The 144,179-nt window shown below is 35.2% G+C and overlaps 1 pseudogene; it reads right to left on the bottom strand.

The window, feature by feature from the left end:
- Positions 1-52,317: 52,317 nt before the first annotated feature.
- On the bottom strand, positions 52,318-131,506 carry LOC149580552 (UDP-glycosyltransferase 85A1-like; annotated as a pseudogene).
- Positions 131,507-144,179: the final 12,673 nt, after the last annotated feature.

The following is a 144,179-nucleotide window of genomic DNA, read 5'->3' as shown; positions in this document are numbered from 1 at the left end:
TAGATTCCTCAGCTCTTTTTGGAAGTTGCTCTTTCATTTGGTAGGAACTAAACTCACTCCCAGTGCTAGCTATCACCCTCAAACAGATGGACAAATAGAGATAGTTAATAAATGGATAGAGGGATCAAATCAACAACATGCTTGGGTGAAATAGTTGCACCTAGGGGAGTATTATTACAATACATCTTATCACATGTCTATTGGTATGCCTCCTTTTCATGCTCTTTATGGTTATGATGCCCTTTCCTTTGTCGATCTAGTACTTTAAGATAGCAGAGTACCTGCAACAAGTGATTTCATCAAGCAAAGCCAAGACATAATAAGGTCCCTCAAGGATAATCTACAACATGCACAGAACCAACAGAAGTTGTATGCTGATAGGAAAAGGACCAAAAGATCTTTTGAGGTGGGAGATTTGGTATTTTTTAGGTTGCAACTATATAAGCAAAGCACCTTGAAGAGGAGTGGGGAAGAGAAACTCAAGCCAAGGTTCTATGGGCCTTATAAGATCACCAAGAAGGTAGGAGAGGTAGCTTATGAATTGGAGCTCCCACCAAACAGCAAAATACATAACGTTTTCCATGTATCTTGCCTGAAGAAGGTTCTAGGCCAGCAAACCATAGTATCTATAGAATTACCACCTCTTGATGATTAAGGGAAATTAGTTTTGATACCAAAAGAGATTTTGGATACAAGAGAGAAAAGATTGAGAAATAGGAGCATCATAGAGCATTTGGTCAAATGGAAAGGATTACCACTAGAGGATGCAACTTGGGAAGGAGCACATATTCTTGAGCATTCCAACCTTCATTTCTTGAGGATAAGAAATATTTGGGAGGGGAGGACTTGTCATGTCCCCTTTTCAAATAATTAAAAAATAATAATCTTTGCTAAGGCAAGCAGACCCAAAAAGGTGAAGTTTTAGCAAAAGGGGCTAATCTTAGGAAACCAATGGACTAATAAATGAAAATTATTATTAAAATATGTTTTATTAACCCCTCTTGGATGTGAGTTAGGGTTATGCCCTCTTTTAAGGGATTTGGAGGCATTTTGGGCTCATTCCATAACTTGATTTTTGCTCATTGCTTTGTTGTTCTTCAGAGGCTGCCAAACCTATGGAGAAGGAGACCCAAGGATGGGATTTTTCAAGTTTTTAGGAAGGCTAAGGATGGGATTTTGAAGCCTTTCCATGTGTAAGCTCATGAAAAGTTTACCCTTGTGCTGAACAGTGCAAATTTGTGGGTTTTCGGGTGTGTTTTTTGTAAGAGTTTGGTGTTTCCAATTGAGTATTTCATATCAGTTTGGGTTACTGCTGTATTTCAAACATTAAGATGTTAAAATAGAGCTTAATAAAGTTATTTTTTTGTGGTTATACTTCTGTGATATATTATTAGTGTTTTTGTGGTGTTCTTGGGCTATTTTGTGTTATTTTTAGGAGCCCGATGAGCATTGTTTTTGTACTCCGTTTGGGAGCTGTTGTGTAAATGCTATATAGATATATAAATTTCATTTTGTATGCTATTATTCTGATGAAATTTTTTTAAAAACACCCACTTTTAGATTTATTAATAATATATGAAGCTGTGAAGTTTTTGGCACTATTTCGGGCATACCCGATTTGGGTTTTATTGAGAAATTGGTGGATCTTTGAAATATTGGTTGTTTGATTTTAAAAACCTAATTAGAGGCTTTAAATATCATATAAAATTATAAAGGGGACATTTCATAAGGGATCATACTTTGGCTCAAAAGCATTTATAAAGTCCAAGACTTTACTATAAACTATCCATCTTTCCTTTCTAATCTCTTGTTCTTGTAATGAGAACTTATTTTTGATTATGTCGTTAGGAAAGTATATAGTTTTCATCTAAACCTTAGCCTTACTCCTTTCTCTGAGGAGGTCATAAAATCCCTTTGAGTCTACAAAATGGGCATGGAATTGAGCCATCTAATATTTATCTAAGATTTTCCCCATGTTTCTCCATCCCTCTTTAACAAAAACAAAACTATGAGCAATAGTAATCTATGGAAAGAATGTACCTTTAGATTTACCTAGTAAATCTCTCTCTCTTCAACTGATCTAATTCACCACAATAACTTAGCAATCCCTACTTTCAAAGGTACTTGGTTTGGTAACACATGTGGTTTTCCCAAAAAGCCATTAACTCTAAAAATAATGGACACAACATATAGAATAATATCTCTCCAATTATGGCTTACCAAAAACTCTTTAGCATGGTCTTTAGGTCTTATCAACTCTAATAGGGACTATGGTATCCTAGGGTTGTCCCCTACTAATAACATTGAGCCTAGACGAAAAATATATGTCAAACCTGACAAAGCTAGCATCAGTTACCTCCCATGTCATGTCTACACTCCATAATTGAATAAGGAGTTTCTCTCCATCTCTTTCCAATTCCAATTTCATCTATTTAGAGAAAAATGTAACTCATTTTTATAAACATATATACATCAACATGGAGTACTAGCATAAGGGCTTATATCAACATTAGCCTTTGCAACCATTGTTAAACCATTATGAATCTCCTTTGCTAGGTAAGTAGAAAAATCAAGAATTGAACTCATTCCATATTGAATAGTCTGAGAAATAATCAAGATAATGGAGCCTGGAATATGATCTTGTTCATCAACACCAAAGATTTTACAAAGAGAAAAACATAAGGCATGTGCCCTAGGGTTAAAATATTTTTTCAATAAGGGATCAGGGGCATTTTGTGTAACCAAGGGTGATGATTCAATTTTTACAAAATGTTCCTACAATGGTCCTCCCCTTAGAATATCTTTTTTCCATCATACCCACTTGGAATTCTTCCATATCTATTTTTTCATGAACCACATGTTTAGGGTTTAACTTAAAAACCTCTTTGACTAATTCTAGTAAAACCCTAAATAGATTATCACCCACATGGTTCTTCATGGTCCTAGTAATTGGATCATACTTTTTTGCTATTTCTGGAAATAGATCATCATCAAAAAATAGTCTTGGAACAACCAATTTTCTTATATCAAATTCCCACACATTATTTATTAGAGTATCTAAGTTTCTTTCTACAAACCATTTTCAAAAAAGACCTTTAGAATCCTCCAACAAACACTTCTTCATCCCCTAACTAGTTTACTTTATCATAGAAATCTTCACTAACTAGTAACCTAGAACTCTTTGGAATTAGCTCTCTTCCCCTAGCTAATTCATTCATTAATTGTGGCATTTGTTCTAGGAAATCATCATGAACCACCCTCTTTAGATAATCAGCTTTTCCCAAAAAATCCTTTTGTGGAGGCATTTTTACAATTTACCCTTATGCAATTACAATTTCTCAATTTTCCAGAAGTTCAGACGAATTAAGAAATTATTGAGCAATTGAATAATCACTTTCTCTGTCATGCTATGAAGTTTAAAATTCCACCGTTGCTCATCAAGAATCAAATGACTCTGTTTGAAATCAAAATGGCTGCACTAACCCTTTTTGAAAATTTCTATGCATCAATAGGGTGCATTCCCACATTTCATAATGTTCTAGCACTTTCACAAAGTGGTAAAGCGTGTATCATCAATCTTCCAAAGATCAACAATCCTGAAAGTCCTTTTAACTTTATAACTCCAGCTTCAAAGTTACGGGCCCATTGGTACAATCACTTTCCACCTCATATAACACATAAAATCTTCTACTAATTATCATGTACCATGTCAACATATGCTCCAACTTGGTGTGACTAAGTGACCCTTTGAGTGACTGCCCCTCTTGTCCATGCAGCAAGCAGTCGCTTCCCTGCATTAGTTAAAGTTTAGTAATTTTCATATTTCTGTGAATAGCCTTCTATTGATCTTTCAAAGATTGATGGTATAAAAAACCTTACCTTTTTTACAACCCAATTAGCAAGGTCAACCAATATAATGATGTATTTTCTCTAGCGTGTTTGACACTTTCCAACTGTACAAATCATACTACAACCCTTTTCAAACTAGGGGCACATGACATCATTGAGTACACATGTCGTTAGGGATCTTTACTACATTATTTAAAGGTCACACATTTACATGAAGTGATTATACACCTACTGCAAATCTTCCAAAGATCAATGATGCAATATTATAATACCAAAAGGTGACCCCGCTGGTTAGCTTGACCAATGAAATTGCTTGAAATTCCAACATGCTCTGACAACCCTTGACAACTCTAAGAACATTTTGACACCTCCAATTTTTTATGGTGCATTAAAGAGCTTAGCATCAAGAACTTCCACATGAAAAATAGATGCTTGCCTAAATTTTCTAAAGGTCAAGAAAATTCTCAATGCAGGCATGTGTTGATCGTTGATCTTCCAAAGATCAGTGATTGGCAGAAGTAAACCATAGTGGTTAAAATACTTTGTAAAGTATTGAGGAAATAAAAAAAGTAAAACCATAGTTAGGAAAAGGTTTACAACAAAGTATTTTTAAATTTTAGAAGAGTAACTTAAAAATAAATATGGGAAAATGTATGAATAAACCTTAGGATAAAAGCTTCCAATTGAAATTTTTATAAAATAATACTTTCCATGGTTTTGAAAACTAGGGCACAATAATAAAGGCTTTATGAAATTTTAATAATTTCTCCTAGGTTTTTAACACATCTCACATCTTTAACATCAGATTAATGGGTTTTTTAGTATAGAGTGTATTAAAATTATATAGGGTGAAAAACTAGGCCAACAATGTAAGCTGAGTGAAACAGTGTGTTGGTGTTTTTTTAACTATTGAATAATAAAATTTCAATACCAAGATAATAATACTCACAAATATAAGGACTAGCTACTTCCCATTAACAATTCTGTATGCATATTATTTGGGTCCAACTTCAACAAAACTAGGAATGGTTTTCTACTCTTTAGGGTCTGTAGAACTAGGTTGGGTATACCTAGGGGATGATTCGAATGAATGATTTTGTATGAGAATCCTATTAGTTTCATTTTTATTCTCATCTCTTATCTCTAACATATACATAGTTTATCCATTCCTTGACATTTTCAGATGATAGACATCCCTTATAGGAAGATTTGGTCACAATTCTTCTCAGATTTGCAAAAAAATTCAGCAATAGTAGCTAACTAAGGCTAAGAGATTACATGCAAAAAAGTGTTGAGCATCTTTGAAACTCTTCAAATAGTAAAATAAAACTGATTTTGATTTTAAGCTTGGTGCATATTCATAATCTATCTATTTACAGATTGGATTAACTATATTAGTACCTCTTCCATTGGGATTCAAAGTCTACATCAATTTATAGATCTAACAAATTTCATTAAAACCAATACTATCAGTAATTCTTACTAAATTCATTCTTACAAACATCCTTTCTATTACCATAGCAACCCTATCAGATTCACTAAAGAATTTACTTAATTCATTGAATCAATAGCAATAATGAATTGACATACAATCTAAGTGAATTGTATTCAACTAGACAAGATTTGCTCACACAATATCAAAATAACTAGGTAATAACAATGGAGACAAAATTCATCAAGAATAGATATGAGGACAATTCAATTTTTTATTAATCTCCTGTGAAGATTTATATACAATTGTAATAAAACTTAGAATGACACTAGAAAAGACATTAGACCCCTATAACATCAATATATTCCCAAGTATTTGCAGAGAGAATACATCATAAGTTTTGCACCAACAAACTAGACTAAACCATACTCAATATAAACTAAAATTTTATTAGAAATTGGGTCATTCTCTAGCCTTGGAATCTCACTTATATAATGTGAGATGCAACAAGCTTCAGGCATAGAGAACTGATAGCTATCCTTTTACAAAAGATATTTACATTTTGTAAATAGTCACAAAATGACAAAAAATTGTGTAGCGGAATTTTTTTTACATCAAAATATTCTTTATAGGCAGACTACTTTTCTACTACACATGAAAATTTGTGAAATCAATGATTTTTTCCCATGTTATTCTGATTCTTTGGAGTACATGGCTATTAGGCTTGATAGTGATGTGTCTTGTTCTATTACCTGCAAGCTTACCTTGACTCAGGGGTTCTCATTGTCTTCATCATGGATTGTTAAAGTAACAGTTACCTCTACATCTTCTTCTACCCCATCATTTTTTGCCATCTATTTTGTAGACATAAATTGTTCTTTCCACTCACTGAAAGTAGTGTCATTAGGCCAATAAAAGTTTAGAATTTCCCTTTGCAATTTTATTACAAAATTTCCAACTACTTCTATTTCAACAAGGTCCTTTCTTATAGCATTGTAAAATAATTTCATTTTGACCAGCTCTTCATTGGTCATTGCCCATATTATATGTCCCTTTTCATTTACAACATTGTTCATTTTTTGGCACAATATCTCATCTAATTCCTTTTTACATTCTTCCTTTTCTTTTATTCTATCAACCTTTTTGAGAGCACTAGGAAAAAGATCAAACTTCTTAGTTATATATTTGGAGAGGCAAATTTTTATTCTCTGTTGAATAGAAACCCATTTATTATCAAAATCCTCCAGCCTATTCAACAAATCAAAAATATTTTCTATATGGTGACATGGCAACTGGATGATAGATATGCACATAATGCTAATGTCACTATTTCTTTCACTCCACTTCTATACAATGGCTATCAATTTATCTTCATCTCCTTTTATTTCATCCCAAAGAGCTACAATTCTTGCTAACTAATCATAAAATGTTGGTCATTCAATTCTATTTATCAAGTACATAACAGGTTGCCTTAGTTTTTCTTCATATTGATTATTTAGTTCTACATGCATTTCCTGCAATTTGTCCATTTCTTCTTCATATTCCTCTATAGTATAGAACTCAAGCCTCTGTGGGGTTTTTGGTATTTCAACAATAAGGGTTGACTTAAATGGTTCAATTGGTGATTAGGGATATATAATTCTTGGCCTGCTGGATTCTCCCATCTTTCTCTTCCCAAGTTACTTATCCATTTGAGATATCTAATTTTCTAGTAATTGTATCTATTTGCCCCTTTCCTCATATGCCTTCAATACTTCTTCAAATTTGGCATTCAATTCTAAGAACCTATCTTGTTCTTTTCCAGACACTGTAACCCCAAACTTTAGTATTTCTTTAGCCATGTTAGTGATTTGTTGACTACTCACTTCATTAGCCCTATCTATTGTGAGAGTACCAGTACGTTCTGCACTAGAAATTTCTTGTATTCTAGTCTTATCTCTTTTTTCAATTGACCAAATTACCAAGGCTTAATAATAATTACTAAATTTGACTTCCCCTATGTGCTTGTAATATTTCTTCCTCGGTCTTATACTGCACATTTTTCTCCTTTCTAATTGAATAAAAAATCATAGCATTAGTTATGTCCCACTCATGCAAAATTAGAATGCTTGACTCCCTAACTAATTTACTCCTGGCCTCAGGTGTTAACTGGGCCAAATCACTCAAAAATTTAGACATTACCTCTTCCTCAATATCAGAGTCTAGTTTACCTTTATTTTCTTACATACCTTTTCAAAATTGCTTATATTTTTTCTCCATAAAAAATGCGCAAAAACCCTAGATTTAACAAAATTATCATCATCAATGAATTTCTATGAATCTTGAGCAATAATTGGGTCTATTTCCTTACCTTGGTAATCAACAATTGTGAGGTCCAAGGAGGGCATAGGAGGCTCTTGAGGCACTCCTCTTTCCATGTCTATAGAAGTAACAATTACATCTATTTCCCCACCCATCTATCTTAACTATTCTCTCAAAGATGCCTCATCTTCTATTCAAATTAGGTATTGAGTTCATCAATATTGTTCCACTTGAGAAGAGGACCCTTGTTCCAAATTCTATCTTTTTGGTGCACTAGTTGTAGGTGGGCTTTTTGGCCTTGGCCTTCTATGAGGGGGAACCTATTGTATGTTCTGAACCACAATGTACCCTACCCTCTTCTGCAATTTGTACTTCCCTAGAGCAACAATCATCCTGTTATTAATTCTTCTCTCCACCTTTTTTGCTTTATGAGGATAGGCTTTGACATATGTAGCCTTCTTCTCATTCATGGTTTGCATTATTTTAGCAAAATTATTCATTAATACATGCATTTTGTCCCCCTGATATTTTTTTATCTTTTAAAGGATTATAATCAGGGTCAAAAGCATTAATGAATTCCAAAACTTTATTGAACACTATCAACTTTTCTTTTCTAACCTCCTACTCTTGTAATGAGAAGATATTCGTAATAATATCCTCAAGGAAATATAGTTGCTATGTAATATTTTTGGCTTTTTTCCTCTCTCTCAAAAGATCATAAAATCTCTCTAGATCAATATACCTTACATGAGATTCTATCATATTGTATCTATCCAAAAACAAATTAAGGTTCCTCCATCACTTCTTTACAAAAAAAAATCATGTGCCAGAGTGACAATGAGGAAGAAAGTACCTTTACCTTTTCCAATCATGTCTCTTTCTTCAATAGTTTTGATGTGCCACAAAAATTCTGCTATTCTTATCTTGAAAGTCACATGAAAATGTAGGACATGATATTTTCCCAAGAAACCATACACTCTAATCATTGTAGAAACATTAAATGGGATTATATCCCCCCAATTGTGACTAACCAAGAGTCCTTTTGCATGATCTTTAGGTCTGATCAACTCCAAAAGAGATTGTGGGATTCTAGGGCTATGACCTCTCCGAAGCAATCTAAGCCTAGATACAAAATATCTGTCAAATCTCACATAATTGGCATTCCTGGCTTCCCAAGTCATGTCAACACTACATAACTAGATTGGTAACTTTTCACCATCTTTTGTTAACTCTAGTTCCATCCCTTTAGAGAAAATGGTAACTCCTTTATAAAGACATATGTGCATAAGCAAGGAGTACCAACAAAAGGGTATGTTTACATTTCCTTGTGATTTCCCCACCAAACCATTATGAATTTCTTGTTCAAGGAAAGTGAAAAAATCAAGAATACTGCTCATTCCAAACTACAATATTTGAGCCATAATAAGAACAATAGAGCCCTGTATGTATTCCTCCTCATCCATCCCAATTTTTTTGTAAATGGTTAAGTACAAATCTTAAGCCCTAGGATTGAAGTATTTCCTCATCAATGGCTCTAGAGTAGTGGACGTGACCAAGGGTAATGTACTAATTATGGAAAAATGTTGTTGTAGATGTCTTGCTTTTAAATACATTCTTTGTGCATCATACCTTGCTTGGAGGTCATCCATATCAATAAGCTTGTGCACAACATGGTTAGGTTTGAGTTTGAAAACCTCACTGATCAATTCAGGAGAAACCCTAAAGAGATTTTCTCCTACAAAATTCTTCACAACCCTAGTAATATGATCATACTTTTTAGCCAAGTCAGCCAGTAGATCACTATCAAAGAAAACCCCAGGGACTACTAATTTTCCAATATCAAATTCCCAAACATTTCTCATAGGGGTGTCTAGGTTTCTCTCAACAAACCATTTTTTGAATAATTCTAATCCTCCCATAGAAACTTGGGTGTCTCTTACCCAATTAGCCCTGTCATAGAAACCCTTAGCTATAATCAACCTAGGTTTCTTTTGGATAAGCTCTCTCCCCTTGGTTATTTCATTTAAATACAATGGAAGTTCATCAAGAAAATCATCATGCACGGACCTCTTAAGATAATTAGCATGACTGGAGAATTCCTTTTGTGGAGGTATCTTTTGAAAATTTTAACTTCACACAATGCTAATTTCTTTATTTTTAATGGTTATAGATCACTTACCTGCTGAATATTTTGTAGAATTTGTGCCCTAGCTCTAAAAAGCCCTTGCACTTATATAGCCCATCATGATTATGTGATTCAATAATTGTGAACTCACGAATTATACTAGGGCAATAAATCACATGAAGGAGTTCTGAAGCACATTAATTCCGTTTAGCCATTAATTTTGTGTCTTGCTTCAAATTTGAATTTCATTTGTCGATCTCACAAGATCAGATGACTTTGTTTTAAAAGGAAAATAACTATAAAGCCCTTTTATAAAAAAAAATCTAGGCCATGTGTCAAACAAGTGCTTCCCCACTTTGGTTAAAATCTTTGCATTTTCATGAAGTGGTGAAGCACTTGTCATTGATCTTCCTTAGATTGATGCCATAAAGATATGACATTAAGAAAGAGCCTACTATCTTCTCCCAACCAATGATATCTCCAAAAAATCAAACATGTTTTGGCAAGTTTGACTATGGTACAAACTACAATATTAACTCTTAGAATTTCCACGCCTATGACATCATCATTTTTGACTTGGCATATACATGTCATGTTCCACCAATGAATGCACTACAATTCATCAAAGCTTTACAATTTGGTATGACTCAACAGCCTTCTCAAAGCTTGGTCCCACTATGCCACACGATGTATTGACACTTGCCTACATTACTTAAAGTTTAGTCATTTTCTTAATATGGGTAAGTGCTTTCTGTCGATCTCACTAAGATCAATGGTGAATCAAAATCTTTTCTTTTTAGGACCTAATCATCCACATTGACCAGTGAAATACATCCCTTATGCTCTAGCTCATCTAATAATTTCTATAAAAGAAATGTCATTACTATCTTCTAAAAAGGTGAGTTCATGACATCATTATATTCCATCTGGCACATTGGTGCTTCCCCACATTATGTAACTATCATGCATTTTCTTATATCAAGGAAGCGCTCTCCATTGATCTTACCAAGATCGACGATGCATCACAATTGAACGCAAAGTAATAACTTCTTTAAATGAGCCAACCAATAACATTGCAAGAAATTTTAACATGCATTGACTGGCACTGACAACTCTGCAAAAAGGGTCTGATAAATTTTGACAAGCTATAGACTTTGCAGTGCATTAAAGTTCCATCATTAGCAAGGGCTACATGGCGCAAAGGTGCTTGTCCACTTTGGTTAAAGACCTTGCATTATCTTATAGCATGGATGCACCTTCCGTTGATTTTATTGAGATTGACATTTAATCAAAAAGGTTGCTACACTTAAGAATTTTAAATAAAACATTCAAAATAATAATTATGATTAAAAGCAAGGTTGGAAAAGGTTTATCATGTAAAGTTATAAAGTAATCCTTGCAACATGAAACTTTAGGGTAACTTTTTCCCGCCTAAATTCTTTTTGAAATATTATTTTTAGAAAATTTCAAGGGCTGGGGAAAAATAGAATAAAGGCTTTAGGATTTTTCATGAATCTTACCCAATGTCTTGACCTAATTTTGAGATTTTAAAGCACACACTTACGGTATTTCACTACTGAATGCAACAAAACAAGAATGGTGAAAAACCAAAGCCATGCAAAATTCATATGAGGGCTCAGAATCCTTGGGGCAAGCAGGCCACAAGCTTAACCTTTTTACTTCTAACAACTTTGAGAGAGAAAAAAAACATAACAAAAAATACACAAGAGCTAGAAGACACAAAGATTTTACAAAATATACAAGGAACTTAGACTACTATTCATGGAAAAAAAAAATATTTTTTAGGAAAAATACCTCTTCAAGAACCATCCATGAATTGGCAGTTCAAGAATGTTGTTTGATAAATCCTTGAGAATATAAGAGTTTTTTCCCCACGTATTTTCAATTAGATAGGGACCTAACCATATAGGATCAAACTTACCATGTTTTCTTTTATCCACAATCTTGGCATTCCACATGAGGACTAAATCTCCATCTTCAAATTTCTTGCTCACTTTTCTTCTATCATTTAATGTCTTCACCTATAGTTATAACTTTTGGTTCCTGAGAGATGCTTCTCTCCTAGTTTCTACTAGTCCTACAAGCTCATCCAATCTTTCTTGCATATCATCTGTAACATCTTCATCATAGAACTAGATGCAATTATAAAGTCCCACCAGGTTATTTTGAGGCATCCTTGCCTAAATTCCATACACAATATCAAAGGGTGCTACACCAATGGCTTTCTTCATAGTCACCTTGTCAGCCTATATTACTAGTTGCAGTGTAGAATCCCAAACCTTTTTATTATCATCTAATGTCCTTTTTATTACCTTCAATAAGCTCTTGTTTATGGATTCAGCCAGTCCATTTCCTTGTGGATGGTAAGGAGAAGATGTTCATCTTATTATCCCATATTTATCACAAAATTTTATGATCTCCTCAAACCTAAAGCACATTGCATTATCTGTTATAATCTTCTAAGGATAACCAAATTTGGAAATAATGTTGTTTAGCAAGAAATTTTTAACAACTATACTAGTTGCATTTTTGGTAGGGATTATCTCCACCCATTTTGTAATGTAATCAGTAGCAACTAGTATCCAAGAATAACGAATACTAGAATTGGGAGAAATATCACCTATAAAATCCATTCCCAATTGTTGGAATGGTGCTTGAACTTCCATTGGTTTTAATGGGGTGTTTCCTAAAAAAATTAGCTTGCCTACAAATCTCTGGCAAGAATCACATCTTCTAATCATTACTTGACCATTCTTAAAAAGAGAGGGCCACCAAAATCCATCCCTCATCAGTTTGTTAGCAGTGGTCTTGGCCATATCATGTCCTCCATAAACTCCAGTATGTATCTCATGCAATATGTCTGTCAATTTCTTCTGATCAACACACTTTAGCAATACTCCTTCAAAATTTCTCCACCATAGGCTATCCTAAACATTAATATATCTGATAGCTTGTAACTTAGTACTTCTTTTCTCATTTTTAGTCAAATTAGAGGAGCTTCCATATTTGTAGGTAATTAATGACATTGGTGTACCATTCACAATGATCCATATCACATAAATTTGATTTCAAGTCATCTGTCATTGCATTAATCTGATTAGCATCTAAGTTAGTTTGAGCCATAAGCTTTGCTAATCCTTGACCTCTTCCCAATTTTGTAATTTGAATTTCAATGTTGAATTCTTGGATCCTGTTGATCCACCTGCATCTCCTACTTGAGACCTCTTGTTGAGAAAATATGTCTTTGATAGTTGCACTAGGTACAAATGCAATCACAGTGGCTCCTACCAAATAACACCTAAAATATTTAACAACCCTAACCAAAGCATAATCTTGCTTCTCATTTTTCTCATACTTTTGTTTAGCAAGCTATAGTGACTTACTAAAGAAAGCAATTGGTTGTTCATACCCTTCCTCATTCCTCTGTAAAAAAGACTATAGCTACAATGTGGAAAGATGCAAAAGAAAATATGTGCATAGGTTTTGTGTAGTCAGGGGTCCTAAAGAATGGAGCACTTTTTATAGCATTCTTAATGTCCTAAAATGGTTGTGAAGGTTCACCATCCCAGTTAATAGTAGCTCCTTTCTCAAGCATTTTTGAAATAGGCCTACTACTCTCAACAAAATTTGTAACAAATCTTTTTAGGAAGTTTAATTTCCCAAAGAAAGATTGCATCCCTTTTAGATTTTTTGGTCTAAGTACCTTATCAATAGCTGCCACTCTTTTAGGATCTATTTTCACTCCATCATTTGATACTATATGTCCCAATAGTTTACCTTCTATTACCCCAAATGTATACTTCTTAGGGTTTAATGAAACTCCATATTCTAAGGCTTTGATGAAAATCTTCTCCAAATGTCTATAATGGTCTTTATCCATTTTGGAATAAGTTGTAATGTCATCTTGGTATACAACCATGAACTTATTAATATACTCATGGAAAGCTACATCCATAGCTCTTTGAAAAGTAACACCAACATTAATCAATCCAAAAGGAATTCTCACATACAAATAAGTTCTCCATGGAGTTGTAAATGTAGTCTTAAACTACTCTTCTTCTTTCACCAAGACCTGGTTATACCCTGAGATCCCATCCATCATGGACATCAACTCAAAACCAATCACTTGTTGTAACATAGCCTCCGTGTTTGGCAACCTATAATTATATTTTAGAGAAGCAATGCTTAGGTTTCTAAAATATGCACACAGTCTAATGTCCCCATTCTTTTTCTTGATAGGTACTAGATTTGAGACCCAAGTGGAATGCCTTATAGGCTTAATTATCCCTCCATCTTTTAGTTTCATCAGTTCTTCTTGCATTTTGGGTGCTAAGGTAGGATTTAATGGTCTCTACTTCTGCCTAAAAGGTTTTACATTATTTTTTAATGGTATAACATGTTGAAACAGATCTTCTCTATAAGTCTTTAATTCATCATATGACCATGCAAATACATGTTGATATTTTCTCAATAGGTCAATCAAAGGCTTTCTGATTTTAGCTAACAAATTTTGACCAATATAAACTTTCTTAGGGGCTTCATTAGTACCTAGATTTATCTCTTCTAGCTCTTGAAATTTTCAATCTTTAGCCCTAGGTCTTACCCTATCTTTTTTTTCAAACATGTTCTCTAAAATAATTAGACCCTTAGGTACTTTATTAGTCTTTAATTATATGACCTCTTGACCAAAGATTGTTTCCTTCCCATCTATGGTTTCAACCAAATCATTATAGTCCAACTCTTGACCATGGTATTCATCTTTATTCAACAAGGAATCCACAATGTCATTGTCATCTTCAAATACTTGCCAATGTTCAATATTATCAGGACCTCAATCTGTGAAATTCCTACAAAAGATACATCTTGTGGTTTAATTGCTACATTTTCTAATAGGTCAGTCATCTTATTCTGAGCTCTGTCTCTCCATGAAATGCCAAATGCATCAAATAATTCTATCTAATCCTAGACAACATTTCTATACTATTTCAATCTTTTATTTTTAGAGGCATATGTTCCCCTTATCTGTGAGGTAATCAATTCAGAATCACCTATGACATGTAACTTTTTAATTCCATGGTGGGTAGCAAATTTTAGTCCCAATAAAAGAGCCTCATATTCCATTATATTATTGGTGCATGAGAATTTCAAAGTGAAGGAATACCTAAAAGTGTTCTTTTCCAGACAGACAAATACTACTCCTACCCCTACACCTTATTTAGAGATAGCCGCATCAAAGTACATGGTCCATAAAAATGATGAATCCATACAACATTTAATTTCATGTTCAATCACAGTAGGTAATTTGTCAACTTCTTGAATAATTAACTTTGCCCTAAAAGAATTCACACTAGTGTCCAAGAAACAAGTAGAATCTCTGTCAATTTATTCTCCCAAAATATGACTTATCCTTGGTTCTCTATCCACTTTAACAACATTATCTCCTATGTGAAAAGTTTCATAGGTTAGGTCACATTTTAGGCTATCTCCAATAGTAGCACTCTATTTTCTAGAGAGAAACATTTCATAATGTGGAGCAATATCAACTACAAGGATTGACATGGTCAACTCTACCTAAGGGTATGCAACTAGCTTAAATGGTAAAGCATTAATTGTACCTATAACTGGAACTTCTCTAGCATTCATACCTCTACATCTGCCTTGCTTAGTATTTACCTTCAATCTTAGGGCTTCCATTACTTTGAAAGGCATGATGGTGTTGGAGGCTCTAAATCTATCATGCAATCTTTTAGAGTTTTTTCTTTTATAATCAAGCTGAGAAAGAATGGGTTAATATCTTCTATATATGCTATTGATGAATCATCAAAAAACATTTGGGGAATTTGAGATATAATACCACTATCTTCTACTACCAATGGGGTTTTCTAGATGACATTTTGTTTTACAACATTGTTATGAGTTCCTATCTCACCCAACCATGACAAGGCCTTTCTTTTATGCTCTTCAATTCTAAATAGTTTAGATAAAGGTACTTTTACCATTATTTGGGATAACATAGATATCACATCAATAGTTTCAGATATAGTGGGTTTAACAAGAATACCTCGAGTTGAAATCTTTTGAACAAAAAGCACTATTATTTTCTTGACAGTATCAGATCCTGATTTCTTTTCTTGCACAATTGTTTTTTTTGTCTCATTTGTTTGGAATTGAACCTTCTTCTTGGGTTCCCACTTCTTTTTTTTGATGTCTTTAACTTTAACCATCTCTATATTAGCCCTTTTGTCTTCATCTTTCATCTTTTGTGTAATATCCTTTATGAATATACTAGAAGGCTTGTTAACATCATTATTAACTATTCGGTTTCTCAAATTGTAATTGTTATGCACTGGGGAGATAATCTCTACAGTGATTCTATCAATCTCCTCTTTAGAGGGCATTCTCAAATTTACATGGCCAACCTCAAAAGATGTAACACATACATGATCTTCATCAAAACCTTTGTCATCTAAGAATACTTTTTGATGATGAAACTGATAGGAAAATCTCTTATTTGTAAGATCACTTTCAGTTTCTTCCAGATCAAAATCTATACAATCATCACACATGTTAACCATATTACAACTTACATCATCATGGCTTTTTTCTTCTTCCTCCTCTTCATTTTGTGCATTTTGATCTGAAGTAAATGATTGAGAAACTACACAATAATCTAAAGAGTGAGGTGATTGACATATGATGCACCATGGCACATCATCATTCATATTAATAGAGCTTCTTTGAAAAGGATCTAGTAAACCCTTATCTTTTAGATTTTGGGCCTAGTTAGGAATTGGTTTACCATCCTTCCATTGAGTGGTATAACGATAATTCTACATTATGAGTTGTCTATTGAAATTGTTGTTGTTCACTAGGGCTTTCTCACCAACATTAGGCTTATGTGTATTGAAATTAGTTGGGTTCATATTTTTCAACAAGTCCAATACTTGACCAATTGTGGGTTCTTCAGGTTTCTTACCTGCAAGAGTTTTATCAATTTCCTTCTTATTATTACTCTTGGGGTTGAAAAACTTTGGGTCATCTCTACTACCAAACTTTCTAGATGCTTTCCTATTATTTTCAATATTTATTGCAATCTTATAAGCATATCTCAAAGTTTTAGGATCTTTATCCCAGAATTGGTAAGCCATCTTGCTATCAAAAGCATTAAAATAGGTTCTAAGACAAACATCCTCATTCAACCTCATTACCTAGAACAACTTGTACATTCACTTTTGGAATCTCACATTGAAATCAAATGTAGACTAATTATGTTCTTCTTGATGTTATTGAAATCATTCAACATAAAACCAACATTAGTATTATCTCCATATTGTTCTTTAAACAATTTTCCCAAATCAGTCCATGAACTAATGTTGTTATCAAGTAATCTTCTGAACCAATCCCTTGCATCTTCAGTTAGTGAATGAACAAATAACTTCATCATCACATCCTCATGTTCAACTTCAAAGTCATTTACCATATCTATGAAAATTCTCAAGTGCTCTACACTAGTAACAACATTATCTCCAGAAAACTCGACAACTTTATCTCTTAAATCAAAAGATATAGGGTGTGGAGAACTAGGAATACCTACTCATTCCAAAATATAATGTTTGAGCCATAATAAGAACAATAGAGCCCTAGATGTATTCCTCCTCATCCATCCCAAAAATTTTGCAGATGGTGAAGTACAAAGCTTGAGCCCTAGGATTGAAGTATTTCCTCATCAATGGCTCTGGAGTAGTGGATGTGGCCAAGGGTAATGTACCAATAATGGTAGAATGTTCTTGCAAAGGCCCTACTCTTAGATACATTCTCTATGTGTCAGACCTTACTTGGAGGTCACCCATATCAATAAGCTCATGCACATCATGGTTAGGGTTGAGGTTGAAAACCTCACTAATCAATTAAAGGGAAACCCTAAAGAGATTTTCTCCAACATAATTCTTCACAACTCTAGTAATATGATCATACTTTTTAGCCAAGTCAGCCAATAGATCACTGTCAAAGAAAACCCCAGGGACTACTAATTTCCCAATGTCAAATTCTCAAACATTGCTCATAGGGGTGATTATGTTTCTCTCAAAAAACCATTTTTTGAATAATTCTAATCCTCCCATAGAAACCTGGGCATCTCTTACCAAATTAGCCCTATCATAGAAACCCTCAACTATAATCAACCTAGGGTTCTTTGGGATAAGCTCTCTCCCCTTGGTTATTTCATTTATAGACAGTGGAAATTGTTCAAGAAAATCATCATGCACAGACCTCTTAAGATAATCAGTATGACTAGAGAATTCCTTTCATGGAGGCATATTTTGAAAATTTTAACTTCACACAATGGTCATTTCTTGATTTTTAATGGTTACAAATCACTTACCCGCTAAAAACTTTGTAGAATTTGTGCCCTAGCTCTAAAAACCCCTTATGCCCTAATAGCCCATAATGATTATGTGATTCAATAATGATGAACTCATGAATTATACCAGGGCATTAAAATCACATGAAGGAGTTCTGAGGCACATTAATTCCCTTTAGCCATTAATTTTGTGTCATGCTTCAAATTTTAATTTCATGCATTGATCTCACAACATCAAATGACTTTGTTTTAAAAGGCAAACAAATTTAAAGCCCCTTTTAAAATAAAAAAATCTCTGCCACATGTCAAATAGGTGCTTCCTTGCTTTGGTTAAAATCTTCACATTTTCATGAAGCAGCAAAGTGCTTACCATTGATCTTCCTTAGATCAACAACATAAAGATACAACATTAAGAAAGAGCCTACTATCTTCTCCCAACCAATGATATCACCATAAAATCAAATGTGTTCTAGCAAGTCTAACAATGGCACAAACTACAATATTAACTCTTAGAATTTATGTGCCCATGACATCATCATTTCTAACTTGGCATATACATGTCATGCTCCACCAATGACTACACTCCAATTCATCAAAGCTCTACAATCTGGCGTGACTCAGTAGCCTTCTCAAAGCTTGGTCCCACTATGCCACATGGTGTATTGGCACTTGCTCACATTACTTAAAGTTCAATCATTTTCTTAATGCAAGTAAGTGCTTTCCATCAATCTCTCTAAGATCAATGGTGAATCAAAATCTTTTCTTTTCAAGACCTAGTCAGCTAAACTAACCAATGAAATACTTCCCTTATGCTCCAGCTCATTTGACAACTACTATGGAAGAAATGTCATTACTATCTTCTAAAAAGGTGGGTCCATGACATCATTATGTGCCACACGGTACATTGGCACTTCCCTACATTATGTAAGTGTCGTGCATTTTCTTATAGTAGGAAAGCACTCTCTATCAATCTTACCAAGATTGACGCTGCATCACAATTGAACACAAAGTAATAACTTCATTAAATGAGCCAACCAATAACATCGCAAGAAATTTGAATGTGTGTTGACTGGCATTGACAACTCTACAAAAAGGGTCTGATAAATTCTAACAAGCTACAACTTTGCAGCACACTGAAGTTCCATTGTCAATAAGGGCTATGTCACGCAAAGGCACTTGCCTGCTTTGGTTAAAGACCTTGCATTTTCTTATAGTGGGGATGCACCTTCCATTGATTTTATTGAGATTGAGAGTTAATCAAAAAGGTTTTTGTAGTTAAGACTTTTAAATAAAACATTCAAAATAATAATTGCAATTAAAAGCAAGGTCAGCAAAGGTTTATCATGTAAATTTATAAGGTAATCCTTGCAACATGAAACATTAGGATAAGTTTGTCTCACTTAAATTCTTTTTGAAATATTATTTTTAGAAAATTTCAAGGGCTAGGGAAAAATAGAATAAAGGCTTTAGGATTTTTCATGAATCTTACCCGGCGTCTTGGCCTAATTTCAAGATTTTAAAACACACACTTAGGGTTTTTCACTATTGAATGCAACAAAATAAGAATGGTGAAAAACAAGGCCAACATAGTGTAAGGAGTAAAGTATAGTTGATGTTGAGCACTAGTAAACTTTAGCTCATGCTAAGTGTTTTGACAATGGATGTGTCAAGTATCAAAAGCTAGTTAATGCTGAGTGTTAGCATTATGAGAAAGATCGAGAATTCAATGAATTTGAGGCAACAAGTTTGATTTCTTAGATTATGTAAAACATGTGGAAGATAAGGTTGATGGGATAGTGGCACAGAATTCATGGTGAACCATTTTAAGTGTGAATTCAAAGAGAATTAAAGGAGAAGTTTCAAGAAGGGAATGAAATTAAATGAGGGGTAGATTCATTTAATCTTATCTAATTTGACCTAACCCTAAAACGGATGATGGAGGATGAATGACAAAATATCTTAATTCTCTATTTATAGAGATTGTTGGTCAGAAGCAAGGTTTATCATGTGTGAGAACCTAAGGAAGACAAGGAGTCTAGGGCATTGCTTCATTTAATGACCTAAGAGAAGAGTCTGCATTGGCAAACAAAGAAAGAAGGCTTAAGGGTATGAATACTTAAGGGTGAAAAAGCTATTAGAGTTGAAGTGTATGAAAGCCAAGTAGAATGGAGGACTGAAATAGAGATCTATAATCAACAAGTATGTTGTAAGTTGAGCTATCAGATCAAGCCTTATTGTTACTCTCTAATCATTGTATCAGTCTAGGGTAAATCCTTTACATTAAGATTGACCTAATAGTCATTTGTAAATCTTTTAACCAGGTGACATTCCAAGTGAATGATCTAAACTCCTTTAACAAGGCTCACTCCTAACAAGGTGATTGAAATCCTTTAACTAGGTCACATTTAAGAGTGTGCATTGTAACCTTTAATAGGATTAGCCTTTCACACTACATCACTTCAAAAGAGTGAGAATGGGTAGCATGTTACTGGTGGTTTTTTCCAAATTGGGTTTCCATGTTAAATTATTGTGTCAAATGTGTTATTGAATCTGTTATGTTTCATGTTTACATTTCTGCAAATTGATTTGAGAGTAACCTACAAGTTTAAGTAATTGCATAATCTAATGGATGCATGCATGATGAAAATATTTTATGGATATGGGCTCACTAAGTTATGAAAAGTTTTAATTGTACATCTGGACCTTGGATAACTGATTCACCCTCCCTCTCAGTTATTCTAAAGAATTCCAACACTTATCAATCATTTTTTTATGTTTTTTCATATAAGCATATAATGTAAACTAGATAATTTTTTAATCGATAAAAAATAAGTATGTGTGTCATAAAATACTAACTAATAACATGGTATATTAAAATGTGATATAATGTGAAGTAATTTTTATTAAAAAATGTGCATAGTTATATGGAAACAAGAAGAAGTTATTTCATCAATAAAAAAGTGCATTTAGTAAAATACTAAACAATAATATAATTTAGCGTTAATCAAATTTTAATTTAAAAATAGAAAATTAGAGATCTTCAGTTAGCTAAGATCAAGGAATATTTAAACACTATTAATTATTAATTATGTATATCATTAATATATGTACAATGACTAATATTAAACAAATTCATCACATAACAAATGTTTGATATTAAACAAATGAATCACTCATAATAATGATGACAATGACATTTTCTATTGTATATTTAAAATAAATATTTGATAAAAATCTAATAATAAAATTCAATCAAACTTTACATCTACTAATTTATTTAATTAAATATCTTAAAATATCATAACATTATTGACTTTCCACCAAATACTAAGTAATAATATAGTATATTAAAATGTGATATGATGTGAATTAATTTTATAAAAGCACACAATTATATAAGAATAACAACTTCATTAGTAAAAAGAAAAGTTGCATAAAATACTAAACAATAATATCATTCTTGTTGAACATTAAAGAATTAGAAATGTCAAACTAGATCGGGTCAAAATCAATTTAGAAACTACTAAATTTTTATTTATTTAAGAGAATTAATGATAAACAAACGAATCATAAACTAGATGATTAATATTAAACAAATGTATCATTCATGATAATGATAACCATATTTACCATTTCATTTAAAAAAATAAAATGTTTTTACTTAGAATTTTAAAAATCAAGGTGTTTATCAACCTAATTTATATAATTAAATTATCTTAAAATAAGATAACATTATTAACTTTTGGACATTGTCACTTGAACTGTTCTTTATATTTATCAATCAATAATTGATACCCATCATATCAATCAATAACATAAATTATTCAAGGACTTCACATGTTTCAATAAAATAGTAAATATGGTTTATTTAAAAGTTGATATAATGTATAGTAATTCATATAAAATGGATGCAATTAGATACAAATAATCTTGTAATGGAAGAGCTTGGCCCCATCTTGGAACATCATTTGCTCTACAACTTAATAGAAGGAACGCCTCCCATTACATGCATTATAACAGTAAATTTCATGTCTTGCACTCACCACATTGCCAACAAGCAAATTAATGATATTATTATAAAATTTAATGAGCATGGAGGTATCATCACTACTATAGAAGATTCATAGTTATGATATTATTATTTAGTGACAACAATACATCCAAATAAATATATTTACTATGAAGAAATGATAATATATAGGTTTTTGAAATTAAAAGTGACCAAAACAAGGGGTTCAACCCTACAAAAAAAGCTGGTAACTAGTACACTACCAGAAAACACTTGCATAATTAACAAGGTGCCACCCATATACATAGACAATTACAACCCAAAAGCACTAGTAAAAGGAAGCAAAAACTAACAGAAGTCTACCATTAACTAACCAAGTGAAGTTCAAGATCATATAACCAAACACAGTAGCCTATAACTACAGAGCTTAAACACACAATAAAGTTTTGAATAAAAACGATTGGCTTAAATAGGCCAACCCAAGTCTTAGTAATATTAGTAAACTAAAAACTATGTTGTAGTAGAAAAGAAACAAAAACTAGGAACCTTAAGTCCCTCAAAAACATTCAAATTTTTTCTTTTTCTTTTTCTTTTCCTTTCTCGGTCAGAAGGACTCGAGTCTAATCATCAATAAGGAACTTGTAGAGATCTTCCTTGTCCATCCCTAGATCATCCTTCTCCTATGCCAAAAATTATAGGGTGGTAGTTACTGCATGTTTGACCTCTAGTGCAAATTTAGAGAAAGAATGAAATCCCTTCTGCAAGGTTCTGACTCTTTTTTCCAGTGGTGCAGTTGTTTCATTATGTTCCTCCTCTTTTATGTTCCCTTCCTTATTAGCCTTACCAAGTCCCTCTTTAGTCTTTGTCGAATGAAATCCATCCTGAAAAACTTGAGGGTTAATAAAAACATTACATTTATCTTTCACCAGGGAGGAAAAAGTGATGGGGGAAGTGTCCACTTTGTTACTATCCTCACAAAAAGTTATGTGCTGAAGGGTGAAACTAGCTGAAACATGAGTCTAAGTGGTAATTTCATTACCACCCAATGCTAGGGTATTACCAAAAGATGCCTAGTAATTATCCACCGAGTTCTCACTTTTCTCTTTTTCCCTTTCCTCATTATCTCTTAGAGTCAGAGAGATTTTCCTCCTCCAGCTCCCTTTCCTTGCTCTTAGAGCTCTCCTCATCGATCTCTTCCACCCTATATCTTTTGGATTTCTAATTGTACCTAGCTTGGGATTTAGCCATCCTTCCCGACCTTCTCCTACCCTTTCCACCTCCCTCCTCTTTTGACTCCTTAATTTCCATGGCAATAGGTTTTTCAACCTTGATTTTTTTACACCCCTTTTTTCTATAGTTGACTTTGGTTTTTTCTTTTTCTTACCATCTCCTCTAGGGGAGGGTCATGGGGAGTGGATTTTGGTTCTTGTTTTGGTACTCGTGGGGGAATTTTAATTTTGATGCTAGTTATCAACCACTATAAGGGGGACAAAGGGTGAGGTGGAACTGATAAAGCCTAAAGATTAGACCTTGGTGTATAATGATAAAATTTAGACCCTTACCCCTTTTTTCCCTAACATCATTTACCATATCCTCTATTGAATGTAAGAGAAAAAATGAAATAAAAATGAAATAACTTTTCCTAAAATGATTGAGCAGTGGAAAGTGATAGTATTAGTAAACTCCAAACATGCCTTCAAGCATAAGATACTTCATAACCACCACAGAGATGTCATCCCATGGAGCCAAAATATTGTCCCTTTTGAATCCTCCCCTATACCTTACTGATTCTTCATTCTCCTCAAAAAATTTACTCATACCCCCTCATGGACAACCCATTCGCCATTGTAATCACTTCCTCATTAACTTGGAAGGTAATGCCATTTATTGTGACCTTGCATTCATTCCAATTGTTCACAAATCAGAGTGCATAATTTTTGTCATATCCAACCATCGCCTGCATATAGGAAATAAATCCCCCTCCCTTCAACAAAAACTAGGTTGCTATTCTGTCTTTAAAATTTTCAATCTTCGGTGGTTCCAATCTATTCAAATCTCCACCCATCTCCTCCTTACTAGTTTTTGACTCTCCTTCCTCAGAAATTTGCATTTGAATTTCCTTATTGTTAGGATTCTTGAAAAAGTTGATCACAAAAAAAACAACAATTCTATGATTAACTCAAATAAGGGTTTAAATCATCTCCCAAACCAGTTTTCAGGGTGTTTCAAAATCCCAATCAAAATTATGGTGGGATTCACACGTACTTAACATTATTATTCTCACATCCCTGAATGCACTAATAGCCTTGGTACTAAGAACTTTCATACTTTCAAAGAGAAAGTAATTCAAAATTTTCCTTGTATTACCATTATGGTGAAGTAACTACCACCTCAAATCACCCCTATTTATTATCCAATCAATACGGTACCATCTTATCAACTTCCCCTTAAAATTTTCATCAAATTTAGCACATTTTATCTTCTTAGGTATAATGTTGCCAAAATTGGCACTAACCATTATTTACCAAATCATGCTTAATTTTTGTTCCCCTTCTTTTCCTTATTGATCAAGGCCTTCATTTCCTCCTTCAAATTTTCTAAGTTTCTCCAACATGTAAAATTTATTAATTCAAAACCCATGGTAGTAGCAACATCCACCACCCTATTTCCTTCTCTATAAATATGCTATGATTGTACTTTCTCCATCCCATCTACAATATGTCTTATATCCATAATAACATTTAGGATGTTCCAACCAGGTTTAGCAACTCCCTTCACCAAATCAATGATTAATTTGGAATTCTCTTCTATGGTCATTTCCTTTATCTGCATTTCCCTTACCAATTGCAAGCCCTAAAGAAAAGCCATTGCTTTAGCCAAGTTATTACTTCCTCCTCCCACATTCCCAAAATAAACTAGTAGCACATCTTCATTTCTATCTCTCAGCACTCCACCCACCACTCCTATACCCCCTTTTGCAACACTATCAAAATTTAGCTTGAGCTTAGTAAAGGTTAGTGGTTCCCATTTTGTTTTTTGTCTATTTAAGACTTTAGAGTTCTCAAAATAATTGTAGCCCTCCTAGATACCCCATCTCTCATCTATTTGTCTTTCTTTTGCACTTCGTTCTTCCTTTGGTAGCTTGCATTTAGTAGTCATTATATTGTCCTTTAACAATTTCTTCATGATACCCATGACAACTTCCTCTAGTTTTTCCTCCTCTCGAAAGATTTTGTTGTTTCTTTCTTTCCAAATGTGCTAGCAAATATAAGGAGGAATAATTTTCCATAGAAGTATTAGTTTAGGGTAATAGAAGGGAAAATCCCAATTTTTCACAAATTGAGTTAAGCTATCCTTCAACACCCAACTTAATCCTAGTTTCCCCCAAACAAACTCCCATATATTTAAAGTATATGGAAATTTAAGAAATAGATGGGGGATACTCTCTTCTTCTCTTTTGCAAAGATAACATCTGTTTGGTACCAAAAAAACCCCTTTTTTTAGATTGTCCAGTGTTAAAATTTTGCCATGCTGAATAGTCCACCAAAAAAAAAAAATTTGGGGAGGAGATTGCTTATCCAAACTTTACTCCATATTAGGGGGTGCAAATATTTACTCCATAGATGTTTGTAAGATGATTTGACTATAAAGTTGCCACTAGGCATTAATTCTAATACCACTTTATCCTCTTGAATTAGAATTGGGGCTCTTTGTGCTTCCATCAATTCTTCTAGTTCTTTAAGGAGATGAATATCGTCCTCTGAATACATATTATTTTGCAATTTCTTCCACCTTCTTCCTTGGTCAATATAATCCACCACACGCTATCCTATTACCTCCTTCAGCTTGTCCATTAGTCTTCTAAATTTGTTGTAAACCAACAATTTTCCTCCCATCTAGCTATCTTCCTAGAACCTTATTTTGTGCCCATTACTCAAGATCCATCTTACCCCATCCCTTAGCAACCCTCTATTTATAATAATATTCATCGATATTTTGGAACCTCCTACGAGGTCATTATTAACTAGATTGTGTGAGAATAGGGAGTTTGAGAGATATTTAGCTTTCATGATACTACACCAATCAAAATTACCTTCTCCTAATCTCCATCCAACTTTTGCAAGGAGAGCCTTATTCAAGTCTCAAAGTCTTCTAGCCCCCAATCCCCCTGTTTCCTTCTATTTATAGACTTCCTCCCAACTAACCAAGTTTAATTTGTTCTTATTTTCCATTCCTAACCATAGAAAGTTCCTCTATATCTTTTCTATTTCGTCAGCCATATTATTATTAATCTTAAAAAGGGATAGAAAATAAATTGCAATACCTTGGAGGGCCATAGAGAGTAACTATAATTTACCTACATTACTTAGAATCTTCCCCTTCCATTCTACCAGCAATAGTATTCCAAAATTCATTAGTCACCTCCCTAGTGGTTAGCGGTAGTCTAAGATATATATCTAGGAGGTTGGCTGACTGACAACCTCCTTTGCATATTAGCCTTAGTATTGAAGAAGTAAATCTTACTCTTTGAGTAGTTTATTTGCTGCCCCAAGCTTTCTTCATAGTTCTTAAGTATACTTTTCCAAGCCTCAACTTCCATAATAAGGATTCTCCAAATAGAAATGTGTCATCAACAAATTGTTGTAATAGCTTAGTATCAGTGGTAGTTGCAGGTTTTAATACTTACACACATCCTGTGTTAACCAATTTAGAAAATGATATCCCCAACACCTCTACCACCATGATAAAAAGATAAGGAGATAGCAGATCACCTTTTCTAAGTCCTCTTTTTGCAAAAAAATTACCCAAAGGTGATCCATTTAGAAGGAAAACATACTGAATTGTCCCTACCATCATCTTAATTAGGTTTATAACTCTATCATTAAACCCCACTCTTCCAAGCACATTATAAAGGAAATCACACTTTACCTTATCATATGCCTTAGATATATCTAGCTTAAAAGCCATATTAGGTCTTTTATTTTTTTCCATGGAATTTATAATTTCATGTGTAGTAATTGTTGTAATAAGGATTTGTCTACCCAACACAAACCCTTTTTGTGGTGTACATATAATACCTTCTAGGAAAGGCTTAATTCTATTGACTAGCACTTTTGTAAATATCTTATGCACTGTGTTATAGAGGCTTATCGGTCTAAAATCTAGAAGACTTACTGGTGTCAGGATCTGGGGAACCAAGGCAATAAAGGTTTTATTTATCCTTTTTAAAAGCTTCCCTATTTTGAAGAAATCTCTAGTAGCCCATATTAATTCACCCTTGATGACTTCCCAAAAATGCTATAAAAATGTAGGGGGAAGCCATCTGGACCCGGGGCCTTAAAGGCTTTCATTGAGAATGCAACTCTTTTCACTTCCTCTTTTGTGATGTTACCTAAAAAGCAATTATTTTCCACTTCTCTGAGCACTTGTGGGATTGTATTTATCAAACTTCTTCTGATAACCTAATTTCCTATATTGTTATCCTTCTTATAGGCCTTGCAAAAATATTCTACCACATGTTTCCCCATCTCCTCTTGCTCTTTATATTCTCCTCCCCCTTCTCCTTCCAACCTATTTATCATGTTTCTTCTTTTATGATTGTGTAGGTGTTTGAAAACATTGGAGGGTTTTCAATTACCCCAATGAGAATATGACACATCTAGGGGAAGCTAACTCCTATCTTCAACACATCATTTCAGACATTGGGCCAACTATAAGGCATGACACTTCTTCACTTTAGGCTCTACAAGACCTAGGCAGGCTAACCTTAAGATTTTGATGTATGGTACCAGCGCAAAACATATACTTGAATCTATTTACTGCAAATGCAAACCCCTTCTATCTCCTGATAATTCATGAAATGACACAGATCTACAGTAGCTAAATGCAAATCTATGAATCTCATAAGCTGAGTGAGGGTTAAACTATTCTAGCTCGTCAACATAAGATTGTAAAGATTATTTGAATTTGATTTGATTTTATGTGGGTGGGGAAAGTGGGTGAAAACTAGGTATGAACAACAAACTTATAATCCTATAATAGATTAGTACCTCATCCATTGGGCAATTCATGGATCTCCCTCATGCACTTTGGATATCTAGAACACAATTCTCATGCCAAGACTCTAGATCTATCCATTTACCTTGTAAATTGGATATCAATGTTCAATTTAAATCTCATTCTAACCTGATATCCTCCTCAATAAACCTATAACCCTGTTGAATCTCTAAAGCATTTACATAATTCATTAAATTACAAGCAACAATAAAGCAACATATAGCCTTAAGGGACTGCAACTATGATCTAGGATTTCTGTCAAAGACCATAAAAAATCACAGCTCAACCGAGAAAGGAGACAAGATTTAAATTGAAACTAAACACTTGTTGTTCCTTGTATTGATTTCATTGAAGTAATACATAAAAATGCATGACATTAACTCACAAAGAACCTAATAAACTAGACTATTCAATGAACAAATGTTGTCATACAAGAGAGAAGATGGCGGGAATGAGAAGCTAATTGGATGGGAAGGGGGTATCACAGCCAAAGCAAAGCTTCATGGTCTAGAACCAGCACATCCTAGGTCTTCCATTCAAAATTCATCAATTTCAGGGCCGGTTCTATTAACTATCTTCATACCAGAGAAACTTTCCAATATTTCAAATCTTGCAAAAGAGAAGAAGAAAGCATAAATAGAAAGGAAACAAATCTCAGATTGAATCTACAATCGATATGTGTACCCTTAGAATTCCTTCCCAAGAAGATGAAAAAGCCTCTCTCTACCTTCTCTCTATAACTTCTTATCAAATTCCATCACTTGGCCTCAGAGGTATAAAATATCTCAAAATGTAATGACAAAAGGATGTAACTGATTTTGATGTAAAAAATGAACTCAGTGTAAAAAGTGAAAAATTAGTTAACTAGCTTCTAGAAAACAACAAAACCTTTTAGAGTCAATTTACTTAACCATCAAAGCTCCAACAAACTCTTATATCTACCTCCTAGCCACTTCTGATTATCAATGATGAGTTCTACCTATTTTGCTACCAATGCCCTAGATTTTACAAACTAGCTTATAGACTAAACTGGTTAGCACCTGTGCTAAAATTGACCTCAAAAATGGAAAATTCAGCTCATTCTGATTCTAGTGGTATATTAGAGCACCCATTTTTGATAAAAAATGCTCTAGTTATGGCCCTCTGAAGTTTAGGTCTCTATCTCATGGTTTTGCATACATTTTGCAAAAATTAAAATTTTTTACAAAGTTCAAACTATATAAAAGTTTCAAACTTTATTTAAAACCTAACTGTACATGATTCAGGGAAGATATTCAAAAATATCATTTAAACAAAACATTTAATTTTTATCGTTATCTTCCATTTTAGGTCAACTCTATTTGACCGAGTTGCCACGTGTCATTACATGATTGGCTCATTACTGCTTCATCATCAGACCCTGTCACCACATGCTCCACCTGCACATGCCATAGCCTTTCAAAAGGTGTCTTTCTTTTAGACACATATAATGTGAATCCAAAAATATTTAAAAACTAAAAGGGCTCTCCCATGATGAATGCGGGGTAAATACTTCCATTGTGATGTCACCCCTATCTTCACCAAGTAATCATAAATGTACACATCTAGCATTTTGTTCACTTCCCAGTTGTTGTTCTGTGACATAGAGATGGAAATGGTGATAAATGGTAGAACAGAAATGTCCTAGTTCTCCCTCGCCGCTCACCTCATTCCTCGCATAACATCTGATGAATCAATTGTTGAGTAGACATGCCAAACCAATTCAGACCTACATGGATGCAAAGCAACTCAAGGCATGGACAAAAACCTTCCTCTATCTCATTAGATAGCAGCTTCTCTAATTTGTATCCAACGACTTCCTTTATTCTTCCAAACTATACATCTTCATGGTCAATTTTATAGTGTGGTTGACCATGTATTACTATGGCTTTAAGCTTCTTTGCTCTGCCCCTACTACTCACATGGCCTAGGTCCTCTTTGTACCTCACCTGTAGATTCTTTATGCTTTTAGCAGCTTGCCTTTTAAAATCCCCTGCTGTGTGCTTTTTCACTTATGCGTGGGAAATATTTTTATTGCTATGGCTTGTGTTATTAGCTGATGGTGGGCCTCTTTTTAAATGTGGAGTACTTTGACACCATGCGTGAGTTACTTTTTTGAGCTTGGCGTCTTCTTCTGCTGCATGCGTGGGTATGTTTGAAACTTGCAAATCTTCCTTAATCAATCTGTACTCCAAAACGTGGGGCCCTATTCTTCTAACCATGGCACCAACTTCTTTCTCTTTAATTGCCTATGTGAAATCTTTTATTTGGCTCCCCTACTGTGAATTCCTTCATATGTCTACATTAAAAATTGAAAACCATAGAAAGTGTGGCATTTTTTTTGAGATTGGCAAGCATAACATGTTGACACACACATATTTTTATATGTTGTTAAGCATGCTTTGGGTGCCATCTCCCCTTTTATACGCATATTCTACTTAACACCAGTTGTCTCCCCTACGAGTTGGAGAAAGAGGAGGTTTTCATCTTTTGTTTGATGTTTTGATCAAGTGAGTTTTGCACTTATTTTCTTCCTTATTTACTCACCTGCGAGATGCATACGAGTTCCTCACTTTTTGTGAACTATCTATGAGAAAAGTAACCACAATAGAAGGGGCAAATCCTAGCACAAGTCAATGATCTAAGAGAGATGGTGTGATATAAGCCCACTTTGAGAAAAAATGATATTCAGTGTTCTTTGGTCAAGACAAATAAAACACTATATGGAGCATTCCCTTGCAACAAAGGAGGAGCAAATAACATTTGGAGAAGAGTGATAATGCATAATCCAATGAATAAGATATACAAAGATTCCATTCCCCTCTTTACACAAATCCATAGATGGACTAGCAAGAAAATACATCATCAAATGTCATTGATTGTACCAAGCTTGCAAACATAAGAACTGGTATAAACACAATAAACACAATCTTATCAATCTGACGGGACTAGTTGGGCCCCAAAGTGGGTCCGGCTAAAAAAAAAATTATTTCTGAACAACTGACATGGAAAATTGATCCCTCGACCTTCTCAAACTGACTAGAATGCAATTCTATCATTGAACCATCAATTAAAACTCCTTTTATCACTTATCTGCAATCTATCAAATTGGTGCCAGAAGGTCTTTTAACTGGCCTTAAAAACTTACTAGAACACTTGATCTAACTCTGAAAACTAGCACATTGACTCTTTGTTCTATATTCTTGCACCCTGTCGAATCTTGTCTCATGAAGAATTCAAGGTCATAAGATATTGACCATCAAAGTGACCCTTTTGGAACTGCTTGCAAATAAAACACGTTAGAAAGTAGTAAATTTAGCTTTGAAAACTGGGCGAATGAGCACTTGGGGAAATGAAACTTGGGGCATTGGTTTATTTTCATGAGGAAATTATAAATCTGTGATTTGGGCTCATGAAAAATAATGAGATGCGAATGGCAAGCAGTCAAAGTAGGCTACTTGGATTTTGCAAACTGGAAACACTAACAGAAAACATTTTTTGCAAATGGAAATGACCTGGGAAAGCATGCAAATGGATTTGTCAAAGCTCAAAAATTGGCACACTTAAAGAATATTGAGAGGACAACATAGTGGTACAATCCATTTGATCTCACCTATCATAGATTAGGAGTTATGACATCACGAATAGGGGTTTCGACAAATCTGCAAATACTGACACTAGTAAAAAGATAGAAATTGTGTTTGGGATCGCGCTTGAAAATTGATCAAATGGATTTGTCATAAGCTGAAAATTAAAACATAACAAATTTCTGACCTCTATAAAGAACCACAAAAGGAATTTTCACATTTTGGTCAACTGGGTCAAAATTATAACACATCAAACAGGGCTTCCCAGAATTATGTACAATGTGCATCAACATGACATTCATAACTGACCAAATTTGAGGGATTTAGAACCTAGTCAAATGGATTCAAAACAACTCAAAATTTGAAATATAAACTCTCTATTATGGACACTAAAAACTCCCAAAGTGGCATGTCATGAAGCATTTCTGGGTGTGCAATATTAACTTGCAAAAATGGCCTCCTGTTGCTATCTAACACTTAGGTGAAAATGCAGATTTGGAATTTGCTCAAAACGGAACTTCATAAACAAGCTCGGAATGGAAATTTAACTTCATGAAACATGTAAACACACTGAATGGAAGGTTCTAGAAGCATTAAAAACCTCTTGGGGGTTAAAGGTATAGTCGGGTACATAGGCATCAAAAGGCATTTATAGGGCTTAATTTTCTCAAAATTTTCAAAATCAGGGCTGCAATTTTGAGCACCAATAGTGGCTCTATCTGGGGATGCATGTCCCTTGCAGGCATGGAAAGGATTCAAATCTCTTGGAGAATCAGACCACACACCTGATAGTAAAAATTCCCTCGAACAACTTTATTGAAAACAAAAACAACTACCACTACTATGTACACATGATGACCCCCGACCACCAAACTTTAGCCAAATTTGTTTACCCCTATTGTATACCTAATTTTCTTTTCTTTTCTCATTAGGTAAACTAAAATTACTTCTCCTATCAGTTTCACCAATCATATTATCATCATGAATCAACTCACTCAGCAAAACTAAATCTAAACCTTGACTTTCACAATGCATATAAAAATTAGGTTCATCTTCAACCATTTGCTCATTATGAAAGTTCTGATTAGCATGCTTAAAAATATCAAATTGAAACTGAAAATTCTCTTCATTTAACGAATCATGCATGCTATCAATCTCGAATATGAACGCAACATATTCCACTTGGGGAGAGAGATCACACATACCTTCAAACTATATATCCTTGTGCATAACCACATAGTACTCAGAGGAGCAATCAGATTTATCTCACACATAGCATTAATGTCATAGTATTAAATTAATTGATAATCTTCAAATGGTTCTTCACAATTAGCAAACAAATTATTCATCGCATTAGAGTGTCCATCATAAAATTCATTACAAGGTGCAAGCAAATTTTCAATAACCATCTTATCAAACACCTTGTCCTCACAATCACAATTCAAATTCTGATTAGTATATTCACTATCATATCTAGAAGAAGAATAAACTAATTTCTCACAGCAATATGAAAATTCATCATCATTTATACCCAGCTAAACTAAATCTGAAAACTCAAAGTTCTCTTCAAACACTGGGTCAATAACTCCATGTAGTGATCCTTGTTGAACATCTTGACAAAACATAAGCTAATTATCATCAGTATCTTCATCATACAAAGTGATAGTCTACACTTTAAAACCACTTCTTACACCACTGTCAAGAGCACTTTCATCATGTAAAGAAGAAGAATTAGAATCATCATTCGAAGACACATCATTCACTCCATCAATGAAGCATGCAAAATATTAATCAAAGTTTCTTTTATTGTCTCCATCAAGATAATTCAAATGTCTCGCAAACCTACCATTATTTATCTTACCAATAGGTGTTGATGCATTGATCTTAGATTCACTCATGTACTATTGATTATTATTGAGTGTACCCTTATGACATTTATCCACACAACTAGTCAATCCATCCTTATAGACAATCCTTTTATCTTCATATTGTGTAGACAAATTTTATTCACAAGCTTCAACCTCAACCTGACTTACATAAATTTGAACTGGAAATTCACTTTCAGATTTAAGAGAAGAACTCATACCTTTACTCTCGTAAGAGTACTCAATTATGTCATTTCTTTCTACTTCCCAAATTGCATTTGATTCACATGAAGATGAACATACACTATGACTATCCTCTCCTTGACTCGAGTAACAACTCTCATCATCAGCTTCATATGAAGCTTCTTCACAATATGTTAGATCAACAACTTCATTGTTATCACTTGGAAGATGACCTTTAGCTTCTTCATACCCATATTGAGATGCATATAGATTTTTGATTCAACCTTTAATACATTATCAACATAATGCAATCTCTCAATAAGAGAATTCATTTCTTGCGTATTCGACTGATCAAGAAAATTCATCTTACCCTCTACTGCTGAAACATTAGAAACATGTGCAATCTATTCTTTTGATTGTGACTGAAATAAATGTGACTCACATTCTTCATCTCATGTTATCTCTTCATGGCATGTCAAGTCAGCAACATAAAGTTCATGATTAGAGGGATAACTTTCAGCCTCCTCACTTGCACAAGATTGAGATATAGGTATAGCAACTTAAAAATTTGAAACATTAGTTACATCATCATACATATAATTATCATGAGAAGAACTTACTGCTATAACTAAACTTTGATTCATAAAATCATCATAATGCTGAAACCTATCAGAGTCTGAAATACTAATTATTATTGTAGCATCAAAAACATGTGTGTTTCTATTTGCAACCAGACTAACCTTCCTTATACAGACATTCTGATTTAAATTCTCAATCTGATTAAAACCTATAGCAGGGGTGTTGACATTATGATTTGAAACTGAAATATCAACACTATGTTCAACTCTTCTTTCATGACCATTATACCGACAATCATTCAAGGCAAAATGACCTATAATCAATCCATACTTTAGATTATTTTTAATATCCCTAGCAGTCATAAAAGCCTGATATATTATCTGTGGTTCTTTATCCCTTAGTAGAAAATTCATTTTCTTTTTGAATGCATCAAAGTAAACAGCTAAACACATTTAATCATCAAGTCTGTAACTCTCAGGGATATCATTTAAAGCTCTCACAAATCTGATGTTAAAATAAGGAACCAAGTTGCTCCAAATTCTCCAAATTGCTCCATGAATGCGGTATGCAACTCACCCCAAGATGAAATGAAAGACGTTGGTAGAAAATAAAACTACTCTCTAGCATCACCTTCTAATGTCTAAAAAAATAGCTTCATGTGAACATCCTCATGAGAAATCTCATAGTCACCCATCAAATCAGTGAACAACTCAACATGATGACTAGTTGAAACAATATGGTTCCCATTAAACTTAGGCAAACTTTTTCTAACGTCATTAGGAATGACATTTAGGAAACCATGAATACCATTGAAATTTAATGGCATATACCACTTGGTAGAAATGGATCTAGGAATTTCACTAACCGACTGCATATTAGGTGAAATCAATCTTGACATCCTTTAAAAAATTTGAACCTCATTCACCCATAATTCTGATTTGTAATTTGTAGCAAATCTACACAACTTTCTACCAAATGAACACTTCAAATACAACTCACAAACTTAAATATAACTGGCTGAAACTCGATCTAATGAAGTGTATAAAACCTTAAAACTATTCTCCACTTCTTAGTGCTAAAACTTCACTTGACAGAGAACACACAAGTATAACTTACTTTCATGGAATAGGAATCACGTGAAAATATAAAACACCTTTCATGTTGCTTCATGAAAACATTGATCTGCTGATTGGCTTGGTGCTGATCTCAATTCCTTACACCACTGATCATATACTTATAGAGCCGCCGTCTCCTTGAGGAGAACTAAATAAACTCACTGTTATGATTCATTCTCATCATTCAAAACTCTTATAACAACAAATCAAACAACACTTTGAAACTTATTGGTTAGAATCTTATATAGATCTCTCTTCTTGTTTAAAAATTGACACAACTTTCAAATTTGCCTAGTTCAACTGAAAACTTTTGAAAAAAATTATAGGTAACCAATCTACACTAGTACAGAGATCATTTAGAGAGTCTCCACTAACAATTGCGAGATAGATTTAAATATGATTTACAACATAACATATCTGAACTGCATCTTTCAACTTATGAGAGTTGAAAATCATCCAACACTTTGAAGAGAGACAAACTTTTGATCACTTTTGACTCTAAAATTGCAACAGTACTTTGAAAACAACAACTAGTTGAATTGACTAGAAATAAAACTTAATAACAACAAAATCTAGATTCACCCTTGAAGTTACTATTGCAAATGGATAAAAACTTACTGGGGTGCATGCATATTTAGCAGAGAGATGAAAAACACTACACCTTACTACTATAGAAAATTCATTTTGCAAAGATTCTTGTCCTTTTCATATATCCCTAGAAAAGTTGCCATTTTGTTGGTGTTTGAAAATGTCAGAGGGTTTTCAATTACCCCGATGAGAATATGATGCATCTAGGGGCAGCTAACTCCCATCTTCAACACATCATTTTAGACACCGGGCCAACCATAAGGCATGACCCTTCTTCACTTCAGGCTCTGCAAGACCTAGGCAGGTTAGCCTTAAGATTCTGATGTATGGTACCGCTACAAAACATATACCTGAATCTATTTACTACAAATGCAAACCCCTTATATCTCCTAATAACTCATGAAATGACATAGATCTACAGTACCTAAATGTAAATCTATGAATCTCATAAGCTGAGTGAGGGTTAAACTATTCTAGCTCTTCAACATAAAATTGTAAAGATTATTTGAATTTGATTTGATTTTATGTGGGTGGGGAAAGTGGGTGAAAACTAGGTATGAACAACAAACTTATGATCCTATAACAGATCAGTGCCTCATCCATTGGGCAATTCATGAATCTCCCTCATGCTCTTTGGATATCTAGAACATAATTCTCATGCCAAGAATCTAGATCTATTCATTTACCTTGTAAATTGGATATCAATGTTCAATTTAAATCTCATTCTTACCTGATATCCTCCTCAATAAACTTACAACCCTGTTGAATCTCTGAAGCATTTACATAATTCATTAAATTACAACCAACAATGAAGCAACATACAACCTTAGGGGACTGCAACTATGATCTAGGCTCTCTTTCAAAGACCATAAAACATCACAGCTCAACCAAGAAAGGAGACAAGATTTAAACTGAAGCTAAGCACTTGTTGTTCCTTTTATTGATTTCCTTGAAGTAATACATAAAAATTCATGACATTAACTCACAACGAACCTAATAAACTACACTATTCAAAGAACAAATGTTGTCATACAAGAGAGAAAATGGCGAGAATGAGAAGTTGATGGGATGGGAAGGGGGTATCATAGCCAAAGCAAAGCTTCATGGTCTAGAAACAACACATCCTAGGTCTTCCATTCAGAATTCATCAATTCCAGGGCAAGTTCTACAAACTATCTTCATACCAGAGAAACTTTCCAATAGTCCAAACCTTGCAAAAGAGAAGAAGAAAGCATAAATAGAAAGGAAACAAATCTTGGATTGAATCTGCAATTGACATGTGTACCCTTAGAATTCCTTCCCAAGAAGATGAAAAAGCCTCTCTCTACCTTCTCTCTATAACTGCTTATCAAATCCCATAACTTGGCCTCAGAGGTATAAAATATCTCAAAATGTAATAATGAAAGGATGTAACTGATTTTGATGTAAAAAATGAACTCAATGTAAAAAGTGAAAAATTAGTTAATTGGCTTCCAAAAAACAAGAAAACCTTTTAGAAATGATTTTCTTCACCATCAAGGTTCCAAAAAACTCTTATATCTACCTCCTAGCCACTTCTGATTATCAATTATGAGTTCTACCTGTTCTATTGCCAATGCCTCAAATTTTACAAACTTGCTTATAGACTGAACCGGTGAGCACCTGTGCTAAAAATGACATCAAAAAAAGAAAATTCAGCTCGTTCTACTTTTGGTGGTATATTGGAGTGCCCATTTTCGATAAAAAATGCTCCAGTTATGGCACTCTAAAGTTCAAGTCTCTATCTCATGGTTTTGCATACATTTTCCAAAAATTTAACCTTTTTACAAAGTTTAAACTATATCAAAGTTTCAAAGTTTATTTAAAACCTAACTTCACATGATTGAGGGAAGATATTTTAAAATATCATTGAAACAAAACATTTAATTTTTTACCCTTATCTTCCATTTCAAGTCAACTTTGTTTGACCGAGTTGCCACATGTTATTACATGATTGGCTCATTCCTGATTCGTCATCAGACCCTGTCACCTGGGCACCACATCATCACCACCTCATCACCAACTGGTCCTGCCACCTAGGCACTTGCTATGTTGCTATACTAACTACCCTACATCTTTTCTTTAGCGACATAGCGAGAACCACACGATCTGCCATGTGTTACGATCTTGTTCACTTGATTCCATGTCAGCATCTTATCCATAGTCTAATTACCAAATGTCCTCCTTTGATTTGTTCTCAACCTGCCACTTGTCATTTAGTAACTTGCTAGTGCTGCCACATCATCTCCACACAGGATCCATCACTATCCTTCTAGATTCTAGGTTTTCTAGCGATTCGCTATGTTGCTAATTGGAAAACGTTGGATTATTCAGCTAGCAAGGTAGTGACTCACCGGATTTCTAACTTTTTTGGTCACCTGGTTGAACTTCCGCTGATGTCACAATTTTGTATTGCATTTTCATTTAAAATATTACCTTTTTCTAGCTAACCACGAGCCACACCTGCACATGCCACAGTCTTTCAAAAGGCATCTTTCTTTTAGACACATCTAATGTGAGTCCAAAACTATTTAAAAACTAAAAGGGTTCTCGCACGATGAATGTGGGGTAAATACTTCCATTTTGATGTCACCCTTGTCTTCACTAGGTAATCATAAATGTACACATCCACCTTTTTTTCCACTTCCCAGTTGTTGTTCTGTGTCATAGAGGTGGAAATGGTGATCCACGGTAGAATAGTAACGTCCTGGTTCTCCCTGTCCCCTCACCTTATTTCTCGCATAGCATCTAATGAATCAATCATTGAGCAGACATGCCAAACCAATTGAGACCTATGTGGATGCAGAGCAGCTCAAGGCATGGACAAAAAGCTTCCTCCATCTCATTGGATAGTGGTTTCTCTAATCTGTATCCAGTGGCTTCCTTTATTCTTTCAAATTCTACATCTTCATTGTCAATTTTATAGCATGGTTGACCATGTATTACTGTGGCTTTAAACTTCTTTGCTTTGCCCTTGCTACTCACATGGCCTGGGTCATCTTTGTAACTAGCCCGCAGCTTCTTTATGCTTTCAACAACTTTCCTTTTAAAATCCCCTATTGTGTGCTTTTTCACTTATGCGTGGGTAGTCTCTTTATTGCTATGGCTTGTGTTATTAGATGTAAGCGGGCTTCTTTTTAAATGTGGAGTACTTTGACACCACACGTGAGCTCCTTTTTTGAGCTTGGCATCTTCTTCTGCTACATGTGTGGGTATGTTTGAAACTTGTAAATCTTCCTTAATCAATCCTTGCTCCAAAATGTGGGGCCCTATTCTTCTAACCATGGTGTTGGCTTCTTTCTGTTTAATTGCCTGCGTGAACTCTTTTATTTAGCTCCCCTGTTGCGGATTCCTTCATATGTCTGCATTAAAAATTGAAAACCATAGAAAGTGTGACATTTGTTTTTAGATTGGCACATATGTTTATATGTTGTTAAGCATGCTTTGAGTGCTATCTCCCCTTTTATATGCATATGCCACTTAACACCAGTTGTCTCCCCTATGAATTGGAGAAAGAGGGTATTTTCCATCTTTTTCTCTATGTTTTTATCAAGTGAGTCTTGCACTTATTTTCTTCCTTATTTACTCACTTGCAAGATGCATATGGGTTCCTCACTTTTTGTGAACGGTGTATGAGAAAAGTAACCAAAATAGAACAGGAAAATCCCAGCACAAGTCAGTCAACTAAGAGAGACGGCGTGATATAAGCCCACTTTCAGAGAAAATGATATTCAACTTTCTTTGGTCAAGACAAATAAAACACTATATGGAGCATTCCCTTGCAAGAAAGGCGGAGTGAATAACATTTGGAGAAGAGTGATAATGCATAATCCAATGAATAAGATATACAAAGATTTCATTCCCCCTCTTTACACAAGTTCATACATGCACTAGCAAGAAAATACATCATCAAATGTCATTGATTGTACCAAGCTTGCGAACATAAGAACTGGTATAAACATAATAGACACAATCGTATCAATCTGATGAGACTAGTCGAGCCCCAAATTAGGTCTGGCTAAAAAAAATTTTGTTTCCAAACAACTGACATGGAAAATTGATCCCTTGACCTTCACAGAATAACTAGAATGAAATTCAATCACTAAAACATCAATTAAAACTCCTTTTATCACTTATCTACAATCTATCAAATTGGTGCTAGAAGGTCTTTTAACTAGCCTTAAAAATTGACTAGAACACCTGATCTGGCTCTTAAAACTGGCACATTGACTCTTTCTTCTATATTATTGCACTCTATCAAATCTCATCTCATGATGAATTTGAGGTCAAAAGATATTGACCATCAAAGTGACCCTTTCAAAACTACCTGCAAATAAAACACGTTAGAAAGCAGTAAATTGGGTCTGGATTTAGCTTTGAAAACTGGGGAAATAAAACTTGGGGCATTGGTTCTCTATCATGAGGACATTATAAATTTGTGATTTGGCCTCATGTTGAATAACGAGATGCAAATGTTGAGCAGTCAAAGTAGGCTACTTGGATTTTGCAAATTGGAAACACTGACATAAAACTTTTTTGAAAATGGAAATAACCTGGGAAAGTATGCAAATGGATTTGTCAAAGCTCAAAAACTGGCACACTTAAAGAATTTTTAGAGAGCAACATAGTATTACAATCTATTTGATCTCACCTATCACAGATTAGGAATTATGCCATCATAAACAGGGGTTCCAACAAATCTTCAAATGGTGACACTAGTAAAAAGATAGAAATTGCATTTGGAATCGCACTAAAAAATGGATCAAATGGATTCGTCACAAGCTGAAAATTTAAACATAACAATTCTCTGACCTCTACGATGCAATGTAAAAGGAATTTTTATATTTTGGTCAACTGGGTCAAAATTATAACATGTCAAATAGGGCTTCCTAGAATTATGTACAATGCGCATCAGCATGACATCGATAATTGACCAACTTTGAGGGATTGAAAAACTAGTCAAAATGACTCAAAATTTGAAACATAAGCTCTCTAGTATGGATGATAAAACCTCCCAAAGTGGCATGTCATGAAGCATTTTTGGGTTTGATATACTAACTTGCAAACATGGCCTCATGTCACTATCTGACACTTACGTGAAAATGCAGATTTGGAATTTGCTCAAAACGAGACTTCACAAACAAGCTCGAAATGGCAATTTAACTTCATGAAACATGTAAAACCACTGAATGGAAGGTTCTAGAAGCATTAAAAACCTCTTGGGGCTTAAAGGTATAGCCAGGTACATAGGCATCAAAAGGCATTTATAGGGCTTAATTTTCTCAAAAATTTCAAAATCAGGGCTGCAATTTTGAGCATCAACAATGGCTCTATCTAGGGATGCATGTCCCTTGTAGGCATGGCAAGGATTCATATCTCTAGGAGAAGAAAACCACACACCTGATAGAAAAACTTCCCTTCAACAACTTTATTGAAAACAAAAACAACTACCACTCCTATGTACACATGATGACCCCGGGCCACCAAACTTTAGCCAAATTTGTTTACCTCTATCGTATTCCTGATTTTCATTCCTTTCCTCATGAGGTAAACTGAAATTACTTCTCGTATCTGTTTCAACAATCATATTATCATCATGAATCAACTCACTCAACAAAATTGAATCTAAACCTTGACTTTCACAATGCATATAAAATCTAGGTTCATCTTCAACCATTTGCTCATTATGAAAGTTCTGATCAGCATGCTTAAAAATATTAGACTAAAATTGAAAATTCTCTTCATTTAATGAATCATGCATGCTATCAATCTCGAATATGAACACATCATATTCCACTTGGGGAGAGAGATTACACATACCTTCAAACTATATATCCTTGTGCATAACCGAATAGTACTTGGATGAGCAATCGGATTTATACTCACACATAGCATTAATGTGATTGTCTAAAACTAATCCATAATCTTCAAATGGTTCTTCACAATCAGCAAAAAAATTAGTCTTCTCATTAGAGTGTCCATCATAAAATTTATTACAAGGTTCAAGCAAATTTTCAATAACCAGCTCATCAAACACCTTGTCCTTATAATCACAATTCAAATGCTAATTAGTATATTCACTATCATATCCAGGAGAAGAATAAACTGATTTCTCATAGTAGTATGATAATTCATCATCATTTATACCTAGTTCAATTAAATCTGAAAACTCGAAGTTCTCTTCAAGCACTGGGTTAATAACTCCATGTAGTGATCCTTGTTGAACATCTTGACAAAACATAAGCTAGTCATCATGAGGATCTTCATCATACAAAGCGTTAGTGTACACTTTAAAACCACTTCTTACACCACTATCAAGAACACTTTGATCATGTAAAGAAGAAGAATCAGAATCATCATTCACTCCATCAATGAAGCATGGAGAATATGAATCAAACTTTCTTTTATCATCTCCATCAAGATGATTCAAATCTCTTGTAAACGTACCATTATTTATCTTACCAATAGGTGTTGATGCATTGATCTTAGATTCACTCATGTACTATTGATTGTTACTAAATATACCCTTATGACATTTATGCACACAACTAGTCAATATCTCCTTATAGATGATCCTTTTATCTTCATATTGTGTAGACAAATTTTATTAACAAGCTTCAACCTCAACTTGACTTACATAATTCTGAACTAGAAATTCACTTTCAGATTTAAGAGAAGAACTCATACCTTAACTCGCATAAGAGTACTCACTTATTTCATTACTTTCTTCTTCCCAACTTGCATCTGATTCACATGAAGATGAACATACACTATGACTGTCCTCTCCTTGACTCAAGTAATAACTCTCATCATCAACTTCATATGAGGCTTCTTCACAATATGTTAGATTAACAACTTCATTATTATCACTTGGAAGATGACCTTCAACTTCTTCATACCCATATTGAGATGCATATCTTTCTGACTCAACCTTTAATACATTCTCAACATTATGCAATCTCTCAATAAGAGAATTTATTTCTTGCATATCTGACTGATCAAGAAAATCCATCTTACCCTCTACTGCTAAAAATTTAGAAACATGTGCACTTTGTTCTTCTGACTGTGACTGAAACAAATGTGACTCACATTCTTCATCTCATGTTATCTCTTCATGGCATGTCGAGTCACCAACATCAAGTTCATGATCAAAGAGATATCTTTTAGCCTCCTCACTTGCACAAGACTGAGATATAGGTACAACAGCTTCAAAATTTGAAACATTAGTTACATCATCATACATATAGTTATCATGAGAAGAACTTACTACTATAACTAAACTTTGATTCATAAAATCATCATAATGCTGAAACCTATTAGAGTCCGAAATGCTACTTACTTCTGTAGCATCAAAAACATATGTGTTTCTATTTGCAACTAGACTAACCTTCCTTATATACACATTCTGTTTTAAATTCTCAATTTGATTAAAACCTATAGCAAGCGTGTTGACATTATGATTTTAAACTGAAATATCAACACTATGTTCAAGTCTTCTTTTATGACCATTATACCAACATTCATTCAAGGAAAAATGACCTCTAATCAATCCATACTTCAAATTATTTTCAATATCCATAGCAGTCATAAAAGTCTGATATAATGTCTGTGGTTCTTTATCCCTTAGTAGAAAATTCATTTTCTTTTCAAATGCATCAAAGTAAATAGCTAAACACATTTGATCATTGGGTCTGTAACTCTCAAGGATATCATTTAAAGCTCTCACAAATATGATGTTAAATTGAGGAATCAATTCATCACTCTCAATGTGAATCCTCAAGAACTTATCATAAGAATTAGATATGCTTAACTATTCTCCAAATTGCTCCATGTATGTAGAATGCAACTCACCCCAAGATGAAATGAAAGATGCTGGTAGAAAATAAAACCAATCTCTAGCATCACCTTCTAAGGTCTGAACAAATAGCTTCATGAGAAGTCTCATAGTCACCCATCAAATCAGTGAACAACTCAACATGATGACTAGCTGAAACAATATGGTTCCCATTAAACTTAGAAAAAAAAATTCTAACATCATTACGAATGACATTCGGGAAACCATGAATACCATTGAAACTTAATGGAATATACCGCTTGGTAGAAATGGATCTAGGAATTTCACTAACCGACTGCATATTAGGTGAAATGAATCTTGACATCCTTTAAAAAATTTGAACCTCATTCACCCATAATTCTAATTTGTAATTTGCAGCAGATCTACAAAAATTTCTACCAAATGAACACTTCAAATACAACTCACAAACTTAAATATAACCCGCTGAAACTTGATCTAATGAAGTGTATAAAACCTTAAAACTATTCTCCTCTTCTTAGTCTTGAAACTGCACTTGATGGAGAACACACACGTATAACTTACTTTCATGGAATAGGAATCACATGAAAATATAAAATACCTTTAGTGTTGCTACATGAAAATGTTGATCTTCTGATTGGCTTGGTGCTCATCTCAATTCCTTACACCATTGATCATATCCTTATAGAGCCACCATGTCCTTGAGGAGAACTAAATGAAATCACTATTATGATTCATTCTTATCATTCAAAAATATTATAAAAGTAAATCAAACAACACGTCTAAAGTTATTAGTCAAAAACTTATATAGATCTCTCTTCTTGTTTAAAAATTGACACAACTTTTAGATCTGCCTAGTTCAACTAAGACAATTCTTGCGAGATTCTCTAGATGAGAATTACTCAGTCTGTCCCAATTCCCTAACACCATTAATCTATCCAATATTACTTGTATTATCTCTCTTCATTTTCTATTTTTAGTCCACGTGAATGGGTTCACTCTCAAATCAACATCAATAAAATCCATTCTACACATGAAATCATGAAGATCTTGCAAACTTTTAGGGTTATCTCTGTTTCCCCCTAATTTTTCTAAGTGATAGAGAGGGGTATTAAAATCTCCCATACACATTAACTATTCATCCTTCATGGTATTTATAATCCTTTCTAATCTTCCATAGGTTTCCTTCCTCTCCATTTTGTTGTTAGAAGCATAAATGTTAATAAGACGCCATTTTTGGTTACTAGTTTGGAACTTCATAATTATAAAAATTTTGTCCTTCCATATTTCAATACCATTCATAGAACATGGGTTCCACATGGTAGCAATACCTCTTGAGGCTCCCTTAGCAACCATATGTACAAAGGTAGCTCCTGGCCAGACATGACTGACTAGTCTGATAAAATTAGCACTAGACATTTTCGTTTCCTGAATTAACATACATTCCACTTTTTCCTAAAATATATATTGGTTTAGAGCATATTGATTCCAGAGGCTATTTAACCCCCTTAGATTCCAAGAGAGGAATTTCATTTCTTAGCTCTTGTCATAGTCTCTAGTGTAAGCTTCTTACCACTAGCCACATCCCTTGTTGCTTGTTTTGTCTTGGTTGCTCTACTAGATAGTCTTCCCACTATTCCACACATTCCTACATCTAGTTTCCTTCCCCACCTTTTCTTTCTTTTTTGCACTTCCCAATCCCCATTCTCACTCTCTTTTAGTGAGATGGGGCTTAGTTCATTTTTATCTCTCTCTAAACTTGCCATAACCTTGGCAGCAATCTCCATAGGGGAGGCCTTTATCACTCGTAGAGGAGTGCACACCTGTTCCTAGGTACCACTGTCTATCTTAATATGTTCCTGTGAGCACATATCCCCCAGACCTGCTGGAAAAGTAGGAAGGGAGTGGTGTGTCACTATTTCACCCTCTTCCAAAGTTTCTCCTTCATTAAGCCCCCCTAGTGATGAACTAATTAATTCCTCTATCTCACGTCTGAATGGGCATACTTCCATCTCTCTATTTTCTTCTAAAACTTCCCTTACTTCTGGTACACTATGCCCCTCAACTCTCTTAACCAAGGTATCCTGAATAATGTTATCCTCTATATTTTGGAAATCAGCTCCCTCCTCCTCCCATCTTGAGGCATTCAAAGGTTCCCCCACAATCTCTTCAACTATACTAGGGGATCCAACCTTTTGTTTTTGTTTCTGCGATTGGACTTTATAGTCAACTATAAGATGTCCAAATTTCCCACACTTCTGATAGAAAGGCCTAGCATTCTCATACTTTATGGGTTTTTACTTCTCTTCCCACTTATTTTTAAGGGTAACTACAGTCAAGAGAGCTTGATTCAATGCCACATTCATGCAGAATCTAGCATACACCACCCTGGCTTTCCGCATTGTCACCTTGTCTACAACCACAAAGTGGCCAAAGGAATTTCCTATCCACCTTAGTATGTTTTCATCCAAAAATTCAAGTTGTAAACCAGGTAGCCTAACCTAGACAGGAGCTAGCTTATTGAGTTCCACACTAGCAGCAAAGCTCGGGTACCACTTTGTTAATGCAAGACAATGTTTCCTATAATACCAAGTACCTGAAAGTATAAATTTCAAATCCTCCTTAGTAGAGAATTTAAAATAGAAGAGGCCACTTGTGCACCATCTCAATCGTGGGTCTGGAGGCCACAAATCTCCCAACCATGCAAAATTTTAAACAAGAGGCAACATAGTCCACCCACTCATCCAGGAGGGAGATCATCAATCCATTGGCATTGTGGGAAATCTTAGGTTCCTCCTTGGAAACATTAACCACCTGGGATCCCACAAGAGCATTCCTCAAGCCTCCCAGGGTTCCATTTGTAATCTTCTGACCAATTACCACCAGGCGGCCCGCCGAAACCCCATTCTCCAGAAGTTTTGGGTAAAAAAGATTCCTTCCAACCTCCTCCATGGACCCACACCCATCAGTTTCCCTCCAAATTTCTATGCAAGGTCAAAAAAATTTTGCAGATTTGGGCAGGGTGGAAGGTCTAGAGGCAAAATTCAAACTTTAAAAGAACAGCAACTTGTAGAGCTTGCTAATTAGCTTATTAAATTATTCTAGTTATAGTAGATGTATGGGTATAAAAAATTAGTTAAATCTTTTTATAGAGTTAAATTCTAGCATATTTAGGTTATCTTTTATTTATGTTCTTCTTGCAAAATTTAACTATGAAAGGTTAATGCATTAAAAGTAATAAAAAATATTGATCACTTTAAATTTAATTTATTGTAGATGTATGATTTTCATAATTCATAATGTTTGAATAATTTTTTTTGCATTTGCCTATGTCAAGTCTTTCTTCTATTAATTTTATATCAAACTTTATGATCAATTATCATAAAGTAAAGGCTAACTAAAAAAAATTCAAGGAATGACTATTAAAAGACAAAGGATAATATTAATTTTACATTGTGCAAATGTCTCTAACATAGTAAAGAAAAAAGAAAATGATTAAGAAGAGCGTACTTCAAGAAAGCAAGTCAACACTAGAGGATTACAAGATATCAAATATGGTAGATGTGCTAATAAATTTTTAAAAGACAATTTTGATTTTCAAGTTGTAACATACTTAGGCATTCATCTATTTATCTCCTCTTTGCTATTCTCCTTGGATAAAAATGCACAATATAATTGAAACAAGAATAACTATTCTTCATCTGAATAATCTATTTTTCATATTTCGTTGTTCAATCTATATTCTTTATGCATGAGATAACACATTATTTTACGTTAATCTAAGAGGTTTCTTATAGTGGCATCAACTTTGCTTCTAAAAAATAGCTTTTTTGTAAAAAATCGAGAGTCATTAGCATATCCAATGAAATAAAATTAACATCTAATTAAAACTTATAATTTGATAACCTTTCATACGAAACATTTCCACTTCATTGATTTTATAAGCAATTAATGTAATACCATGCATTAAAATTTCCACTTTCACTCCCACTAGCATACAAATTGAATAATTGCATAGGTGTTAACAAAAAGTTTCTAGTTACAAATGAGTATACACATGAAAATGGAGAAAATTTAAAGAGATGGGTAGGTGAAGTGTCATCTTCATGTTTACAAAACAAAGAAATTCCACCATAATTTTAAGAGAAATACTTCTCAAGAAATTCACCCAATTCATGAATTTTACTATTTCAAGTGTGGTACTTATAAGGAAACTTTACCATTTTCATCGTGCATGTAAATTTTTAATGAAGAGACTTAGTGAAGAAAAGATAAAAACAATAGCTTGTGATCATATGAATATGGAAAGACAGTTTGTGTGACACCCTTTCTTATGATTTGGTTGATGCACTCTTTTAAAAAAATCTAGCTTATGTACATGTTTTTATAAAAAAAGATCTCTTGCTTAAATTTAAAAGATGATTTTTTTTGTCCTTCTTTCTATTATTTTCCAAGGTTTTGTGTTGAGAGGTTGTTCTTGGTTACTAGGTCACAAGGTGTATAATGTAGAAAAACCTTTAGATTTCCTTTTCAAATGAGGACAACGAGATTTGGTTAGTGCAAGAATTGCATCATCAGTAAAAAGTTTGTGTTTTACATAAGTTAACTTTTGTTATATATTAAAAAAAAAACTTTTCCAAAGGAGACTTGGTAAATAATTTAAAAAAATCAATTATACAAGCATAGGTAGCAAAGAAGGCAATCATATATTCAAAATAGATAAATATTTTTTTAATTATATTATTAATTTTTTCAGTTACTGTCTTTGGTTGAATCCTAAGGATATCAATCCATTTTGGTAGCTTTTGTTGGGTTGAAGTTCAACAAACACCTCTTTGTTTCCTCCAACTAATTACTCTTCATCTTTCTATGTTATGGGTTGTCTTTATAATGTTGTTCTTCTACCATTATAGAGTCACTTTTGATTAAAAAATATAAATGTACAACCACATTTGTGGTAAACCATGCTAAATACAAGTATCATATTCTCTAAGGATTTTAATCTTTTTTTTCTATTTTTTTGTTCTTCTATATCAATAGTACGTTGGATTGAGGAGGAATTAAATTCATAAACTAAGACTTGAAAATCTTCATGTTGCACATATATTTTTTCAATCAAAGATATGATCTAGCGAGTGGCAATTGATCTCTTCCTATAAAAGTAATTTTTATAATTTATTGAGCTTTGTTCCTTTTTGGTACCTTGTATATTTCTTTGGTGCATTTTTTTAAGGGTTGTGCAATATTTAAATCCATATAAAGACATATATTTTATGACTATTTGTGTCTAACACATGGGAAATGATATGGGAATGTTCTATATTGAGAACTATAGCATATGGACCAGGTTTCAAGTGTTTTTACAAATTGAATTAAAGGTGCCTCTCCATACATTGAAAGAATTTACTTATAGTTTGAAATTTTTATAAATTCCATGGTCTAGGATTTCAACATGATTGGTTATTTTAATGTTAAATATAAGAACTAATTGTTATATATGTAACGATGCATAATTATATATAAATCTCCTTAATATTGATAAATAAAACATCATAGATAATTATTTTGCAATATACTATCAACTATGGCTTTCTATCTTATATTACTTCTTGCAAAGGAGAAGAGACATATATTTACACTCATTTATTGTGAAATCATTCTTTTTGATGAATTTAAGTTATAAGAAAATCATTCTCTTTGTTATATTTTGAATTAATTGAGAAATTAACTTCTTCTGAGCAGAAACACAACCAACATGGGGTTTGATTATAAGATTTATTTTAGTTTTTTATTAATTTAGTCTCTTGTTAATGACAACTCTACATTTATATTTTAAGGATGTCTCCATTGAATCTAACACCCATTTGAAGTTGTTGGGACCTTCCACAAGAGTATAAAGAAAATATATGGATATTACCACTCTAGAAAATGTTGTTAGAAAGGTTAATGATAACAATGTTGAAGTCATTACGAAAAATTAAAAAATTAGTTTAGGTTTTGTATTCTAGTTAGAGGTGTTTGTATCCGAATTTTTATCCATTTTTGACATCTCATTCTTCTCTTGTCATGTTTTGGTTTAATCTTTCGGTAGAGTGAGTATTCATGATGTTTAAACTTTGGGTTTCTAGTCCCTATAATACACATTTTACTCTAATTAAACATATTGAAGGGAAAATTAATCACCATAGAAATCTACTTGATGAAAAACTTATACACGCAATTTGTAATGATCATATTCATTAAATTCAATTTTATTGTAATGGTGAAATTTGTACTTTCCATTTGAAATCACTAATAGATAAGAATGTTCGGTCTTATATTAAATAATAAATGTTTGTAATTTCAAAGATTACCAATTTCTTGATGGTACTTTAAACAATTTTTTTTGACTTTTAAAAGTATGTTAGAGGTCATGTAGTAATTTTTCTTCTTCTAGTTTACTTCCTAGCTTTTGTTACTTCTTAAATGCATGCATTTGAAAATATATTATAATTTACTATTATTTTAAAAAAATGAGTATACCTTCTCTATTAGTTTATAATATTAACTACATATTCACAAAAAAAAGGAGGTCAGGATAGAGATCACTTTGCAAGAGTTACATGGCCTCAAGTAGGAAGCATAAACCACCAACTATTCATGAAAGCATGGACACAAGCTAGATAAAGTGAGCTTAGGTTACCAATGAAGTGTCCACTAAGGGTGTTCGGGGGATCTTGGTGATCAATAGTATGTGTACATAGATTATAGTATGGTAGTCTTATGGGGATCTTGATGATCAATAGAATGGTAACATAATCTTATTTTATGTAGATCAATAGTTATATGTACATAGATTACACACAAATTTATTTTTAATATACATTTATAATGTTATATAATTAATTGCACAATGTAAAAAAAAAGATTGCTTGAAACCTAGATCTATTTTGGACTCTAGAATTGTTACTCTTAACCTTGTTTAATTCTCTGGTGTATAAATTTAACCAATATTCATTTTTCTCTTTTTGGATTCTAGACAATGGATTCAAATGTGCAAGATTCTAAAATATATTTCATCCAAAGTAAGCTCATGTGTCTTGTAAGATAATTTGGTTGTACTATGCTCGCAAGAGAGAAGAAATAAGAGAATGTTATTCTTGCTCCAACAAGAGCCACAACATTTAATAGACAAGCATTAACCATACATGCAATAAAAATCAAAACCATAGATATTTTCTTCATACAATTTTTCGATGTCATCCTAAGAAAATGTGGCATTGAAATGTTATATGTTGAATATGACCTCAAAAAAATATAATAAGGCACATCTTCAACATAATTGCATGGTTAAAAATTTTCATTATACTATCAAGTTTTAACCTATTGATGTATCTCTTGCACCTCCTTTAATTTAGACAATAAATAAAGATGATATATAATATAATATAACACATATTTTATGTTCAACACAATGTAAGACTCTTTTTGAGACACGAATTGGTTTAATAGTCTAAGTAAGATTTTTTTAATAAGATGAAGTGTTATTATATAATAAGCAAGAGTTATAGATATTGATCCTCTATCAAGCATAAATTAAGATAAAAGTTTGTTCTATATTAGAATATATTGAACATTTAATATTATAAATAAAAATTATTATAAAATAAATATTTACTATAGAAATTGAAGTTCGACTAGATAATCAAACAGGGTTATGAACAATATAATAATACATGTGATATTGAAAAGCATAAAGCAAAAATAAAACAAACTCCCACAAATCATTATTTGAAACTACCAAAAAATAGGAATATTAGGGTTTCAAATTGTTAGCTTTGGGACACTTACTCTATGGTTAAAAGGCAAATGAGCATATCTTAGTATAGCAAGTAAATCATTTGCTATCACTTTTTTTTTTAATAAATGGTTAACTAATTGTCGAGTGTTAATGTAGGTGATAGAAGATGTTACATGAAACATGGAGATGCGGTCAGTCTTAAACATCACACACTAACCAAGAAATTAAGCTTGGAAAAGTAAGTCAAACTTTGACTATTTAACACTTTTACTCTAGGAATGAAGCATTAGTGTGTGATGTTTAAGCCGTTTGCAAAGATGCCAATACTAGAAATAGAGGAGCGACGCGATGCTTTCATGGCTTCACCGTTGTCTCATTACTTGAAACTAAAATTAAAGGACATTAGGGCTCTAAATATTTAGTTAAATGGTGTACTTATTCAGAAAATACAAAGATGAAATAATAGCTTATATAGAGACTGCCACTCAATCCTGAATGTCTAAAAATCAAACATTAATGTATGTGATTTAAGTTGACCAATGTAGAGTACGGAAGAAATTGCATCAGATGAGGAGATGCCACTAATAGGGATAGCTGAGCAACGAAATGCTTCCATGGCTACGGTTTTGTAAAGGAAGCTCGTGAATCGCAAAGTTGTGTCATATCATGAATAAACCTGTTCAGGTTGAGAAAAGAAGACCCACCATCGGCAACCGCTTTATGTGCCGCTCGCTTCAATTCCCTGCCTCTTTCTCTCAGCTCCTCCGCTTCCCTCACTTTCCTCACGCCCTTCTCAATCTCTTACCTCTCAACCAGCACATTTTCATCAACATCAACGCCCTCAAAGTCGATGCCAATCCTCCACACATCTTTGCAGAACCGGCAGTCCAGAAACTGCTCAGCGAAAGACGGCCATCCGAGCATCGGAACGCCCATGCTCATGCTCTCCATGCACGAGTTCCACCCGCTGTGTAACGAACCCTCCTACGGAAGCGTGAGACAACACCTTCACCTGCGGCACCCATTTCACAATCAGCCCCCTATCCTTTGTCCTTTCTACAAAACCGTCGGGCAGAGTGGCGGACTTGCCTCCTGCAACATCCGTTCGTAACACCCACAGAAAAGGGTGCTGGCTTTTCTCCAACCCCACTGCCAACTCCTCCAGCTGAGCATTCGATTTCACGGCGATGCTGCGGAATGAAACGTATATCACCGAAGCCGTCTCTTGGGCGTCCAGCCATGTCAGACAGATCTCTTCCTGCTCAAACATACTCGCTAGCCCGTTCACGTCTCTCCCTTCCAGGATATTGGGAAGAAAGACAGGCCACACTGCCAAAGCAGGGCAGCCATTGCAGGACAGGGCGCCTACAGACTCGGGGGACTCCAACTCATCAAACGTGTTGACAAGAACATAGTCTGCCTCATTTTGAATTTCTGACTGATGAAGAATGGTCTGGTAGACGACGTCCGATGGGTCCGCAGCATGGTAGATGGATAAGAGATCGCTGGGCAAGAGAGGCGGAAAATTACCATGCAAACAATTTATCTCGTTATCCGCCCTCTTCAAATCTTCCACTGCAATTATAAGCATGATGTCAGTGCAAAAATATTGGAGTTATCAAAAACTAAAATTGAAGAGCAATATATATGTACCTTTGATGGGAATGTGCCCATTGGAGTGTGAAAAATCAACTATTGTAAGTTACTGATTATCAATCTCCTATCTTAATAGATTATTTAATTGCTGAAAATAAATTCACAACTTAATATCGAAAAATAACACAACTGTAACTTCACTTATAAAATACAGAAAGAAATGCATAACACAATGAACATAATATTTTCGGACAAATTGTGCTTGTAAAAACCCCTAAGGGAAAACTAGTTCTACAGATGATGAATTATATTAAACTTCAACAAATCAAGAGATACAAAATTCCTTGCCTCTCACTGGCAAAACTCTGACAACCTCTTAATTTCTCCTGTTGATATTCCCCACTATTATTCCCACGCTAACACTACGCCCTTGCTAACACTACAATACTATTTGCTAACACTGCAAACTTATAAACTCATTTGCTAGCATTGCAAATGTTTCTCCAAATGCCTCCTAGACCTCCTTTTATACCACTCTTGTTGGTAAACCAACGGCCAAGATCGATTTACAATCGACGACTGAGATATAAAACAACTTACCAAACCTAACAAAATTGGTTTCTAGTTGCTTCTAAAAGAAGTTATTTATTTAATAAATAATTTTTCTTACTCTAACCAATTTGTTAGCTAAACAACTCCTCATTGTACACAATCTCTGATGAAGTGATATATGATATCTATATGTTTAGACCTATCATGAAACAATGGATTCTCAGATAGCTTTATGCAACTCTGATTGTCACAATGTATCATAGTGGTCTCAACCTTCTGACCAAACAAAGCTACTAACATCTTCTGAAGCCATATAGCTTCACATGTTGCCATGCTAGCTACTATGTATTTTGCTTCTGCTAAACTTAGAGCCACATACTTTTGCTTCCTACTGAACCAAGAAGCAACTCCTGATCCCAAGCTGAAACAACACCCTAAAGTGCTCCTTTTGTCCATTGTACTTCCTGCCCAATCTGGGTTAGTATAGCCTATCAACCTGATATCTTCACCTCGAACATATCTGATCTCATACTCAACTATACTATGCAAATAACATAGCACATGCTTAGCCATTGTCCAATGCATTCTCTTTGGTTCAACCATGAACTGACTAAGAGAGTTAACTGTAAATGTTATATCTGGCCTAGTTTTGACCAAATACATAAGCAAACCAATCAACTATCTATATAAAGTGGGATCTATATCCTTTTCCTTGGATGTATCTACTTTCCTCCAATTTGTGATCATGGGTGTAGAAATGGCTTTGCAATCCTTCATCCTAAATTTCTTCAAGATTTCAATGTTGTATTTCCCTTGACCACGAAAAATCTCTCCATCAGTCTGCCACATTTCCATGCCTAGAAAGTAGTGCGTAAGTCCCAAATCTTTCATCTCAAACTCTTCTTCAAGATTCCTCTCACAATTCACTATGAGCCCTAGTGAATCTGTAAGAAATAGGTCGTCCACATAAAGGACAAGAATGAGAATCTCACCCCCAACCATCAACTAGTAGAGGTTAGCATCTACTTCACTCTTCACAAAGCCCATTTTTTGCAAGTATATATCAATGCACTCATACCATGCTCTAGAAGCCTGCTTGAGTCTGTACAACGCTTTTTTCAAATTTGCACACGTGGGTCTCTTTGCTATGTGTTACAAACCCTTCTGGTTGTTCTATGTATAGCTCCTCCTTCAACTCACCATTAAGGAATGATGTCTTGACATCCATTTGATGGATTTTCTATCCCATCTGTGCTACAAGTGAGATTACATCTTGTATAGAAGTATACCTAGCAACTGAAGCAAATGTCTCCTCATAGTCTATTCCCTCCTTCTGAGAGAACCCCTTTTCCATGAACCTAGTCTTGTATTTCTTGATGCTACCATCTACACCATGCTTTATCTTATAGATTCAATGTGATCCAACTACTACCCTATCTATTGGTCTAGGCACTACCTCCCACACATCATTATGCATTATTGAGGAATATTCTTCAAACATAGAATCTCACCATACTTGATGTTCTGTAGCTTCTTGATAGCTAGAAGGCTCACTATCTACCAAATGACTAACTAATGTCACATAGTCATTGAACTTGGCTGCTCATGAGTGCCTTAAGAGTATCAAACTCCAACCTATAAAGGTGTCCACTCCTAACTCCAATAGTTATGGGTGATTTCCAATCCTTGTGCTTTATCAACACATTTGTCCCTCTAAAGAGTACATTATACCTCCTATCCTAAAGAACAGATACAGAAATCAAATTCATACATAAGCCTGGCACATACAACACATCATGAAGTGGAATTATATTTCCATTCTCCCTCTGAAACTGAATAGTCCTTTTCCCAACTAGGTTGAGTTTAGACAAGTTTCTCATATAAATCTAGATGCTGGTGTCCTCCTCCTTGTAACTGAAAAATTACTCTCTAACTCTTGTCATAAGAAATGACACTCGACTATCTATATACCAAACACACTGTGAGATTGAGCTAACCATACAAGCTATGAGTTCAAATTCATCTTCCATTCTACTGGAGAGTTCTTCCACTCTTGTTGAAGCTACCAACTGGGTAAGTGCACAAAGTTGTGGTGCCAAAAGTGGGGTATATGTGGACACCTTTTTCTTGAAATCTACAAATTTTGAACTTCAACAAGAATTTGAGGATAGTTACGCTCAAAATTTTAAGATATGAAAAAAAACAAAAGTTGTAGTCTTTTGAATCTAGTTTCTAAACTACTAATTTTTTTTCAAAATGGTTTAGTTTTAGGTCTTCAAAAAATGGGGCCACAAAAAGTGGTACTGTTTATTCCAGAAAAACATAACACAGTACAAAGTGTGGCCCCTATAAAATTTTAACTTTTTTTTTTAAATTCTTTAATCGGTCTAGTCAAAAGTTACTTAACACTATGTAGTTTATCCCAAATTTTTTGGGTAATTTTATAATGTGTATTTTTTTTTAATGAATTTTTTTAACTAGACACATCCCAAAAATGTGAAATATATGTGTGCTCCCCCTAAAAATAATTGAAAACTAATCTAAAATCAAAAAAAAAAAATTCAAAGAGTGTAGAATGGAGTCTAATTTCTAAAAAACTAAGTTGTTGCAAAATTCAATGAATGAGCTAAAATCTATAGCCCAATTAGTACATGGTGGTTTTTGACAAAAAATGAACATACATTCAAAAAAAATTATAGATGAAAGGTTTGAAATAGTTCAAATTAAAAATAAATTATATGGTTAGATAGCTAACACAGAGACCTATAATGCTATGTAACCTAATCTTATCGATACCCAACCACGAGGAATTTTTAAGGGGAGCACACAAGAAAAAAAAATCATTTTTTGTATGTTTGCTAGAAAATATGTCTCAGACCTGTTCATAAACTCCAAACCTTTGTGTTGGATCTCCAAAGCAAAACCAAGCCTTAGGCTTGGGTTTAAATAACCTTTTTATAGCGCGTGCACCCTATAGCGCATACACACTATCTAAAACATGATTTCTTAGTAGCGCATACGCGCTATAGTGCACATGCACTATTAAGACCTAAATTGCATAAGAGACTAGGTGGAGGGGATAAGTGAATGGCTATGTGTATGTGTGAGAGAGAAAGAGAGAAAGTAGGGGATGGGAGAGGGGAGAGAGAAAGTGAAAAAGAGTAGGGGTGGCAAAGAGAGTATAGGATGGGAGAGAGAGTAGGGGTGGTAGAGAGAGTACAGGATGCGAGAGAGAGGAAGTGTGAGAGAGAGTAGGGGTGGAAATGAGAGAGTGCAGGGTGGGGGAAAGAGATTGAGAGTAGGGGATGGGAGAGAGAGGAAGTGTGAGAGAGAGTATAGGTTGGGAGAGAGATTAAGAGTAGGGGATGGGGGAGAGAGAAAGTAGGCGATGAGAGACGGAGTGGGAGAGGAAGAGAGAGAGAGAGGAGGATGGGAGTGCATGTGTGTGAAAGAGAGAGGGTATGAAATGGGAGAGAGGGAAGACAAAGTAGCTCAAGAGAGAGTAAGGGATGGAAGAGAGAGTAGGTGATGGGAGAGGGAGTGGGAGAGGGAGAGAAAGGGGGGATAGAAATGTGTATAAGAGAGAAAGAGAGAGAGAGTAGGGGATAGGATAGAGTGTGAAAATGTAAGAGAGAGTAGAGATGGAGAGAGAGAGAGAGTAGACAGTGGGAGAGGGAGTGGGAGAGGGAGAGCGAGTGAGAGAAAAAGTAGGGGATGGAAGAAGAGAGAGGGGGGATGGGTGTGTGTGTGTGAAAGAGAGAGATAGAGAGAGTAGGCAATGGTAGAGGGATGGGAGAGAGATGGAGAGTGTGTGTGTGTGTGAGAGAGAGAGAGAGAGTAGGTAGTGGGAGAGGGAGTGGGAGGGAGAGAGAGGTGGAATGGAAGTGTGTAAGAGAGATAGAGCAGGGGACGGGAGAGAGCAGGTAATGGGACAAGGACTACGAGAGAGAGAGGGGGAGGAATGGGAATGTGTATTTATTTATAAGAGAGATAGAGTAAGGGATGGGAGAGAGTGTGAGAGTTTGAGAGAAAGTAGGAGGTAGCAGAGAGAGCTTGTATGGGATGGGGGTGAGAGAGCGAGAGTGAGAGAGAGAGAGTAGGGGATGGGAGAGAGTGTGAGAGAGAGTAGGAGATGGAAGAGAGAGAGTGAGAGTAGGGGATGGGAGAGAGAAAGTAGAGAGGGAGAGAGAGTACTTGAGAGAGAGAGAGAGAGATAGTAGGCAGTGCAAGAGGTAGTGGGAGAGGGAGGGAGAGGGGGGATGGGAGTGTGTGATAAATCTAGAGAGTAGGGAATGGGAGAGGAGAGAGAGAGAGGGAGGATGGGAGTGTGTGTGTAAGAGAGATAGAGTAGGGGATGGGAGAGAGTGTGAGAGTGTGAGAGAGAGTAGGTGGTGGAAAATAGAGCTCGTATAGGATGGGGGAGAGAGAGAGAGAGAGAGAGAGAGAGAGATTACAAGATGGGAGAGCATGAGAGAGAGTAGGGGATGGGAGAGAGAGAGTGATAGTAAGGGATGGGAGAGAGAGAGAGATAGTAGGTGGTAGGAGAGGGAGTGGGAGAGGGAGAGGGAGAGAGATAGGGGGGATGGGAGTGTGTGTGACAAATGTAAAGAGTAGGGGATGGGAGAGAAGAAGAGTGGGGGAATAAGAGTGTGTGTATCTCTGAAAGAGAGAGAGTAGGGGGTGGGAGAGAGTGTGAGAGTAGGGGGTGGCAGAGAGAGAGTACGACGATGGAGGAGAGAAAGTGGGCTATGGGAGAGGGAAAGAAAGAGGGGGGATGGGAGTGTGTGTGTGTGTAAGAGAGACAAAGTAGGGGATGGGAGAGAGTGTGAGAGTGTGAGAGAGTACAAGATGGGAGAGGAGAGAGAGAGAGTAGGGGATGGGGGAGAGAAAGTAGACGGTGGGAGAGGGAGTGGGAGAGGGAGAGGGAGAGAGGGAGAGGGGGAATGGGAATGTGTGTATCTATGAAAGAGAGAGAGTAGGGGATGGGAGAGAGTGTGAGTGTGAGAGTGGGGGGTGAGAAAGTAGGCAGTGGGAGAGGGAAAGAGAGAGGGGGGATGGGAGTGTGTATGTAAGAGAGATAGAGTAGGGGATGGGAGAGAGAGTGAGAGTAAGGGATGGGAGATAGAGAGAGTAGAGAGGAAGAAAGAGAACTTGAGAGAGAGAGATAGTAGGCAATAGGAGAGGGAGTGGGAGAGGGAGAGGGAGAGAGTGGGGGCATAAGGGTGTGTGTATCTATGAAAGAGAGAGAGTAGGGGATGAGAGAGAGTGTGAGAGTAGGGGGTGGCAAAGAGAGAGTACAATGATGGGGGAGAGAAAGTAGGCAATGGGAGAGGAAAAGAGAGAGGGGGGATGGGAGTGTGTGAGAGAGAGATAGAGTAGGGGATGGGAGAGAGTGTGAGTGTGAGAGAGTAGGGGATGGGAGAGGAGAGAGAGAGCAAGGGATGGGGGAGAGAAAGTAGGCGGTGGGAGAGGGAGAGAGAGGAGGGGATGGGAGTGTGTGTGCAAGAGATACAAAGTAGGGGATGGAAGAGAGTGTGAGTGTGAGAGAGTAGGGGATGGGAGAGGAGAGAGAGTAGGGGATGGAGGAGAGAAAGTAGGCATTGGGAGAGGGAGTGGGAGAGGGAGAGAGAGGGGGGGAATGGGAGTGTGTGTGTGTGTGTAAGAGAGACAGAGTAGGGAATGAGAGAGAGTGTGAGAGTGAGTAGGTGGTGGCAGAGAGAGCTCATACAAGATGGGAGAGAGAGAGAGAGAGAGAGAGAGAGAGTAGAGAGGGAGAGAGAGAACTTGAGAGAGAAAGATAGTAGGCAGTCAGAAAGGGAGTGGGAGAGAGAGAGGGAGAGGGAGAGAGATAGGGGAATGAGAATGTGTGTAAGAGAGACAAAGTAGGGGATGGGAGAGGAGAGAGAGAGTAGGGGATGGGGGAGAAAAAGTAGGCGGTAGGAGAGGGAGAGGGAGAGAGATAGGGGGGATAAGAGTGTGTGAGAGATCTAAAGAGTCAAGGATGGGAGAGGAGAGAGGGTGAGAGAGGTAGAGAAAGTAGGTGGTGGGAGAGGGGAGAGAGAGTAGGAAGAGAGAGAGGGAGGGGATGGGAGAGAGAGTAGGAAGGATAGAGAGTAGGGAGGATGAGGAGTAGGGAGGATGGGGAGTGATGTGATTTCACATAGTGCGTACACACTATCTCAAATCACCTAAAAATGGTAAAAAACCAACCTTGGGGCCCATTTCATCCTTTTTTTGCTTTTAGTCTATTATGCACTCTATTATTCTGACAGAAATCATGGGTTTCATAGATCTGTGTCACCGTTTGTGATATCAAAACCTGTTTTGGTCAAATTTCATTTCTCTATCAAAACTTAATTTTATTCAAAAACTAAAAATACCCTTTTATAGATCTTAGATTCAATATCATTATTATATAAAATTTTGAGTGTTTTGATTAGTTATAATATGTTAGAATTTCAAAATATTATAAGTCGATATTTGAACATTTCAGAAGATGCTCACTTAAAAATGGGAAAAAAATAGTAAATCATACCAAAAAAATATATTTATCTCTAGAGGAGAGAGTCATCTTCATGAATATGTAATTTTTTCTCAAGAAGATGTAGATTTGCTTTGGAAGTTTTGACGGGAGGAAAAAATTATTGGCTTATGAGATAAATAACAAAGAAAATATAACAAAGAAAATATAGATCAAAAATAATTATTTCTTTTTTTGTGTACTAGATATACATGTCATCTATAAGATATTTTCAAATCAAAACAAAAAAAGATGATTTGCATTTTTTTTTTTGACGGGAACTACACCCTATATTTTTTATAGTTAAAAAAGGGACTTCAAAATAAAAGAAATGAATAAATTCTTACTCAAATTTTTTTTGAAAAAATGATAGGCATAAATTTCATCCAATTCTATACATGTCATCAATTTACATTGTTTTGAAATTCTAAACACAAATACCATTTTTTTTGTCATTAATGTTGAACTGTCGCATTCTAATATCATGTTTCTTCATAAAAGGTGACATAGGTTTGTGCTTTTACCCAATTTACACTATTTCAACACTTTTAGAAGTTAGCAAACACCAACTTCAATCATTGAATACGTGATTTGAAGACTTTTTGAATATTCCTTGTATAGAAAAGGTTAGTGCAATCCATTTTAAATATTGTTTGTCAATATATAGATACAAATTTGATTATAATTTGACATGTTATTTAATATATAGTGAATTCATTGAAAATTGTATGTTTGAATGAAATGTTATTTCGGAATGGTTAGAAATTTGACAAGTTGTTTGATATATATTGTGTATTCATTCAAATAATTATAATTTTTATATGTAATTCAATAATTTGTAATTTACACATTTTAAGTAATTTGGATGTTTGAATAATTTGAAATGTAGAAATCATCATCATGCCAAGGAAGAAATTGAAGATTCAAACAAATGAAGATAGGGAGAGAGATTTGGCAATTAAAAGAGATAAAATGAAATTACTACGTGAACAAAGAAAATTACAAAGCAATAATTAAGAATTGACCTTTGAAGAGGATCAAGAACCACCGGTATAAATAAACAAAGAAGAAGAATTAGAAAGACAAAGAGAACGAATGAGATTGTTATGCTCAAGAAGACAATTGAATTGTGAAGCTACACCATCCTCCAATGTTGGAGTCATATCATCCACTACACCATCTTCCAATGTTGGAGTACCATCTTCCAATGTTGAAGGCATATCATCCTCTCATGTAGAAGAGACACAGATTTGTAGATTCGATGATATACACACTCCATCATGTCATGTTGAAAGCACAACATCAACACATCAAGTAGGTGATATTCCATCTTTTACATCTTATTGCCAAGGCACATCATCTTCGGTTCAAGGTATGAAATACACTCAACCTTATATTGATGTTTAAAATGTTGAGAGAATTGAAGAGATTAGAACACCTTCTAGAATTCGTTTTAGAAGATCAAAATATTTGATTGATATTGATACTAACATTTTGAAATCAATGTCTGACAAGATTAGCAAGCGTACTTGTCAAAGAAAAGTTAATAGTATGTGGAGATTATTTTTTGAAGAATTAAATATTACAGGTTAATGCCAATTATTTGTTGAAATGATGAGAAATTTGAAATTTAGGCCTATCATGAAGATTCTTTGGCTAAGAACAATGGATTATTCAAATGAAAGAAATATTGTAAAGAATCTAATGAGTGCTTATGACAAAGTGTGTTCTAAATCATGCACCAACGATAGTAATATCACAAAACGAGTACTCACATCGACAATAGTAAGTAGCCAAATGAAGAATTCTCGACTCATGAGAAAGACAAGAAAAATATTAAAAATTGGTAGAGGTACCCTAAGGAGAGCCATGCTAAGGTGTGAGAGATTAGAAGATCCAACAAAAAATGAGTTATGGACATTTAGCAGTAGACTACTGTGAAAGGATAAAGAAATTAGTGAAGCCTTGAAATCATTGATTGAAGATTTTTGGAAAAATAATACACGTGTTTCTCCTAATCAAAGAGATGTTGTAAGAAGGAGGATTGGTAGCCGAAATTGTGAGCCACATGCGAAACATTTTTTGGACTCAACTCAGACACAATTTTTTGCAAAATTTATTGGTATGTATCCTCAAAATCGAATAAGTCAAATATTTTTTGAGATGGGTAAACCTTTTTATGTGAAGATAAATCACACATGCACAACTTGTTGTTGTAGGATACATATTGAATTTTCTAACCATTTTGATGTTTTTAGGCATATATGCGTAGTTTTGCATTCTAAGTTTGTTTTGCAGGATTGTGATATAAAAGAATTGCCAAGATCTTCGAGGGAATTCATATCCAACATTTTATGTGAAATAGAGGATGGCCAACAATTTTACAAGACATCATGCTTGGATGGTACATGCTTATTGTGTGGTTCTTTGCAACTTTTATCAACTTGTCAACATATGGATAGTACGCATGCAATTGGAAATGAAATAGTAGATTATGAAAAATTCAAGACAGTGACATATGCTCTAAAAGATGGGAAACATGGTAAAAGATGTGATCTAGTAATTGGTAAAACATGGTAAAGTGAGGAAGAAGTTGTCATTTTGAAAAAAACAAGTGTTGTAGCATGCATTTTGAGAGCAAAAAGACTGGTTTTTTTCAGTTTTGAGGTTTTCCTTCATTTTTTTGCATGCTGTATCTGATATAATGTTAGATGGCATGATTTAGAATAATTTTTATTTAGGAAGTTTGGCTTGAAATAGTTTCACTTGGTAGTTGTAAAAATCTTTTTTTTTTAGGTAGTTTGTTGTCCAGTTTACAACACTTTGTAATGAAAATGAGATAACTCACTATCCCATCGTAAGAATTGTACGACCTTTTTGGGATAGTGAGTAAACTCAATGTACTATATGTAGGAAAAAGCAAGGCCCTTCAAAATGCTGGAAAGCATTTTTAATCTCTTGCCCTAGGCGAGCCAAAGCAAGCTCGGTTAGGGAAGAGTTGCATAAATAAGCATTTCACATTGGAAGATTGTGGATTTTGTTGCAGGTTGCTGAAGGAGGTTGGAAGAGGAGTGAAAGGAGATTCTTTGGGTGAAAGGAAAATGTCCACCAATCTATTTGGCCAACAAACAAGATAGGACAGCAGGTTGTCCTTTGATTCCTTATAGCTCTATTTTGGAGCAATTTGGTGAAATCGGTAAGGAAGAAGGCTTCAATAGCCTATTTTGACATGAAAAAGGAGTACATTGCAAGGGTGTGAGACTCCTTCCATGATACTACAAGTGGTTGGTAAGATTGGTCAAGAAAACCTAGTTTGATTGAAGGTTTTGAATGATCTTCATTGAGAATGGCAACCTGGCACATAGCAAGAAGTGAAAACTTCTCAAGATAGTGGAGAAGGGTTTAGGATTGGGGGATATTTACTTGAAAAAGATCCTATAAATGCATGTGGTGATCTTGGAGGACACCCTAAGTCTCAGAGGTAGACTAGAAACATGAATCAGTGATTGATTCATCCCTTCTCTCCCTATCAGTTGGGGGCAATACAAATTCATGGAAGGAAAGAGTGGTGAGTGAAGGAAATTAATTCCATAAGATTAGTTGTTTAGAGTCAATTTGAGTGGTGGAAGGAAAAACCCTCTATATTCCTATTCATACAAACAAGAAACCCTTGTAAATAGGCATATTTTTGGGAATCCCTTGTACAAATGACCTGGGTGTTGCAGACTAGAAAAATCTTCAAGGGGAGCTAAAAGGGTACCCAAATCATAAATTTTTTTGAGTTCTTCTTAAGGGTTTGAGGAGATATAAGCCAAAAATCAATTTTGGAGGCCTAATTTGTTATTAGTCCTAGTAGCCCTCTTAACTATGCAATCTGCAAATCGATTGGAAACCCAATACTCCAATCCACTTAGTGATCCTAAAAAATATTGAATGAAACCTAATACAAGCCTTGGAGTTCAATATAGCCAAGAATGCAGTCCTAGAAGCCAGTTGTGAAGAACGGTGCAATGAGAGCACTAGGGAGACCCCATGGTGAAATAGAGTTTTGAGTTGATTGGTGAGGATTAGTGTAATAAGGGATTAGAGAGAATATTCCCTTGGAATAGGGTATAGGATAAATACCCTAAGAGTCTAGGAGAAACCCTAAAGTGAGTTCTAGTAGTTGAGGCTAGAACCTTGTTCAAGATCCTCCCCATCATTTGTCCTCCAACTCCAAACTATTTCCAATACCAAACTGAAAGTGATTTTCTAGAACAATCAAAACTAACAACACCAGAAGGCTAGATTATCATGCACCATGCACCTAGTACATACCAACTATTATAAAGACTCAAAACTGGCTATTTCGGTTTTCCAACTAGGCCTAGTTTAAGACCATTTACAAAGAAACTCACAATCCCTTGACTTTTGGAACTTCGATGACCCAAAACAATCTTATGAGATGACTCAAATGCAAGGATTCTTTTTTTTTTTTGGTTTCATGATCAACATTACAATGGTTTTTACAAAATCCTCATTTCTAGCCCCTTTACCCTAGGGCTTTCTAGAAATCTTACTTTGCAACGTCTCTAGAATCCCAAAATGGTTCAAACACCTTCACTTTGGTTATATTAGATGACTTCCAATGTAAAATGAAACTCTTGTTTAGAGAAAACACTAAATCCACCTTTGGAGCAATCAATTTCGACTACCCAAACTTGTCTCCCGCACATGGGTATGAGGTTTTAAACTCATTTAGACTCTCAAAACCAAATGAAACCTCCCTTTGGACCCTTTACATGACTTGATTAAGCCCATTTTGGCTTATATTGCCAATGTTGGCAATTTTACAAAATATTGCACTTTTAGTGCCTTTTACATCTTTTAGAGGCTTCGATAGCCTTATTACATCATTTAATACCTTTATAGTTCTTTTCTATCCACCCCTAAGCTAGGATCAATCCTGATACAAAGGATAGGGTGATGGACCCAAGTAACAACCCAAAATGAGCAAATTTGTAACAATGTGCCAAGTGACCCTTCTAGGTCCTGATGGGAAAATCCTACAAACAGTCAACTCTAAGATTTTTTTGGCTTTAATAGGTTTTTTATACCCTATCTAGCATGTTCCCATCAATACCTTTCATTTTCCATACCCTCCAAGCCAAAATGTATAATTCACCCAAATGTTGTTAATGCAAAAATTGCAAAGTTGCATTAGTAACTTTTGCAACAATTTACCAACTTTTAGGAAATAACCATAAAACTATCTATATTCCTATATTCCTTTGAGGTTTTACTATTTCCGAACCTTTTCTAAGTCATAGAATTGGAATCAAGTGAAAAATGTAAAAATTGCACTTTTTGTGCAAAGTTGCATTGTTGAAAGTTGTAAAAGTTGCTCAAATTTGCAACTTAGTGGAAAAAAGGTCGTGGGATCGAACTGTTTGCTCTGTTATCTTTGGATGGTCTGGTAGACCTTATCCTCAACCTCATCCTATTTTCTTCAGCACTCAAATGTTCTCGAGTATGCCGAACCGAAATTTCCCCAAGGGTCACTAAATGCCATAGGGCTGCGATCTTTGATAGGGCATATCTTGGAGCTCGTGTGAGGTATGGATGCGATTCTATTTCCTACAAGACCATGTTGCAGAGACCTACAATAACCTCTCTCACTTTTTGGATATCACATTCCATTTTCATTTTACAATGCCATCTTAGGTGATGCTGAAACTTGCAGTGTTGGCTAGTACAAAGTTGCCAACTGCCAAATCTCTCTCACCTTTCATCGTTGAATCAAATTGTCTACTCCATTAGCTCCGGGTGGTTGGGTAAACCCTATTCTCAACCTCATCCTATCCACTTCAGTGCTAAAACATTCTTGGGCATGTCGAACCGGAATGTCTCTAAGGGTCACTAAATGCCACAAGGTTGTGATCTTTGACGAGGTATATCTCAGAGCTCATGTGAGGTATGGATGCGATTCTAGTTCCTAAAGGACCATGTTGTAGAGACCTACAATTAACCTCTCTCTCTTTTTGGAGATCACATTTCATTTTCATTTTACAATGCCATCTCGGGTGATGCTGAAACTTGCAATGTTAGCTAGTACAAAGTTGCCAACTGCAAAATCTCTCTCACCTTTCATCGTGGGATCGAACTGTCTACTCTATTAGCTCCAAGTGGCCAAGTAAACCCTATCCTTAACCTTGTCCTATCCCCTTCAGTGCTTGAACATCCTCAGGTGCGCCGCACCAGAATGTCCCCAAGGGTCACTAAATCCCATAGGGCTACAATTTTTGATGGGGCATATCTTGGAGCTTGTGCAAGGTATGGATACAATTCTAGTTCCTATAAGACTGTGTTGTAGAGACCTCCAATAACCTCTCTCACTTTTTGAAGATCACATTCTGTTTTCATTTTACAACACCATTTCAAGTGATACTGAAACTTACAATGTTGGCTAGTACAAAGTTGCCCACTACCAAATCTCTCTCACCTTTCATCATGGGATCAAAATATCTACTCTGTTAGCTCCAAGTGGCTAGGTAAAGCCTATCCTCAACCTTTTCCTATCCACTTCAGCACTCGAACATTCTCGGGCACACCGAACCGGAATGTCCCTAAGGGTCACTAAATGCCACAGGGTAGCGATCTTTGACGGGGCATATCTCGGAGCTTGTGCGAGATATGGATGTGATTCTAGTTCCTACAAGACCATGTTGCAGAGACCTACAATAACCTATCTCACTTTTTGAAGATCGCATTCCATTTTCATTTTACAATGCCATCTCGAGTGATGTTGAAACTTGCAGTGTTGGCTATTACAAAGTTGCCAACTGCCAAATCTCTCTCACCTTTTGTCATGGGATCGAATTGTCTACTCTGTTAGCTCTAGCTGGCTAGGTAAACCCTATCCCAAACCTTTTCCTATTCTTATGTGACAATGGATAATCAATATTGACTAAATTTAAAGATGTTAAGAAAAGGGGAAATTTAGTTAACAACATTGGAAATTTAGTTTAAAACATTGATAAATTGTTAATGAAGATAAAATATTGAATGGACTTATATCAAAGGTAGTGATGCAAAAATAGAAGATATGAGTCAAAGGGGGATAAATGAACTATTGGCAAATGCTACTCAGGGAGAGAAGTGTTATAGTTAAGATATGAGTCAAGCAAATACATGAAGTAGAGAAGTGTTGCAAGGAGGAGATGAATGATTTATTAGTTCTATGAGTATTTTCATAAAGGGGAATATATAATAGAAAAAAGTCGAAACATTATTGTGTTTCATCATAATTATAAGATGATAAATATTGGAGAATAGACAAGGTCTAAGGCCATGCACCAATTCATGCACCAATTATCTAGTAATTACTTTAAAAACCAAACCTAGTGTGACCATATTAGGTCTATGTACTTTACATGGGTTAGGTGCTACAAGAATGGAATTAGGAATCTAGGCAAGTTGGAGTCTTAAATAAATTTCAAAAGGGTGTCTAAATCTACCCATAGAATAGTTAGATTTCAACCTAAGAGGAATTTAAGTCTAGAAAATCAGATTAGGAGACCTACAAGGAATTCTATGATAGTCAACGTTTTGTACTATATGACAATTGGAGGGTTAAACCAAGAGTTGATTCTCAATCAGCTCAGCATAAGGAAGGTGTCCCAATAGAAACTTGGGGTTGGTGAAGCTATTCGTGAAGAGTTACAGTTAATTGCTTGGAATAGGGCTAGTGTCCCTAAAACAAAAAGGTGCAAGATCTTGATTGGAGAAATACTCACCTTGGAGGAGTTCAAAAATGACCCTATCATTTTAGGTAGGCCACAAAAATGATATCCTAAAGGAGTAAGATATTAGGAAGGCCACAACTTTATTTTGGTAGATTAGGAAGAAGAAAGTGCTTAAACCTCACTTCTTGCTCAACATCTCTGCATTAGTGAGCAGGAGATGAAGAGGATAGATGGCTACATAGATATGGAAAAAATAGAAATATGAAGAGGAGGGGGGGAATAAGAGAGATTGAGATGCAAGATAGAGTGAGATACAAGGATAACATGAGCCAAAACTACCAAATTGCAGTGCTTGAATCCTTCATTAGAAAATCGACACCCAAATTTGAATATGACTCTACAAAACAATATGTTCCTTCCACTTGTCATACTCTTTTATTTCCTTTTAAAGATGCTCTATTATTTTCCATAACATGCATTGTAAATTCGTTAACAAGTATAGCTCCCTCTTACAGGTATCTTATGTGTCATCTTAGATTTGTTCCCCTCTCATGTGAGATATCTCTCTTTCTTATACATCACAACTATTTATTAAACTTTTATTTTTGCCTTAATCTAGTTACTATAGAATAATAACAACACATTCCAATCAATTGGTGATTATGTTACAATCATTAATGTATGAAAACACATAAAACTATAAGTGATTATGTTACATTTATGATTTTTAAAATGACTATTTTTTGCAAATAATCCATCTTTTCTCTACTATCTCTAACATTTTTCAATTGATGGTAAAGAATGGTGGTTATGTATTGAAGCTCAAAAAGCTAATTGTGTTTTTTCTTCTTGTCTATATTCTTTTTGTAACAATGATTTTTTCTTCTACACAAACTTTGTGACCACTTGTGATCGATTTTTTTTCTTATTTTTAACATAAATGTTTATAGAACTTTTATTCTAATTTTTTTGGATAGAGTAATTTCAAATTAATGATTTCTTTAATGGAGTTCCTAATAAATCTTAAGGTTCTCATTTAGGTGACCAATTGCCAAGAGGTCCACGAATATTGCCTAATAAAGTCTATTGCCAATCAATATTGTATCAAAAATTCAAACTAATTAGGTATTGATTTAAACTTGATAAAAAAATGATAGAGAAGGAAAACTTTAAACATGAACAAGATCATAAATCATATGACAATGACATATTGCAAATGATTAACTTATGCTTAAACAATGATAAAGTTTATTGTTAATCAATATTCTATCAAAGTTTTGAATAGATTAGGTATTGAATTTAATTTCATACATGGACATATCTAATTTAATGTCATACACAAACATATCTAATTTAATGTCATACATGAACAAACATATCATATCATATGTCGTATATGAACAAACATATCATATATTAACCAATAATGTCATAAGTTGAATAATGTCATACATCAAATAAATGCCATACATCAAATATAGAATGTCATATACATCAAATTTGTATCGAATATGTCCATTGATGCCTATATATATACATGTCTAGATCAACCACATCTTTTCTTTCCCACGAGGGGAAGGAAACAAGTCTCTCAATGTCCTTTGCCATCGTGTGGAGGCAGACAGTGGAGATGACGGGGCCCTCTTGAATCGCTCACTGGACCTCTTGTTGAGGCTCTTCTCTAGCTCCAACTGATACAAAGAAAGTAGATATGAATCAGTATTTATTATACGTTGAAATCAAATATATGTATACACAAAATCAATTATTTTCTTACCACCAACAAATAGTCACTTTGTAAGTTCACCTCAAATTCTTGTGGACAATTAGGCATGATGAGACCCTACAACAATTCAATAAATATAATCACTTATAAATAACATTAGAAATTTTTAGATTAACTATTATAAACAACAACTAAAACAAAGAAAATTCTTTCATACCTCCATCAGTGGCTGTGAGCTAGCCACAGCTACGGCCACTCCACTATCAATAGATTGTTGTAGATGAGGAGGTGTGTCCGACATCATGAGCTACATGTCATACAATACACATTACATCTAACATGAAACATTAAATAAATATAATCAAATGAATTAAATTAACATGAAACAATTATACTTGTGTGAAGCTCGTATGATGTCTATGCTCCGAGTCTGTGGTAAAGGTTGAGGGTCCTATGGAGAACTGATGCACATGCATAATTTTTTTTGTAAATCCTTAATATGATTACGTAATAAATATATGTATTAATTAAAATGATTAAATCGATACATACCTCAAGACTTATGGAAGGGACAAAAAATGGGTCTAGAGGATCGCTGCTAGGCCCACCAACACTTTGACCCTAAGTTTTGAACAATGTCAATAGATGCTAATTAATTAATCATTCACTATACATATGAAATGTGATAAAATTAGTAAATTATAATTGTAATTTACCTGTGTGTCAATGCCAAATGTGTTATTTAGGAACTAATCGGTGACAAGCCCATAATTTGCACCATCTCCAGCATGAGTGCCAAATGTGCATAGGGATCCGCATGAAGTGCACATGTGACCACGATGCACAAAAGGCTCCCCCTCAACTAATGGGCTCGTGGAATGGATGAGGGTCTATGTCAAAGGATTAATGGTCCCTAGAGTGTTGGCCTCTACATTTTCCTTTACAACTAAAGGAATAGTCACATGCTTGCGCTGTGGCTTGACCACAGGTGCCCTAACTACATTAGGGTCATGACATGCTCCCGACCTCTCAAATGATGACCCCCCACCTCTACCCTAGGAGTCTAATATATCAAAATAATTGGGGATCCCCCAAGGACAAACTCACAATATAATTTCTTCAAAAAATACATGGGGACCTCGTGATTGTTGCAAGGAGAGGCATAAAAAACCATCCACCATCTATCCCAAAAATTGTTTCTAATAGCATCGTGTGTGCACCAATGGATGGGGAATTTTTTAGTACCCTCTTTAACAGTATTTTGCTCACCAGGTTTTCTAAATAATGCACATATACTACCTTTTGGTATTTCTTTTTTTTAACATCTTCATATGACAATTTATTTGCATAAAATATTTTTTGTTCATCCCTCTTAACTCGCCAAATATCTAACTGACCACTAACTGAGGCTATCTAGGTTTTAATGGATTCAAGAGATGATGCCAATTGAGCCCTCATTAGATTGGTTTGTCTGAATTCTTTCAACTGAGCAATGAGTCTTTCTAATTTAGTTTTGCCTCTCTCTATTTCATTTATTATATTTTCTTGTGTGCCTGGCAAAGGTCTTGCAATTGGTTTGGGTTGTGGAATTTGTTGTTCTTCTTGAGGAGGGTTTTGGTTTTGAGGGTTTTGAGGCTCTTGTGGGTTTTTCGGTTGATTGTGGACATTTCTTGATAAAAAATCAATTGAAATCCAAATAAACAAACAAATCTAAATGAAATTTGTAAAAACCCTACAAAACAATATGAAAAACATATTAAACAATGCAAAGTTAAGTTTATATCACTTACGGCATCATCGTGGGTGTGCTTGTTGTCTTCGATTTCGTTGGCAAGGAGGCATATTGGCAAATGATAGTGAAAAATTGGGTTTTTGACCCACGTACGTGTTGTTCTCTATGGGAATAGCAAAATTTGAAGATAAAAATGATGGGTTGTGGGTCTGCAGCCCATAATATATACTTTTTTGATTACGCAAATAGCGCGTAAGCACTATTGAAATTAGGAAAAAAAAAAGACCTTGTCACCTTTTTGGCACCACAACGCGGTGCATATGCCCAACTACTTCTTACCCTTCTTCCTCTTTGGGAAATCACTAACATAGTGGCCAAATTCATGACATCCAAAGCACTTGACCTTAAAAAGGTCCTTCTTCTTCTTCTCACTTTGTGAATTTGATCCTTTGCTAGATCCCTTCGTTGTTTTCCCTTTACCCGCTAGGGAAATGTTCTTTTGTTCCAGCTCATTTTTTTGACTCTATTGGACCTATTGACAAGACCTAGTCTAAAATCCTCCTAAATGAAATCAGTCCATAGTTGATCCCACCTCAATAAAATATCTCATCCACTGACAACTTGAACAAAGACACTCCATTGTTTAGTAAACCCATTTAGGGCTATTCTCACTAGCTCGTCATCACTAGGGCTATCTCTAATAGCTGATAACTCATCCTTGACAAGTCTGAGCCTGGTCAAGTAACTTGTGACATCTTCTCCCTGGTTCATCTAGGTATTCTTTAGCTTCTCCTTGAGAATCAACTTCCTATTGGTGGTAGCATTATGATACAAATTTAGAATGGTGTCCCACATCTTCTTCACCGTATCTAGCTCTATGATATGTGGAACAATATGATCCTTGACACCATCAAGGATAATCCTCCTTTCCTTGGCATCATCTTTCTTGTATACTACAAGTTGTATTGCATCCATTGGTACAATTCTTAATACCATTCTCTTCCAACAATAAAGAAATTTTGGCCTTCCAAACACCAAAATTTGAGGCACCATCCAATCTATCCTGATCTCTCAAACTAGCTGAAGCCATCTCAAGGGATTAAAGCAATAATAAATCTAAAGAGATCATAATTTCTTTCCTAGGGAAAAACTCTTCTACCCTTAACAATGCTCTGATAACATATGAAAAATCAATTATTGTAGTCACGGATTATCAATCTTCTATCTTAATAGATTATTTAACCACTGAAAATAAATTCATAGCCTAATATCAAAAAATAACACAACTGCAACTTCACTTGTAAAATACGAAAAAAAATATGTAACACAATAAACACAATATTTTTAGATAAATTGTCCCTAGAAAAACCCTAAGGGAAAACTAGTTCTATAGATGAGGAATTATATTAAACTTCAACAAATCAAGAGATACAAAAATTCGTTGTCTCTTACCGGCTAAACTCTGACAACCTCCTAATTTCTCCCACTAATATTCCCCACTACTATCCTCATGCTAACACTATGCCCTTGCTAACACTGCAAACTTATAAACTCATTTGCTAGCACTGCAAATGTTTCTCCAAACTTCTTATTCTCTAAATGACTCCCAGACCCACTTTTATACTACTCTCATTGGTAAGTCAACAGCTAAGCTCGATTTAAAATTGATAGCTGAGATATAAGACAACTTACCAACCGTAACAAAATTGGTTTCTAGTTGCTTCTAAAAGAAGTTAATTATTTAATAAATAATTTTCCTTGCTCTAACCAATTTGTTAGTAAAAAATAATTAGCTACTAAATAATAGCATATGGAGGAAGAGTTGTCCAAGCTACCAAAACTAATAGGGAGATGAGAAAGTTGGCATGCACTAAGCAATAGAAGAGGCAGCGCACAGTGTCGAAAAGATCACTTGGGGCACTCCCAAATTGTTGGCCACTTGATGAGTGCAAGGGATGAATTTTTTTGATATAATGTAGGTGATGAGAGGAGCTCCATCCAATAAGTTGTGCAGCAAGTAATGCTCCAAGATGGGGCCATGATTTTCCAATGCAAGTATGTACTCATGAAGATTGGAAGATGCATCTAGAATTGTGAGAAACCTAAATCTGGGGGTGGCAGCTACAAGTACTCTTGACATGGGTTTGTACTAGTTGTTCTCCATATCAACAAAAGTGATGAAAACTCCTTTGGAAGAGAGAAGGTGGGCAAGATTCAGGAGAGGATTGATGCTCCCTTGCATAGGGAAAGGCACCATGACTACGTGAAGACCATTTATATTCTCTTGCCTTGTGATTTCTTGGCATCAGTTTCAAGTCCGTCCCTCTGGGATATAGAAAAATTAAAAACAGCCTAGACAAGCTGTGTAATGATTCAACTGAGCAATCAACTAAACATAAACTAAATCTATGGTAGGGTAGCTGATTGCAAATCTATGTTCAAAGAATATTTGGTCACCACAGAGACCTGGTATTGGTGCATAATTGTCTACTTTTAATATGAATTACATTGCGTTATATTGCATTTAATAAGTTGATATTATCAATTTAGCACTTCGTGGGACACCCTCTCTTTCCATCAAATGATTTATGTTATAGATTGATATGATGGTAGCATGAACTAGTTTTGTTTTAAAAAAAAGGTGTTATGGATGATTTATGTGGTGGAAAGTCAATAATGTGTCTGCATTATATAGCTTTTCAGTGGGACTGTCAAGTTTTATATGGATTTTAATTTTAGTTTAATTTATCAAAAATGTGGCTGTATCTTTTGTGGATGATGCAACTGATGGAAATCAAATATTTAATATCAAATATTTCTTTATAAAATAGAATTTAAATAATTAGGATAATTGAATCATAGTCATTATGAAAACCTTTATTTGAGAAAAAAATACTATCGTGTTTCTCAATTTTTTTTGATGAATAGTCCTTTTCTATTAATAAATAATATGCTAAAATTACAATTCTTAAAAAAGGTTTGGGGATACAAGATCACCCCATTAGAGTTCACACTGCCAAAGCCAGAATCAACAACTATTCATGAAAATAAAAAAAGCATATAAAGCAACCCTTAGGCATCTAAAGAAACACCAAATGAGGGGGTTGGTTCATCTCGATCATTAAATCCCCAGTCATCTTTGGAGTTGGCAAGCATGCTGGGAATAGTCCAACCATCATCAACAACATCAAGGGCTTAGTCAACATCCTTAGAAACTAGGCCGTGGAGGCAAGATAGCCAAATCTAGGTGAATAGACCACTTCCCAAAAACCACTTTCCAAGGACTAGGAGGGGGAGCTAGGGACCATCTAGTGCTACCATGGGGTGATGAAACTGAGTGGTGCATCCATCCACCATCACCATTACTAGGGGAGCAGTGGTGGGAAGCCTACAAATGCAGTGTGAGTGAGTAGCGACCTAAATAATTGTGTATCTGAAGGGACCCTAGATATAGTACAAGGTTCATTGCCCCAATGATTAAGAAGCTCTTGAAGGTAGACCACCTCCAAGGCCACCTTTTTTTCTTGTACTTGAATCTGTATCATTACATTATTACAAATGCACACCTTAGTGTGTACATAGTAATATTTATATCAAGAAAATTGTGAGTGAAAAGAACAACATTTCTAGCTTTCCATAGAGTGAACAAAATCTCCATCTTGAAGGTATGCCAAATCTAAGTAAATTTTCTAGGGATCTTGAGGGAATCACCCAAAATAACCATGTCATGCCAAGAAAAGGGTTTAGGCTAAAACAACTTTAAAAAATCATGAATACAATGCGAATAATTTTAAGTACATCTACAAAACTAGAATATATATGCAAGAAAGACTTTGGTTGGCCACATAATGGATACCTAGGATCCAAAACCCCAATATGCTTGAGTTGAGGCCCAAGTGGAAGACCTTGAAAAGCTAGGCACCAAGAAAAATAGGCAATTTTGGATTCTGTAATAGCACTCCAAATAGAGTCAAAGTGCTTTCTCCATTGAGAAAGAGAAGATTGCAAATGTCATCTCTAATTGAGTGTATCCACCATCGAAAAATATAGAGAAAGCCATCTATAACCTAGATTGGTTTTTTAATTGGTGAAAGGAGTGGTAGTATATCACTTCCAAATTAGTCCACCAAGGTCTAATAGACTGAATACCCACTTTATGAATTAAGTGCCCTGGAATTGCAGAAAGCAATAAGTCAAAAGTTTGTCGATTTGAACAAGCAAGACAATACTAGACTTTCATATCTTCCCAAGATCTGGGAATTATGGAGACCCTACAGAAAAGATCTTTAGGCATCTTGATGCCTTGTTTGAAAGAATGTAGAGCACTAGCACCTTAAGTCTTGGCAAGGGGAATACCTTGGATGGAAAAGAGGGTAAACCACCAAATGTTCTACTAGTTCAAAGAGAGCCCATTACAAAACTCATCACCAAACCAACGAAGCCAAGGCTTGATAGCCTCCCAAGCTTTCCATATGCTCTTGATAAAAAAATAGCCATATATGAGCATGGGTTCTCACATATTGAGAGGGGTGTAAAAGCCAATCCCCTTTCATGCAAGCTTGTTAACAGGAAACCCAGAAGAAATGCAATGCCAAACTAGAATCTTCTAAGCTTCATCTCTAGTGATGGCATGAATAATCCATTTGCCACATAGATTAAGGCCTTGCTTCTATGTGGAGAGAAGGCCAGGGCCTCCAAATTCTTTGGGGAGACAACAAAAATCCCAAGCAACTAGGTGAATGCCATGATGGTCAGAACTAGCAGCCCAAAGAAAATCAGAGAGAAATCGCTCTAATTTCTAATAAGAGGCTTTTAAAGGATCTCAACAAAAATAATAATAGACATGTGTTATTGCAAGAAATTTAGAGCAAATCTAGACTTTTCCTGCAAGAGAAAGCACCTTTTAAAGCTAATAATCCATCTTCTTAGTAATCTTGGCAAGCACAACATTCCAAAAATCCACTAGCAATGCTTGAAAATAAAAAGGAATGCCTAGAAAGTAGAAAATATCCATGTGAGTGACCCATTTCCATTCAAACTGGTTAAGCCAAGTTAGCACTAGCAAAAAGGATTGGTGATAATAGAGCATTTTACGCCATTGAATAGCAGAGCTAGAGGATTGACAAAAAGTGTCAAGGCAATTTAAGGCATTATTGATGTTTTCTTCATCCTCCAAAAGAGTGGGAAAGGAATCATCAAAAAAATGACCATTGACCAACTAGGAAGAGGATTCTAGTAAAGAGATGCCACAAACCAAACCTGAAGACATGGAGTGGGCTAGTAAATAACCAAACCCTTCAATAGCAAGAACATAAAGTGTTGGAGCTAGAGGGTAACCTTGCCTGATGGAACAAAAAATTCCATAGGCATTAGATTAAGAGTTATTCATAGTAATGCAAGCATTAGTATCTCCAAAGTGCATCTCTGTGGACTGTAGAAAATTGGGACCAAAACCAAGAGCCTAGAACATAGCCAAAATGAAAGGCCATTCAATCCTATCATAGGCTTTTGCAAAATCTATTTTCAAAAAAATAGATAATTTATTGGACTTGCAAGCCCACTACATACCTTCCCAGACAAAAATTATGTTGTCAAGAATATATGTAGACTTGATAAAACTTGTTTGCTACAGTCACACAACTAAAGGTAGGAGATGGCAAATTTTAAGAGAAATTGCCTTAGCGATAATCTTATATGACACATTAAGAAGGGTAACGAGCCACCAATTGCAAATATCCTTAGGTCATCTAGCTTTAGGTATGAATTTAATGTTTCCTTTGTTGATAATCGCTCCTAGACTTTTAGAATGATAGGCTTCAAGAAAAAATTTGTGCAAATTGAGACCAATATACTCCCAAAGATGTTTGTAAAATTCACAAGGAAACCCATCACACCTAGGGGACTTATCATCTTCCATGGAGAAACCCACGTCTTTAAGGTCTTAGAGGGTAAGAAGTTGCTCGCAGAAAGCACATTGCTCAACTGCTAGGCAATTTAGAGTAACAAAAATACACTTTCTGAGAGCTTCCTCTTGAGAAACCAAATTTTCCAATGAAGCAAAAACATTCTTATAGTGATGAACAAATGTGTGCAGGATGTCAAGGAGAATGGAGAGAATAGAAGTGCCTTGTTTGATCCTTTTAATCCTAAAATTGGTATGATGGGTTCGAAGAACCTGAAAGAATTCCTTCAAAGCTTTATCACCAACCTCCAACCGATGAAGGCAAGCTTTGATTTGGGACACTCGAGCGGCATAATTATCTACAACCTATTTGTTAGGGTGAATTTTGGCAAGTTGAATTTGCAAATCAACATCAAAAGGATTAAGGGTGAGAGCCTTAGAAGATTTTTTAGCACAGTGGTAGTGGATTCATAAGAATGCCTTCTGGAAACTGCCAACTATCATCCATAGATGCATAGAAAGTGAGAGGTTTTGGTAATGACATCATTTCACTACTAAATCCACCTTTTCTAGGAATGCAGACATGGCTCCAGATTCTAGACTCATAGGGTATGAGCAATAGTGGAAGCATGCATCAACACAAATGTGTTGAGAAAAAATTGTGACTTGACAACTTGCTGGATAGTTGTTTGCCATGAAATGGAAATATAAATGGGATAGTTGTCAGATAACTATTTGGCAAGGGAATGACAAGTAAATCTTGATCTTCAAAAAAGGAGAAAAAAGATTGTGTGGTAATCATGGCATGATCGAGACATTTTAAATTCTAGTTAGAGCCAGCTCGAAAGTTGGACCAAGTGTATCAAACCCCACTATGTTGGAGATGGTTAGTATTGGGATTGAAAAGGCCCAATTTATTGCTCATATAGTACCAGGCTTCCCTTTACCTAGCTATCCAGTGAAAAGGAAAAGTGCCATCTTTGTTAGAGGCCAACTCAACCATATTGAAGTCATAGCACATAACCCAAGTAGCTATAGGCAAGTTGTCAATCAGCTAGCCCCATGATTGAGATCTTTCTATAGTATCATTGGAAGCACAAACATTAATGACTCCAAAAGAATGATTGTTAATGGAAAGTGAAAGCCAAATGAATCTATGCATGGGGTTAGAACCGTGTGAATAGCAAAATGAAGACAAGGTGATGAGAGAGTAACTACACCACCTTTGTCAACATCATGTTGAGAGGAGAACATAATGTCATCTAGCCAAATGATGTGACATGTTGATGAAAGCATGAAACTACAGATCTTAATTTTTTGCAAACAGAGAATCTAAATTTCCAAGTCTATGATGGGTATCCTCAACATAGTACTTTCTAGAGAGGTTTGTAAGACCTCACATTTCATGATAAAAAATATCATGAAAATTCTTCCATATCTTCCTTATCCTCAAGAGAGAAGTAACTATTCTACAAGAAAGTGGAAATTGGGTTTAAGCTAGAAGGAAAATCCTCTAGACTAATGGCTCGTCATTTCTCCTCTAGTTTCTTAGCACATTTGGGAGGAATGCAAGAATGCCACACATTCTGAGTCACTATGGAAAGAATTAGCAAGAGGGATACAAATCACAACCGAGGTGTTAGCCTTGGCAGTTGCCTTAATCCCCTATGAGCTAGGGTTTGAAACCTAGGAAACAATAGGGTTTGGTTCCAAAAAAATTGTTTGCATCCCTAAACTGGCTAGGCTTTGTGCTATTATTGAAATAGGAGGAACCAAAATGACAACCACATATGAATATTTAGGAGCTAAGGGAGCCTTACCCTTGCACCCAATAGTAGTCCATTCTTCTTTTTTCCATTCTTCTAGTTTGGCAGGAACCTATTTAGGCCTGGGTTTGACCCTAGGCATAGCCAAAGGGCAATCCCTAATCTTGTGCTCTGCTAATTGGCACCTATAGCAAGTGTTAGGCAGGTTCAAATAAAGCACTTTTTGAGAGAAGGGTTGAGACCTAATCTATATTTCCACAAAATTCTTGAGATCCTTGGAAAGATCAACTTCAACGCAAACACATTTTTTAGGGTAAGCATTTAAAAATTTATCATGTTCCTTTGTAATAACTTTTCCAAGAGTACTGGTAATGGACTCAATAAAAGGCCAACATGGCAAGGGTAAACCTAAGAACTCTACCCACATAGAAACCCTAAGCCTTTTGTCATCAGAGATAGTGAATTCTCTCAACCATCTTTGAAAAACAAGTAGGGAAGAACACACAGACCAAGGACCATTTCCAAAAACCATGTCTACCTATGGTGGGTTGGAAAAGTGAAATAAAGAAAACCTTTGTTAAGGTTTTTCACAATGTCAAGGTGATCTCCATGATACTATTAGGGTATATGATGCTCTAACTAATCACAAGTAGCGATACTATTAGGATTACAACATGAAAAACCTTTAGGATGAATTTGCGAGGATGTTTGTTCAATGGAGGCACCATGCCTTTCTAAAGTAGTAGTGTAAGTGCTTACCGAGCTCACTTGGTCAGCAAGAGAGTTTTCCTTGTCTACCAAGCATTACTAGAGATTATTATGTGAAGATAATGTTTACCAAGCTGACTCATGCATCAAAGGAAATTATGGGAAAAAATAGTGTTAACCGAGTTCTCATGGTTAGCAAAGGAAAGTTTGTCAGAGTCTGTATTCACCAAGCTCACTCGATTACCAAAGGATTTTGCAAGCTCGTAGTGTTAACCAAGCTTCTATTGGCTAACATAAGAAATCATTTTAGGATTAGTGTTTACCGAGTAGGGTTGGCCAATGAAGGATTTTGTTGATTTGAGATATGAAGTTTAATTATTTCAAGTATTGATTCTAGCCAATTGTGGTAATGATTATTGGTCATTGTAATTTGTAATTGAGCTGACTTGATAATATAAATGGTATAAATAAAATGTCAAGTTAAGATTCTTATGTATGTGAGAGAATGCAAGTGTATTGATTGATTGAGAAGGTAAGAGTGTGAGTGAACTTGAAGCAAGGTCAGATATCCTTGAGGAGAAACAAAGTAATATTTGATTAGGAAGGATCTAGCATGAAGCAAAAAAAAGATCTGTAATTAGCAATTCAGTTGCATCTCATTTAGGTCATTTCATTGTTACTTTCTTACCATTGTAGCAATGATTCCTGTAAGAATTTGGCTTAGGCCAGAATTCACCCAAGAACTAAAGAACTCAACACAAGCACACAGTAGACCAAAATAGATAGAGTATGACTAGAATGACAATATTCATTCAATAACTTGATTCAGGAGTACACTAGGAGTGCCTGAATATAAAGGCCTCAGGCGAGCTTCTAGAATGCATAAAAGTTAGCATCATGATATGTCATATAGCTAGGCACATGTCCACCAGATATGGATTATCCTCCATTAAGAACATGATTAAGTGTGATGATGTGAGGATAAGCCTACAATGGTGTAGAACACAAATCAGTGGTGTAGACAACATGTGCTAAATGAGGAGTGTGGATAACTGTGTTGTCAACATGACAACTTAGTGAATGATGCATACTCTTGTGTTGTAGACACCATGTGCATAATTAGAGTTGCATAACTCAATGAGAGTTCACAAACTCCTAAGTTTCTCACCTAAAATAGTAATAAAATAATGCAAATTAATTAAATAATGCATTAACCTAATTAAACTTAAGTAAGTGTAATAAGTAAATACTTATTTACACCAACACCCCCCTTAAGTGAAACTTAGGGGAATGCCCTTAAGCTTAAAAAATCTAGGATGAAATGCAATATGGGTCTCGGCTACTAGGCCATGTTAGGTACCCATGTACATAATGATATGCAATCTCCCATAAAGCAGGGAAAGAGGGAAAACCTCATGGGAAAAACCCTCCCCCAAAAAGAGAGATAAAGAGGATGCATGGATGGATGGAGTAATTAGGACACCCCCCCCCATTATGATATACATCCAGTATATACATAAGAGAATGATGAGAAGAGGAAGAGAGACAGGATGGGCTCCCCCCCCCCCCCAAAGAAGAATGCCAAACAGTGACTGCTCCGATGAAGAAGTTGATCCAAGACTGTAGAATGGTGTTCCTCCCCTTAGGAAGAAACAATGCCAAGGGTACAAATGAGATGCTTCCACTGTGTGTGGAAAGAATCCCATGGATGAGTGATGTCTCTGAAACCTGCTCAACTAGCTGAAGAACCTATCCCAAAGAACTATCTATCTTTGCAACTGATGAAGAACCCTGCTGCAACTGCTGATCATAAGTATCCACAATCACTTCAACCTGTGAGGATTGATCATGTAGAGAATGAACAAGAGAGTCTAATGGAACCCTCATGACAACTAAAAAAGGTAATTCTACATCAAGAAGAAGAGGCAGATCATCAATACTGTCTCCCAAATCTGTCACTGAACCTGTATCTGGAAGACTAAATGTACCTTGTTGTTTTGGACCTATCACTATCTCAATGTATGCATGCAGACTAAACCGATGAAGTGACCTCTCACTATATCTATCAATAGAACTCCATGTGTTTGAATCTATTGAAGCACTATCACTAGTGTCACTATCAGTATCCACACTGTATGATGTGTGAAGAGGAGTAGAGGAAAAGCTAGGTGAACTTTCCTCAAAATCTACATCCTTCTCCACAAATATCTAATGTGTCTTAGGATCTAGAATTTTCAATGCCTTCACACCATCTTCATAACCAATGAAAGTACAAGGCCAAGATGCCTATGCCTTGTGACCCCTGGAAGATCTATTTTCCCATGCAGGACAACTGAAGACTCCGAAGTGTGTCACAATAGGTTTTCTACCGCACCATGCCGCAAAAGAAGTTTTTCCATCTAAGGCTGGATGAGGAGAACGATTAAGAATGTGAGTGGCACTTGATATTGCTTCGACTTCTAATGATGGATTGAGAGACTTGGCATGAATCATGTTGCAACATCTATCTTATGCAGACTGAATGCTGGTGTAGTCTGAAGATCAATGCCCTCATGTCTGCAAAAATCCTTAAGTCTTCTATTCACATCCATGTTTCCATTGTCCATGTGGAGTTCTTTGATGTCCTTTCTGAATTTTAGTTCTACATGAGCTTTGAAGGCTAGAAACTTGTCCAACACTTCATTCTTACTATGTAGAAAGTAGACACAAGTAAACCTTGAAAAGTCATCAAATAAGGTAAGTATGTAGTGACCTTGTCTAGATGCAAAAGGATCTACTAATACCATGTGAACCATTTGTAGAACACCTGTTTCTCTAGAAGACTTCCCTCTTTGTAACTTCCCCTCTAGATGCATATCCACTGAATCTGTTGAACACTCAGCCTTAGAAAAGTTGATTTGAGGTAGACCTTTCACCATTTGGTATGTGTAAAGTTGCTAAAGATAGTGAAAGACAAGATGACCATACCACTCATGCCATAATTGAATTTTTGAATTTGATTGAGATAACAAGGATTTTGACAGAGACTTGGGCAAAAAATGCGAGAAAGAGTAAAACCTCTTGTGATCATTCACTTTCCCCACTGCAACCAAGGAATTATCTTTAAGACTATGCACTTTTACTGAGTCTGGAAGGAACTCAACTCTATGTCCATCTCAAAGGTGAGTGATTTGGTAGATTGATAGGAGAATCAAACTTAGGTTTGGAACATAGAGAACCTCTTGAAACTCTCCATTTTCCATTTCCATGTTTCCTTTTCCTTCAACATCCATTTTGCTATCATTCCCCATGAAGATGTGCGGTACCTTTGAGTGATTCAATGAAGAAAAATCCTCCTTTGAAGAACCCATATGATATGAGGCACCTAAGTCAAATATCCATTCTTTTGAAGAGTTTGAATTTTCCATGAGTTCTTGCCCTTTGGCCTTTGAATCTGAAGACCATCCTTTATCCTTGTAAGAATTAGGCAATGGAACATTATGTTTCTTCATGATGTTGGTTAACTCATCAATCTTTTTGAGATAACACTCATGCTCTTCATGACCCATTTTCTTGCAATAAGCACACTTATTCTTCTCCTTATTGTTGTCCCCTTTCTTGTTGGAATTCAAGGACTTTCCTTGTTGATTGGGTTGTGGTGTTGTCTTTTTTGCATCCTCAGATTTGCTCTTCCATTTCTTCTTACCCTTTCCTTTACTTGAAGATTGTCTAGCTGAATGTTGAGAACCCTCATTGGACACCAACATTTTGGACTAAGGTGATTTAAGAATCCTCATTGTTTTCAACTTCTTTTCTTCATCATCCAACAGTTTTGCATATTCATCAAAAGTGACTTTCTTGTATGTAGACCCTAAGGTATTCTTTGAGGTGTTAAAAGAAGATACAAATGTGGAATACTCTGATGGCAGCTTGTTATGAATGAGATAGATTAGTCTGTCATCTTTGATAGAACTCCCATAATCAGTAAGCTTTGTTCTTAATTCATTCACCTTGATGATGAAGTCCTATATTGAGTCGTATGACTTAGGATCTAAGGATACAAGCTCATCTTCAATTTTTAACACACCCTCTTCAGACACTTTACCATAAAGGCTTTCGAGGGTATCCCAAGCTTCTTTGGATGCAGTACATTTCTTGATTTGATACATGATCTTATCATCTACCCCCAAACATATATCACCTAGGGCTTTCCTATCCATGGCTACCCAATTAGAAATTTCACTTATTGATACATTATCACCTGCTGGTTTAGGAAGAGTACCATCTACATATTGTGAAATTCTATTATGCATTAAGTGATGCAACATTTTGATTGACCATGAAGCATAGTTATGAGGAGTTAATTTAGGAAACTTAAGGTTGCCCATAATGTAGAAAATAAAAGAAAATTGTAGAAAAGAGAGAACACAACACCAAGAACACCCCCCCTTTTCACTAAATCAAGAAACCCCCCCAAAATAGATGCTTTGGGCACTTTATCAGTAGTGCGATTACAATGGGCCACTTGCCAATTTTTGGCCTTCATGGACTTCTAATTTTGCTTGTTACAACCTCTTAATAGAGTAAAAATCTAAAACTTTACAATGTGCTACAATTCTGAAGCATTACAAAGCAAAGAAAGGCCCTATTGCTGAAAGTGACAATTTTGTCCATACAACACTACAATCTGATGCTAGATTTGGAAAGTAGACAAAAAAAATGCACTCTCAAAAAAAATAGAACATGTTTTCGACTCTAGATGTGCCCGTACAGAGCATTTGAAGTTGCAAAATGCAAGATTATCTAAGTACAGTTGCCAAAAAATGCAAATTTGGAACAATCTGTGTACCAAAACTAGAAACTAGCTACACCACTAAAAAAATTTAGAAAATTTTACCCAATTTCAAAAAAAATTACACCTGATTTGGAGTCTAGATGTGCGAGTTATGGCTTCTCAAATTCAGACTACAAAAAACAAAATCAATTTGGTGAGGGGTTGCATCAGCAAACTATGGGGTTAAATTTGACGATCATACGGCCATCACAGCAGTTCAATTTTTCTCTGGAATGATGTCCAAATGGGTGTCAAATTTAGCATACAAAATTGATGACATCAGCAACAACTCAGCCCTATGATTACGTTAACATGACGTCAACATGGTATGGACTGTATGAAAATAGATGATGTAGCACAATCATACAATTTGATGTGGCACTGACTGCGTATACAGTGTACGCTAACTCGGATCAAACATACTGCTGACTAGATGTAGTGATGTGGTCTTCATACTTCTTCTGACTGTTCAAGCATGTTAGATGCTAACATGGGATGATTTAGTCACTATATTCGGTGGTACAGACTAGGTGGACAAATCTTCTACTACCACGTGTCTCCAAGCATAGGGCTTGTGCAATGCGTAGTTCCCAGAATATGTTTAGCAGCTGTCAGAATGAATACAACAGTGCCTAGAAAGATCATTGAAATCTTCAACAATCGTACCACATTTAGTAGGATAGCACACTATGCATGCTTTAAAATGAAAACCCCACGGAAGATGAGATAAAGGAAAAACACTGTCGTGTCTGTGAATTGGGCCACCAGTCAATAGTGCGATTCATCTTTGACCAAACTGCCAAAATATTTGCAGTGTGCGCAACAATATTTGTGCAATATGGTGGCCGCTATATCATGGCCAGATTTATGTGAAATTGAAGGTACAATGCATGTATTAGCCTATAGATTAAATAAACCCTACAAAAATTAATAATACGACCACAAATAATAGAGCCAAGTTGGGGTGTCATTGCCTAGTTTGGCCAAAAAAATTTCTCTGACTCTGTAATTAATCCAAAAATAATTTTGAAAATACAAATAAATGTAGAGACTTTAGATCCTAAAATCAAACAATCAGATTAATGAAATGATCATACCCGATCTGTAAATCAGGGCCTCTGGGTTCTGATTTGCAAAAAAAAATTGCCTCACAATCAACTTTCACCCAATATAGGCAAATTTATAGTCGATCTTCACCAAAATGATGCTCCAAATGCAATGGTGAGGTTAGATCTAGCTCTTGACACTCTCAATTTCTATGAATCCCTCGGATTTGTGTCGAGGTGCTGAAGCATGAACGGTCTCAAATGGCTATGTGATGAGAATCTCCCTTGGCTTTGATACCATTTAAGAATTTGACTTAGGCCAAAATTCACCCAAAAACTAAAGAACTCAACACAAGCACACAATAGACCAAAATAGACAAAGTATGATCAAAATGACGATATTCATTCAATAACTTGATTCAAGAGTACACTAGGAGTGCCTAAATATAAAGGCCTCAGGAGAGCTTCTAGAATGCATAAAAGTTAGCATCATGATATGTCATACAACCAGGCACATGTCCACCAGATATGGATTATCCTCCATTAAGCATGGGATTAAGTGTGATGATATGAGGATAAGCCTACAATGGTGTAGCATGCAAATTAGTGGTGTAGACAACATGTGCTAAATGAGGAGTGCGGATAACTATGTTGTCAACATGACAACTCAGTGAATGATGCATACTCCTATGTTGTAGACACCATGCGCATAATTAGAGTTGCGTAACTAAATAAGAGTTCACAAACTCCTAAGTGTCTCACCTAAAATAATAATAAAATAATGCAAAATAATTTAATAATTCATTAACCTAAGTAAAACTTAAGTAAGTGTAATAAGTAAATACTTATTTACTTTCTTACCATTGTAGGAATGATTCCAAAATCTCTTAGCAAAGTTGGTTTAATAGCTAGTTGTAAATCCTCTAACAAGATGATAGTTCTATTGAATTGTTTTAAGACCTCTTGCAAGGCCACTCCTAATAGGATGATTAAATCCTCTAACAAGGTCACACCTAACAGTGTGTTTTGTAACCTTTAACTAGGTTGGCTCCTAACAAGGCTCACATTAGAAGAGTGAAAATTAGTAACTAGTTACATTGGTGGTTCTTCACATATTGGGTTTCCACATTAAATCTTGGTGTCTCATGTGTTCATGTTATTTATTTTGTGCATTCAACTTAATCACTATGAATGTTTAAGATCAGTAATAAGTATATCATACTGCTTTTACTAAGTTATAGCATTTTCTCGGTGTTTATCAAATTATAGCATAAATCAGTTTTATTGTTAACATCAAAGGGATCTAAATTATTTTTGTGGTAACGAATTCACCCCCTCCCCCCCCTCTTAGTTACGCCATCTATATTTCCAAAAATTTGTATCAAAGCTTTTGGTGCTTGTAGGAAAGGTTTTAAAGACCTAAGCTAAACATCAAGATGTCTTACAAGAGAGAAATTCCAAGGCTTTACAGAGAAATTTTTGGCATGGTAGGGTCTCATGAGACTTCATTAGGTTTCCATTGGTGATTCAAGATTGAAATACCTTGATGAAGAATACACAACTACCACTGGTACACTATCTATTGGAGACATTGTTGAGAAAAAGAATCATAACACCATGATGAATGACATTGCATCTGCTCTAAGCTATGAGGAATTTGATGATATCAAATATTGTAAAACTGCTTCTGATGACAATGTGAGGAGAGCCAAAGAAGAAAGCCTTACAGGAAAATTTGATTAGATGAGAATGAGAGAAAATGAAAACATTTCTAAATATGTTGAAAGGGTCAAAGAAAGTGTTAGTGCAATCAAAGCTTCTAGAGAAGAGATCAAGGAAGAAACTATTGTAAGTAAAGTTCTTAGAACATTGCTTTATATCTATGCAATTAGAGTATCTTCTATTCAAGAAAGAAGATGTGAGACAAATCATAAGATAACTTTGGATACCTTAGTAGGAAGATTGGCTACCTTTTAGCTAGATAACTTTGACAAGTATGTTCCAGCTTCCAAGAATATTGAATCTACATTTGAGGCCAAGATTTCACGTAAGGAAAAAGAAAATAAAGGATATCAGTTAGAAAGTGAAGAAGAATTAGAGGAAAGTTTTGAAAATGATCTTGAAGTTGTTGAAGCTCTACTTGCAAGGAAATATTCTAGAGGTAGAGGAAAATACAATGGTCAAGTTCACTTAATCTATTTTTCATCTGAAAAAATTGGTCATATTGCTGTTAGGTGCCCAAACAAAGAAAGCAAGGATGAAAAGAAAAGTGACAAGTGCAATGGCAAGAAGGATTTCAAATCATTCAAGGACAAAGGTAAGAAGACATGTTTTATGGCTAAAGATTCTAATAATAGTGAAGATGAAATAGTTTACATTGCTACGAAAGATAAATCTAATGATGATGAAGAAGATAAGATGGCACTTATCTCTGATGTGAGCAAAAATGATACATGGATCATAGACAGTGGATGTTCACATCATATGACTAGTGACAAAAAAAAGTTTGAACACTTTAAAGACTATGATGGTGATAGTGTAAGGTTTGGAAACAATGAACCTTGTTACATGAAAGGAAGAGGTCAAATCTCATTAACCAAAGAACTTGTATGTGATAATGCCTATTGGGTTGAAGGACTAAAACATAATCTGCTAAGTGTGGCATAGTTAATCAACTTTGGATTCAAGGTGGAATTCATGCATCGCAAGGCAATACTGCTAGATGATAAAGGAAAATTCATTGGATCAGGTAACCAAACAAAAGGTAACTTGTTTTATCTTGATCTTGGTTAGTGCTCATGTTTTATTGCTCAAGTTGAAGAAATTTGGTTATGGCATAGAAGGTTAGTCATGTAAATTTTGATAACATGGTGAAAATAAGCAAATTCAGGAAAGTAAGAGGCATTCCTAGTTTGAACAAACCCAATGTTGGTTTATGCAAGAATTGTTAGATCGAAAAAATAGGAAAGACTAGTTTTAAAAGCAAAAACTATCAATCTGAAGATATCTTGGAAATTGTGCATACTGATTTGTGTAGACCTATTGGAATTGAGAGCTATAGTGGAGAAAAATGCTTCATTCTTTTTGTTGATGACTACACCAGAATCATGACTGTTATGTATTTAAGAGATAAGTTAGATGCATTTGAGAAATTCAAATGGTATTTGGCAAGAGTAGAGAAGGAAATAGGAAAAAGATTGAAATGTTTAAAATCTGATAGAGGTGGTGAATTCATCTCCAATGAATTCAATAACTTTTACATTGAAAGAGGAATCAAAAGACAGGTATCAGCCCCTCGATCTCCTGAGCAAAATGGAATAGCTAAAAGGAGAAACAAATCTATCATGGATTATGCAAGGACTCTAATTATTGAAAAGAACATTGCTATCAAATACTGGAAGGAAGCTATTAGCACTGTAGTTCATACCTTAAACTAAGTACAGTTGAAGAAGGACTCATATAAAACTCCCTATGTGTTATGGTATGGCTATAAACCCAATGTAAGTTACCTAAAAGTATTTGGAAGTAAATGTTATATCTTGAAAGAATCTAGAAAAGGGAAAATTTGATGTGAAAGGTGACGAAGGTATATTTTTAGGATATTCTTGCAAGAGTAAGGCATATAGATGTTTGAATTTGTCTACTCATAAAATCATAGAAAGTGCACATGTGAGAATTGATGAGTTTGTAGAAAGGACTGAAGAAGAAAGCAAAAAGGAACTAGAAGATTACAAGAGATTTGTTAACATCGAACCAGATACATTGTCAAACACATCTGTCAATAAGGAGACTTCTACTCCTAAGTCTTCCTTAGACACTAAGTTGCAAGAAGTTCACACTGAGTCACAAGAACTCGAGTCACAATCTGAAGCTACCGAGCCAATGGCTACCAAGTCTAAGCAACCAGAACCTGAAGTTGAAGTTCAAGAGGATGAAAATGCAATTCATTCAAAAGGCAAAGAACTTGCATTAGCCAAGTATGTTAGGAGGCATCATGCACCATATCATATTATTGGAAATAAATCAGAAGGTACTATGACAAGAAGTATGCTAAGAGATACATGTTTACTTGTTGATTTTGAACCTAGAAATGTCAAAGATGCATTGGAAAATGAAAGTTTGATTGAGGCTATGAATGAAGAGATAGAGAAAATAGAAAAGACTAAAACATGGACTTTTGTACCTAGGCCTAAAGAAAAAAATGTTATTGGAACAAAATGGGTATTCAAGAATAAGTTGAATGAAAATGGTAAGATATCAAGAAACAAACCTAGATTGGTGTGTAAAGGATATTCTCAAGAAGAAAGCATTGATTATGGTGAAACTTTTTCTCTTAAATTGCAAGACTAGAAGGTGTCAAGACCTTACTTGCATATGCATTATATAAAGGATTTAAGGTATATCAGATGGATGTTAAATCTACATTTCTCAATGGTATTCTTAATAAAGAAGTCTACATGGGACAACCAGAAGGCTTTGTTGATCTAGGAAAAAAGGACATGGTCCACAAATTACACAAAGCATCATATGATCTGAAACAAGCTCCTAGAGCATGGTATGAAAGATTTCATAACTACCTTATACATATTGCTTTCCAAAGAACTAATGATAACAATAGTTTGTACATCAAGGAAGGATTAGATAACAAGATTGTTTTGGCAGAAATATTTGTGGATGATACTTTATTTATAGGGAATGATGATCTATGCAAAGAATTTTTATAACAAATGAACAAAGAATTTGAAATGTCTATGTTTGGTGAGATTAAGTTCTTTTTTAGTCTTCATATATAGTAGAGCAAGAATGGTATCTACATCACTCAGTCTAAGTATATCAAGGAGATACTCAAGAAGTTTGGTATAGAAGAATCAAAACTAGTTGGAACCCCCATGTGTACTGGATTAAAGTTTACCAAAGATGATGACTCAAAAGAGGTAGATTAGACCTTGTATAGATCAATGATTGGAAAATTATAGTATGTAGTTCATACAAGGCCTAATATTGCTCTTGTAGTTGGTATATTGGCAAGATTCTTGGCAAAAACCAGAGAAAATCATATAATGGCAATGAAAAGGATCTTGAGATACTTGAAATGTACTAAAGATTATGGCTTATGGTATAAACTTGGAGGAAATTTGGACTTAAAAGTATTCACTAATGCTGATTAGGCAAAAAATATTGATGATAGAAAGAGTACAAGTGGTGGAGCATTCTTTCTTGGTAAAAGATTAGTATCTTGGACAAGTAAAAAGCAAAATTGCACATCCCAATCTATAGTAGAAGAAAAATATGTTGCAGTAGCAATAAATTGTTCTAATGTTGTTTGGTTTAAAAAATTGTTCGAAAGCATGAAGGTTGAGATTAAAGAACCAATTGTCATGTTTTGTGATAATATAAGTGCAATTAACATATCAAAGAATCCAGTGATGCATTTCAAAACCAAGCACATTGCTATAAAATACCACTTTGTCAGAGAATTAGTGTAGAACAAAGAAATCAAATTGGAATATGTCCATACAAAAGAACAAATTGTAGACATATTTACTAATCCATTAACTAAGGATGCATTCTTGTATCTAAGAGGTAAGTTAAGGGTCATTCCCCTATCTGAAGCTCACAAAAATTAAGTTTTAGTGATGCATTAACAAGAACCAAGTTGAAGATCTATTAATTGATGCAACATAGTCAAGAGAACATTGCATATGAATTAGTACTCAAGGTACATTGATACTCATTTGGTATGTGTTTTTTTTCGCATGTGTTGTCAAAGAGGGAGAGTTTACTATCATATATTTTTGAAATTTTTTTTGAGGAAGAAGCTATGTAATTCTTTCACAGATGGAGATTACTGCATTAGAGAAGTTTGTTGCATAAAAGCTAAGAGGGAGAAAATTTTCTATCATAGAAAGTTTTGTTTTCAAATTTTAGTGTGCTATGACATGTTGTGTTTCCATCAATGCCAAAGAGGGAGATTGTTGGATACAGTTGTCTAACTATGTGTTGTCTTTGATGTTACACAAATGTCATATCAATTGGCAGCCAATGCTTACTGAGCTCATTTGGTTAGCAAGGCAATTTTTCTTGTCTACTTAGCATTCCTAGAGATTACTCTATGAAGACGGTATCTACCAAGCTCACTCGGGCATCGAAAAAAATTATGGCAGAAAGAAATGTTAACCGAGTTCTCATGGTTAGCAAAGGAAAGTTTGTCAGAGTCTATGTTCACCAAGCTCACTCAGTTGCCAAAGGACTTTTCAAGTTCGTAGTGTTAACCAAGATTCTATTGGCTAACATAAGAAATCATTTCAAGATCAGTGTTTACCGAGCTGGGTTTTCCAATGAAGGATTTTTTTGATTTGAGATATGACATTTAATTATTTCAAGTATTTATTCTAGCTAACTATGGTAATGATTATTGGTCATTGTAATTTTTAATTGAGCCAACTTGATAATCTAAATTGTATAAATGAAAGGTCAAGTTGAGATTCTAATGTATGTGAGAGAATGCAAGTGTATTGATTGATTGAGAAGGGAAGAATGTGAGCGAACTTGAAGCAAGGTTAGATATCCTGGAGGAGCAGCAAAGTAATATTCAATCATGAATGATCTAGCATGAAGTAGAATAGAGATCTATAATCAAAAATTCAGTTGCATCTCATTCAGGTCATTTCATTGTTACTTTCTTACCATTGTAGCAGTGATTCCAAAATCTCTTAGCAAAGTTGGTTTAATAGCCAGTTGTAAATCCTCTAACAAGGTGAAAGTTCTATTGAATTATTTTAAGACCTCTTGCAAGGCCACTCATAATAGGGTGATTAAATCCTCTAACAAGGTCACACGTAACAGTGTGTTTTGTAACCTTTAACCAGGTTGGCTCCTAACAGGGCTCATTTTAGAAGAGTGAAAATCAGTAACTAGTTACATTGGTGGTTTTTCCATATTAGGTTTCCATGTTAAATCCTATTGTCTCATGTGTTTATGTTATTTATTTTGTGCTTGCAAGTTAATAACTATGAATGTTTAAGATCAGTAATAAGTAAATCACTCTGCCTATACCAAGTTACAACATTTTTTGTGTGTTTAATGAATTACAACAGAAATTAGTTTTATTGTTAACATCCAAGGGAACTAAAATATTTTTGAGGTAACTGATTCACACCCCCCGCCTCTTAGTTACTCCGTCTATATTTCCAACAAGGAGATGTCCAAACCCTCCAACAAACAACCACACAATAGAAACAATACAGAAAACAAAAATGCAAGATCTGATACCAAATCACAACTCTTTATTCATATAATAACTAATTATGTGTAATATGGCTAGTTGTAAGGCCTTCCAAGTTAGTGCCAAATAAAAACAAAAATTACAATACTAGTTCTGCAAGATCTAACAAGATCCAATTACCACACAACAATTCTAGCTAGTCCAGATCCACAACTAGATAAGAACACCAAGAAGAATTCACACTTGTACCCTCAGATCCACCAAGCAATCCTCTAGTTCCTAAGCTGCAACCCTAGCTAGTTCCTAAGCTGCAACCCTAGCTCTTCAAAATTTTCACCTACTCATCTCCTTCTCCAAGCTGGATGACAACAACCACCTAAAGAATCTACAAAACCCTTAAATACCTATACCCAATGAAGCCACAAGTCAGCCTAGCTCATTATAAACTAAATTAAATCCCTTACATTAAATATAGGTTGAGCCACAAGTTGGTTACAATACTAACTTAAATACCCATACATAATTTAAATGCCACAAGTTAGCTCACAAACAACTCGGCACTAACAAAACTAAGACCAAACTGAGTGTCAACAAAACCAAGATGAGCACTAGTAAATTCCCAAGCATTGCCAAGTTCTAGAGACCATGCTGAGTTCCATAGGCCATGCTGACTTCCATAGACCATGCTAAGCTCCTAGACCATGCTAAGTTCTTAGGCCATGTTGAGTTCCATCAACCATGCCAAGTTCCTAGACCATGCCAAGCACTAGTATCTACCAAGCTCCACAACTTTAAGCCAAAATCACTCCAAACATGTAGGATTGTAAGCAATCCCAAGATGCTCCTACATTAGACACCTCAAATTCAAAAAGATGTCCTTAGTAGTTGGAAAAGCATCTTCTAGGATTCAACACATAAACCCAAAATTGGTTCTTTACATACATGTCCTCCAAGTCGTCAACCTATACACTCTTTCCCTTGTTCTTCTTTTTCTTCTTCACATCCATCTTCAATGTGCTATAGGGCTGATTTCCATACTGATCTCCAACCTTCCCAAAATTTTCCAACTCAACTTGCCTACCAATACTTAGGTTCCTCCTACCAAGCTCTTCATTCTATAAAAGAATTAGGGAAAACTTCCTGCCACCTTTCTCTATAGTAAACACATTCTTGGCACAATCATGCACAACCCTAAAATCATACTGCCAAGGTCTACCAAGCAACATATGATAACTATTCATATCCACAATGTCACACAACACTTGATCCTTTTACTTCCCAATCTAGAAATCAACAAGGCACTGCTCCCTCACTTCCAAAGCATGTTCACCTTGCAACCAGTGAATCCTATAAGAATAAGGATGCTTTACTTTCTTCAAACCATCTCCTCAAGAACAAGGTTATCCATACCATCACCATCCATAATAACCTTACAGAATTGACCACTAGACTTACAACTTGAACAAAGTAGTCCTCTGACAAGAATCCAATGTCCTCTCACCAACTAATACTCATCGAGCCAACAAAAAAATTTATTTCTTAGGTTGATTGCCTTGAACTACAACCTCATTCACAACAATAGTTGTCCTATCTATGCCCTTCTTTCCCACACCTGAAATAATTACCTTTGAACTCACTGCTACTTGTCATCTTTTTCTGATTAGTAATTTTTGGTTCATCTTCAACACTTGGTTTAGCTCGTGCCAAGCTACCATTCTTCTCCTTCCCTCTAGCATTACCTTGAATTTCCTCTTCAACTTATCTTCTTCCTTCAAAGCATACTAATAAGCATCCTCCACTGAAGAAATATTCAGCATACCAACATCATTCTGAATATTGAATCTCAAACCGTTAATGTAGGTCATGCTACCTTTTCCTTTGACAATTCTCTATGACTAGAACAAATAGTCAACTTGTAGAAATCTTCATTATAATCCTTCACAAATATTTCTTTCTATTTTAGATTCTACAATCTTTTAAACAACTCAAGTTCATAATCAGCCAAAATGAACTTAGCCTTCAACTTCGTCACCATTAATCACCATCTAGAGATCTTCATTTCACCTTCCTCTTCTCTATCTCTGCAATTCTTTCCACCAAAGAGCAACATGTCCTTTCAACTTAGTTTGTGCCAACCTCACTCTGAGTGGATCCTCAATATCCTCAAGATCAAAGTAGCGTTCCAATTCACCAATCCAATCAATCAGGTCTTTAGGAGTCAAAGTACCTAAGAAATTAGAAAACTCCATTGTATGCTTCAGCTTCAAATGAGATCTAGGTCTAGCAAACTAACTAGCGCTAGTTCCAATAGGTCTCTCCATAGGATCAGTTCTATCCTCACCACTAGATACAATAACTTCAAAGTCTTTAGAAACTTCCTCATAACTACCTTTAGTACTCACATGCCTAGGTACACCACCTAAAGCACTCACAATTTTAGAAACCATTTCACCCTTCATCAATGTAATCTCAGATTTGAACATTTCTCTGGGCATATGCAACGAGTTGTGGTGCCAAAAAGGTGACAATGAATTTTTTTTTTCCTATTTTAAATAGCGCGTACGCGCTATAGCGCGCACGCACTATAGCACGTACACACTTTCTAAAAAATAAAAAGTATGTATGATGGGTTGCAAACCCACAGCCCATCATTTTCATTACCATTTTCTTTTACTCCTACAGCGAGCAGCGCGTACGCGAGTTGAAGACTCAACATTTGCACCACCATTTGCCAAAATACCTCCTCGTCAACAAAATTCAAGACCACAAGCGCACCCATGATGACGCTGTAAGTGATATAAACCTAACTTTGCATTGTTTGATATATTTTTCATATTGTTTTGTAATTTTTTTATATTCTTTTATAGGGTTTTTACAAATTTCATTTAGATTTGTTTATTTATTTGAATTTCAATTGATTTTTTATCAAGAAATGTTCATAATCAACCAAAAAATCCACAAGAACATCAAAACCCTCAAGAACCCCAAAACCAAAACCCTCCTCAAGAAGAAGAACAAATTCCACAACCCGAACCAATTGCAAGACCTCCACCAGGCACACAAGGAAATCTAAGAAATGAAATAGAGAGAGGCAAAACTGAATTAGAAGGAATCATTGCTCGGTTGAAAGAATCCGAACAAACCAATCCAATGAGGGCTCAATTGGCATCATCCCTTGAATCCATTAACACTCAGATAGCCTCAGTTAGTGGTTAGTTAGATATTTGGCGGGCTAAGAGGGATGAACAAAAAAGATTTTATGCAAATAAATTGTCATATGAAGATGTTAAAAAAAAGGAAATACCAAAAGGTAGTATATGTGCATTATTTAGAAAACTCGGTGAGAAAAATACTGTTAGAGAGGGTACTAAATGATTCCCCATCCATTGGTGCATACATGATGCTATTAGAAGTAATTTTTGGGATAGATGGTGGATGGTTTTTTATGCCCCTCCTTGCAACAATCACGAGGTCCCCATGTATTTTTTGAAGAAATTATATTGTGAGTTTGTCCTTGGGGAGATCCCCAATTATTTTGATATGTTAGACTCCCAGGGTAGAGGTGGGGGGTCATCATTTGAGAGGCCCGGAGCACGTCGTGACCCTAATGTAGTTAGGGCACCCGTGGTCCATCCACGGCGTGAGCATGTGATTATTCCTTCAGTTGTGAAGGAACATATAGAGGCCAGCACTCTAAGGACCATTAATGCTTTGACACAAACCCTCATCCATTCCACGAGCCCATTAGTTGAGGGGGAGCCTTCTATACGTCGTGGTCACATGTGCACTTCATGTGGATCTCTATGCACATTTGGCACTCATGTTGGAGATGGTGCAAATGATGGGCTTGTCACCGATCAGTTCCTGAATGAGACATTTGGCATTGACACACAGGTAAATTACTAATTTGATCACATTTCATACATATAGTGAATGATTAATTAATTAGGATTTATTGACATTGTTCAAAATTTAGGGTCAAAGTGTTCCTAGGCCTAGCAGTGATCCTCAAGGCCCATTTTTTGTCCCTTTGACGAGTCCTGAGGTATATATCAATTTAATCATTTTAATTAATACATATATTTATTACATAATCATATTAAGGATTGACCAAAAAAAATATGCATGTGCATCAGTTCTCCACAGGACCCTCAACCTTTACCACAAACGTAGAGCAGAGACATCATACGAGCTTCACACAGGTACAGTTGTTTCATGTTAATTTAATTCATTTTATTATATTTATTCCATGTTTCATGTTAGATATAACGTGTATTGTATGACATGTAGCTCATTATGTCAAACGCACCTCCTCATCTGTGACAGTTTGTTGATAGTGGAGTGGCCGTAGCTGTGGCTAGCTCACAGCCACTGACGGAGGTATGAAAGAATTTTCTTCATTTTAGTTGTTGTTTATAATAGTTAATCTCAAAATTTATAATGTTATTTATAAGTGATTATATTTATTGAATTGTTGTAGGGTCTTGTCACGCCTGATCATCCATGAGCAATTGAGGTGGACTTACAGAGTGACTATTTGTTGGCGGTAAGAAAATAATTGATTTTGTGAGTACATATATTTGATTTCAATGTATAATAAATATTGATTCATATCTACTTTCTTTGTATTAGTTGGACTTGGAGAAGATCCTCAACAAGAGGTCAAGTGAGCGTGTCAGGAAGGCCCCATCATCTCCACTGTCTCCCTCCACACGATGGCAAAGGATGTCGAGAGACTTGTTTCCTTCCCCTTGTGGAAAGGAAAAGATGTAGTTGAGATATTTGATACATATATATAGAGACTTGTTTCCTTCCCCATGTATATATATAGGCATCTGAGAGACATATTCGATACACATTTGATGTACATATGACATTCTATATTTGATGTATGACATTATTGGTTAATATATGATATGTTTGTTCATATATGACATTATTGGTTATCATAATATATTATGTGTTTGTTAATGTATATGACATTATTGGTTATCATTTTATATTATATGTTTGTTCATGTATGACGTTAAATTAGATATGTTCGTGTATGACATTAAATTAGATATGTGCATGTATGAAATTAAATTCAATTGCTAGAGAGTTGCCATTATGTCTACCAACTAGTAGATGTTCTTTTTTGCTTTATTAGTATTTCTCAAAAACTGCAAAGAAGCTGTTTTTGGTAGTATCTACTATAGTCCTACTCAAATATGTTTTCAAAAATACTTAGTATGGCAAAGAAATGTCTATGGAAAGCTTTTCAAATAGGATATTAAAGAACTAAATGTGGATAGTCATTAGTACCCATCAATAAGAACACAAACATCTTTCTCAAGCAAGCCATATGACATTAGCAAGTAATTTATAAATTTCCTTTGCAAATAACTAGAAGATGCTATGAATCTTAATACAGAGTTAATCATGAACTCATTATTCCATCCAAGAAGCATATATCACCCTAAGCCAATTAACCGACAGGATAAAAATTAATTCAATTTCAACAAAATTTTGAGTATAACAAGCATCTTAGGGATTCTTACAAGAATTAACACGATCTTCACAAGAGCATTAAAAGTTCTTGTAATGCTATTTCACATATTGTAATCATATTCAGTTTCTAATGGCCATTTGTGTTACAAGCATAAATGTTCTTTAAGGTCTTTTAATTCTAGACATGAATTTTATTATGAAGCTTTTCTATGACAACCCACTCAATGCATATATTGTTGTTCCACATTATGCTAATTTGACTTTCATTGATTGATTTGGGTCTAGACATGACGTTATTCACTACCTCTTTTATATATTATTTTTTTGTAGTGAGGTTCTGGCCTGAATGAATGTATTAATCATTGAAGTTGTGAACCTTGGTCAAGATCCTTACAAATATATTTTCAAATTGGACCTCAAATAGTTTTCTCAGTCACCCCCTGTACACAGATACTGAAATTATAGTTAATTACAAAATTAATACTGAATTAACACATGTTTAATTGAGAAGTATTATGTACCTCAATAGGCTAGATTATTATTGACCGGGAAGCTTTATCTTAGAGCAGTTGGTTTCCTAAATATTTAGCGCAATGACAGTCTTATGGAATGTGGAATTAGGTCTGCTAGCTAAGGAATGTTCTTTAAAAGGTAGAGGAAACTCAAGACACACATGTTTCCAATCAATATAAATGTTTAAATTGCTTCTCTAATTTTTTCTATTTATGATCTTCTTCAAACTTAACTTTCTAAATGCATTGATGGGGAAATAAAGATCTTCTAGGAACTAAAGGCTAATCATGTTTAATACTTACAATTCTTTGTTTTTATCTAATAATTTAAAAAAGATTGTACAAGTGTTTTCAAAGAGCAACACTTGTCACTAACATCATAAGAAGGAATATCCAAGGAGTCTTACCACTAATCCCCCACCACCAAATTCAAGAGAAAACAAAATTCCACTACTAAAGATATAGTAACAATGATCATCCCTAGTCTCTCCCTTATCAAAAAATGATTACCATCAAAATTTGCATTTCCAATTGCGTCATGTGCGTTGAAGTGATAGTAACATTTTCACTCTCTTACCTAATGTCTCCCATTTTTGAAACTCCTAGGGAAGGGCAAGGCCATCTTCTCAATACTTCAAAATACAACGAGTTCCATTTTTTCACATATTGATAATCGTTGACTTAAAGTATAGTCGAAGTATTGACAGCCCATAGATATGCCCCATCAAAGATTGCAGCCCTGTGGCATTTAGTGACCCTTAGGGACATTCTGGTTCAACGTGCCTGAGAACGTTCGAGCACTGAAGGGGATAGGAAGAGGTTGGAGATAGGGTTTACCTAGCCACCCAGAGCTAATGGAGTAGATAGTTTGATCCCATAACGAAAGATGAGAGAGATTTGGCAGTTGGCAACTTTGTACTGGCCAACACTACAAGTTTCAGCATCACCCGAGATGGCATTGTAGAATGAAAATGAAATGTGACCTCCAAAAAGTGAGAGAGGTTATTGTAGGTCTCTGCAACATAGTCCTGTAGGAATTGGAATCTCATCCATATCTTGCATGAGCTCCGAGATATGCCCCATCAAAGATTGCAGCCCTGTGGCATTTAGTGACCCTTAGGGACATTCTGGTTCGGCGTGCCTGAGAACATTCAAGCATTGAAGGGGACAAGACAAGGTTGGGGATAGGGTTTACCCGACCACCCGGAGCTAATGGAGTAGACAGTTTGATCCCATGATAAAAGATGAGAGAGATTTGGTATTTGGCAACTTTGTACTGGCCAACACTACAAGTTTCAGCATCACCCTAGATGGTATTGTAAAATGAAAACAGAATGTGATCTCCAAAAAGCGAGAGAGGTTATTGTAGGTCTCCGCAACATGGTCCTGTAGGAACTAGAATCGCATCCATACCTCGCACAAGCTCTGAGATATGCCCCATCAAAGATCGCAGCCCTATGGCATTTAGTGACCCTTGGGGACATTTCGGATTGGCCTGCCTGGGAACGTTCAAGCACTAAAGAGGATAGGATGAGGTTGGGGATAGGGTTTCCCTGGACACTCAGAGCTAACGAAGCAGACAGTTCGATCCCACGACGAAAGGTGAGAGAGATTTGGCAGTTGGCAACTTTGTACTGGCCCACACTGCAAGTTTCAACATCACCCGAGATGGCATTGTAAAACAAAAGTGAAGTTTGATCTCCAAAAATTGAGAGAGGTTATTGTAGGTCTCTGCAACACGGTCTTGTAGGAACTAGAATCACATCCATACCTCACACGAGCTCCGAGATATGCCCCGTCAAAGATCGCAACCCTATGGCATTTAGTGACCCTTAGGGACATTCTGGTTCAGCGTGCCTGAGAATGTTCAAGCACTAAAGGGGATAGGAAGAGGTTGGGGATAAGGTTTACTCGGCCACTCAGAGCTAATGGAGCAGACAGTTTAATTCCACGACGAAAGATGAGAGAGATTTGGTAGTTGGCAACTTTGTACTGGCCAACACTACAAGTTTTAGCATCACCCGAGATGGCATTGTAGAATGAAAATGGAATGTGATCTCCAAAAAGTGAGAGAGGTTATTGTAGGTCTCTGCAACATAGTCCTGTAGGAAAATGAATCTCATCCATATCTTGCACGAGCCTTGAGATATGCCCTGTCAAAAATTGTAGCCCTATGGCATTTAGTGACCCTTAGGGACATTCTGGTTCGGCGTGCCTGAGAACATTCAAGCATTGAAGGGGACAAGACAAGGTTGGGGATAGGTTTTACCCGGAGCTAATGGAGCAGACAGTTTGATCCCATGAAAAAAGATGAGAGAGATTTGGCAGTTGGCAACTTTGTACTGGCCAACACTACAATTTTTAGCATCACCCGAGATGGCATTATAGAATGAAAATGGAATGTGATCTCCAAAAAGCGAGAGAGGTTATTGTAGGTCTCTGCAACACAGTCCTGTAGGAATTAGAATCTCATCGATATCTTGCACGAGCTTCGAGATATACCTCGTCACAGACCGCAGCCTTGTGGCATTTAGTGACCCTTAAGGACATTCTGGTTCGGCGTGCCAGAGAACATTCAAGCATTGAAGAGGACAAGACAAGGTTGGGGATAGGTTTTACCCGGCCACCTGGAGCTAATGGAGCAGACAGTTTGATCCCATGACAAAAGATGAGAGAGATTTGGCAGTTGGCAACTTTGTACTGGCCAACACTACAAGTTTCAGCATCACCCGAGATGGTGTTATAAAATGAAAATAGAATGTGATCTCCAAAAAGTGAGAGAGGTTATTGTAGGTCTCCGTAACACGGTCTTGTAGGAACTGGAATCGCATCCATACCACACAGGAGCTCTGAGATATGCCCCGTCAAAGATCGCAGCCCTATGGCATTTAGTGACCCTTGGGGACATTCCGGATTGGCGTGCCTGAGAACGTGCGAGCACTAAAGGGGATAGCACAAGGTTGGGGATAGTATTTACCCGGCCACTCGGAGCTAACGGATCAGACAGTTCGATCCCATGACGAAAGGTGAGAGAGATTTGGCAGTTGGCAACTTTGTATTGGCCCACACTGCAAGTTTCAGCATCACCTGAGATGGCATTGTAAAACAAAAATGGAGTGTGATCTCCAAAAAGTGAGAGAGGTTATTGTAGGTCTCCGCAACACAGTCCTGTAGGAACTAGAATTGCATCCATACCTCACACGAACTTCGAGATATGCCCCGTCAAAAATCGCAGCCCTGTGGCATTTAGTGACCCTTAGGGACATTCTGGTTCAGCGTGCCTGAGAACGTTTGAGCACTGAAGGGGACAGGAAGAGGTTGGGGATAAGGTTTACCCGACCACCCGGAGCTAATGGAGGAGACAGTTTGATCCCACGATGAAAGATGAGAGAGATTTGGCAGTTGGCAACTTTGTACTGGCCAACACTACAAGTTTCAGCATCACCCGAGATGGCGTTGTGAAATGAAAATAGAATGTGATATCCAAAAAGTGAGAGAGTTTATTGTAGGTCTCTGCAACATGGTCCTGTAGGAACTAGAAACCCATCCATACCTCGCACGAGCTCCGAGATATGCCCTGTCAAAGATCGTAGCCCTATGGCATTTAGTGACCCTTGGGGACATTTCGGATTGGCGTGCCTGAGAATGTTCAAGCAGTGAAGGGGATAGGATGAGGTTTGGGATAGGGTTTACCCAGCCACTCGGAGCTAACGGAGCAGATAGTTCGATCCCACGACGAAAGGTGAGAGAGATTTGGCAGTTGGCAACTTTGAACTGGCCCACACTACAAGTTTCAACATCACCCGAGATGGCGTTGTGAAACAAAAATGGAGTGTGATCTCCAAAAAGTGATAGAGCTTATTGTAGGTCTTCACAACATGGTCCTATAGGAACTAGAATTGCATCCATACCTCGCACGAGCTCCGAGATATGCCCCGTCAAAGATCGCAGCCCTATGGCATTTAGTGACCTTTGGGGACATTCTGGATTGGCGTGCTTGAGAACGTTCCAGCACTGAAGGGGATAGGAAAAGGTTTGGGATAGGGTTTACTAGACCACACAGAGCTAACAGAGTAGACAGTTTGATCCCACGAGGAAAGGTGAGAGAGGTTTGGCAGTTGGCAACTTTGTACTAGCTGACATTGCAAGTTTCAACATCACCCGAGATGGCGTCGTAAAATGAAAATGGAGTGTGATATCCAAAAAGTGAGAGAGGTTATTGTAGGTCTCCAAAAAGAGTGTTTAAAAATACAAAAACAGTGGGGGGTCCTTTGTATGGTTTGGGAGTTTGACCATTAAAACTAGAAATTGTCCTAGTAGTAAGTGCTGGTAATAGTTTTGAAATTTGATTGTTGAGTGTTGAGAAACCTCAAGTTTGGGATTTTTCTTGTTGGTTTGAGTCTATAATAACCATTTCCATCCAAAAAGTCAAGTGTTGAAACCATTTAAGAAGTATTTGCATAGTTTTCCCTAAAATTTGAGTGCATAAAAAGGGGTGTGTGATTGCTCCCAAGGTGGATTTAGTGTTTTCTCCAAACAAGAGCTGAATTTTATGTTTGAAGTCATCTAATATAACCAAAGTGAAGGTGGTTGAACCATTTTGGGGTTCTAGAGACGTTGCAAAGTAAGAGTTCTAGAAAGCCCTAGGGTAAAAGGGCTAGAAAGGAGGGTTTTGTAAAATCCATTGTAAAGTTGATCATGAGACCAAAAAAATAAAAGAATCCTTGCATTTGAGTCATGTCTTAAGACTTTTTTGGGTCATGGGAGTTCCAAAATTCAAGGGATTGTGAGTTGCTTTGTAAATGGCCTCAAACTAGGCCTAGTTGGCAGACTGAAATAGCCAGTTTTGAGTGATATTTTACAAAACAAGTGTAGTTGGTTTTGGAGTATATTTTAGAGTGAGGAAAAGGGTATATTAATCACCCAATAGTTTAGTACTGGCAAGGGCTAGTTGGAACAAGCCTAGAAGAGGCAAAATTGAGAAAGTGTAAGAGATGAGTTGCAAGAAACAACTACTGTAGATGATGCAAATATTGATGAGTTGTAAAGCGAGGGGGAGGAAATCACTATTGAATCCTTCCTAAAAATCAATGGCTTATTAGATGAACCAATTAACACTTTTTTGAGGAGTTATGGACAAAATATAATGGGACTAGGTACAATTGCACCTAAAAATACCCAACCAAAAAACCTGAACCAGCCAGTGGACTATTATAGGAGATAAAACCTTGAGCATACAACAAACATTAATATTAGATTAGGCTTGCTAATGCAAGATTCACAACATTGGTTGTAGGAGGTTGTCACAAACCTTGGGTAACCAAATACTTGTGGGGATGAAAATGTTTCCCTTTTAATTCCATCCCCACCACATGTTGACCCCAAGGACGTCATCTAATGCTTTGAAAATGGTGGCAACCATGATGAAATAAATAGTTAACAATTTTTTGATACCCAGGCCCAAAATGACTATGATGGAGATGATGATTTTATACGTTACATGCCACTAGATAGAAAACAACATAGTGGTTTACCCAGTAGATTCCTATAGCTACCAAAGAAAAGGATACAAAATTCTAAGGAACAAGAGAGACTAAGAAGTTATTTGAGGCTAATGCACTTTACATGAAGGAGAAGATCAGGGATAGGAAAGATGGGAGAGAGGAAAAGATTGCAAGAAATGAGATCTTATATGCTATAGAGAGGGGAAAATGAGTTGCGGAGAAGGTTGCACTAAAGGAATAGAAGAGGAAAGAAAGAGAGGATAATCTAAATGTTTGAAAGAGATATAGACCAAATATTGGAGGTGCACCTTCAACAACTATAGAAATTATATTTACAAAACTAGTGGAAGGAGATGTAATTGCACTAGCCCTAGAATCAATTAGTATGCCCAACATACCTCTTCTCCCATAGCATAAATCACATTCTGATATGTTCAATGCTCTAATCCCTAGATTAGGAAATATTCTTACTTAATAAGTGTAACCCCAAGCATTGTCACCATAGTTGGCAAAAAATGGTGAGAGTCCCAATCAACTAGTGAAAAAAATGACTAAGTTGATGGAGCTGAATCCTACATTACACACATCTCCTAGTAGTGGATAGGAGGATGTTGGGATTGGGAGCATAGCACCTATTCCCTTTCCCAGTTTTATGGACAATCAATGGGAACTCAAGTAGATGGGAGAAATTCAAATTTTTTTGAAGCGATAAAGTTTTGTGATGTATTTAGAATATCTAAGATAGACTTATTTTTTATGTGAACTAAACCATTCTTACATTACTATTTAAATGTATTTGTATTGTTATAATAGTTTGATTGTTGGTCATGGCGTAAAATATGTAAAGTTTAGAAATATAAATAGTTCATCATAGAGATATTATAGAATTAATTTATTTTAAATAATAGAAATAATCATAACAAATAGATAGAAATAAAAAATAATAATTTTATACAAAAAGTTTTAATTTATTTTAAATAATTAAATAATAGAAACATCGTAGAATTAATAATTCAGTATAATCATAACAAATAGACACTAAACAATCCCAAATTCAAACATACGAAGGTCGAACTAGAATAATGACTTTAAATAACCAAATACCAAAGCCAAACAAAGGAAATGGGACTTTTACCTTAAATGAATAAATTACATGAAGAAGGGTGGCTGGTTGTTTGGAAATCTACTTATTTTTCTTCTCTCCCTCCTGTCATCCAAGAGAACATGCAATGAAAGAAAAATATCGTCACAATAAGAAAATATGAAAAATATTGTTCTAGCTTTAAAAAAATTGGAGACATCAAAACATAAAATCTAGATTCTAAACAAATCAAAACATAAAATCTATGATTTAAACTAAATCTCATCACTTACAAATCATAACAATACGGTCCACCTTATTCATGTGGACAGTCTTGGGGAAGAGGTTGCAACAATGTATTTGGATCCAATTTATCACTCTTTCTCTCTCTCTCCCTCTCTCTATATTCAATCTAATGAGCCAACTGGATTTGCTTGACATTTTAATGTCTCAAGTATTGCCTCGTGGTCTGACTCGCGAACTCTCCAAAGATTCTTATTATGTGATTTTCCACCATATTTTATCAAGTGGACATTTGATGTGACAACAAGATTTGAATAATGAAGAATCTTCCTCTCTGTTTGCCAATCCTTGAATAACCACAAGTTAGGGTTCTTCATAGAATATCGTCTAAGCCATGTGCCAGTTACAACCACCGCACCGACATGGTACTCTAAACCTTCACTATCTATAACCGAGTGATCCAATTTTTGTTTGGCTTGAAAACAATGACACAAATAATAATCTATCCCTTCTTCATTGTCTTCAGGTGCAATAATAGCAAAAACATGGCCTGCAGTGACAAATGTATAAAATGCGGTCATTAATTCAAAAAATACTTGCGTAAAAGTTATAAAGTTACATATTGAAATTACAAAGATATATAAATATATATATTACCAGGTTGCACTAGATTAGAAAAGTGGTCAAAGTCAATAGACGATTCCATCTGTACCATTTTTAGTGCTTGTGGGGGACGATAGGTGTCAATTGGGTCCAAAACCCGTATATCCCATTTGTCCACCCATTTAGTCGACTCACAGTCATCGCAATTTTCCTCTGCACATGATGGACAATAGCATGCCATTTTTTGTGTGTGGATACTCCATGAACCTGCATCAGAGCTTCTAAAAGAGTGCAACTCACTGGATCCTGTTAGTGTGCAACAATCCTGATATGGTGCAATGTTAGTATTATCTATCAACCAAAAAATCTATGAACCGTAGACTCACCTTCCTTACCTGGACCCATTGTAGCGTTACACCACTGGACGATGGATTTTGCATCTATCAATATTTCTCCATCTTTGTACTTTAGTTCTTCACGAGCTAAGGCTCTTTTGATGCATGCGCCTACACCATCGTGCTCTCCCTTTCCATGACTAGGCTCTGTGAAATTCCACATGTATTGAATTCTACACAACTTGTGCATCCTGCTCAACCAATAGAACATCCGTGCATTCTTGAATTGAGATGCACAATTGTCTGACCAAATAATGTGCTGACGATATGTGATGCCCCTATTAGCCAAATCTCCATAAAATAGTTGAAAACAACCATGTACGAACTCCGTAGAATGTGATCGATCATCGCTGATGTAAAAATGGTACTCTCTCAAAATCTTCTTATCATCCTCTGTACTTGTAGGTGAATTCATGAATGTTATGTGAAAAAATATGGAAACCTGTTGAGAAGTATAATGCTTTGCTTGCACCTCATTTTGTGGTTGTAGTGTGTAGTTCTCTGCAAAATCTACAACTGAAAAAATGGTATCCAGTGGAAACGTATCCTTGCACAACTTGAATTGCAAATCTAGCCATCGAGCTCTATGGGTATGCCTTGCATACTCGTAAATAATGTTTTCACGAAAAATCTTCATGAACTCATACACTAGAATCTTTTCAATGACTAAATCACATCTTTTACCATGTTTCCCATCTTTTAGAGCATATGTCACTGTCTTAAATTTTCCATAATCTACTATTTCATTTCCAATTGCATGTGTACTATCCATATGTTGACAAGTTGATAAAAGTTGCAAAAAATCACAAAATAAGCACGTACCATCCAAGCATGATGTCTTGTAAAATTGTTGGCCGTCCCTTATTTCACATAAAATGTTGGATATGAATTCCCTTGAAGATCTTGGTGGCTCATTTATGTCACAATCCTGCAAAACAAACTGAGAATGCAAAATTATGCATATATGCCTAAAAACATCAAAATGGTTAGAAAATTCAATATGTATCCTACAACAACAAGTTGTGCGTGTGTGATTTATCTTCACATAAAAAGGTTTACCCATCTCAAAAAATCTTTGACTTATTCAAATTTGAGGATACATACCAATAAATTTTGCAAAAAATTGTGTCTGAGTTGTGCCCAAAAAATGTTTTGCATGTGGCTCACGATTTTGGCTACCAATCCTCCTTCTTACAATATTTCTTTGATTAGGGGAAACACGTGTGTTATTTTTCCAAAAATCTTCGATCAATGATTTCAAGGCTTCACTAATTTCTTTATCCTTTCGCGGTAGTCTACCGCTAAATGTCCATAACTCATTTTTTTTTGGATCTTCCAATCTCTCACGCCTTAGCATGGCTCTCCTTATAGTACCTCTACCAATTTTTAATATTTTTCTTGTCTTTCTCATGAGTCAAGCTTTCTTCATTTGGCTACTTACTATTGTTGATGTAAGTACTCGTCTTGCGATATTACTATCTTTGGTGCGTGATTTAGAACCCACTTTGTCATAAGCATTCATTAGATTCTTTACAATGTTTTTTTCATTTGAATCATCCATCGTTCTTAGCCCAAGAATCTTCATGATAGGCCTAAATTTTAAATTCCTCATCATTTCAACAAATAATTGGCATTGACCTGTAATATTTACTTCATCAAAAAATAATCTCCACATACGATTAACTTTTCTTTGACAAGTATGCTTGCTAATCTTGTCAAGCATTGATTTCAAAATGTTACTATCAATATCAATCAATTATTTTGGTCTTCTAAAACAAATTCTAGAAGGTGTTATAATCTCTTCAATTCTCTCAACATTTTGAACATCAACATAAGGTTGAGTGTATTGTGTACCTTGAACCGAAGATGATGTGCCTTGGCAATAAGATGCAAAAGATGGAATATCACCTACTTGATGTGTTGATGTTGTGCCTTCAACATGACATGATGGAGTGTGTATATCGTCAGATCTACAAATCAGTGTCTCTTCAACATGAGAGGACGATATAACTTCAACATTGGAAGATGGCGTAGTGGACGATATGACTCCAACATTAGAAGATGGTGTAGCTTCACAATTGAATTGTCTTCTTGAGCGTAACAGTCTCATTCGTTCTCTTTGTCTTTCCAATTCTTCCTCTTTGTTTCTTGGTACCAGTGGTTCTTGATCCTCTTCAAAAGTCAATTCTTCATTATTGCTTTGCAATTTTCTTTGCTCACGTAGTAATTTTATTTTATCTCTTTTAATTGCCAAATCTCTCTCCCTATCTTCATTTGTTTGATTTTTTGGTTTCTTCCTTGGCATGATGATGATTTCTACATGTCAAATTATTCAAACATTTGAATTACTTAAAATGTGTAAATTACAAATTATTCAAATACATATAAATATTATAATTATTTGAATGAATACACAATATATATATAAAACGACTTGTCAAATTTCTAACCATTTCAAAATAACATTTCATTGAAACATACAAATTTCAATGAATTCACTATATATTAAACAACATGTCAAATTATAATCAAATTTGTATCTATATATCAACAAACAATATTTAAAATAGATTGCACTAACCTTTTCTATACAAGAAATATTCAAAAAGTCTTCAAATCGTGTATCTAATGATTGAATTTGGTGTTTGTTAGCTTCCAAAAGTGTTTGCCACCTTGAAATAGTGTTTGTTAGCTTGAAATAGTGTTTGCCGCTTTGAAAGAATGTTTGATGTGTTGAAACCCGCGATTTCTATCAGGATAACAGAGTGCAGAATAGAAAAAAAGCAGAGAATGAATGAAACGGGCCCCATAGTTTATTTTTGACCATTTTTAGGTGATTTCACATAGTGTGTACGCGCTATAGCACGTACGCACTATATTAGAACACATCACTCTCCACCCTCCCTACTCTCTCTCTCTCCCTACTCTCTCTCTCTCTTCCTACTCTCTCTCGCCTCTCCGATCCCCTACACTCTCTCTCTCTCCCCTCTCCCATTCTTTACTCTTTAGATCTCTCACACACACTCCCATCCTCCCTCTCCCACTTCTTACTCTCTCTCTCTCTGCCACCTCCTACTCTCTCTCACACTCTCTCCCATCCCCTACTCTCTCTTACACACACTCCCATCCGCTACTCTCTCTCTCCCCTCTCCCATCCCCTAAACTCTCTCTTTTGCAGATACACACTCCCATCCCCCTCTCTCTCTCCCCTCTCCCATCCCTTACTCTCTAGATCGCTCACACGCACTCCCATCCCTCTCTCTCCTCCTCTCCCACTCCCTCTCCCACCACCTACTATCTCTCTCTCTCTCTCTCTCAAGTTCTCTCTCTCCCTCTCTACTCTCTCTCTCTCTCCCATCCCCTACTCTTACTCTCTCTCTCTCTCCAATCCCCAACTCTCTCTCACACTCTCTCCCATCCCCTACTCTCTCTAACACTCTCTCTCATCCTTTCACTCTGTCTCTCTCATCTTGTACTCTCTCTCTCTCTCTGTCACCTCCTACTCTCTCTCACACTCTTTCCCATCCTTTCACTCTGTCTCTCCCATCTCGTACTCTCTTTGCCACCCCCTACTCTCTCTCACACTCTCACACTCTCTCCTATCCCCTACTCTCTCTCTTTCACAGACACACACACAAACTCACACTCCCATCTCCCCTCTCTCTTCTCTCCCATCCCCTACTCTCTAGATTTTTCACATGCACTCCCATCCCTCTCTCTCCTCCTCTCCCACTCCCTCTCCCAGGTCACCTACTATTTCTCTCTCTCAAGTTCTCTCTCTCCCTCTCTACTCTCTCTCTCCCATCCCCTACTCTTACTCTCTCTCTCTTCCATTCCCAACTCTCTCTCACACACTCTCTCCCATCCCCTACTCTCTCTCACACTCTCTCCAATCCTTTCACTCTGTCTCTCCCATCTCATACTCTCTCTTTGCCACCCCCTACTCTCTCTCACACTCTCACACTCTCTCCTATCCCCTACTCTCTCTCTTTCATAGACACACACACACACACACTCACACTCCCATCCCCCCTCTCTCTTCTCTCCCATCCCCTACTCTCTAGATTTGTCACACTCACTCCCATCCCTCTCTCTCCTCCTCTCCCACTCCCTCTCCTAGGTCACCTACTACTTCTCTCTCTCAAGTTCTCTCTCTCCCTCTCTACTCTCTCTCTCCCATCCCCTACTCTTACTCTCTCTCTCTCTTCCATTCCCAACTCTCTCTCTCACTCTCTCCCATCCCCTACTCTCTCTCACACTCTCTCCCATCCTTTCACTCTATCTCTCCCATCTCGTACTCTCTCTTTGCCACCCCCTACTCTCTCTCACACTCTCACACTCTCTCCTATCCCCTACTCTCTCTCTTTCACAGACACACACACACACACACTCACACTCCCATCCCCCCTCTCTCTTCTCTCCCATCCCCTACTCTCTAGATTTGTCACACACACTCCCATCCCTCTCTCTCCTCCTCTTCCACTCCCTCTCCCAGATCACCTACTATTTCTCTCTCTCAAGTTGTCTCTCTCCCTCTCTACTCTCTCTCTCCCATCCCCTACTCTTACTCTCTCTCTCTCCCATTCCCAACTCTCTCTCACACTCTCTCCCATCCCCTACTCTCTCTCACACTCTCTCCCATCCTTTCACTTTGTCTCTCCCATCCCGTACTCTCTCTCTCTCTGCCGCCCCCTACTCTCTCTCTCACTCTCTCCCATCCTTTCACTCTATCTCTCCCATCCTTTCACTCTGTCTCTCCCATCTCGTACTCTCTCTCTACCACCCCCTACTCTCTCTCTCACTCTCACACTCTCTCCCATACCCTACTCTCTCTCTTTCACAGAAAGACACACTATTATCCCCGCACTCTCTTCTCTCCCATCCCCTACTCTCTACATCTGTCACGCACACTCCCATCCCCTCTATCTCTCTCCCTCTCCCTCTCCTACAGCCTACTAGATCTCTCTCTCTCAAGTTCTCTCTCTCCCTCTCTACTCTCTCTCTCTCTCCCATCCCATCCCTTGTTCTCACTCTCTCTCTCTCCCATCCCCTACTCTCTCTCACACTCCCATCCCCTAATCTCACTCTCTTTCTCCCATCCCATACGAGCTCTCTCTGCCACCACCTACTCTCTCACACACTCTCACACTCTCTCCCATCCCCTACTCTATCTCTCTTACACACATTCCCATTCCCCCCCTCTCTCTCTCCCTCTCCCACTCCCTCTCCCCCATCCCCTACTCTCTCTCTCCCCTCTCCCATCCCCTACTCTCTCTCTTTCATAGATACGCACTCCCATCCCCCCCCTCTCTCTCTCCTCTCCCATCCCCTACTCTCTAGATTTGTCACACACACTCCCATCCCCCCTCTCTCTCCCTCTCCCACTCCCTCTTGCACCACCTACTATCTCTCTCTCTCAAGTACTCTCTTTCCCTCTTTACTTTCTCTCTCCCATCCCCTACTCTCACTCTCTCTCTTCCATCCCCTACTCTCTCTCATACTCTCTCTCTCTCTCTCACCCCCATCCTGTACAAGCTCTCTCTACCACCCCCTACTCTCTCTCAAACTCTCACACTCTCTCCCATCCCCTACTCTATCTCTCTTATACACATTCCCATTCCCCCCCTCTCTCTCTCTCACTCCCTCTCCCATTGCCTACTCTCTCCCATCCCCAACTCTATCTCTCTTACACACTTCCATTCCCCCTCTCTCTCTCCCTCTCACTCCCTCTCCCATCGCCTACTATCTCTCTCTCTCTCTCTCTCTCTCTCTCTCTCTCTCTCTCTCTCCCCCTCTCTCTCCCATCCCCTACTCTCACTCTCTCTCTTTGCCACCCCTACTCTCTCACACACTCTCTCCCATCCCCTACTTTCTCTCTTACACACACTTCCATCCCCCCTCTCTCTCCCTCTCCCACTCCCTCTACCATTGCCTAATCTCTTTCTCCTCCATCCACCCTCTCTCTCCCTCTCCCACTCCCTCTTTCATTGCCTACTCTCTTTCTATCCCATCCCCTACTCTCTCTATCTCTCTCTCCCCTCTCTCATTCCCTACTCTCTCTCTTTCACACACACCCATCCCCCCTCTCTCCTCTCCCATCCTCTACTTTTTCTCTCACTCGCTCTCCCTCTCCCACTGCCTACTCTCACTCTCTCTCACTCTCTCTCTCTCTCTCACTCTCTCCCTCTCTACTCTCTCTGCTACCCCCTACCCTCTCTCACATTTTCACACTCTCTCTCTTTCTCTCTTACACACATTTCCATCCCCCCTCTCTCTCTCCCTCTCCCACTCCCTCTCCCATCGCCTACTCTCTCTTCCATCCCCTACTCTCTCTTCCATCCCCTACTCTCTCTCTCAAGCTACTCTATCTTCCCCCTCTCCCATTCCCTACTCTCTCTCTTTCACACGCATGCACTCCCATCCTCCTCTCTCTCACTCTTCCTCACCCACTCCATCTCCCACCACCTACTCTCTCTCTCCCCCATCCCCTACTCTCAATCTCTCTCTCCCAACTTGTACTCTCTCTCACACTTCCTCTCTCTCCCATCCCCTACTTTCAATCTCTCTCCCCCATCCCATACTCTCTCTTTGCCACCTCTACTCTCTCTCTCTCACTTCCTCTCTCTTGCATCTTGTACTCTCTTTGCCACCCCTACTCTCTCACATTTCCTCTATCTCCTATCCTATACTCTCTTTGCCACCCCTACTCTTTCTCACTTCCTCTCTCCCCTCTCCCATCCCCTACTTTCTCTCTATCTCTCTCACACACACAAATAGTCATTCCCTCGCCCCACCCCCCCAGCTCTCTCTTGGTTTTGGTTTTCAATTTAGGTCTCAATAGTGCGTGCGCACTACCTCGAATTCAATAGCGTTTTAATAGGGCATGCGCGCTATAGGGCGCACATGCTATTCAAAGCTTTGCATTAAAACCAAGCCTAAGGCTTGGTTTTGCCTTGGAGATCCAACCCAAAGGTTTGGAGTATATAAACAGGTTTGAGACATGTTTTCCAGCAAACATACAAAAAATGATTGATTTTTCTTGTGTGCTCCCCTTCAAGATTCTTCGTGGTTGGGTATCGATAAGATCAGGTTACAATAACATTATAGGTCTTTGTGTTAGCTATCTAACCATATAATTTATTTTTAATTTGAACTATTTTAAGTCTTTCATCTATAATTTCTTTTGAATGTATGTTCATTTTTTGTCAAAAACCACCATGTACTAATTGGGCTGTAGATTTTAGCTCATTCATCGAATTTTGTAACAACTTAGTTTTTTAGAAACTAGACTCCATTCTACACACTTTGAAAAAAAGAAGTTTTGATTTTAGATTAGTTTTCAATCATTTCTAGGGGGAGCACACAGATATTTCACATTTTTGGGATGGGTCTAATTTAAAAATTCATTAAAAAAAAAAATACACATTATAAAATTACCCAAAAAATCTGGGATAAACTACATAGTGTTAGGTAACTTTTGACCAGAGCAATTAAAGAATTTCAAAAAAAAAGTTAAAATTTTAGGGGGGCCACACTTTGTACTATGTTATGTTTTTTTGGAATAAACAGTACCACTTTCTGTGGCCCCATTTTTCGAGAACCTAAAACTAAACCATTTTGAAAAAAAATTAGTAGTTTAGAAACTAGATTCAAAGGACTACGACTTTTGTTTTTGTCATATCTTAAAATTTTGAGCGTAACTATCTTCAAATTCTTGTTGAAGTCCAGAATTTGCTGATTTCAGGAAAAAGGTGTCCACTTATACCCCCCTTTTGGCACCACAACTTTGTGCACTTACCCCTCTTATCTTCTTTGAGATCCTTTCTTCCACAACATCACTAGGATCATCAATTGCTCTACAATCCAATCTTCTTGGAGGAATCTTCCAAAATTTTAGCAAACCCTAAGAAAAACATGTCCACCAATCCACAAGATCAATCAACCATAAAATCAACCTTCTCCAACCCAAGACCCTAATGCAAAACTACCTCAACTTCGGTGATCTATCTACACACTTACGAACAACCTTCTCTCTGATACCTCTTGATGTAGTGCAAGGTAGGAGAATCACTAAAGGAGATTTCCAAACACAAACAAACAACCACACAATAAAAACAATACAACAAGCAACAATAATGCAAGATCTGATACCAAATCACAACTCTATATTCACATAATAACTGATTAGATGCAATATGCCTAGCTATAAGGTCTTCTGAGTTAGGTCCAAATATAAATAACAATTACAATACTAATTTTGAAAGATCCCATAAGATCCAATTACCATACACCAATTCCAACTAGTCCAGATCTACAACTAGATAAGAACACCAAGAAGAATTTACACTTGTACACTTAGGTCCACCAAGAAATCCTTTGGTTCCTAAGCCACAACCTTAGCTCTTCAAAATTCACATCTACTCCTCATCCCCTTCTCCAAGCTAGATGATAACAACTGCTTAAAGACTCTACAAAACCCTTATCTTATACCCAACAAAGCCACAACTCAGCCCAACTCATTACAAACTAAATTAAATTCCTTACATTAAATATAGGTCAAGCCACAAGTTGGCTCGGACAACTAAGCACTAACAGAACCAAGACCAAACTGAGTATTAACAAAACCAAAGCGAGCACTAGTAAATTCCCAAGCATTGGTGAGTTCCAAAAACCATGCCGAGTTCCAGAGACTATGTCAAGTTCCACAGACCATGTCAAGTTCCCAAACCATGCCAAGTTCCCTAACCATGTCAAGTTTCATAGACCATGCCAACTTCCCAGACCATGCAGAGCACCAATAAGTACCAAGCTCTACAACTTTAAGCCAAAATCCCTCCAAGGATGCAAGATTAAAAGCAAGCCCAGGATGCTCCTGCTGATCACCAATATCTACCAAGCACCTTTACTTATACATAATGAAGCCACAAGTTGACCAAGCTCATTACAAACTGAATTAAATTCCTTACATTAAATATAGGTCGAGCCACAAGACATCCCTAAAACTAACACCTTGCACATACTAACCTAAATAATTATTAGATCCTATACGCAAGATATTTAATATAATATGGAAGAGCTATAGATACCAACCTTTCATTAAGTAGTAAAAAAAACCAAAATGATATAAAAAGATAAAAGTCCATTCTGTGTCCAACAACATTGAAATATTTGATATTGGCTTAAATTGTTTATAAGATAAAATGTTGCATTGTAGTAATTCAAATATAAATTAAATAAACTAAAGATTTGTTGAACAATCAAAAATATTATAAATAATTTAATAATATAAATGATATCTAGATAAGATTATTGATATTATACAATCAATAAAAGATGCCATTTGGAATTGTCAATGTAGGATATTAGGGTTCTGAATATTTGTATGCTCTAAAACATAGCACACAAGATAAAAAGTTTTGACACAAATTAGCAACAATTTTATTCATCTCTCATGATGATTACACGTGGGAGGCTATTTTAAATCAATTTATTATGGAGTCTTTTATAGAGGTTGCAACCTCTAATCATAATGTTCTCTCTTATTTTATATTTCATGCATTCATCATGCCTTATCTCAACAATAGCTAAACTAACATTTCACAAATAATCTTCAACATCTTTAATTGAAACAATCCTTGCATGAAAAGAATATGTGTGATGGCGATAACTATGCTAGAACAATGAGTTCAAGCATCACTTATCTTAACACATCCTCTTGATGTTGAAGCTCACAATTTGATCTCCAGGCACACAAACTTGATTCATGCAACTCACAAATAAAAATTTTCACCACTAGAGTCTTATAGACTCACATAGCACTTATAATAGAAGTCAACTAGTTGTTTATTAATTTCTCACTTTTACGAGAGATCACAAGGCTTGATTTTCTCCTCCTTTCTCTAATAAGAGAAGACACATGACACTTTCATGTGTCAATTAAAATAATTAGTCATGAACTACTTCACTCAAGCATCAGAACCTTGATCCACCACTATCATGTTTGACATTCAAGCATCAAGGTTTGTATAACCTTTTCAATATCTTTGTGACCTTCTACCAACATGATCCATCAATTCATCCATAATCAACATGGATACAACCTTTTGTAGATTTTCCATCACAATCTCTATTCCAACATGATTTTTCACTAACTCTTGATCCCAAAAATATGACAAGGGTGAAGATCCCAACATTTATCAACTAAATGTCCTTCCCTATGAAAATGAGAATAATTTACACTCTTTCAATTGATTTTTTTTTAAATCTTCATACTTGCAACATCTAATCAATCTCTCTTACCAAATCCAAGGCCTTCAAACTTTGACCTCCAAATGGGTTGGATGGGCTCCTTCATGCATTTCCCATGCTTTCCTAATTTGTTTCCTTTAAAACACATTTTCTCATAATCCTCAAACAAATATTTATTTTTAAAACAACATTTTTTATCCTCTTGAAAATTTTCATCCATACCTAGATATGTGCACTTACCTTCATTTTCTACCTCCTTACCTAAAGTAACTTTTTCTATATCATTTTTATTGAATCCGCATGGATCATGCATACCACATTCAACATCATGAACTGATGACTTCAACTTCAAGATCTCATTGTCTTTTTCCAAAAATTTTAGCTTCTTATGCAAGTCTTCATTCTCGTTCTTAGCTTTATCAAACAATCTTAAATTTTCTTTCAATTCATCACTATCCTTTTTAACTTTCTCCAATTCTTTCTATAGATTATCATTTTCACAAACTTTCTCAAAAACATCATGGGTAAGTGCACCGAGTTGTGGTGCCAAAAAGATGACACCCTTTTTTTCCTTTCTATTTTCAATAAGTGCGCACACGCTATAGTGCGTGTGCGCTATAGTGCACACGCACTATGGCTTGGGCGTGCCAAGCCATAGTGCACACGCACTATAGCACGTGCACGCTATTTAAAAAAAATTAATTTTTCAAAGCGCATACGCACTATTTAAAAGTATATTTAACTAGTGCGTATGTAGTATAGTGTGTACGCACCATAGCGTGTGCACGTTTTTTGAAAAAAAAAAATTACAAAGCGCGTACACGCTATTTGAAAGTAAATTTAACAAGCTTTAAATAGCGCACACGCGCTATTTAAAGATTTAAATACTACCAAGCCTAACATTTAGTATTGCTTTGGGAATCCAAACCAAAGCTTTGGAGTCCATAAACTGGTCTGAGACGTGTTTTGTTGCAAACATACAAAAAATGATTGATTTTTCTTGTGTGCTCTCCGTCTAGTTTCTTCGTGGTTGAGCATCAATAAAATCAAGTTACATGACATTGTAGGTCTCTTTGTTAGCTACACAACCATATAATTTATTTTTAATTTGAACTATTTTAAGCCTTTCATCTATAATTTCTTTTGAATGTATTTCTATTTTTTGCCAAAAACCAATATGTACTAATTGGGCTATAGATTTTAGCTCGTTCATCGAATTTTGAAAAAACTTAGTTTTGATTTTAGATTATTTTTCAATCATTTATAGGGGGAGCACATAGATATTTCACATTTTTCGAATGTGTCCAATTAAAAAATTCATTAAAAAAAAAAAAAAACATATTATAAAATTACCCAAAAAATTTGGGATAAACTACATAGTGTTAGGTAACTTTTGACTGGAGTGATTAAAGAATTTGAGAAAAAAAGTTAAAATTTTAGGGGGACCACACTTTGTACTATGTTATGTTTTTCTGGAAAAAACAGCACCACTTTTTTTGGCCCCCTTTTTTGAGTACCTAAAACTAAACCATTTTGAAAAAAAATTAGTAGTTTAGAAACTAGATTCAAAGGACTATGACTTTTGTTTTTGTCATATCTTAAAATTTTGAGCGCAACTATCTTCAAATTCTTGTTGAAGTCCAAAAATTGCTGATTTCAGGAAAAAGGTGTCCACTTATACCCCCCTTTTGGCACCACAACTTGGTGCACTTACCCTCATTTATCAACTCTTTATAAATATATCCAATTAAATTGACTTTTGTGAGATGGGATGTGTAAATTGGTTGGACTGACACCTCTTATATCATTTTAGAAATTCATGGGTGATTTCATGTTTGTAGGATGTTGTGGCATTTGTTAACCATGAACATCCATTGGAAATAGAGTGCATAAATAAATTATATTAAATTTTTTTATTTCTATTGAGTTTGAATATGCGTAATTTGTGTTGACCTAGGCTTTAATGTGGGCCATGCGATTTACTACTTTAAATAGATGCTTTTTCGTAGTCTATTATAGCTCTTTGAATTGATTTTAAATATTTGATATATTAAATAGATTAAATACTTTTAAAAAAATCTAAAAGGTTATTAAAATGTAATAATATATATCTAGACAAAATCAATGATGTCATACAATCACATAAAACTTTACTTGGAACTATCAGTAAAGGATTTTTAGGGTTCCGAAGATTTAGTTTGATGTACTTATTTTTTTATCTCCCACTTGAAGAAATGATACACAAAACTCAAAATGGGTAAAATACAACAAAGACATATCTCAATATTGTAGGCCAAACTTCTAGTTAACTCAAGAATATCTGAATAGATAAGTGATGACATGCCTCTATGGCTACTCAAATGACTTAAACATCACACACTAAAACTTCATTTGTAGACTAAAAGTGTTAAGTAGTCAATCTTGACTTATTTTTCCAATATTAATTTCTTCACTAATATATGATAGCCTAACTACGCATTAATAACAGAAGCCAAATTGTAAAGTTGTTTCATGTCATCTATAAATTTATTCAAGTTGAGAAATGAAGAACCTCCCTCCCCAACTACTTTAAGTGTCACCTCCTTCAACTCCCTCCCTCTTTTTCTCAACTCCTTTACTCCCATCAATCTCCCCATCCCTTTCTCAATCTCCCCTTGTCTAACCAGAAAAATTTCATCAACATCAATGCAATCTAAGTACAAGTCAATCTTCCACACATCCTTGCAAAAGTGGCTATCTAAAAATTGATTAGCCAAAAATGGCCATCCAAGCATTGGGACTCCCATGCTCATGCTCTCCAAGCAAGAGTTCCACTCGTTGTGAGTAACAAATGCAGAAGTTGATGAAAGCCAACTTCAAAACTCACCAAGATCACCAGCATGCAAATAATCTATTGAAGGGAAACCAAAGAAGGAAGAGGTGGAGCTTGGAAAAACTAAACAAAATGAGAGAGAAGATATTGCAAACAAAGAAAAATCTACTGCTATACAATATGCCTTGAAAATAAGTTATGAGTTGAGAAAATACAATGAGAAAGCTCAAATATAAATGCCTCAAGGAAGCTTGTAGAAAAAGCTAGAAAGTGCTACAAGATAAGGTTCACAACTAAGCATACGTCCACAAAAGGTGGGATATCCTCAAACAAGGTGAGGAGATAAGTATGACTTAGATAGGAAAAAACTCTCATGTTGTCAACAACTCCTAGACTACAACTAATAAATAAATTCATTAACCTAAGTAAACTTAAGTAAAAGCATAAATAATAATTATTTACACTAACACCCCCTTAAGTGCAACTTAGGGGAATCCACTAAAGCTCACAAAAGCTAAGATAAAATGTAGAATGGGTCCTCACAACAAGGCCATGTTAGGTACCCACGTACAATGAAAAAAAATGCAACCTCTAAAAATAGGAAAAGAGAGAAAACCACATGGGAAAAACCCTCTGCCAAAAAGAGGTAAGAAAATGTAGTGAAGGACTGAAGAAGCCTCCAACTAGAGGAATATTCTAGAAAATAGAGACAAGGAGAAGATCATGAAGAGCATCACTGAAGCTTGAAGAAGCTACAAACTCTATCATCAAAAAGAAATTGCTGATCTGAAGAACCTCCATGGAAGAAGAAGGCACAAACCAAGCATGTCTATATAGTAGATGATCCATCTCACCAAAATGCATAGGTAGCCAGCCACTACAATCACCTAGTATATAGGATCAAACATAGAATACATAGTTCACACTATCAAACCATTGAACCAAGGAAGCATTAGAACAACAAAATAACCCCCCTAATGTAGATGGGGTGAGATGATAAGCAACTAAGAAAGTGGGTCAAAAGTCCTTTGTAGAAAGAACCAAGAATGACAAGAGAGTTGAATAGGTACAAACACCTATAAAGATATAACCATCAGCTCTACATGGGGAAAAAAGGAAGAGGGCACAAAAGTGGTAAACAACTATCCCCCCATGATGCTTTATAAAATAGTGCAAGTACAACTATCTCAAACTAACGTTCATGAACCGAAAATGTAAGAGTGGCACTTTATCTTAGTGTGTTTACATAAAGATGCTTACAAATGATATCAATAATGATCAAAAAGGAAAAATAGTTGATAAAAAAGATAGTACAACCCAAAACAAAAGATCCCATGCCATGAAAATGATCCTTGGACCTAGAACACCCAAGATATCCACCATAGAGAGAAAATGCCAAAAACATGATGGAAAGAGCATGGGGCAAAATTTGAAGAAAATGACAGCATTTCTAAAAAGATGACAAAACCAACTTTCCAAAAATATAACGTTTTCAAAAAATAGAGATGGGGCGCAAAAGAAATGCTTTCCAAGGTAAAAAAATAGAACTTTGGACTTTGAATATAAAAATGAGTCATAAAACTACATCAAAACCTAAAAATACTTGCACCAATGTCTCTGTCTTGGAACCAGCTTTCTAGCAATTCTTTTACATCAAAAAAATACCTATGTATGTTCAAGTTATGGCCAAAAAATTGCAAGTAGGTCGAAAAGGGATCTGGAGTGCTGGTGGGGGTGCTGATGTAGGGTGACATAATGCTAATGTTAGCAAACCACTATGTTAAAATTGATGACCTTGCAGCCATCACAGAAAGAAAGAGCCACGTGGCATCAACATGGCAGGAGGCTGATGTGTTAGACTGATGTGGCAGGGGCCACATGGCAGCCATAAAAAGAGTCAAGTATCACTAGAGAAGGTAATTGGGTATTGATAGCTCAATGTTGACAGTCGCTAGCAGTGTTGGTCACATTTGGTGGTGCCATGTGTCGCTAGTGGCAAGTGGGAGGCTCGCTTGTAGTGGTCGGGTTGCGGTGTCCTTGTGGTGGCGCGACCGGTTACAACAGCTCCCAAGCTATGCACTGGCTATGTAGCAATAGCTCTATAGTAGTATGGTGGTGGCCACCCAATGGTGGCACCAAAATTATTTATTTTTTTAAAAATATCATCCATACAGTCTGTATGGCAAGCCTGGGCAAAAAAAATTACCTCCCGAAGCTCTTGTCACCAAAATTGGCAAATTTAATATGGATCCTAACTGTAACGAACCTTCCGAACTCAATGACAGTGTTTGTTTAGGCCCAAAATGCTCCAAAAAAATGCTCTTCCCCTAGATTGAAGAAAAAATCACAAACAAACTAGGGTTTGTGTCTCTGAATCGTGGCTTCAAAAATCCTTCAGCCAAGAAGCAGTAGGGAGGCTCTAATACCATGTAGAAGTTGATGAGAGCCAACTTCATAACTCACCAAGATCACCTGCATGCAAATAACCTACTGAAGGGAAACCAAAGAAGGAAGAGGTGGAGCTTGGAAAAACTAAACAGACTGAGAGAGAAGATATTACAAACAAAGAAAAATGTATTGCTATACAATATGCCTTGAAAATGAGTTATGAGTTGAGAAAATACAATGAGAGAGCTCGAATATAAAGGCCTCAAGGAAGCTTGTAGAACAAGTTGGAAAGTGCTAGAAGAAAAGGTTGACAACTAAGCATACATCTACAAAAGATGGGATATCCTCAAACAAGGTGAGGAGATAAGTATGACTTGGATAGTAACAAACTCGTATGTTGTCAACAACTCCTAGACTACAACTAATAAAAAAATGCATTAACCTAAGTAAACTTAAGTAAAATTGTAAATAATAATTATTCACACTAACAACAAACCCTCCTATAGAAGGGTAAACCAACACCTTCACCTGAGGTGCCCATTATAACTCACTAGAAGGGTGAGTTATAAGTTATGGAATTAGAAATTCATAAATAAAAATAGAATGCTCAAAATAATTTATTTATCTAAATCTCTAATCTATTTTAGATCTACCTTTTCAAAACCAAAAGAGTAACAATATAAATGAACTTATAGTTTTTTTAAATTCATTGAAGATGAGGATAAGGTGTACAACTATAAATTAAGGGGTTTATTATCCAAGTTTTCAAATCAATAAGGATAAGAAAAAAATATAATCATGCAAATATAGAAATCATTATCTTAACCTAACTAAGTAACTTAAAATGAATTACCTAATGAGTTTTAGATATGTTGGTTTGAATAAGGTATTCTAACCACATGTAATTACTAGAAACTCCTACTCATGTTTTTAGTATTATTATAGATATGTAATGGCCTAAGTTTTCACTCTGTGTAAATTTTTATTTGGCATCATCATGACCTTGGCATAAGACTCAAAATTCATGTCACTTTCTTGTATCCATTGGCCATGTTACATCATCATTTATTGAAGAATCTTAGCCCTAGCGTCTAGATGACACAAGATACATGTGTTTCCTAGAGACATCACTAATACACACTCTCAACTTTGAATCTATAGACATTTAGGTAATTGTTCAAGCATTACAAGATATTGTGTGTGTGCATGTGCGTGTGTGTGTGTGTATGCCTATGTGCATGCATGCATGTGTGCATGTGTATGTGTGTGCATGCATGTCTATGTGTGTGCATATGCATGTGTGTGTGCACATGTACACACACACACACACACACACACACACACACACACACACACACACACACACACACGCATGCAAGCAAGCACATGCCTGTGTGTGTGAATCATTTGTGTGAGATATTAAGTCATGTGATGTTGATGATGTATGTGTTCGTTTTAATGAATTATTTTTTGAATTATTTTAATATATTCTATATTATGACATAATTTTATTTCTTTATTATTATTAGTGCATTAACCTACTATAACATCTTAAATTGGAATTATTTCAATTTAATTGATGGTTTAGCAACTATTTAGTGAGAGGCTCGTATTTAATTTGCATTATCCTATTTCTTCTCATCTCTTTTTATTTCTTCTAGAGAGAATTGGGGTAGGACATGATAGATTCTCCTTGGTATTCCTCTTTTATGGAACATATCTTTAGATAGGACCTATTCGCTTGGATTCTCCCTTCCCTCCCCTCAGTCACTTGTAATCTATTTTCTTCTTTGAAACTGGGTTTTCTCATAATTTGTGCCTGATATCCCAAATCCAAGACTTGTTTTAGAACCCCAAGAAATTTCCAAATATTTTGGGATCAGTTTAGCAAGGATGCACTATGTCCCATCTTGGTTCAGATGCATCATGTATTTACTAGTGACCCATTTTTGGATCTCCTCCTCTGACCCTATATCAAGTTTTATCTGAGACATTAATTGTGAGTCAAGTTAGACGATGAGGGAATGTTTATTTCAAGCCCTTTATAAACCCATCTATTTGTATTATTTTCCATCCATCATTTATATCCAAAATCCCTCTCTCACATGGACAAGAAATCCATCCATACACACTAGCAATAATTTCTAAACATGGCCTAATTTAAATGAACTTTGATTAAATAATACAATAATGCAATGTTATGTAATATTTTAAAAAAATATTGATAGGTGAGGTGATGTAATTATTATGAAAATATAAATAAATATAAAAAATATATGTCATCAATAAAATTATATTTGTAAGAATTTGGTATAGCTCTGATACTATGTAAGAATTCTCTTGAGGCAAGAATGAAATGCCAAGATCTAGAAGCTCAAGAGATACCATAAGAGAGACAAGATATGATCAAATGAGAATGGATATCAAATAATTTGATTAATCAGATAATTGGATGAATACATCATAGAAGTGCCTTGTATATAAAGGCAACTGATATGACTAGGAGTCAACAAATAAATAAGCATACAACCTAGACTCATGTCCACCAAGAGTGGATTATCCTGCATTGTGCATGAATGTACATGCAAAAATGAGAGGATAAGAATGTAAAGGTGTATCTCATAAAGAGATGTAGTAGACAACATGTGCTCAATTGGAGTGCAAATTGTTGTGCTGCCAGCATGACAAATCATATAAATATGCAAACTCTTAGGTGTCTACATGACAACTAATATGAGAATGCATTAACCTAAGTAAACTTAAGTAAAGTGTAAATAGTAAATAATTATTTACACAAACACCCCCCCTTAAGTGCAACTTAGGAGAATGTACTTAAGCTCACAAAAGATAGATAATAATGTAAGATGGGTCCTGGCTACTAGGCCATGTTAGGTACCCATGTACAATATATGCAAGTGCAAAAGATAGATGCAATGCAATCTCTCATAAAGTGGAGAAAGAGGGAAAACACCCCTTCAAAAAGAGGGATAAGTAAAATAAAAGAAAATGAGAGAGAATAAGACCTCATGTGAGGAAAAGATCCCCCCATAAGAGAGAAGAAGAGGAAGATAGACCAAGAAACCCCCCCTCAATTTGGAATGCACACCTATGGTAGATGTGCAAGGCTCAATGTAGAAGCTCCTCCATGAGTGTAGAACAACATTCTTACCCTTAGGAAGAAATAGAACCAAAAGTGTATCAATGAAGCCTCCCCCATCTATAGGAAGAAACCTCAAAATGTATGAAATCTCTTAAACTTGGTCAAGTGTCGCCATGTCAATACTAAAAGGTGCCTCCTCCAAATCATGTGTACTATGCCACTCTACTAAAAATGAAAAATTAGGCTCAACTGGGAATGAATGTAGAACATGTATCAAAGTCTCAAATATCTCCTCTAAAGAGAAAGTGACCTCCTCCAACTGTTGTGTCAAAGGATCTACCATCACATGGTCAACCTCAAGAGACTAATCAAGTAGAGAATGAAGATGAGGATCAACATGCTCCCTCGCAACAATTGAAGAAGGATCATCTTCACCAAAGAGAAGATGAATGTCATCAATAGTATCTCCCAAAATTGCAATGTAGGACTCCACAAACAAACTAGAAATGTCTATCAAGTAGTCATCCCATGGAACTGAGTCTGGAAGACAATGAGTATCCTGTTACATTGAATCATTTGAATCCATGGCTATGTCAATACAGCTATCATTAGGAACAATAGTAGATGCAATATTAATAGGATCAAACGAAATTGACAACTCAAGAACTTGATCACATGTGAGAATACCCAAGTTGAAGTTGCCAAAGTCCTCCTCAAAGTTTCAATCAACACTAGAGGTGTGATCAAAATCTGTTGAAGGGTCTACTGAGAAATCACTTTCATAATCATGAGATAAATTTTAGAAGTGGTATAGCCTAGATGTGTGATCAACAACCCCTATAGAAATGATTTGTCTAATCTCCAAGTCTTTGATAAAAATTGAATCAGGTGTGAATTCCACAATCTTTCTTCTATCTCCATGAGTGAGTTGATAGATGGAAAGAAGTTTATGACTTAGGTGAGGTACACACAACACTCTTAGAAGTGTCCCTCCCCTTTATCAATATTGCCTTTCCCAAAAAAATTCATGTAAGTATGATTTCCCATCAAAATAGGTGGAGTATGACAAGGATCAAATGATGAAAACATAGACTATGAAGATGCCATATGATGAGAAGCCCTTGAATCTAGAAGCCATTTCCCTAAATCTTGACTTGAAGTAGCTACTAAGGCTTGATCTTTGCCCATGTGATCCTTTCCTTTATCAAAATTTAAATGTGAAGAAGATGGTGAAATAGTCATTCTTGAAGGTAGACTAACTTGATTCTTCTTGAGAAGATTCTTGCGCTCATCAATTTTGTTCTTGTAAAAATTATGCTCTTCATGTCCATTCTTCTTTCAATTTGCACAAATAAGAAACTCCTTCTTGGATGATTTATCCTTATTGTATGAGTTTTATTGTGGTGAGGAGGTTGAGTGTTCTTTCTCTTATTGTGAATTTTGTTGCCATGATTTCTACTTCTTGTTAGACCCTTTTCCTTGATTCCCTTTACTAGCCACCAATACTTTAGACTTTGAAGACTTAAGAATCCCCATGCTCATCAAGTTTGATTGTTCTACCATCAATATCTTTGTGAAGGAATCAAATGAAGACATGATGTAGAAAGAATCTAAGGTCAACTTATGAGTTTTGAAGCTCAAAACAAATAATGCATACTCTAGAGGAAGTTTTCTCATCAAATTATAGATCAATTTTTCATCCTCTATGGTAATTTCACAATCCTTAACCATTGACCTTAGCTCATGTGCCTTAGTGATATAGTCTTGAATTGTGTCAAACTCCTTTGGATCTAATGACATGAGATTTTCATCAAGTCCAAAACCCCTAGCTTTGTCTACTTTTGCATAAAAGCTAGCAAACTTATCCCATGCTTCCTTTACTATTTTACAATTATCAATATGGAAGATAACATCTTCATGTGCATACTTCCTCAAAGTACCAATAGCAAACTTATTGTTATGATTCCATTCATTATTTTATTAAGACTAGATGGTGCAACCATGGTGCCATCAACATAATCAATCAAACCCTTTTCCATCATTTTACTCCATGATTTAATTTTCAATGTAGCATAATTATGTGGAGTTGAAAGTGGAAACCTAGGAGAATCCATGATGCAAAATCAAAGAACATAAGAGAAAGAGAAGTACAGAAACTCAAGACACCCCCCCAAATCAGTCAATCAAAGAACCCCCCTAAAATGAATGATTTTGGCACTTTATACTTAGTGCATGTACTGCCACAAAACCAAAGTGGACTTCTAATTTTTATGGCAAAAACAACAAATATGAAGCTATATTAGACTGAACAAGATAAGACACAAGACCTCTCAAGGATCTAATTAATTACAAGTGCCAAAATAGGCCAAAACTATCCAAATGTTGAAAGTACTATGTCTACTCAAAATTACTCTAGGCTAATACCAAATCTAGAAATTAGAAAAAAAATTATGCACTTTCAAAAAAAAAAGCACCTAAATATGTGTCTATATGAGCTTGAACGAAGCCTTTGAAGTTACAAAAATTGAGATTTTTTATTTTCATAAACATTCAGGGACAAAGATTACAAACAACTTGCAGCAATGTGTAGATCAGAAAATTTTACCCCAAAACAAAAAAAAATGTTCAAAAAAAGGAGTTTGTATGAGGGAAATATCGTTGTTTGAAAATCACCTCTATAATTATTTATCCTAAATCACCGTCATCGCACCTCCAAAAAATAACTCTAGATTTCACCTCAGATGTCTGATTTTGATGAAACAAGAGTCAATTTAGAGGTTTTCTGACCTTCTGAATGCAACACCAACATTTGATTTACACTAGCAAGCTCCAATCTTGACCTACAAAAAAACATCTCTCCAATGGATATGCAATGACACTCCTATGGCTCTAAAACCATGGAAGAATTTTGTATAGCTCTGATACCATCTAATAATTTTCCTCAGGCAAGAATGAAATGCCAAGATCTAGAAACTCAAGAGATAGCACAAGAGAGACAAGATATGATCAAATGAGAATGGATATCAGATAATTGGATGAATACATCATAGAAGTGCCTTGTATATAAAGGCAACTGATATGACTAGGAGTCAACAAAGAGATAAGCATACCAACTAGGCACATGTCCACCAAGGGTGGATTATCCTCCATTGTGCATGAATGCATGTGCAACAATGAGAGGATAAGAATATAAAGGTGTATCTCATAAAGAGATGTAGTAGACAACATGTGCTTAATTGGAGTGCAAACTATTGTGTTGTCAACATGACAACTCATATGAATATGCAAACTCCTAGGTGTCTACATGACAACTAATATGAAAATGCATTAACCTAAGTAAACTTAAGTAAAGTGTAAATAGTAAAAAATTATTTACACCAACAATATTCACTATCTTTGAAACACTAATGTTATAAACTAATGACAAATTATCATCTAAAAGACCCATGTTAAACATTAATTAAAAATTCTTGTGATAAAACTGAACATAATTCATTTTGAAAAATATCATATAAAAAAATCATATCTAAACATTATCTAAGAAAGGAGGTGACTCATTCTTAATTATTATAGCAACATTTTTAATCTCATATTTTTAAAAATATATATGTGAAAGAAAATTTAAAAATAAATGTGTCTTTGTAAAACTCTACATCTTAATTCCTTTAACTTTGATATTGAGAAAGTGATTACTTTTTTATCATGTTAACCATGCTTATACTTATTTTTTATTATAAAATTAATTTTTCATTTAATAAAAGTTTAAAGAATAATAAGATTATCTCAATTTATTATAATGATAATTCGTGTATATAGAAAGCACTAATATAGAAATGCAATTTCCCATGACAACAAAATCCTTAATCAAATCTAAGTATAGGTTTGCTAAACATGAGTTAATTGTTCAATTTCACCCATCAAGAACTTATCACTTTTCCATATATACCAAGGATGAACCCAAGCAATCAAAAGGAATGCCAAAAATAACTATTTCAAATTTTTTTTAAATTACTTTCACTATCATGATGAATTTTTTTTCCTTTCTTTTTGCTGCTTAATTTAGAGGTATCTATCATTGATGTTAGGGAGTATAGGGAAGAAGGCCTTGTTAGAAGCATCAACCCTATTAGGAGTTTTAATTACAAAAAGTGGAAGTGCTCACTTCTCTTACAATCATATACAACTTTACAAGTAGCATATAATAATACCAAAAAATTGACTAAGCTGATATCCTCAATATTTGATCAATCCTTTGTAGTTTCTTGCATCAAATCATACATACAACTATTTTCTTTACTATGACCATCAATTTGCATCTATACAATACTAAAAAAGAGTTCATATATCAATCATATCATTACAATACAATTGGAAACTTAAGATCCAAAGGTTAGAATCTTCAATGGACTAATGGTTTCCCATGAATTATACCTAATGTGATATCTTCTTAAGATCCAAAGGTAGGAATCTTCAATGGTTTGATAGTTGCCAAATGCCACACATTGGATAAAACTTGGTTCTTCAAAATTTAGATGTTTATATCATAGTTTTGTCACTATTTTAGACTCTATAAGTTCTATGTTGATTATGAACTTGGTATTTTGTTTACCAATTGGTTCTAGTTTTGATGTAACTACATGTAAGAAACACTATTGATGCTATGTATGCTTATACTTTATAATGAATAGAAAAAGAAGATAAGAGATAAAAGGCCATTACATTTCTTGCTAGAATATGAAATTAAAATATAGTTTATTATTAGATTAAATATGCATAATTTAAAATATAGATTATATATTATAGCTAGCAATAATTTATTTCATAAAGTTACACTCCTATAGATGGTTATTCTTCAAAATTAGGAATTTACAATGATAACAACTTTTAATGTTAAAGATTGTTTTGATTGAACTCACATTTTAATAACTTAGTTCTATAATTCATGTGCAGTAACATATATAGTCATTTAAATATAAGTTTGGACTTGGTATCACATGAACTATTTTTTTACCTATGCATATTTTCTTGATCATTATATTGGAATAGATGATCAAGTGGATCATGTTATTGAAGTTTTAGAATGGGAGAATGATATGAACACAATACTGGCAATTATTTTTTATCGCTTTGGAAGAGTGGAGAAAACAACTCTTATACACATACTTATTATTAGAGAATATATTTATGGATGAAACTATTCAACAATTATTTTATTTTAATGTATGATAAATATTGAAGTCATCTATAAAAGATAGTAATTTATGTTCTCTCATGTTTTGTAGGGTTTTATAGGTTCTATAATTACTATCTATCCATTGATGGATTTAGTTTAATGGTTCATGTGTAAGTGGAAAGTATTCATGAGTGTGTTTGCCAATGTCTCTAAAATGGTGTATCCAATTCTTGATATGTTCAAACTTTTTTTTAGGTTAATATAATTAGGGGATAATGTTGGAATATTAAAAAAAATTAGATTGATTGCATTGTATTAAATTAAATAACATTTATTGTATATGTTATATTTTTATTAGCAATATTTAGGTATCAAAAAATATATTTCCATAAGTACTTTCTAAAAATTAAATAGCTCCAAAAGATAACTACTTGTAATGTTAAGATTACTTTGATTGATTTTTTGTTACAATATTTTAGTTGTGTTAGTCATATACAATAATGGTGTAGTAATTTAATTTTCAAATTTTCATACCTAACACAATTTAAGATTATTGACCCACATAACTATTTGATATTGTAAGCAAGATTTTTTTAAGACATTAAGCCTCATTAATATAATAATAAAGAGCTATAGATATCAACCATTCAATTAGTAACAAACAAAAACAAAATGATATAAAGATAAAATTCATTCTATATCAAACAAAATTTAAACATTTTAATCATTTTATATTGACATAAATTGTTTATAAAATAAAATGTCACATTGTAATAATTAAAAAAAATAAAATAAACTAAAGATTTATTTAATAATCGAGAAGATTATTAACAATACAATAATATAAATGATATCTAGATAAAATCAATACAATCACTTTTTTAAAAAAAAATTATTTGGAACCGTAAAATCAATAAAGGATACCAAGGACGGGTCCAACCTATCCATGACGAAATGCTTCCATGGCTACGCCTTTGTAACAGAAGCCGAACAGGAAAGTTGGTTCATGTCATCTACAAACTTGTTCAAGTTGAGAAACGAAGAACCTCCCTCCCCAACCGCTTTATGTGCCGCCTCCTTCAACTTCCTCCACCTTTTCCTCAGCCCCTCCGCTTCCATCAGTCTCCTCAGCCCTTTGTCAATCTCCTCCCTTTTAACCAGAAGATTGTCATCAACGTCAACGCCTTCTATGTCCAGGCCAATCTTCCACACATCCTTGCAAAAGTGGCAGTTCAGAAACTGATAGGCGAAAAAGGGCCATCCAAGCATTGGAATTCCCATGCTCATGCTCTCCAAACACGAGTTCCACCCGCTGTGAGTAACAAAGCCTCCAACCGAAGGGTGAGCCAAAATCTTCGCCTGCGGCACCCATTTTACAATCAACCCACGATCCTTGGCCCTTTCTTGAAAACCCTCCGGCATAGTGGCCGCTTTGCCTCTCGCAATATCCATTCGTAACACCCACAGAAATGGGTGTTGGCTTTTTTCCAACCCCATTGCCAACTCTTCCAGCTGCTCCTTCGATTTCACAGCGATGCTGCCGATGGAAACGTATATTCAAAAGAGAATTAAGGATCATGGTTTTTGTACCTTTGGAAGGAATGTGTCCACGGGAGACGAGAAGGTTGGCGTTGCGCTGAGCAATAGAAGATGCGGCGCACATCGTCCAGAAGATGACTCGGGGCACTCCCAGCTTGTTGGCCACTTCATAAGTGCAAGACATGAAGTTTTTCGTTATAATGCAGCTGATGGGAGGAGTTTTCCCGTCTGATAAGGTGGACAGTAAATAGTGCTCCATGACGGGGCCGAGTTTTTCCATTGCAATCACATACGTGGGTAGATTTGAGAGACGAGGGTGATCAGGTGGCAATCCATCTGGAATGGTAAGAAACTTAAATGTGGAGGATTCAGCTGCAGCTGCTTTGGACATGCGGTTGTGGCTCCACTCAATGTCCACAAAAGTGATGAAAAATCCTCGTGAAGAGAGGAGGTGGGCCAAATTCATGAGTTTGATGACTCCCTGCACAGGGAAAGGCACCATGACTGCGTGAAGCCCATTCATCATCTTCTTTTGCCTTGTGATTTGCTTGAGATAGGTTGGATCCGTCCTTGGTATGTATAAGAAACAGACTAAATAATTGTTAATGGATTCAACTTGACAATGAACGAGATCCACGGAAGTATGGAAGAGTAGTTGAAGTCAAATCTTTATTCACAATTAATTGAATATTTATCTGGTCGTCGTGGCAACTTGCATTTCTATATAACTATGTGGGTTTTATATAGATTTTGCTTTGCATTAAATTAAAGTCAAATTCCAATTATTGTTTAGGCTTTTACAAGCCAGTCGGACACACTTTTCATTTTACCATTCATCGAATAATTTATGATATGGATTGATATGATGTTTATAAATAATTGAGTTTATATATAAAAAAAAGTTATGTGTGATGATAGTTGACGTGGTGGAAAATCAATTTTGGTTTCTTGAATTATGTGTTTCAAAATAATAAAGAACAACTGATTTTGTGTTTTTGACGACTTTAATTTTTTAAAATATTTAAAAAATATAAATCAATAGATAAATAAAAATGTGATTATAAATATGTAAATAGTGGAAATAAATTATTATGAATCATCTTTCATTATAAATATTTAATAATCTTGATCATTGATTTCATATATTAGTTATTTATTTGGTTTTATATAGCTTTAGAGGATTCCTTTTATCTCTACTTATTTTAGATAGGTTGAATCTGTCCTTGGTATATATAAGAAAGAGACTAAATAATTGTTAATAAATTAAACTTAACAATCAACCAAACATGAATGAGATCCATGGAACTATGGAAGAGTAGTTGAAGGCAAATTTGTATTCACAATTGATTGAATATTTATTTTGTGGTCGCGGGAAACTTGCATTTCTATATAACTATGTGTTTTATATAGATTGATTTGTATTAAATTAAAGTTTACGGGCCCAATTATTGTTTAGGCTTTTATAAGCCACACACTTTTCATTGTATCGTTCGTCATCAATTAATTTATGTTATGGATTAATATGATGGTAACAAAAAAATGAATTTATATAAAAAAGTGAAGTATAATTATGATTCACATGGTGGAAAATCAATTCTATCTATTTTAATTAAACATTCTATATTCTTAAGTTTCAATTATTGATCACCTTTTGCTATTTGGTATTCAACTTATTTCAATATTAACTTATTTAACTACCAAGAAATCTTAAGATTTTTCATATCATTATCCCTTAATATTCTATCAATCCAATTCCTATATACTCAAATTGAATGATCTTAGCCTTATTATGCCTTATTGAGGGTGAATTTGGATATTCAAATAAAATAAAATTCATTTAATAATTAGAAATTAACTTTATGTTTAGATTAAATGATAGAATAGGTACAAGTAGTGTTATCTCTACAAATTACTTTAGCCTAGACTCTCATAGAGTCTCATTGTTTCTATTAAGCATTTATGACTCGATGAATGTTGATCCTTTTTTCAAAATAAGCTATAATTTATGGAATTAGAAATTCATAAATAAAAATAGAATGCTCAAGATAACAAGGACGCAAAGCGTCTAGTTCCTACCGGTGCACCTATTGTTATTTTGTTATTATATTTTTGTAATTGTTTTGATTTAATGTAGCTATTTGAATTAAACCCTAGTGTGGGATGTTTTAGCTATTAGTATTTAGATAGTGTGAAAATATGTGTATAATTTGAATTTTAGATTAAGATATCAATTATCTTGATAAAATATAATTAAATTAGTAAAATCAAATAATTAAATTCAAAACAAAAGTAAAAGTACTACTAATAGGTCTTGTTTTAAATTGAAAAGAAATAGCTCAAATCAAAACTACTAATTTTTCAAAATGTATGCTAATATTTGTAAGAAAATCTAGGGGAAGAATTTAAAATTTGATCAGGGCATTCCTTTGACCATCTCATAGTTAAATATAAAATACAATGAAAAGAAGGAATTCCTAAAAAATCATATAGATTTTTTTTTCTATGCACATTACAATGTCAGAGAAAACAAAGACTTTCGCAAGGCAGGCCTCATCAAATGGTATGAGAGTTAAGATACTCAAATATAATACACGCTAATCACATTCATTACATTCCCAACATATATTTTTTAATGGAATGAATTAAGGGAAAAAAGATAAAGATCAGGGTCAGATAGTGGACCACTATCATAGAAGAAAAGTATGTTGTATACATGGCACACAAACTTAGGAAACCGTGAATGTATGAAGGTTTGGTGCCTACAAAAACACAACTTAGTTACTTCACAAGATAAGGATGAAAATGCATATAATTATGGCCAAATATTTACAATTTGATGCAATAGATATTATCATGGGTGGAACTAGATGGTCAGTCTATAACCATACTTGTTAAATGCAGCAAAGATAAAAAGACTTGTTCAATCTCAAGGATAGACCTTGCAATTCATTAATCTCGAGACTAAAACTTTCTCATTGTTGTCCAGGAGAGGGATTTCTTTCATAGAAGGGTATATCAATGCATAGGCTGAAGGTTATATTGTATGGAGAAAAATAGCAAGATTAGATTGAAGACAAAAAACACAAGAATAGGCATGACAAAAAGAGAAATAGAGACTACAAGTTTTCAAGAGCCCGCACATGTTAAATGATAAATTGAAGTTTAAGAGGTAAATAAACATAAAAAAACTATATTGAGGAAAACATTACAACAAAATATAGGAGTTCAAATCCTGGCACCAATACCACTTGAAACAAATCACTTCACCAATTTGTATTTATTGTATTGGTATTAATTATGTGTATTGAATGTTTGGTGATTGTTATCTAAACTTAAAATATAAAATAACATATCATAATTATTTACTTTATTGAAAAAAATATTCAAGTATTAACATGGCAAATATCATGTAATAAACCTAGGAGCGATTCAAGCAGACATTCAATTTGTAAATGGAAAGGATCTAAGAGCTAATATATTATCTCAATAATCATAATTTTCAAATTTTAAACAAAGAGAAGAAATTCATTATAAAATGATTCATTAGAAAGATACACATATGAGATAGAAGAGTTGATTTCTAAGGATGTCATTAATTCAATATCAAAAATCCACAAGTATGAAACAGATCTTCTTTAGAACATCATCCAATTCTAAACAATGTTTCACCCTATGTCTATACATATCACATAAGCTTACACATAAAATTGTTTTTGTGTTATCATATGCATCACATTTAAAGGAACATAGTTCGACTTCTTCAAGAACTTGTTTAAGTAGTCAACACATTAGTTCTGAGAAACTCAACGAGATCTGATCATAAAATAGAATAAGGAGAAAGAGAAACAAAGTAACAACAATGTAACAACAAACATTATTTCAATGCAATCTTGCACATTAGTTCTTGATTTTCTTGATTTTTTAATAAAAGTTGAAGGTTGATGAAGAGTAGAAGAGATTAAAAGTTTTTAGTCAAGTTTAATAGATTAAGCCCATTCCAAACAATGAATTTCATTTTTTTATTCAACACAATCACCATATCATATATAGCATAGCCTAGATATGTTAATGATAATACGAATTAGTATGATGCTTAGATTACCCCCATTAAACAGCTAACATATTCAAATAGTGAAAAGAAGTCATGGCTAGTGCTGCAATTTGTATAGCCATATTTTCTATAATTCATAATAACCTATTTTGTATTAAAGAAGAAGTTCGAAACACACATTACTTAAATATATAAAGGATAATTTTAACTTTTTAATCTATTAGCAAGAGCTTGAGTGTTTGACAGTTACCACAGTGTCTTTATAATTGATAGAGGACAACATAGTTTCTTTATAATTCATTGAAGAGAATATAGATTTGCATACCATAGTATATAGATATTGAAAAATACTACAATGTAGTAGGTGGTAACTGATCATGTTATCCAGATGAAATTGATATTGCCAATATATCAATGCACTATACCAATTCCCTAATCCCTTAGTGTCAAGGGCCTGAAGTGTTTCACAATTACCTCAGTGTCTTTACAATTAACAAAGAATAACAAAGCTTATTTATGGTTCATTCATAACAAGAAAGATTTTCATTTCATTATATATATATATATATATATATATATATATATATATATATATATTGAAAAGTACTATGTTATAGGAGGTGCAACTAATGATATCAGGTAGCAGCTAATGATTTTTTGCAGATCAAATTAATGTTGGCAATATATCAATGCACTGTACCAATCCCCTACTGTTTGGTTGCCTCCTATAGTATTTTGAATGTTATAGTTATGATTAGTTTTTGATAATAATAATAATAAATTTTTATTGAACAATGTATTATTTTTCAATCACTACTAAACTGTAGGTTTTAACTTATTACCTCTTCTACTTGCTTATGATCTTGTAGGAGATTGGCATGAGTGAAAACATTGTTTTGGGTGAGGGTGTAGTTTCCTTTCAATGATATTTCATGGAGGCAAAAGACTACCTTGGATTTTTTTTGTAGTTACTCTTCATATTTCATGTTTGCAATGGCAAGTATCAATTGTTGAATTACTGGTTGATTTAGTGAACAATATAATGTCTGCCTAGTTACAGTGTTGAGCATCATTTTCAGTTGGATCTTATGTTCATAAGAAACATCTTCGTCACATTTCATGCAGTGGCCAAATCCATTTTCAAGAATACCAAAACCATCAAACTTGTTGTTGCATTGTGTGTAGAATGTAGTGAAAAGATTGATGACCCTTAAAATAGCACATCTGTTCAAAATTTGTCAATGTCATGAGCTATTTTTAAAAAATAAAATTATTAAGTGAAATGAAAGCTATATCAATTATTCTTCTTACCTAATATGTCTTTTATAATAATTCATTCAACATTTGAATTGTTGTGGTACCATTTAATTTGCAAATGTATGTAGAGGATCATGTGCAGATTGTATTTTTTTGTCCTGTTTTGTGACAATGTTTTGAAAGAGAAGTGTAGGAGTCTCATTTCGCTTCAACTATGCATTAACTACAATATAGTGGTGAGAAAGGGATGAATGTATTTCAAGCTATATGACTATCTCATGTTAGCTAGTGGGAAGTTTTAAAATAGATATTTTCTACTATTATGTATAAACTTTATTGTTTATTTAAAAACATTTAAATAATATGAAGTGAAAGAATGACCTGTGCCTTGTCCTCTTGGGTATGCCCATCTTTGAGCTCAAATGTTTCTAGTATTTCTGTTTCCTTTGCTCCAACAACCAGTACTCCAACAATGCCAATTGGATAGTCATTAGAATTGTTTAGGAGTTGGCTTATTGTAGAACTAGGTATGAATTTGTATTCATTACAAATATAGGGAATTTTTTCAACTATGGTTGTATCTTTGATTACAATAATGCAATCACAATCTCCATGATCATAGTTAGATTTGGCTGCAAGATCAAATTCGGTAATCCATATGCCCATCTCTGTGATAAATTTGTCTTCATATTGTTGTACCAAAGTATCTCTGACATTGATTATAATTGTCATCTCTACTTTTATATTTGTCACATCAACACAAAGCACTTCACGTGTCTTGTTCACCTTGTCAAGTGTAACTTTATACACAACTAAAATGTCACCTTCAAATATATTGCCACTTTTTCTTTCATTGAGCTCGTCAATTGAAATAGCAGGAACTGTTTTCACCTTCAACCTATATGTGGACATCCAATTTTAAGTTTAAGAACAGTTGATCAATCAAATTATCTATCAAAGTAGAAGTATTAAAAAAATTACCTTTTGACAGTCTAGTCTTGTTTCAACTGAGTGGTTTTTCTTGCTCTTTTGGATGCTTCGACTCTTCCTTAAGCATTTGTTGTGTTGAGTTCTTGCATATTGTTTGCTTCTATTGGTGCCTACAAACTAATGAACAATTATTGTAAATCTATAGTTTATCATTATCTAAGATGATGGAGGATTTATGTTCTTTGTGAATTAGTAAATTTTACAAGATATATTGTCCTCAAGAAGCACTACTAGTTTTCATTCTTCAGAGAGTAATGTTTTTTTTACATGATTTGTCATGCATTATTGTTTGAAGAGGGCAGTTGTCATTTGTTAGATGAATTTTAAGTATTGTTGAGAGGTGATCAGTCCAGTATGCTTCCAATTTGTAAATATAGCATATGTTTGTAGTAAAGTTGGATGAAATGTGGTCAATAAGTGAATAGTCAATGTTGTTTGCATGGTTAGACAAGAATTTGAAGTTGTGGTTTTGCATGTAATTGTTGAGGCTTCTTACTCGTTTGGTCATTGTTTGCATATTTGTATTGAAATCTCCTACTATATACAATGTGTTCTTGGGGTCAATGTTACTAAGTACATAATTTAGAGTAGATTGTGTCTCATTTATATCATAATTTGGCATTGCATATAAATTTGTAATATTGATTGCATGCTTAAAGTTTGCTATTGTCATTGTCATTGTTTCTACATTTTGTGTAATGTGTTGGGGGATTTTTGTTGCCCTTAGTTTGTTTCTTGTTAGAGTTAGTAAACCATGAATTCCATGGGTATAAAGTAGTTGTATTTATCTATGAAAGGGTTAGGCTCTTTCATTTTTGCATTTGCTTCTTGTAAGCATAAAATATTGAAAGACATGATATCAAAGTCACTTGAAAGGTCAAATAAATGTGCATGGTATCCATGAGTATTTAATGATGTAATTGTTAGGTGCATTAATGATTTCGAGCATTTCTAATTTTGTTGAAGTTGCCATTGGGAAATTGTATTTAGGCATTCCATTTCTATAGTTATTGTGTGCTTGACTTTGAAATTTTTGTCTATCAAAGGCTTCACCAAGTATAATCATTTAATTGTTTGCATTCTTGACAATGATGTATATATTAGGTCATGGTGTTTAACTCTTGTTGGATCAAAAGAAAGCTTGTCCATTGTTAGGCCTTGAGATTGGTGGATGGTATGTGTATAAGAAACTTGTAATGGGAATTGTTTTCGTATTGTTATTTTTTTGTTTGTTGAAATTTTAAGAATTGATCTTGTGATATGCAATATTGGTATCCAATCTTCTTCAATTTCATCATTATAATATGCAATATACTTTGTCCTTTGTTTGTGACCAACGTTTGCATCATTTAATTTGATCCATACAATGTCATTCTCATCAATTATACTATATAATTTGAAAATGTCATTAGAGCCATTGACAATACCATCTTGTGTGTTGTAATTACTAGAGTATATTTCTACAAGGACTCCTTCCTTCATGTGTATTTTAGTTGGAAGTGATGTCATGTGGGAATATAGTCGTACCACATTATATTGTTCTTTGAATTCATTGATAGCTTTCAATGTGATGGTTTTACAAGGCATGGTTGCTGACATTTTGTTATAATGTCTATCTACATCTAACCTCCTAAAGAATAGAAATGGAAGGGTTGGATCATTTGGTATGGCTTGTATCCAATGCTCATTAAGGTATTGGATGTCTTTAGTTGTATGTTTACCTATATAGATTCTATTTAGAATAAGAATGAATGTGGCATCTTTTTGTCATATTGTTGAGAAGTTGGTCTAGTTTCAAAAACATTGGAATCTAGAACTGGTAAAGCCTGGTATAGATCACCATAGAAGATCATGTCTAACCGTCCAAAGTAAGTAGTAGGCTTTGACATGATGTCACGTAGACATAAGTCGATGTATCGTAAGAAAGTAGATCCTACCAAGGATATCTCATCTATGAGCATAACATGTAATTGGCAGTAATGCTTACACATTTTGTCTAGTATATCACTATTTAAAGGGATGAATTCAGACTTGTTGAATGGTATGTGTAATGTTGAATGCATTGTATGTTATAGGCTATTTTTTTTGTATATGTTGCAATCAGTCCTTTTGGTCTATCAGGGTCATTGTTGATGTTGTTACTATAGAGAAGGATGAGTGCATGGTAAATTTCCTTTGCAATAAATGTTTTGCCTATACCAACACCTCCTGTTAGGAAGAGATGTATTGATGTTGTTATATTTTTTTATTTTCTCATTATGATGTCTTTAACTATTGTTTATTGTTCACAATTAAGCATTCAACATATTTTGAAGTATTCAAAGTTATCCATGATCTAAAGTTGTTTGCCTATCTCAAATCCAACACATGGCAATGTACAAATATTTTTACATGATTGTATTGGAATGTCTTTAGATATATCATATTCTTTAGGCTTTTTTTTATTTTCTTCTAAATTTGTTTTCTCAATGATCCAATCTTTTAAATATAGTTCATTATCATCTATTTCAATGTCTCCCAATGAAGTATTGATTTTGTAGCAGAATTTTGCATAGTTTTTTGGACAACTTTCTCATGTTGTGCATATGCTAATTGTCATGAGTTGAATTTATGTAATATTGTTTGAACATTTGTCTAAAATGGAATGTATAGGAGGATTTGTTCTCGGTAATAGTTCTCTAGATCAGTATGCATGTTGTAATTCATAAAATGAATAATTGCATTGTTTTTCATTTTAGAATGATGATTATTTTTTCTCTGTTGTGAAACATATTCGGCAAAGTATATGTTCCATAGTGTTTTAGACCGTTCAAAATAGTACTATAGTAGGGACTTCACCATTAAGTTTTCTTATTCATTGGACTAATCACTCATTTCTTTTGTAGATTTTAGCACAAAAATGTGGTCACCATCAGTTCTTGTATCAATGAATATGCACCTTTGGGAACTTTGATTTAGTGGTATTGAGAGGACTAAATGTGTCGCTTGTTGTGTTAACATCTATTGCAAGTTAAGTAAAGTGTTTCCAAGTTTTCTTATCATGTGAAGTGCATCTATATTATTTCTCTAATGGTCATCTCATATCTGTTTGAACAAATTTGTCATTGATTTGTCAACTTTTTCCATAAATGAACTACAATACATAGCTATAACATATGCATTAAGTACAAATTGTGCATCTATATTTTCTTTCCACAATGGTAGTATTTTCTTTACAAAGTTGTTCCATATTTTAGATGGTGCTCATCTTAAAAATAGAGTAGGCCTATGTAATGTAGATTTTATTGCATTTATGTACTCATATTCTATTAAGTATAACTCATTGATAAACATATCATACGTCTATGAGTTATCATAATTTTCTTTCTAGGATTGTGAATATGTGTTTTGCATTTGTACAATTCAACTCACTACTATTCGATAGAGGTTCTAGTATTAGTGTTCGTCAAAAGGGAGGAATGGGAAAGTTATGTCGACATATTTTTTTAGATTTTCTGTATTTTTTTGTATGATGATGTTTTTGTAATTTCATAAGAGAAAGTTCTAAGTGCTTTGTACAACATGTTAAGTACTTATCCACAAAGGTCACTATCTCTGTATTGCTTTCTCTCATAGATTGGTGCATTGTCTACCCAAACTAATAGATGATCATGTTCATTACCCCTATTTTGAAATTCAATTACTAAGAATAAATTAATTATTTTTCCAAAGAATGAAATGTCATTTGTCATTAGCTTTCTCATTTAATTCATTCGTTGTCGATAGTAATGGGTTCATGTAATGGGGTCTTTACAAATTAGGGTGGTTATGTCATTATATTGCAAATTTGGTATGAAGTTGCCTATCTTTTTTCCATGTGCTTCATGTAGGGCAAGTAGAGTGTTAGTTAATAGTTCCCAATTTTGTTCTACACTTGTAAACGTAAAGAAAAAAGTAGGAGGTCCTAATTGTTGTATCATAGCAAATACATTCTTTTTTAGTTGTTGGCAATAGTTTGGAGATATTCTTATTCTTTTAAAATCAACATAACTGATGTCTGACTTCAAAATCTTTTCCAAGTTAGGCTTCGTCTTCACATCTCTTGCAATTAGTTTTCTACCTTTCAATTGACCTTTTCTAATTCTTACCCACATTGTCGATAGCACTTGGTGTATGAGTATCTTAATTGCTTTGAAAAAAAAGATTTGTTATGTGGAATACAAAATTACAATTAAATTTTAGAAATTCTCATTGTGCCACTTTCTGATAACTTTATTGTTGTAAGATATGACTACTTCGTGGCTCCCTAAAAAATAGTGTAAGAAAATTCATTTCCTCTGCATGTTTATCTTGGAATATTCCTATTGGATAATATTCTTGAGCAAGTGTTATTTCATAATTTTGTGCTCCATGTTTCGAATGCTTCTTGAATCTGTAAATCCATGTATCAATATTTCTGACAGGTAGAGATTGTCACCATCACTTTCTTCATCTAAATTAGATGGTGTAATTTTCAGTAAAGTTTTATTTTCTTCTTCTTCTTGTACTAATTTCAACCATGTATTATTGATGTTGATATTTTTGATCTATAAAATTTTGTTTGCACCAATTCAAAAAGAGCTTGCATTATAATATTAGTTCTTACCATTACTTTTTGAAAGGCACTCTTATATTCAAGTCATCACTTAAGAGAGACTGTAATTATTGATGTGTTATTCAATGATACAGGGAAAGCTTTTTGCACAATGCTCAAATTCACAGGCACATTTATGATAGATCCAATTAGGCCCAGTTGTGAGCTTTTGTGTCCTAATTCCCATATTTGTGCAAAAGAAATTCTCAGAGACACCAACCTTTCTTCTAATTGACTTAACAATTTGACATGCTCAAGAGGAGTATTTGTTTGAATATTCTCTGGTCTTGCAAACTTTGGTAGTGTTGACTTTTTCAATGATTTATCAAAAGTTTTGCATATGTTGGCACTATCATTCGGCTAATTACATTTGGTCAGCACTATGTATGTGTCTATTTTCTTTCTTCTCACGTGCTTGATATGTTTTCTAAATTGTAAATTTTGACAAGTTGGATAGTTGTATTTTGGGTGTCTTGTATTTCAAGTTCATATTTTTCTATTGTTTTCTTCTTTGTTCTTGTTTTCTTTCTTTTTATACTATGATTTGTTCTTGATATGGCCAGTGCATTAGTATTGCATTTTTATTCATTCCTATCTACAGTAGCTTTCCTGGAATCTACATATCCTATTTTATTGGCTATCATTTTAGTTCAAATTATTTTTTTGAGAGATGGAGGAAACTTTTCCTAAAAAATATTTATATCTTCTCCTTGTTCATAGTTGTCAATCTTTGTTTGTTGTTGATGTTGGGTTAGATACAATTGTTTTGAGATCACCATATTTGTTGAAGGCTTCTCCTCTTATTCATCCAAATTAAAATTTTGGTTTATGCATCAGACTCCATCTAATTCTAATAGAGATTCAAAATGGCCACTTAGAGGGTTTGTGTCATGAAATAATATACAATATGGTTTTGTGTTCAATGAATTATTGAAGTCTAGGTATTGTTTTCTTATTTTTAGTGAGATAATATAGATACAGATATTTAACCACTTAAAAAGCTAGTGAATGCAAAATATGTCTCCCCATAAATTAGTTTCCTTATTTTTGTTTTGTTCCCTTGCAAACAAACGAATTCCTCACAAGTAAGTGGTTTTGTCATTGACATTGTGGAGATCTTTTATGACCATAGGGTGGAGCTTATGATTGTATGCATGTATTTCTTTGGGATC

The sequence above is a fragment of the Cupressus sempervirens genome, chromosome 1, assembly GCF_028749045.1.
Source record: "Cupressus sempervirens isolate cs-2001-9-10 chromosome 1, ASM2874904v1, whole genome shotgun sequence".
In the NCBI taxonomy this organism is placed as follows: domain Eukaryota; kingdom Viridiplantae; phylum Streptophyta; class Pinopsida; order Cupressales; family Cupressaceae; genus Cupressus; species Cupressus sempervirens.
Note: the sequence above shows the minus strand (reverse complement) of the source record. Positions and strands in the feature narration are given on the sequence as shown.